The sequence below is a fragment of the Meles meles genome, chromosome 1 (assembly GCF_922984935.1).
Source record: "Meles meles chromosome 1, mMelMel3.1 paternal haplotype, whole genome shotgun sequence".
In the NCBI taxonomy this organism is placed as follows: domain Eukaryota; kingdom Metazoa; phylum Chordata; class Mammalia; order Carnivora; family Mustelidae; genus Meles; species Meles meles.
This window is the reverse complement of record NC_060066.1, coordinates 186,935,610-187,079,788: the sequence shown is the minus strand read 5'-3', so window position 1 is coordinate 187,079,788 and position 144,179 is coordinate 186,935,610. Positions and strand designations below refer to the sequence as shown.

The following is a 144,179-nucleotide window of genomic DNA, read 5'->3' as shown; positions in this document are numbered from 1 at the left end:
CTGGGTAACCAGACCTGGGGCTTCATGCAGACAACTGTCCAGTAGAACTTTCTTTGATGATGGAAACGTTCTGGGCTATCCAATTCAACAGCCTTTAACCACACATGGCTCCTGAGTACTTAAAATGTGGCTAGTGCAACTGAGGCGCTAAATTTTCATTGTAGCTTTATTTGATCAAATGGAACCTAAATTTAAATAGCCACATATGACTAGTTGCTCGTGTATCGGACAGCCGTTCTCAGGCTTTAGAGCAGGTTTAAATCTTAAGGCAGAAAAGAGAGTCAAGGCTCAAGGACAACCTTAGCAAAGACAGGCTCATCTCTGTGCCTCCAGCCCCCGTGGGTCCTGACTAGATCGGACATCATTTAAAGAAGGGGAAAAGAAATGACAAAAGGGAAGTTCAGAAGCCTTCGCTACTGATTGCTCCATTCAATCCAGTCTCTTCTGAAAATTATATTCAGACTGCTTCTCTCACTAAATATTAGAAGGTCAGGGAACCAGAATTCAGCATCAGAAAACCAACAGGCTTCTGCCATGAGCATCCTCTCCATCATCCCGGCACCTGCACCAAAAGCAGAAAACATCCCCGGCCAATTTTCTGTCCTTTAATTCTGAGAAACCAGATTGCCAGAGCCGCCCCCACAGGTGGTGAAAGGGGACACAGAGCGTGCTACCGAAGGAATCTGGGGACACCAGCACGGGCCTTCGGCTTCATCTGGGGCTGATGGGGGCTTTGAGCAGAACTAACACCTCAGTTATGGACCTCATGAACCAGGTGGGATTTTATCCTTTTCTTTACTGAGATTGTAGGGTGGTTTCCCTCCCCTCCACTATTGAATGGAAGGAATTTTGTAACAACGTTAGCTTACTTGCCATTTCCGAGAAGGGAAAAAAGTCAATTAAAAAAGAGTCAGGGAGAGGGTAAAAAATGAATTTCTTCATCATTTGTGCTGATCACTTAGGACAAGATTTTCCCCTGCGGGGTTACCACAAAGAGTAACAGTACTTCTGGAGCATGTGATAAAAAGTTCTCTCTCCGAGGTGATTAACGTTGCCATCTCCTACTCCTTCCTGCAGAAGGGACTTGGAATTCTTGTTCAGTCTCCAGCTTGATGTAGCCCTCCTGGACTTCCTGACCCATTCACCTTTGGGGTGCTCAGCAAGGGAGGTTCTATGAGGAGGAACCAGCTGTGGCAGGCTCCCCGTGGACAAGCGCACACGCTTTACAGAACACAAACGCATTTTGTCCCTCCGGCAGACCTTTCTGGGGAAAACCTGGCTGTCGTTACCTCTGATGAATCTCTTCCTAGAAAACAGGGAATGGACTCCTAGACACCGGGTCTCCTCATCCCTCCCCCTCATACTTAGCCAGAAGCTTCTAGCACGGCAAGCAAGTCTCTATGTGCTCTCATAACCTCTGACAACTCCGATCGCTAACCATATTTCCGTTGGAGAAACTTTTATAAAATATTACAATCAATTCAATTGCATTAACACATTTGAACCTCTAAGTTCAACACAGTGGAAAACACAATACTTCTCTATTACATCAAGTGTCTGGTCAGATATATATCACACGAAACTGAAACCAGAGGCATTGGGGGACCCTGTTTATCCCAACTTAGCAAGAGGAATTATCTGACAGTAGGAAATGAAAAACTACTAATAAACATTATGGTTTATTGAAAAGTTTAAACAATAAGATTAAGGGAACTTCTGCAATATTAAGAAATGTATATTATCCTACTTTACCTTGCTTGGGGAATTCCTCAAGGATTTATTATTCTGTTACACCACCAAAAAGCCTGTGTTATGTTAAGGGATTCTGCCTTCCTGCCTGCATTCCGCATGAATCTAAAATTAAGAGGCAATCTTTCTTTAGCACATTGTACTTCCCTAAATTAGGTTTGGTTTCCAGAGCAGAATTTGGAAGTCTGGTTTTTTTTTCCGGGTACCATTGGCCCCTAATAATAAATGCTCTAGAGAGAAGAGTCCCCTTTTCTCTAGTGCTTTTGTTGTTGGCACTGAAATGCATGCATGTAAGGCCACTGAGGATGCTGGGATGGGAAGATAACCTCAGGGGCCCAGAGCCCAAGGTACAAAGAGATGGAGAGGGGGCTCAGGTTACCTCAGGGAGGGGTCAGACCTTTGGCTGGCCAGGAACAAAGAGGTTCTTGGGTATTTCGGGTTTCCAGAAAGCAGCCTCCAAAAGCCACACAGATCGTGGGCTAAGTGGCCTTGACCCATAGCAAAATCCTGCTTCCTGAAGTGCCTTGTTTCATGCCTTCTCAGCTCATCTCTCAGTGGGTCTTCACTTGGCCCCCAACAGCCGACCAATTCTCTCTCCAGGCATGAGGACTTTCAGGAGAGCAAGTCAGAAGTTGCTGTCAGGATCAGAATCTCCAGCTGGGAAAAGATGGCCTCTTGAGACTCAGATCCCTCCACTGTTGTTGAACTACATGTACATACGTAGGGCCTTTGCAAGCCTTCCTAGGATGTGACTTGAGTCCCCAGACTCACCTACCTATGGTCCAGGTTCTGCTCCCCTTGATGTCTCTGTTCTGCACCCCCATCTCCCCAGGTGCAAAACTCAGTCCCTTGACCAGCGTCCCCTGGAAATCTAGGCACCCTGAGCCCTTGATGAATTCCAGTAGAATTTATGAAGATCTGGGAGTGGCACAGGGATCAGGGAGCAGGCAGAGAGAGGGGCCGCATCAGGCGACACAAAGAATGTCACCACTGCAGGGGCAACACTCGGCCTCGGCCCAGCTTACAGCCGAGAAGCATCCCAGCTGTTACATCTCCCAACTGATAAGCTGCACTGACAACTCCGCCGCCCCAGCGCCACCTCCTCTACCAGGCACCTGTGTCTTTGAATTGTTTCTGCACCCTGAGTCATCCACACTCCTGGGGGGACAACTCCAGGGACAGGGGCTGGTGATTGAGCCAGATCTCCCTCACATGCAGCTCAGGGGCTAGACTGTGGCTAGGATTTGAAGGTTTCTCTCCTCCACATTGCTAATTCGCCCCTGCAGAAGGTGATTCTCTAATCCTGGTGGTGTTCGTGCCGGCCCACCCTAAACAACAGGGCAGTCAGACCCAGAGGGAGAGGGTCCCGTGTGTAACACCTGGACGAGGAGATATGCGTGATTGTCGTGAGCACACCCGGCCCCTTGGCTAGCCTCTAGAAATCTTTGTGTGTCCGAGTTCGGTTTACGCCCACTGCGGAATGGGCAACATTCTCTGTCCATATTGGCTCTGGTTAGATCGTCACTGGTGCTGGCATCTTTTATAATCTGAAACTCCAAACCAGAACTACTTTTGTCCCCAAACAGCCTTATCTCACCCACCTGCCCCTGTGGCTCTTGGATCCGATCCTCACCCCTCCCTTAGGAGCTGATGAACACCAGCAGGTAGGATCTTCAACGCCCCCCTCAGGTGGAGGTGGGAGGGCAGAGCTTGGTTTCTGCAGGTTAGCTCATTTAGGACGTGTTTTTATCCACCATGTTCATGTATGTTGGAAATGTCCCCAAATGCATTTTAATCTCCATCTGCCATTATAGGGAAATTTTCCCAAATTTTTTTATTATTACATCTTGTAGTTCTAGAATATAATGTTTAACCATCAAACCTCGAGACAGGCTTGTACATCAAGCTCCCAATCTTTCCTCTCTTGGAAATTTCTGCACCATAAATCACTAGCTGAACACCCAAAAATGTAATGGTTTGCACTGTCTTTGACCGTATTCTCTTTCTTCTCAACGCAATGGAATTAACACTCAAACCTGACTTTCCTCAGGCCCCCGGGGAAGCCACCAGGTAGCTGCATTTCTAGTCCAAGGAAGGTCGTTTTGCCAGAGTGGATATTCCAATGATGCCCACATGTTGGACTTATAAAATTTGGTAAAAATAGCCAATGAGGCCAACTATAACAGAAACCTCCCCTGTGCACAGCAGAACCCACTCATGGTGACAGCTGCCCCCATCCCTTGGCCACAGCCCCCAGATCATCTGTAAGATGGAAACGTCTAAATTACCCAAGCACACCTTGTGCTTTGTGGGAAAGATGCGGGCGAGCTGTAAGGAGGGACAGAGGCTAAAAACAATAATGTCCTTCAGACTGAATGTTAGGAAGATCATCCCTGCCACACAGAATCTCTGGCCACTTTAGTCCCAGTATCCCATTTGTTCTTCCCATCCTCCTGGGAAGTAGATATTATTGTACCCATTTCATGGATGGGAAAACTGAAGCACGGAAAAGCAGTTACTTGCCAGAGATCACACTATTAGGAAGCTGGAGAAGTGGGGACATGTCCTTAGGTCTGTCCACCTTTAAAGATGTTCCCACTAGTCACTCATAGTCACATCACTCCCCATGCCCACCCTCATCCTCCAGTGTCCGAATCCCTCCTGCAGCATCCACATCTAGTGGTCGTCTTGCCTCTACTCAAGCACCTGCTGGGATAGAGGGCTCGTGCCCTTCCAAAGCACCCTCTGTCGCCCAGCAGCACCCCCATGCTTTCTTGCCTCTCCAGTGCAGAGAGCCAAGGACCCATCCACTCCACACTGAGGTAGGATGATAAGAGGAAAGTCTTAAAACATATCTTCTAAAAAACTTAACAAGAACCGTTTGATACAGAAGAAGAAGGAAGGAAGGAAGGAGGGAAAGGGGAGAGGGAGGGAGGGAAGGAAGGAGGAAGGAAGGAAGAAAGAAGGAAGGAAGGAAAGAAAGAAACAAAAAAGGAAGGAAGGAAGGAAGGAAGGAAATACAATAAAACCCAGGAATCCAGACTGCTCCAGATCGCTCGTCAACTTCGCTCCTTCAAGGAAAACAGGAGCAGGGCAAAGAAATGTGTGATAGTGAAGATGTCATGCCTGGTACCCAACCTCTGTGGATCTGAGTGAATCTGGCTGGACCCGTCTAGAAGGTGGCTCCTATCACCAACCCAGCTGAACTTCCAGGAAACTTGGGTTGGCTTCTCTCACATCCTCATGATGCATCTTGGGGGGGGGGGGGAACTGCTCCCGAGGAAAGAACACAGATTCTGTGGATTGGCAGAGAACTATGCAGTGTGACTGTTTCAGCCTGACTCAGGGGTCAGAACCAGATTTGCCATACTGTCTCCCACAGGCTGACGGGGGTACCAGGCTCTCTGCTGCAGTCCTTACCAGGCGCTGCATTTCCCAACTCCCCTGGGAGGTAGCTACTCTTGTCCCTGTTTATAGATGAGGATTTGAAAGCTGTCTTTGTCTCTTTGCTCTGACCCAGGCACTGCCTCTTGGAGCACCAGTTGTCCCACACTGCGAACAAGAGCCAGAGCTAGGATTTGACCCCACTAGGTTTTAGAACCTGTGCTCTTAACCACTAGCTACACTGCTTCAATATATTATGATGCTCCCACCACAGCAGGTAGTGCTTCTGCCAGTAACTTTTATTTATTTTATTTATTTTTTAATGCCAAAATCAACCAACCCACAAACACAACATCATGCTGAAACCACAAGCCCAAAATCACTGGGTCAGAGAACAGGTTGCTAGAAAGCTTCTGAGTCCACTTTCAAAGCCAGTATAATATTAAAATCTTACACAAGAAAAACCTAACCGAGTTCTAAATAGTGAATAACGATCTAAATAAATTGTTAGTGATCAGAACGCTGCCACACATTGGACTCATGTAACTTGGCTAAATTGCGTTCATCCCAGGAATGCAAGGCTGGTTCAATTTTAGGAAGTCTGTTACTAGAAGTCACTATAATAACAAATCAAAAAAATAAGCATCATCTTATAGATGTTGGAAAAGGACGTATAAATTTCAACATTCAGGGGCGCCTGGGTGGCTCAGTGGGTTAAAGACTCTGCCTTCGGCTCAGGTCATGATCCCAGGGTCCTGGGATCAAGCCCCACATCAGGCTGTCTGCTCAGCAGGGAGCCTGCTTCCCTTCCTCTCTTTCTGCCTGCCTCTCTGCCTACTTGTGATCTCTGTCTGTCAAATAAATAAATAAATAAAATCTTTAAAAAATTTTTCAACATTCATTCCAGATTTTTTTTAAGATTATTTATTTATTTATTTGACAGATAGAGATCACAAGTAGGCAGAGAGGCAGGCAGAGAGAGAAAGAGGAGGAAGCAGGCTCCCCGCTGAGCAGAGAGCCTGATGTGGGGCTCTATCCCAGGACCCCGGGATCATGACCCGAGCCAAAGGCAGAGGCTTTAACCCACTGAGCCACCCAGGCGCCCCCAGATTTTATTTTTTTAAAGGTTTTATTTATTGATTTGAGAGAGAGAGATAATGAAAGAGAGCACGAGTAGGGGGCAGGGAGAGGGAGAATCCTGCTTTCTGCTGAGCAGGGAGCCTGATGCAGGTTCAATACCAGGACGCTGGGATCATGACCTGAGCTGAAGGCAGACGCTTAACGACTGAGCCACCCAGGCACACCACCTGCACCCCCACCCAGATTTTAAAAACAGGAAAAAAACTCTTAACTAATAGGAATAGATGGATATTTTATTAACATAATTTATACACCTTGGGCATCAAAACAAAATCCAGACAACACTGAGCATTGACAAGGATGCCAAGCAATGAGAATACTCACTCATTGTTCACAGACATGCAAAACACTTTAAGGAAAGGTCTGGTACTTTCTTATTAAACTAACTATATACTGACCCTGCAACCCAGCAATTCTACTCCTACGTATTTTCCCAAAAGAAGTGAAGGCAAATGTCTCCAAAAAGACCTGTACCTACATGTTCATAGCACCATTATTCATACTAGCCCCAAAATGGAAAGGAACTGACAACAAGACAATGGTTAAACAAATGTTATATTCACATAATGCATGTCTGAGTCCACTCAGGCTGCTGTAATAAAAATCCCCTAGACTGGGCAGCTTCAAGAACTGAAATTCATTTTCTCACTGCTCTGGAGCCTGAATGTCCAAGATGAAAGTGCCGATGTGGTCGGGTTCTGGAGCGAGCTCTGTTGTTGGATCGTGCAGATGGTTGTTTTCTCGCTACATCCACATGTGGAGGAGAGAGACAGCAGGCTCTCTGGTGTCTCTTCTCATAAGGTCCATGTCAGACGAGGGCTCCGCTCTGATGACCTCCTATACCCTAACTGCCTTCTTCTTTTCAAATACCATCACAGTGGGGGTGTGAGTTTCAACATATGAATTTGGCAGGGAGACACATTCATTCCCTATCAATGAAACAATACTCAGCCTTCAAAAGGAACTGCAGATACTGTAACAACGTGGATGAATATCAGACATGTTATGCTTGGGGCGCCTGGGTGGCTCAGTGGATTAAAGCCTCTGCCTTCGGCTGGGGTCATGATCCCAGAGTCCTGGGATCGTGCCCCATGGTGGTCTCTCTGCTCAGTGGGGACCCTGCTTCCTCTTTCTCTCTCTGCCTGCCTCTCTGCCTACTGCTCTGCCTACTTGTGATCTCTCTCTGTCAAATAAATAAATAAAATCTTTAAAAAAAAAAAAAGAAAGAAAGAAAGAAACATTATGCTTTGTGAAAGAAGACTTACATGAGGGTCCCTGGGTGGCTCAGTGGGTTAAGCCGCTACCTTCGGCTCAGGTCATGATCTCAGGGTCCTGGGATGGAGTCCCGCATTGGGCTCTCTGCTCAGCGGGAAGCCTGCTTCCCCCTCTCTCTCTGCCTGCCTCTCTGCCTACTTGTGATCTCTCTGTCAGATAAATAAATAAAATCTTTAAAAAAAAAAAAAAGAAGAAGAAGAAGAAGAAGAAGCCTTATGTGAGAGTGCAGTTCCTTTTATACGAAGTTCTAGAATTGGTCAAACTCATTGACGGTAGAAAAAACTCAGAACTGTGGTTGCCTGAGGTGGGGGTATAGAGACTGAGCTGGGAAAGAGAACAGAACTTTCTGGAATGATAGCAATATTCTATATCCTTATAGGCATTTGAGTTACACAAGTGTATGAACTTATCAAAACTCATAGAATAGCATCCGTAAGATTTGTGCATTCGGTTGTATGTGAATTTTACCTAAAAAGAAGAAGAAGAAGAAGAAGAAGAAGAAGAAGAAGAAGAAGAAGAAGAAGAAGAAGAAGCAGAAGCAGAAGCAGCAGCAGCAGCAGCAGCAGCGAATACTGAACTCTGGTTATGACACGCATGTTGAAATTTTGGAGGTAAAGTGTACTGCTGTCTTCAATTTACCTTGAAATGCATCAAAAAAAAAAAAATAAGATAGATGATGGATGGATGAAGGGAAGGGTAGATAGATAGATATGCCATAAAACAAATATAGTAAAATGTTCATTGTAACAACCTGGCACTGATAATAAGAGTGTTCCCTGTACAATTCTTTCAACTCTTCTGAGTCTGAATTTTTTCATAATAAAATGTTAGAGGAAAGAGCCAGCTTTTTATAATGAACAGTAAAATAGAAGCCCTGCCATTAAAGTCAGAAATAAGTCAAGGATACCTTCTATCATCAATATTATTTAATTTCTTTCTGAAAATGCCAGCAAGGTGGCAAACTCAAATGCCTTCAGCGGTCATGCAGGTAATTTTAAAAAGTGAAGGTAATTAGGTTTTAAACAATAGGGACTGGTGAAACTCTAGAATCATGACCTATCTGGGGGCAGAGGCTCTTGTGGTCCGCTGTATTTTCCACAGCAGGAATACCAGCCCAGAGTTCTCTTACCACCTAATATTGCAAGTGAAGCTAGAATTCCAGCTTTGATACGTGGGGGAAAATTCTTGATTTTTTTAAAGATGGTCAAATTGTTTTGCAAATACAGAAAATTCACCTGGTCCTATAGCAGTTAGTTTGCAACCTCCATACTAGCAAATGGATAAGAAGAAAAAGCAAAAAGGCAAGGCAAACCCAAAAGAATCAACTGAAAATCAATTCAAAAATCTAAGAGCTCCAGCAATGTGACCGAATGCAGGTGTAATACACAAAAATTGATAGCTTTCTCATACATAAGTCACAAGACATTAGAAAATAAACAGGAAGGGTGGGAATCCCATTTATAACAGGAAAAAGGGAAATACACCTAATAAGAAATGTGCAGGATCTACGAGTAAAACTTTAAAACTCCGGGTGCCTGGGTGGCTCAGTCCATTAAGCGTTTGACTCTTGATTTCTGCTCAGGGCTCAATCTCAGGTCGTGGGATCAAGCCTCTCCGTGGGCTCTGTGCTCAGCAGGAAGTCCGCTTGAGAGTCTGCTCTTCCTCTCCCTCTGCTCCTGCCCCCACTCACATGCACAGCTCTCGCTCTCTCTCAAATAAGTAAATAAATATTTTTAAAATAAAACTTTAAAATGCTACTGAGGGTGTATCAGAAAGTATAGGCTAGGGAAAAAAAAAAAAATATATATATATATAAGTATAGGCTAGGGGTCCCTGGCTGGCTCACTCAGTGGAACATGCAACTCTTGATCTCAGGGTTATGAGTTCGAGTGTGGAGGTGACTTTAAATAAATAAATAAAGTACCAGCAGGATATTTCTTGGAACAAGACAAGTATATCTTAAGTTTATGTGTAAAAAGAAACATACAAGTGTAGCCAGAAAAATTCTGCCCCCCCCCCAAAAAAAGTAATGGGTATGGGGATTAGCCATTTCCACACATGAAAACATATTACAAAACATCAGTAATTAAAACAATTTGGTACTGACACGTAGACAAACCAATCCATGGAAAGAATAGAGGGTCTAGAAATAGACATAAACGCATATTGAAATTTGGTGTATAATGAAGCTGGCATTTCAAAACAATAAGGAAAATTTTTTTTTATTATTTTATAAATAGTGTTGGGACAACTGGCTAGGCATTTGAGGGGAAATGTCAAATCCTGACCGTACTGCTTATACTAAAACATAAAAGATCTAAATTTTTTTTTAATATTTTATTTACTTATTTGACAGAGAGAGCGAGCACAAGTAGGCAGAGAGGCAGGCAGAGAGAGAGGGGGAAGCAGGCTCTGCCGCCGAGCAGAGAGCCCGATGCGGGGCTCGCTCCCAGGACCCCGGGATCCTGACCAGAGCCGAAAGCAGAGTCTTTAACCCACTGAGCCACCCAGGCGCCCCCAAAGATCTAAATATTAAATAAACTATAAAAATACAAAAGAAAATATGAAAAGATTTTGAAGTTTTGAGTATTTTAAGATCTAAGTAAGATACATATCCCATGAAATAGTTTAAAACTAACAAATACAACTACACAAAAATTTGAAAATGTCTGCCAGACAAAAAAAAAAAAAAAAAAAAAAAAGAAAACGGCAGCCTGAGAGAAGGTTAATTCCCACATTATTTAAGAACTTTCAGAAATCAAGAAGAAAAAGTCCAAGAACCCAACAGAGAAATGGTGGCAGACAAAAAAAAAAAAAAAAAAAAAAGGAATACAAGTCACTTTTAAACACTTGAAAAGATGTTCCACTTCATCATCATTAAACAATGCAGCAGAATATTAATTTTCACCTATCAGATAGGCAAAAAGAATTTTTAATGTAATAAAACCTAGTGTGGGTGAGGACAGGGAGATGCCTGCATCCCAGGTATACAGCCCACAGAAGCAGAAATCCATGCCAGTTCTTTGACAAATAAATGGGCAATAAGTTTCAAATTTTCAACCTACATGTTCTCTGACCCAGGGATTTCGCCTCTAAGAATATTTCTTACAGATAGCCTCACACACATGTGGGGAAAGCATGCCTGAGAATGTTCGCTGCGGCTTTATGTGATCGCCAAAAAAAGAAAAAGGAAAAAAAAAGAAAACCAGAAACCCTAAACATTCACCAATAGGCCTGTTAAATACATAAGTATGGTGAATGTTGTAGAAAGAGACAGTAACGAATGCAGATACCCAAGGTGGGAGAGAACACCCACGGGGGAAACGGGGACTGGAATTGACTTCTCAATGTATTCTGGTTTCTATTATTTTGATTTTTGAATTCTTTGAATTTATTATCTATTCCAAAAACGAAACTGAATTTTAAAACAACGAGAAAAAGAATGAGATCGATCTGTATATGCCAATACAAAAGGATCTGCAACTATAATGTTAATCGGGAAAAGCAAGGTACAGAAGCCTATCCTGTATGATACCGTTTGTGTGGGAAAATGTATGCATTGAAAAGGTCTAGGAAGATACATAAAAAAACTGCTAACCGGGGCTTCCTTCCAAAGGAAACTGGACATCTGGAATGGGAGAACTACTTTTCACTTGTTTTTAACCAAGTAAATACAATTTCAATTTTGTAATCCCTGGATGAAAATAGCTAGGCTAGAATCACCACGAAGAAATCAGCAGAATCCCACAGAAACAGTGATACAGAGTTTGTGGGTAAAGGAACTACCAGAGCCCGGTAGGCCCGCCTACCGATACTGTGACCTGAAGGATGCACTGGGCTGGGCACTGAGCTTTGGAACAAGGGCAAGACGTCCAAGTCAGGTTCCCCGCAACCCCCATCCGGGCTTAAATCCTGCCTTTGCTTCTTCACTAGCTGTGTGGCCTCAGGCAAGTTTCTTCACCTTTCTGTGCCTGTTTATTCATTAATTCAAAGGGAAATACTATACTGGCCCACGTTGTGATGGGGAAATGACATGATCCAGGTAAGATGCTTATGGAAAGCCCTGGCGTGTAGCAGGCATTTCATCGGTAGCCACCGAAGCAAGGTTAACTTAACCGTTGCACACTGCCACTCTGGCATGTTATCTAGCTCTTGGAAAGAATCAAATCGAGCGAGGCCTGACAACGTCGTCGTAAGCTCTCCGTTCACATCCTTACATCAAAAAAGCTGGTGAGAGACCAGAATGTTCATCAGGATTGCATTTAGGGGTGAGGGAAATAAACTATTATCCCCTTTTGATTTTTTTTTCTTTTTCATCAAAATATTATGAGTATTAAGAAGTCGGCCAAGCTACCGGCCAGTCTGCAAAGGCCGGTTCTCCCTGGATAGGTCTGCGAGGGCTTAGAGGGACGCTGCCTTTTTACTTTCGGCACCGCGGTATTGTTTGAGCTTTTCTCCACTGGCATCCGGCGCCCTTTGCTTTCCAAAGAAGCCTGTACTTTTTGTTTGGAGAACGAACAGGCTTCGGGAGCCCGGCGCACACGCCCCGCCCGGCCACTCGGCCGCGGGGCCCCGGAGCCCCGGAGCGCGCAGCCCCGGCGCCCGCTGCGCCCGCTGGCCGCGCCTCCGCGCCATCAGCGCCGCCATCAGCCGCGCCGCGTGCGGCCCCGCGCCCGGCTGCTCCCGGCCGCGGGCCCCCGGCGGCAATAATGAGCCGCGGCGCCGTGACCGCGGCCCCGGGCTGCGCCGCCGCCAGCCGCGCGGGCGCCGCATTAGCATGTGAGAGGCCTTCCTGTTTGTTCTTTTGTGTCATTTTCCTGCCCGAACGCTCGGCGCGTCCCAAGTTACGGGCGGAGCACTGGGGCCACCGACGCGGAACGTAGCTGCGCGGCTGCCTCCGGGGGACTCCTGCCTCCCGCCCGGCCCGGCCAGACCCCATCTTCCCCGCGCTTTGGGACGGCGTGCCAGGCAAGAAGGACCTGGGACCCGGGGCAGGGGCAGGGGCAGGCCGTGCCCCACGCTCCGCCCAGCCCGCGGTCTTCTCCAGGGGAAGCCCCACTGCCCACGGTCCCTGCAGCTCCAGTCGCACGCACAACCCCTGGAGCCAGACTGGCGTGCGCTGGGGTGGAATGATCTGGCCCTGGTCTACAGCTTCCAGCCTCGGCTATGTGTGCCTCAGTTTCCCCACCTTTATAAATGAAGCTGAGTACATATCTCATAGGAGTAAAGGCTTGTAAAAGCACTTATCTTAGTGCTTGACACATTATCTAATTTATTCTTCAACTATCCTGAGAGGTGGGTATTAATACTGTCACAGTAAATGGGGCTCAGAGGGGTAAAGTGGCAGAGGTCTTGACAGCTAGGAAGCTGCTGCACTGCTGGGGGAAGCCACCAAGGGCAGAAGTCTTTGCCTCTGAAGTAGACTGAGGTGTGCACTTTGTATGCCACTCAAGTTCTCCGGGGAAGGCTTTCAGGAACAAATGAATTCAAAAGAGGAGGCTGGAGAAGAAGCCTGTGCTTGGGGTTGCCCCTTTTAAGAAGGAGCTAAGAAGCCCCCCTGAGGTTCAGGTGCGTGTGTTGCCCATGCACCTGATGCCGCAGCGTCAAAGGAAGTGGCTGTCTCTTCCTACCATTCATGCACCAAGTATGAGCTGACCACCTGCAGTTGCTGTTGGGGGGGGGGGTAGTAAAACCTGTTACGAAGCTATAGTAGTCACTGGCGTAAAGATAGGACATATAGGTCAAAAGAATGGAATTGAAAGTCCAGAATTAAACGTTGACATTTGTGGCCAATTAGTTTTTGACAAAGGTGTCAAGATAATTCAGTGGGGAAAGACTTGTTTCAAAAAATGGTGCTAGGACAACGGGACAGTCACAGGATCACATACAAAGGCTTAAATGTAAGAGCTTAAACTATTGAACTCAGAGGAAAACATAGGAGTAAATCTTTGTGGCCTTGGGGTAGGCAATGGTTTCCTAGATATGACACCAAAAGCACATATGCACAAAAAAGATAAGTTGAGTTACACCAAAAGTAAAAAACTTCCATGCCTAAAGAAAGGAAGGAAGAAAAGGGGAAGGGGAAAGAGAAGGGAGAGGAGGGGGGAGGGGCGAAAGGGGAGGGGAGGGGAAGAAAAAAAAAGAGGAGACAATTCCCCCAAATGGGTGAAATATTTGCAGATCATATATCTAGTAAGGAACTTGAATCTAGAATATATAAAGAACTCTTACAACTCAATAATAATATAAAAAACCCCTGAATTTTAAAAATGGGGAAAGAATATGAACAGACACTTCTCCAAAAGGGATCTACAAATGGCCCATAAGCACATGAAAAGAAGCTCAATATCATTAGCCATCAGGGAAATGCAAATCAAAACCACAGGGAGATACCACTTCACACCCACCAAGGTGACAATAACCAAACAGAAGAAATTACAGCCCTCAACACTGCCAGTAGGAACACAAAATCGTGCAGCCATTAGAAAAGAGTTAAACAAGTTACCACCGACCCAACATCTCTACTCCTAGGTATCTACCAAGAGAATTGAAGACATATGTCCACATGAAAAGTTGTATATGAATGCTCATGGCAGCATTATTCATAATAGCCAGAAAAAAAAGTCCATCAACTGATGAATGGATAAAGGAAATATGGGGTATTTGTACAATGGAATATTATTCAGCCATGATAAGGAATGAAATGTTGATCCATGCTACAACATGAAAGAATTTCGAAAACATAAAGCTAAGTAGAAGAAGCAGTCAAAAACGACCACATATTGTCTGATTCCATTGATGTGAAATGTTCAGAATAGACAAATCCACAAAGACAGAAAGATTAGTGGTTACCAGGAGTTGGGGAGGGGGGTTATGCTCAGATGGAGACAAGCACAGATAACAGGAAGTAACTGCTAATAGGGACAAAGTTTCTGGAGGGGGAGGGGGGGAGTGGTGATGAAAATGTTCTGGAATTAGATGTGACAGTTCCATAACTCTGTAAATATATTTTAAAGACCCACTAAATGGTACACTTCAAAAGAGTGAGTTTTATGGTATATGAATTATATCTAAATTAAACTTTTTTTAAAAGAGAAGGGGTTTGAGCCTTACTTGTGCTCAGTACAAGTCATTCTCAAAGTAAGTCAGGTTGAGGTCAAGGAGGAAGTGACCCCTACACAGATATAGCATGGGCACCCCGGAAAGAACCCTGTGTCCTCCTCCTCAGGCTGTGTGAGCATGTGCGGTCTTCTCTGAGCTTGCTTGCTCACCTTTCAAGGGGTCCTCGATGCCTGCTTGGCTTTTTTTTAATAATTTTTTTTTTTTATTTGACAGAGATCACAGGCAGGCAGAGAGAGAGAAAGAGGAGGAAGCAACCTCCCTGCTGAGCAGAGAGCCCAATGTGGACTGGATCCCAGGACCCAGAGATCCTGACCTGAGCTGAAGGCAGAGGCCCAACCCACTGAGCCACCCAGGCGCCCTTTATTTTCTTTTACTAAGTCCAAGCCCAGCTGAAGACCCAGCCCTTGAAACCATGGGCAATTTTATCACTCATTATTGGGATTCCTCCTTGCTCCAGGGTCGCCCCAGGATCTTGGAGTCTTGGGCAGCACCAAGCCTCAGAGAGGCACCCTGGTCACCAGCAGTCACCTGCCCTACTTTTTTCCAAGGGCATGCCCAGGTAGCCCAACCCCACAGCCCCACCAGCCAGGCAGCTCTCCCTGCCACACAGCCAGCCTTCTGAGATCATATCTCTCCTGGAAAGGAGTACCCGCCATTCCCTTGGAGAGAGCTACTGTCCTCTCCCTTTCCAGTTCCCTGATGGCTCAGTCTTCTCTCTCTATGCTTTCCAAGACACTGCCCACTCTCTAAGACACGATTTGTTCAAGGAGCGTTGGCTTGTACAGAACAACTTTTGCCTTGTCCTGTGCAAGAATCCATGAAGCAGAGGAATCCGAAGGGCCAAGCTATTGGCTTGAAGCATAGGGATTAAGGAATAGAAAAGAATAAGCAAAATGCGGAGCGCCTGGGTGGCTCAGTGGGTAAAGCCTCTGCCTTCCGCTCAAGTCTTGATCTCAGGGTCCTGGGATGGAACCCTGAGTCGGGCTCTCCGCTCAGCAGGGAGCCTGTTTCCCCTTTCTCTCTGCCTGCCTCTCTGCCTACTTGTGATCTCTTTCTCTCTGTCAAATAAAAATATATATATATTTTTTTTTTTAAAAAAGAAGCAGCAAAATGCATTCATAGGTCAAAAATAGATCCTGCCACAAGCATGCACCAAAAAGCCTCAATAGATTGGGAAGGGTGTGCCTTGGGTAGGAGTCTCACAATGCCAAGTCTGGACTCTGTGGTGTTTCAGTTATGTACACGTGCAGACATCATTTGGGAAATACCTGTCATAGCAGGCCATTAACCAATAATCTGTGGAATGGAAGAAAGAGCGGGAAGTTCTGACTTCTTCAGTCCCAAGCACCAAGATTTCCTGACTTAAGGAGGGCCATCAAAATCCAAAATTAGATGCTTAACACCTGAGCTCGGCCTTAGGCCCTCTTTGGTTTCCCTGTTGTTCTAGATCAAGGGCAGGATCTGCAGCCTGATGGCCCATGGGGAATGCCCTGCCGCTGCCGCCACCACCACAGAGCTGCTACTGAAAGGAAAACATCTTGTTGAGCCATCTTGGGAACACCCACAGTAGCCCTAGCCTTGAACTAGAGCTTCCTAATGCCAAGTACCCTCCTTGCTTCTGTATGGATTTGCACTCGATCTGCACCTGAGTCCTACCGCATTCTTCTTTTTACACTGAGAACACTGTAGCACAGAGAGGTGGATTCCAACCCACACCTGTCTGACTCCAGAGTCTGTGTTCTTAACCACCCTTGCACCTACTGCTTTCAGCTGTTAAAAAAAAAAAAAAGAAAAGAAAAAAGGTCTGGAAATTTACCCAGGATGGAAGAGGCACACTCAGTAGCTTTGCAGGGAGACAACTGCTGGCTTCTAGCAGTTTTAGGGAAGGGACTGCCCTGCCCACTCAGCACAGGCCCACAGCCCAAACCAGGGTGTGTTACTGCCCACTGACACCAGGCTCACGTCTAAAGTGCCCTGTGGTTCTGGGGCTCAGAATACAAGGTCAAAGGCCCAGACAGTCCCAACTATGTCATCCCTCTGAAAAAATACTTCAGTGCTTTCCCATCTCACCTACAACCAGACCCTCCACTTTCCCAACTGCAATGGATCAAGCACGGGTAGTCTGCAGATCCAGCTCTGTGTTTCTTCTAGAAGCTTGATTTCCCGGCTGTGAAATGACAGTCGCATCCCTCAGTGCTTTCCTCTCCGATGGCTTGATTCCATGAGTATCTCTGCCTCCACATCAGTGAGTGCCTTCTTACTCCACCCAAAGCGCTTGCCTTGCCCCGATCCCTCCTGTCTTCTCTGCCCCGGGCCTTTGTTCATGCTGTCCCTTCCCACAAATCCTCTCCCCTCCTAGCTCTGCCCACCCAAATCCTCCTCATCCTCCCAGCTCCAGCCCAAACATCACTTCCTTCAAGAAGCCTCCTCTGGTCCCAAGAAGAGCCATCTGATCCCCTCGGAACCCTCCCAGTACAATGTCTGTCACTCTCCCAAGAGACACATCTCCCTCACCTCCTTTTTATGGAGTTTCATCCCCGTGAAGAGGCACAATATTCTTTGGGTTAAGGGCAAGGCTTTGAGTCAAACAAGGCTAGGTTCAAATCCCAGGTCCCTTGACTATGATGATTTTGGGCAAGTGACTTAACGGTTCTGAACTTCATTTTCTTTATGTGTAAAATAGGACTAAAAGAGCACCTCCCTCAGAGGGTCCTACAGAAGATTAAATCAAACGATGCACATAACCACTCAGTGAATAGGGATATTACTATTGTCTTTCCCTTTTATGCAAGCTCCTTGTGGGCAGACATACCATCTTTCTCAGCTCCTTACAGGAGCTCAGTGCAGGTTTTTTCCTGAACATAGCTAAACATTTTTAGAATAAATGAAATGATCAGAGGTGGTTTCTGGCTGTACACCTATGTCCCTAGCGGCATTATTCATAACAGCCAAAAGCTGGAAGCAAACCAGCTGTCCATCAATGAATAAATGGATCAACAAAAGGTGGTATGATCATAAAAAAGAATATTATTCAGCCTTTAAAAGGAAGGAAATTCTGACACATGGATGGATGAACCCTGAGGACATTATGCTAAGCAAAATAAGCCAGTGTCTCTCTCTCTCTCTCTCTCACACACACACACACACACATACACACACACACACACACACACACATAAATACTATATGATTCCACTTATATGAGATACCTGAAGTAGCCAATTCATAGATGCCGAAGGTGGAAGGGTGGTTTCCAGGGACTGGGGGAGGGAGGAATGGGGAGTTATTTATTGAGTAAAGGATTTCAGTTTTGCAAGATGAAAAACATTCTGACAATTGGCTACACTTTCTCAATGTACTTAACACTACTGATCAGTACACTAAAAATGAGTGAGATGGAAATTTTTTAGGTTATGTATATTTTAACACAATTAAAAGTAACCAAAACTAAAATAAAATAAAATCAGTAATCTGTTTGGACTTTTAAAAAAAAAAGTAGATTTAGGCTAAATCCCTCAAAGGTCCCAGTAGGAACAGAACAGCTAAAAAGAGGTACTTAAAGTTTAAGATGTTTGAATATAAATATTTTTTAATGTCTGTGAACCACCCATATATAAATACGCTCAAAAATGAGCTCGTTTTTCTTCTCCTTTCTACTCCAAAGGGTGACACGGAGATCATCAGCACGGGAGGGACCTGAACGACCTGCTTATTACAGGATAATATTCATACAATGAGGTTAAAAGCACTGGCTGAAAAGTTCTTTCATAAAACCTGCTACATGAGAAGAGAAAATAATTTATGAGAACATGAACAATTAGCACTTTGTGAAAAAGAAATAATGCACTTAACTTGATCCCTATATTTAACATCAATTAAAGATTATCCTCATGAATGAAACTCGACCTGGAAATTAACAAGGGATTTAAATTGCATTATGCAAGCGACAGAGAGAAGCGTGTGCACAGGTTCAGAGCTTCCAATATTGGGCTAAAATGGCAACTGCACAACGATACCCGGCCACTTCCTCACATTTCTGCAAGCTCGAAGATATTGTTGCAACATATAGGAACATTTGTTTCAGCTCCAAAATCCTGTGATAAAAATCCCTAGGTAGCTGCAAGCAAAAGGTTGGCATCCTTCATTTTTAAAAATAACTTCTGGGTCATTTTTTTTTTACCGATAAAACTAACCAAGACAGTCCCTTAAAAAGCGTGTCTGCACTGCTCCCAGATTTGAATCTGGATCATTTCCATAGAGCTATCCAGTGAATCTATAGGGTAAGACTAGATCAGAAATTATATTCTGGGTCACCTGGTTCCAAGTCATAGAACATTTTATTCCCTAAAATGAGCAGCTCAAAGGTGTGAAATGGGTCTTTAAAAACAAGCATGGACTATATTTACGTGTGATTTTTTAAAAATAGTTACCATGTATTGAGCCAGACTCAATGCTAAGCAAACCAAAACCCACGAGGACAATACTACTATCTCCATTTTACAACCAGAAGACCGTGAGGCTCAGAGAGTGCGGATGGGCAGATCGGAACTGGTATCCAATTTCCTCCATTTCCAGAGCTCACCAGTAGTGACTAGCCTTTAGGGTGAAGGGCAGATATGGTGGCAGAAACTCAGAACCCCTCAGCGGACAAGCACAAGAGTCCTTCCCTGAATGTTCCTAAGCTTGTATCTGGAACCAGAGACTGAACTCTCTCCATTTGTCTCCTTCCAGTACAAAGCATCGTGCTGCTTCCCAGGGGACATGTCAGGACCTCAACTCTAATACTGATGGCTAAGAATTGCCCTGTCGGGAGGAAGCACAGAGCTTTTTGCCATCTTCCAGACCCCCTGGAAGAAAGGGTCTTGTTCACAGCCCAGAACATAACCCCTGAGAGATCTGGCTTGGTTTTTGTTTTTTGGTTTGGGTTTGGGTTTTGGGGGTTTTTTGGCTATCACAGTCACTCTTGGCACATCCAAATTTTCTGGTTATTATTCCCGGCATTGGATCTGGGGACAATTTACCTCTTTGCCGAGAGAGAAGAAGAGAGAGAAACTCAACTCTCACGATCCTGGTTCTGTGTGTGTGCATGCAGGGCACGGGTTTCTCCCATTGTTATCTGGGGAAGAGAAAGCAGATGCTAACCGCTACCCCTTGAGAATTCACCTCGCTATGCTGTAAAATTCTGCATTATTAACATTCCAAAATCCTTCCACTCTTGTACGCATCTTAGATGGGAGTGAATTTTTGAGAATTCAAAAATGTGAAGAGGATGGAGGTGGCAGAAGTTTATTAAATTGGCCCAGGGCAGTTTTGAAATTTGAAAGTTTCTCACTCTCCATGGCTCTGGGCCAATTGTGCTGAGCAGTCTCTGCAGAGCTTTCTCATTGGATGGCCCTCTACAACCGCACAGAAGGTGAAAGCCAAGCACGATGGACTCTGGGGTATGCCAGGAAGAGGGTACAGTGGCAAAAGGAAGGCACTCCAGATGACTCCACAGTAAGTGCACTAAATATTAGTTACATTAATGGATCTTTTTTAAGACAAATAATTCTAAGGCAACTTCTCTTTTATGGAAGTCAGCAGTGAAACTCAGCAGTTTCTTCCTCCTCTGATCTGGTTGACCCATTAGAAGTCGACAGTTAGGGTGTTTTTGTTTTTGTTTTTCAGTCTACTTTGAAAAAAAGAGGGAGAGAGATAGAGAGAGAACCAGCAGAGCCAAATATCCACTCATTGCGAAACTGTATAAGAATTTTAAAGGGTATTTCCCAGCCTACGAATGTGCTTTGCAGCAAGATAGCTGCAAGTTTCTGTAATAACAGAGAAGAGTAATTAAGTCCAAGGCTTTGAAATCAGAACTTAGGCTGAGTTCTGCCTCTGTCCCTTTCCGGCTGTGTCACTTTAGGCAAGTCAATTAACCTCTCTGAGCTTCAGTGTCCTCCTGTGCCAAATGGGAATAATAATAGCACCGACTTTATGGGGTCTACCCTGAAGATTAAGTAAGATAATGGAGATTAAATCCACAGTACCTGACCCATACTAGGTGCCCAAGAAATGTTAGCTGCCCCACATTATTATTCGCATCATTCGTATTGTTCATGTTGGTGAGGTCAATTTTTAAAGCACCTTGGCTCCCAAGGGCAGTAGCATCCACACATCATGCCCTAAAGCTACAGCTGGGTTTTGGTTTTGCATGGTGAACTGGACCCAAGGATTCCCTCCAATGAGGCAAACAGGTTGGGGGTGGGGGGGGATGTCCCTTCCAACAGGAGAGGCTTCTCCCCAATCTACCCCTCCCCAACCCTCACTCCCACTCCAAGGTTTTGATTTCAGAATTCCCAACTAGGGAAGATATAGAAGAACATTTGAGGAGAGGGAGAAATGAAAGACAACATAGAATCTAATTCCTGTAATTGATTAACTATAGCCTTCCATGAATGGAATTTTTAATGCCGTATCTTTTAATGAAGAGATGAACAAATAGCCATCCTCTGATCTGCCTTCCCAGAAGTAAGCTGTTTCCTAACCCAGGCCCAAAATGCCACCCGAAGATAACTCAAGTGAGTCCCGGCACCCCCTCTGCCTCAGAGATGTGAGTTGGGAAGACAACTGTGGGTCTGATGTAAAAGGTTGGGCCAGTCGAGCCCGGAAGACAGGATGGACGTGTGTGCAAGATTGCCACAGATCAGGATGACACCAGAAACTCTGGTCTCATTAGCGCGAACCAACTGGCCAGGTTGCAGGACCCAGAGCCCATAGTCCCCGAGCATTTGGGGCAGGGCGTCTGCCGCAGCCGCAGCGCCGGGGGTGGGAGGCTGAGCGCCGCTCCCTGCAGAGGGAGCTGTGTAGGCGCTCCCCCGCCTGAGTAGACAGCCATCCATCACTCCCGGAGAGGCAGCGGTGGGGACGTGAACTCGGTCACCTCCTCCCCCTCCCCCTCCCCTGCAGGCGCAGAGGAGCCGAGGCGGTGGCGGCAGCGCGGGGAACAGAACGCGCTGCAAACTGCTTGGCTACCTCTTTGCAAGACTGACGCCACCGCCGACACAAGTTTCGCCTTCCCCCCCAACAGTCTCTCCCACTGCCAGGAAGGACGGCCACTCTGGGGGCTTGCACTCCGTCCAAGGGGGCCCTGCCCAGAGGGTTTGGAGAGGCCCTCTCCGCCCCTTGCGCGCCCCGGAGCCTCGGGGACACTCACCTTCACCCCCTCCGTGGCTGGCGGGCTCGCTGCGACCCCGCGAATGGCACGGCCGTGCGGAGTCATTACCGAGTAATTTGATGGCGGGCCTGCAAGGTGCCAGATCCGAGTCCCTTTCGAAATCGAAATCGGCCGCCTTCTGCGTCCTTGGTGCGCACGCAAGGCACAGTTAACGCATGGGATCCCACACTCGGAGGGCGGGTGTGCTCTGAGCCATTGCGGCCTGAGCCGATTTGACAAGCTCCATTAGAGAGCGCCTCTTTCATGGAAATTGTAATCTTAACAGAGGGGTACGGGGGTACGGGGGTGGGGGGTGCGGTCCTTGCACCTCTCTCCACCGTCAGACAGGCCGCCTTACCAGGGTTACAGAATCGATGGCTGTTCCCTCCGCCATTCCCTAACTCTGTGCCCACTCTCATCAGACCTGACCTGCAGGGCCCCGATTGGGGAAGGTAGGGCCTGGAGATCCACAGGAGGGAGAACAAGGCGGCTTCAACGCCTAACCCCACTCCTGGCACCTAACCCTCCATGCCCTGGGGAACACAGCCTCAGATGCTTCTCCAAAATCAATGCAAACTTAAGAACTTGGCAAGGACTAAACAGAGAAGTCTTCTATCTGGCAGCAAGAATCCTAAAGTAGAAGATCTGGACTTCCTGGAGTGACCTTGACAAAGATCTTCCCCCTTCTGAACCTCGGTGTCCCCATATCCAAGTGCCAAGGCAAGGCCTGGTTTCTCAGAACCTGAAGCGGTCAATGCATAAAAACAGCCATTAGGCCAAGACAAATTCAGATCAGCCCCCTTCCTCCTAAAAAGCACAGAAACCACCTCCAGAGAAGGTAGTTCACTGGAGAAGGGAGGTGAGAGATGTTTGTAGAGCTCGCCTGCCCCGGAGGCAGCTCCCGGCAGAGTAATGTAGACCCTTGAAGGCAGAGACCCTAAAAACTGGAGCCTCAAAGAAAGGGGGTGATAAAAATCAATCCATACTTCATATCACACTCTCCAGAGACAATAGGACTGACCCCAGTCCCTGGGAGCCACCTTCTCTCTGCTCGGGGGGAAGGCAACGTTTGTCCCGCTCCAGCTCCCCTCCCCCACTCAAGGCCACCTCCTAGACGCGTACAGCCATCTCTCTCCAATAGCTGGACCGTGGGGAGGGGCGGGGGTGACTCCACCTGGCATGGTGGATGTTGAGGGGGAGGACCGTCGCTGTGGCTGAGAGGCCCGCGGAAATTGACCTCAGACCCCTGCGCTGCTAGTACGAGGCTCATCACAACCAAGTCTGGGAGAGACGGAGGGGGGAGGCCTTAACCTTTAACCGTAGGCTACGTCTAAGGGGACCGGATCTGGTTAGACAGGGTGGCCTCCCGCCGCGGATTTCACCCGGCCCGATCCGGCCCTGGACTCGCTTCCCGCATTGCCCAGGGGGTTGCCCAGGGCAGGAAGTGCCCGCCACCCCGCAGCCCTCCCTGAGCCCTCGGACCCCGCGCCGGGAGAGCCTGGACCAAGCCCTCGCTCCAGTTCGGGAACGGGGAGCCTGGGCTGCTTCCAGCAAGTCTCTTCGTTCGGTCGCATGGACTCTGCAACCCCGGGCTTGGGTGCCAACTGCAGCGCCTCCCGTGGAGCAGCCCGTGGGGCTTCCAGCCAACCCGTCCCGAGCGCGGCGGCGGCGCCCGCAGAGCCCCCGGCTGCGTGCGCTCGGCGCGGCGGAGACCAAGGCTGCCATCTAGCGGGCGTGGCGGGCAGGCGACGGGGGTGAGGGGGACCGGAGCCGGGCCGGGGCGGAGAGGGCTCCCGGGGTCCGCGGCAGCTCCGCTTGGAGGCCAAGGACTCCGGTGCAAACGCAGCACGAGCTGCGTGTGACCTTGGACAAGTCTCCGGCTCTCTTGGAATCAAACCTCCCTTGCCGGTGAAAAGCAGATAGGGCTTCTCCGCTCAGGGTCGTTGGGAAACGCGAGACCCCGGGAGTGGTGCACCCTCGTTCCTCGAGGCCACCCCCTCTGTGCGTCGGCTCCCCACCCTGCTCTGGTCCAAAAGAGTCTTGAGCTAACCCCTTCCCCCCTAGAAGGGAGAGGAAGGAGGCGCTGCGGGAAGGCAGCAAAGCAGGAATCCGCACTGAACAGCAGGATCCTTTTCTAGGAATTGTAAACCCAGAATTGTAAATAAAATGCTAATGATTTATTCGTGCTCAAACTCCGGGGGCTGCGTCTCAGCTTTTGAAGACAATTCCAAGCAAGGCTTTCCAGGAAGGCGGGCCTCCCTGCGGCGCCTTCCAGTGCTCTCCAAGGGTTCGGGCGGTGGTTCTCAGCTGAGAGCTCCGAAGCGTCCTTCACTGAGGCCTGAATGGGGTCGGAGGAGGACCCATGCTTTTTCTTCAACCCACAACTGAGCCAGACCCCTCCGCATTCACCCATCATTCATTCAACAAATATTTACCCATCACCAAGTACCTATTAAGTCCTCAGCTGAAAGCTGGTGATCAAAACAGACCTGGGATTCACATCTGGTGGGGAAGGTTGACTTAGTGGACAATCCCACAAATAAATACATGCAAATTACAGTGAATATCTAAAAAAAAAAAAAAAAGTACAGGTTTGTGTGTGTGTGTTTTTTTCCACTTCCAGTATGAAGACCATGAGAGTTCTAAGAGCTTCCATGGGCCCTAAAAATGGCAGGGGAGCAATCCTGCAGTAAGCCTTCAGTGTCCTAAATATTTTAAGACATTTATGTAAATAATAAGCTTTTAAAAACTTAACAATAATTCAAGCAATATGCATTTGTCCCTGCCATGGTAGCTGTCCCGATGTCCAACCTGGCTGGGGAAGGGGAGGATCACTGAGCGCCAGCAACTGCCAAGGGCAGATTGCAGAGAACCGGCAGAGGGCCCTCCATCCGCCCACCCCGCTGAACCTGCAGAGATCGCCTCATTTCAACTTCCTCTCTGGACTAAGCAGGTGTGCAAGAGCTTCCTAGAGAAGCTTCACAGGGGCCCCAAATCCTGCCCCTCAGAGCAGGATACCTGGAGCAGCCCTACCCAGCCCTCCAGCAGCTGCCTGCAAATTCTCCTTGCATACTTTGTTTTTAATGAGTGTCTCATCCCACACTCCCTTTTACATGATTTCCTGAGAAACGGGGACTCTCTGGTCAACACTGACCTTTCTCAGGTCCTTTTGAATATAAGTCACAAACGTACGAAGGATGATGATCAAGATTCCTGCCTGCACTGTGAAGCTGGCTTTTTTGCATTTGGTGGAATCTCGGTAAGATCGTCAGGACATAATTCTTTCCTTCATCATTGGTCACTGAAGTCTGTATTGTTGAGGAAATCCAGACTTCCTACAGAGGGCTGTTCTAAATGACCTTCATTCTTTCCTGCCCTGGACAAATGTTTATTGATCTCCTGCTAGGGACTGACTCTTTACTGGGCCTTGGAGAAGTAAGACCCATAAAATAGCTCCTACCCCCAGGGGGCTCACAGTCTAGGTTAAGCATCTCATTTGCAAAGCAAGGAATTCCGGGGTTCCCTCTCCTGCTCAGCACTGTGGAAATCTGGACTCCAGCACAATCCTGCATCCCTTAAATTAGTTTATGTTTTCAAGGAATTCATGAAACAAGTCCCTAAAGCTATAAAAAGAGATTGGTATTTGGTCTGGGCAAACAGAACCAAAATTAAAAAAACAAAAACAAAAACAAACAAACAAAAAACCTCTCTGGGGCACCCTTGTCCCAAAACCCACCCCCTGGACTGAACTATATCAAAAATCACACTTTATGTCACAGGGCGGAGCTCTGGTGGTTTCTTTAAAATAATTTTCATGTTAAAAAAAATTACTAGTAATAAAAAGGGATAAAATTCAGCTATGGGCAAAAACAGGGGTAACTCTCTAATGTTGACTCAAAGAAATAAGACACAAAGAGCACATGCATAAAGGAGGATTCCACTGATACAAAATTTAAAAGCAGGCACCAAGAAGATATTTTGGTTGAAAATTTATGAAGGAAAGCTAGTAAGTGGTCATCACAATAGTGGCAAGAGGCGTGACTTCTAGGAGGGAGGGCTTGAGATAAGGGAGGGGCACACAGTGGGCTTTTGGGGGGTTGGCAATACTCTATTTCTTGACCCCCATGGTGTTTGCAAAGGCATTTCCTTTATGAATTATTTGTCAGATTGTATCTGTGTTTTATGAACTCTTCTACATATGTGTGATAGCTAACACTAAAAATGTGTTCAAGAAAATGTAAGAAAAGGATTATCCAGCCTATTTTTTAGATATAATTTTTTCAAACTGAATTCTTCAGTCTGGGGATCTATACCCTGCCTGAATTCTCTGGAACCACGTGTATCAACCCCTTGAGTCTTTCATGCAGCTGCAACAGATTTCCTGACTCAGTCTTACAGACACAGGAAAGGCAAAGAGCTTGTCTCCTGGGACACTTGAATTCTGGTTCCATAGCATTTCCAACTCACTGTGTGACCTTGAGCAAGTCTCTTCCCTCGCTGGGCCCATATCTTCTACCACACAGTGAGAGGGTTAGAGATGATTCCCCAGGCTTGCCATTATGAGGGAGGTGCTTAGTATGTTGGCTGAGGTTTTCTCTGTTCTAGAAATCCCTTCCCATCTCCTGCAGGACCCAGCCCTGGAGTCCAGCAAATCCTGCAATGAGGTCACACTGCAAAGCAAGCAAACATCCCCTAAAGCAAGACAATCAAACACCCAAGGTTGTCTAAAACTGCCACAAAGTCTCTTCCTGGGGATGGTGAGCACCCCACCTCTCACCACCTCCCAGAACCCACACACAGAATCAGCTCCATCCGTTCTCAGATTCCTCCCCTCTGCAGAGGCAAGAGCTATCTGCGGGCCTGATGTCCCTTAGGGACGAGAGCACCGCTAAAATCCCATTGATTAATCGGGTCCCACCCTTGGATCAATGGCTGGCATTAGGCGAGCTTAGCACAGTTTTATTAGTCTGGCTGCCCTCTTGCAGATGTTATAGATGAAGAAATAAAACGAGGAGGAGAGGGAAAAAGGACAAAATCATTAGTCTGAAAGGAGCAAAAGAGCATCTTCTCTATTTTGTATTCAGATTCAGAGCTGCGCTGGGAGCACACACAACAATCCATTTTTATGCTGTTTCCAGAAGTTCAGCTCAGCCTCCTGATTTCGCATTTTGCCTGATATCTTAGATCCCAGGAGCATTTGGTCAGAAGCATCCGCCAGCTCAGTCTCTGAAGCCATTTTCTAGAACCCCAAAAACACCTGAGGACCCACTCCTACATTCATCCATTTCTCACCAGGGCAGGAGCTATCCCCCAGAAAATCCATCTTGCAAGTGTCATACTTGCTCTAAGGAGCCTGGCCCTTCACAGGCCCTGCGGAGCAGCCTGCCACATGGGTTCCCACCTTGCCAAAACTTTGGTTCCAACCTAGAAAACCCACAGCTTCTTCTCCCTGAAGCTCTCTAGAGAGGCGCTTTGAATTAAGACCAGAAATGCTTTTAAGAGACTTCGGTCCCTGGCCTTCTAATGATGACCTCTTCCTTAATTTTGTGATGGCTTCATCTGCCTCCTTCGATCATCGAGGTAGCTATAAAAAGCTAAACACCTCCTACTAACCCCATTAGGATGAAAGCGGAGGATTTTATTATTCATTTTTAATAGGAAGAAGCTCAAACTCCCCCAGGAAGTGTAAAAGGTAGGGGTTTGAAGTATCTGGTATGGAGAGGCGGCAACAAAGCAGACCCCCCCCCCCCCCCTCAACCCGAGAATGGCAAAATCAAACCGGAAAGACAGGGTGACCAGTCTCTGCAGAAAGGAAATGAGCTCAGGCAGCCCGGACCTGCTCCTCCAAAGCGCCTGGCCTTCCCGGCGCGCACTGATTTCGAGCCCTGCGGGGGAATCCAGAAATAACCCAAATCCCCTAGAACGCCGTCTCCTGATAATTGTCTGTTAAACATTTGCAACTCACACACAAAGGTAACTAAACGGAATGGTTCCCTCCTGGACCGCACCGTTCATAACGGTAATAAAGCCCCTGCCACAGACAGCGTCATTATCCAAACGCCATTAACATCAATATTCGTATCAAATGCCATCTGGCAAAAGAGCTTGCAAAAGCAAGCCCCTCCTACTCGGGACTTCGCAGCCGAGTCCGCTCAGCTGCTGCTTGGGGCGTTGGGGGCCGGGCCTGCCTGGGAGTCGGTCCCCGGGGGGAACCAAGGTGTACAAGAACGGAAGGACAGGGAGGGCGACAACCGTCCAAGTCTAATTTAGTCCCTGTCATTGACTTTATTTCCTCAAGTCTTAATTAGAAAGATGCAACCACCGGCTCCTTCACACTGTCGTAATAAGAAACTGACAGAGTATTTATATCAATCCTCAGGGGGATCATTGTTTTGAAGAGAAACAGAACTTAACCTCCCGCCAGTCCTCTAGGCTGCCTTGCAGACAGCGTCACATGCACAACCCTATACTTAAGCTGAAAGAGATTTCTGCGGGGACTAATTACCTGACCCCAGCACACGGGTGTTTCCTGGAGAGAGGGGCTGGGTGCGTGAGGCACAACACCCGCTCCTCCGCGCGTGTTCCTGCTGCCCTAGCCCCTGCCACCGTGCCACCCAGGTGGCCCCCCTGAGGACCTGAAACCACCCAGCGGTGGGGCCCCACAGCCCTGAGCCCGGGCAAGGGAAAGGAAGAAAGAGGACAGGAGCCTTCTGGTGTTGGAGTTTGACAAAGTGAGGCTGGGCCTGGGCAGAGAAATATAGGAGAAATATAGAAATACAGGCTCTGGGGGCATCCTAACCAACCATGCCCAGCCTCGCCTTCCCCTCTGTCAGTTTCAGCTATTATGATTATGAATATTCATAAATAAATACCCACCATGGGGAGGGGGGGTGGTCATGGTGAGGTTCGAATGAAGTAATAGTAATGACAGTAATAATAATAACAGCCACCATTATTGAGTTCATTGAGTGCCAACTATGAGCCTGAGGGTTTCACATTTTGTCTCATGCTGCCCTCACCACAACCATGGGAAGTTAAAAAGCATTGATCTCCAGGGGCGCCTGGGTGGCTCAGTGGGTTAAGTCTCTGCCTTGGGCTCAGGTCATGATCCCAGAGTCCTGGGATGGAGACCGGCATCTGGCTATCTGCTCAGCAGAGAGTCTGCTTCCGGCCCCCCTCCCCCCATCTACCCCCCACCTGCCTCTCTGCCTACTTGTGGTCTCTGTCTGTCAAATAAATAAATAAAATCTTAAAAAAAAAAAAAAAGCATTGATCTCCATTTCATACAAGAGGAAGCAGAGGTTCAGAGAAGTTAGGTAACTACCCAACCTAAGTCAACTCGTAAGTGGGAGCTAGAGTTTGAGCCCAAATCTCCCCTACCCCCTTGTTGCCCAAGCTCTTGGCCATTTTGTAAGCTCTGATGCACTGAGCACGGGATCCCCAGGCAGAAGGCCAGGGTGTTCATCCTGGCTCCCTCCGCCTCACAGCTGTGTGGCCGTGGGTTACTCGCTTTGCCTCTCTGGGTTGCAGTTTATCTGACTGCCTCACCGAGAGGCAGTGATGCTCTTATGAGAAGGCTGAGCCTGACTGCTCTTCTTAGTGGGTTAATGGGTAAAGCCTTGCTCAGCTGAAATGAGATTCTCTCTGAGGAGCAGCGTGGCTCAGCCATAAACAGTAGAAAGTGGCTGCAGCGAAGAGGAGTGGCTTTAGAGAAACCCCAGGGAAGGAGGCTCTGCGTGAGCTCAGGGCCCGGGCAGGCAGAGAGCAAAAGGACCATTTCCAGAGAGGAACCAAGGACCAGAGAAGATGCTGCTTGGGCCACAGGCTAAGGACAGGCTGCTGGCCCCACACTAGCCTACCTGGGGACAATCACACCATCAGAACCAGGGACCTGGGCACCGGTAAGAGGATCATCATTACCCTTCACAGCGGCTGCAGCATCTTTCATCCTGAGACATGACCGCGACCGGCTGCCAGCAGCACTCAGAACAGCTCCCACGTGCCCTGTCCGGGTGAACGTGATCATGGGATGAGGCAGGAAGCTCTTCTCTAGCCTCACTGTCAATCCTTTTGGGAAAGAGGACTCAATAAATTCAAATAATTTTTTCAAAGTGAGCTTCCCAGCATCGGAAGCATCCATACGTAGCTGGCCAGTGATGTCCCAGGAGGAATTCCCACATAGAGAGGGAGGCCTTTCAGCGCTAGAACTTTGGTTCTGTAGCCACCCTTTGGACTCACCCCTCACAAAGCCTCCTCACAGGAGACAGGGACGTGCTTGGAGAGGGGACAACGCTCTTCTTTGGGAGAACGGAAGTCTTTGATTCCAGTTCAGCACTGTCCGAGCTCTCGTGTCCCCTGTGATAACAGCGAATGGTTCCCGCCCCGCTTCTCACTCCCTGCATGTTCCCCGGGGGGGCTGATGTTGTGGACCCTCGCCAAGGGGCTAGAACAGGGTAGGGTGAGAAGCCGGGACAGAGCTGGGGTTCCCTGGTGTGGGAAAGCAGAGGGCACTACTGTCAGAAGGGGGCAAAATCAGAATGGAGTGCAAGGAGTCCAGAGCAAGGAGACAAATCCAGCATGGCTGACCAGGATCTAATAGGTAATCTACATAATTGCGTCCAATACCAGCCAGCATTTCGAGCTCGCCTTTGCGGCCAGTGAGGACATGACTCATGGCTTGGTTCGTCCTGTTGAAAAAGGACCTGGGGAGAGTGGGTGCTTGGAGTGACTAGGAGCAGCTCCAGCCAGCAAACACCCTAGACTACCCACAGAAACCTCTGAAAATCTCGGGCACATCTCTGACTCCGGCTAATATCACAACCTTGGCAGAGGGAACTTTTCCCTTTTCTACTTTTCCCTAATGCATTCAGGCAGAAGGGCCATTAAAATACTTAACAAAAGAACGAAAAATCAAAGGAGGAAGACAATTTTTTACTGTATTTTTTAAACATTTGGGTATGAAAAGTCAGATGTCAAAAAAAAATCCCCATTTACATCTTTTAAAATGTGAGCAATTAATATTTTCCATGGAGGTTCACGCTCCCTCTCTTCATTCTGTTTGCAGGGTATTGTTAAGCCGTGCTTTGTAATTTGTTGCATGTTTAAATATTCAGTCTGTATTTCATTTGGGCTACACATTTAATTCAGCCAACATGTTCATTTTAAGATCAATACTGTCATAACTATGTTGAAAAATTAAATTATTGTAACTTTATTTACATTTCTTAAAAGTACTGTGAAAATTATTCTTAACCAGGACCTAATCAATGTTAGAGTCTAAAAATATGCCACTCTGCATGAAGCTATAAAAAGATTAATGTACATTTTTTTACAAGAAATTAGTAGCTTAATGAAGTGGATAAAAACGCTGTCACAATTTTTATTGGATCTAAATTGCATAGTAGTGGAGGTACAGTAAGTGCCTTCCCCATAATGACATAATGAGTCATGACTGGTGCTGGAAGGCTAATTTGCCCTTAACTGACACAAAACCAGGGAATTAACATCCCAGTCGCTCTACGCCAACAGCAGATGCATTATTTCATTGCACAGCAGGGTTTTTAACTAAACTCTTAACTGTAGAAATATTGATCTATTCTTCTGTGAAATGATGAAATTGAAATTTTTTAAAAGGACGTCTTAAATGATGGCTGTTGCGGTGACATTTGCTTTCACAGTGCCACGCCTGTCGACCAAGCAGATGCCACGGGAGGAATTTGGGGAGGCTCATACCTGGGTTTTAGAGTCTTTCATCAGAGCAGCGAGGAAGGAGGAATTTGGTAGGAGAGCAAATGCTGGCATCCGAGAAACTGACAGATCAGCTACAGGTGCCCAGGTTCTGGAGTGAATGCTCTAGAACATTGCCCTAGCCCCTAGGTTGGTTTACTTTGAAGATGATCTAGGGCGAGTTGTTCCAAGCAACCCACTCACCAAAAACGGTGATATTCAACTTAAGTTCCAAAGACAAATGTAGTGGTGAAAAGTAGGATAGGGTAGTACTTGGAGGAGCTAGAAACCCCTCGAAGAGACAAGCATGAATTTAGAGACACTGTACTCTCCTGGCTTTGGTTTTGTCCTTCATTCATTCAGCCCTTCGCTCATTCATTCATCCATCTTATATTTATTGGGCACCTACCCAGTGCCAGAGAGGAATAAATACAGGAACACATCCTTTGGAGGCACCCGGTTGCTTCTGTCACACAGCGCAATGACGCATACGCCTTTGTTTAACTAAATGAATCAAAATACATCTTACTTTGAAATTTTCACAATAAACCTGGAACTAGGGGGACCTGGGTGGCTCAGTCCTTAAGCGTCTGCCTTCGGCTCCTCTCATGATCCTGGGGTCCTGGGATCGAGCCCCACACGGGGCGCCCTGCTCAGGGGGACGGGTCTCCCTCTCCCTCTGCTGCTCCCCCTGCTTGTGCTCATTCTCTCTCTCTCTCTCCCTGTCAGATTAATAAATACAATCTTTAAATACACACACACACAATAATTTATTTAAAAAAAAAAAAAAAGGCAACCTGGAAGGAACTGCAGGTGCTTTGAGCTATAACCACCCAGGAATTGAAATTTTGAAAGAACGGTGTGCTGACTCACATAGAGATCTGACACCTTATATGTGTCTCTGTTTGTCACCTTGAGTTACCATCCAAAAAAACCCAAACACACACACACACACACACACACACACACACAAACACAGAAGCAGCAAAGTCAGAATTCTTGATGTTGGAAGGCCTGGGAAACCACTCCTATTTAACTCAATTCAACAAGCCTGTATTCTACCACATAACCTTGACCCAGGCACATAAAATAACTAGACGTAAGCAGCCAGATCCAGCCTACAGGCTCCTGGTTCTCAACAACACTAACATGAAATCACAGACAGCCTTAGTGAAGTGGGAAGTGGTTGGGGATGGACCTGGTATGACCATTTTTCAAATCACTCCAGGTGGTTCTGGAGTGCAGCCGGGGTTGCGAACCACCTTGGTAAAGGCACCCGACACAGAACCAGAGAAACTGCACAGACCTCGCTCAGAGAACTGGAGCACTTGGAGAGGGGGCTCTGCCCAGGAGCAGCAAGGAAGGGAGCCATAGACGGGCCCGGTGAGGACGCAATCAGATACATTGGAAACTGCCAACGATGAATTTGCTCCTCTACTCTGAGACTAGGACCATGCTCGGCTGCATGTAAAAAACCAATAAAATTTCCTCCTCATCTTCTCTTCAATATTTATAGAATTTTTTAAAATGCATATATGTATATTGTTAATTATAGAAAAGGATACATATTCATTGTAGGGGGAAAAACTGGAAAACACTCTTTGAAAGGTAGGGAGGAAAAAGAGGCTTTTCAAATCCCTGTTATTTTAAAGAGGTAGAGGAATCCATCAGTTTGAAAACATCCTAAATTGATCGCTAAAGCTGGAATGAAAGATCCTGTTCTTGTATCCCCATCAACACTGAGGATCATCCCTTAAAGAAATGCCCATTTGATATAGAGAAAGGGAAGCCCATTGCTATTTTAATACGCATTTCTTCTCTTCCTTGCGAGGCTTTCTCGTTTTTCATGTTTCTGGCTTCTTTGTGTGTACGTGTCACAAACTAATATCTTTTCCTCACTTTCTTTGGGAATGTGTTTCTTACTGATTTATAAAACTGTATGAAGAATGTTAACTTTGGGGGTGCCTGGCTGGCTCACTTGGAAGAGCTCACGAGTCTTGATCTCAGGATCGTGAGTTCGAGCCCCACTTTAGGTGCAGAGATTATTTAAATAAATTCATAAATAAGTAAACTAAAAAAAAAAAGAACGCTAACTTTATGTATTCCTCGTTAGCCAACATTTTTTTCCTAGTTCTCTTGTTTTGTGTATAGTAGTAGGTTTTGACATAAAGAAGTTTTTCATTCCTATGTAAAGAAGACACAGAAGGGGGCGCCTGGGTGGCTCAGTGGATTAAGCCACAGTCAAGCGCGGACAGAGTGTGTCACGTGAGGCCAGGCCTCTCCTGAGCATCCCCGGTGAATACAAAAGAGGCCTAATGCACAGACCTGGTCCTTCTCTTGGTGATGGCTCTTGTGGGAGTTCATTGTACATATAGAATAATTAAATGAGACGATGAGATGGGCCAGGAGATTAAGAAGGGAAAAGCAGGATCGGGGAAGGTATGTTGGAGAAGGAGGTGCCCCCGAGGCATTTGAAGGGCAAAGACACTTCCAACACACACCAGTGCCCCCCCACCCCCATCCTCCGTTTTTCTTTCCGTGGGTTCAGCTGCCCAGGGTCAGCCGTAGTCGGGAAGAGGCAATCCTCCTTTCACTGTAGCCCAACACTATGTCACAAGGCCCGTCATTCCCCCCACTTCATCTCATCACACAGGCCTTTTATCATCTCGCATCATCACGTGAAGGGAGAGTACAGGACTGTAAGATATATAGTTATTAAAGATCTGTTTATTTATTTGAGAAAGAGGGAGAGAGAGCACATGAGCGGGGAGGCAGTGAGAGAGAGAGAAAAGCAGACTCCCCACTGAGCTCAGAGCCCCCCACTGCAGGATTCGTGCTCACGACCCTGAGATCGTGACCTGAGCCAAAATCGAGAGTCAGACACTTAACCCCCTGAGCGCCCCAGGACAGTCATGTATTTTGAGATAGAGACCACATTCATAGTACTTTTACTACATTATATTGTTAGAGTTGTTCTGTTCTATTACTAATCTCCTGCTGTGCTTAATTTGTAAATCAAACTTGATCATAGGTATGTATATATAAGAAAAAACACAGTATGTATAGGGTTGAGTATTATCTGCGATTTCAGGCACCCACTGGGAGTCTTGGAACGTGTCCCCTGTGGCTAAGGGGGACTACTGGTACAGAGGAGAGGAAGCTGGTAGGCCGGATGGTAAACAGCAATCGAGGCTCACTTTTAGTCCTATGACTATTGGCCTAATGCGCTGTTTGGCCGCAGGACAACTATGTGTTATATTTGTGACTCCCCTCACCTGGACAAGGTCACTTGCTTGTTGACACTTGTACTATCTGCTAATGTATTCGTTTTAAGAAAAGCTCTCCTTTTATAGTTTTACTATGTACAAGTGGTGTTGGGGGGGGTGGAAATTCCAAGGAAAAAATGTAAAATCCAGAACATTCAGCCAAGTTGGGTTTTTCATTTCTGTTCTAAATAAGCCTCCTGCACGGTTTGTGTTGAGCTTCACAACTGGGGTTCTTTACTTTTTTGAGTGCATACGCCTTGGGGAATATGGGGAAAGGCCAGTTCCCTTGGTCAAGTTGGTCTGTGTGATTTTGCACACGAATTCAGGACTCTCCAGAATTTTCTACTGACTCCTAAGGTCATATGATGAGCTCCTTGCATTAGAAGTCTGCATGAGAAGAAGACTATCCAGCAAATCCCAGACTTGAAATTCTGTAATCATTAGCCTCTCGTTGGCCTGAAAATCATTATTTCTTGTCATTTTGCAACTGGCCACAAAACCCAGATCTTCCTTGTTCACTTCATCCCTGAGATGAGTTGCCTTCCCCCTCACTACCTGACCAAGCTCCGAGCCAAGAATCAGGACCTGCATAGTGTGTGGGTGTATTAAGTTAGGACAACACCGACTGCTCTAACAAATAAAGCTCACCATCTCAAAGATGGCCCAGCTGAGACGTTTACTTGCTGGTATGGAGGACCCCAATGCAAGTGCTTTTGGTCATCAGATGACCCTCTCAGCAGGTGATCCAGGATTCAGGTTCCTTCCACGTCAAGGCTCTGTGTTTCCGACAGTGTCACTGTGCTCAGTGGCAGCTATCTGGTGGAAGGGGAGAGGACAGAGCATAGAGGATCACACATGAAAGGATTTTATGGCCATCACTTCCAACTTGCGTTCTGTTAGCCAGAATGCAGTCACATAACCATCCCTAACTGAATTGCAAGGGAGGCTGGAAATGTTATTCCTGGGCCTGAGAGAGAAAGCTCACTTGTGGAACAGGTACCCTGCCTCTGCCACTGTGGGTGTCTACAGCTACCCTCAAAGAACTCTGGGGCAAGCTGCTCAGAGTCCCCACGTAGCCACTTTCCTTCCTCCTTTTGTAGACTCAGCTTCTAAGGCACTCTACTACTACAGAGGAGGCAGGCCTTTTCTCTGGCAAGCTCTGCCAGGAACCTAGCAATAGGTTCCTGAAAGTTTCTTAGCCCCTTTGTGCCTCAGTTTACTCATCTGTAAAATGGACCACAAAAATAGCTCTAACCTCATGACATTGGATAAATTATAGGAGAAGGCATTAAGTAAAGCTCTCAGTACAATGTCTGGGGAGTTGTAAGCACTCAGATATTATAGTACCAATGCTACTGCTAATAGTTATTACAAAAATAGTACTACTAGGGTGCCTAGGTGGCTCAGTTGGTTAAATGTCTGCCTCTGGCTCAGGTCATGATCCCAGGGTCCTGGGATTGAGCCCCGCATTGAGCACCCTATGCAGTGGGAAGCCTGCTTCTCCCTCTGCCACTCCCCCTGCTTGCTCTCTCTGTCTGTCTGTCAAATAAATAAAATCTAAAAACAAACAAAACAGTAGTATTATTATTATAGGCTAGACTGGTCTCTGAAAATGGAGGAAAAAATCCAAGAGACAAACTGAGATTCCGGTAAGAACTGAGATAAAACGTGGCAAGAGGCTGGCCTGGAGTAAAATTAGAAAGAATACCAGTTGAACAAGAACTTTGATAACCTTTCTCTTGAATCTGAAAGAAATCAAGAATAAATAATTTAAGGATCTAATAAATACATTGGGAGAGGAGAGTCAAGGACCTACAGAAGTATAAAGTGGCCCAAATCCCCACTTCAGAGGTTTTTCAAAGTCACCAATCCCCCTCCGCAAAATTAAGGTCTCTTCTTCATTCTCATCCTCCTGTCTCTTGGCAGCATTTCACATTGTGCAGTCTACCCGGTGTTGTTTGTTTGTTTGTTTATTTTTTAAGATTTTATTCATGCATTTAATAGACAGAGATCACAAGTAGGCAGAGAGGCAGGCAGAGAGAGGGGGAAGTAGGCTCCCTGCTAAGCAGAAAGCGCTATGTGGGGCTCAATCCCAGGTCCCTGGGATCATGACTTGAGCTGAAGGCGGAGGCTTTAACCCACTGAGCCACCCAGGTGCCCCACTACCCAGTGTTCTTGCTGTGAGGATCGTTCTGACTTCTTTTCCAGCCATCCTCCTCCTGCTGATTGACCGTGGCCTTCCCCAAGTTCTGCCCAGGCCCTCTCAGTGTGCCGGCTCAGTCTTCATTCAGCTCACCTTTCTTCCCCTCCACCCTGCTCCCAGGAACACTTTCCCTGAGATCCTGGGCCCCCGACACCTAAATGAGCTCCTTTTTGCCAAATAGCTTGCTTTTCTCAATTATCCCATTTCCATCAGGAGATGGCCCCCAGGGGTCGTAGAGAGAGGAAACAGAGGCCAAAGAACCCTCTGTCTTAGACAGCTAACCAGGAGCTACAGTGCAGCAAACAATTCCACTTCCCAAGTCAAGGCAGGTGTTAGGGAAATGGCCAGTAGGACTATAAACTTCCTTCTCAGCTCAACTTCCAGTGCCGCAAAGCCAGTGCCTTATCCTGGGACAAAGGCCTCATCCAGAAAGTTCCAGCACTGCTTTTTCAGAATAAGACAGGCCCAGTCTGTTCAAATAAATTAACACTCGGTTCTCAGCTGCCCCATTACCTGCAACACAAAGTTCACGTGCCTATTTGAATAGAGATGGGAGAGAGAACATGGAAAGAAAGGAGGAATATTTATCATTTACCAAAATGAGTATACCCAGCACCTCTCTTTAAAAGAAGGAAGGAAAGGAAATAAAAGGAGAGGAGAGGAAAGGAGAAGAGAGGAGAGAAGGAAGGAAGGGAGGGAGGGAAAGAGGGAGGACATTGTCTAAGATTAATATTCCATTTTCGTGGCCCAGGCTTTTGTTCTCCAGGTTTTGTTGTCTAACACCAAATTAATCATCTGCCAAGTGCCTTCTGATGTTTGATCACTTTAACCCAAAAGACACTTTTTACAGTGTAAGGGTCTTCATGTGGAAGTTGTAACACTTTCACAACACATTGGGAGTAACGGGTGCTTTGAAACAGGGGCCGGGGGGGCACCAACTAGTTTCCTTCCACTCAGTTCCTCATTATAACTGTCCTTCTGCAGTGTTCTCAATTATATTTTAAGCAGCTCTGAAGGTGCATTGATGTAGCTCGTTCTTTTTACATTAAAATCTGTCTTTGCAGAACAGAGTCACAGCTGGGGATTGTGGAGAGTTGCTATGGCCCCAGAAGAAAGAAAAGCAAGTGCCCGTGGAAGGATAATGTATCCCAGCCTTTTCCTTTACAGCTTTAGCTCTCAAGAGTGAAATAATTACAACAGACCTCATTTGAGGCAATGGAAACTGATGAAAGCAGATATTTTAATTCAAAGATGTGGCTTTTCCTTCCATGGGAGTCTTTAAGAGCACACACACCCACAACAGATGGCTCAGGGAGCAAGTAGTCCTGTCTGTTATAGAATTGTGGATAGAGCTGTCTTCTTAAGGCCCCTTTGGAGCCCATAATCCTTGAAGCAAATGATGTTATGACCTTTGTCCTATCCCACCCCTTGTTAAAAAGCTGATAAGATACAAAAAGTGAAAATCACAAACTGCTCCCCTTCTAAAATGACTCCAATCAGTCTTGAATATTATTTCAGGGGAAGTAACTTCAGCAATTCTTTGGATCTCTAAGTTGGGTGTACACTTGGGTGATTAACATGCAATTTAAACTTTCGGAGCAGACCAAGTATGCCGGCGCCCCAAAGCTAAAGGCTGTGTTTGAACAGTACAACACCGCCACCTAGAGGTCAAACAGCAAGGCATCGGCCACTACTGTCAAACCAGGTGAAGAGGCTAGGCAGGTTGCTGCCCAGACCAAAAGGGCATCCCCTCCTTCCCATCAAAGCTGAGACGAAAGACAATTTATTTTTTTAATAAATATTTTATTTATTTATTTTACAGAGTGAGAGACAGCAGCGAGAGAGGGAACACAAGCAAGGGAAGTGGGAGAGGGAGATGCAGGCTACCAGCTGAGCAGAGAGCCCCAGGACTCCATCCCAGGACCCTGGGATCATGACCTGAGCCAAAGACAGGCGCTTAACTGACTGAACCATCCAGGCGACCCATGAAAGGGAATGAGCACGGGTTTTTCTTAACATATGGGATATTGAGGATATGCCTCCCCCATCCCTACCAACAAGGACAGGTGCTGAGCAAGTTACCAAGAGAGCAGAGAACAGACCCACCCAGGTCCAAGGTGCAGAGAGAGGGGAGTAGATGGGGGAAACCGGAGTGGGTGGAGGGCTTTTAGGGAGGATTTGGCATTTAAGCTGAGCTTAGCAGGATGAATAGAACGTCTATAGGCCAAAGGAATCTCGGATTCCAGGCTGAAAGAACAGATCAAGCTACTAGGCTCAGCTGTGAAAATACACAGGCTTTACTCTGTGACACAACCAGGTCACTGAAGGTTGAGTTGAGACACTTAGAAAATGTGGTTGCGTGAATAGCTCCATGGTTAAGCCGCTGATGCTGGATTTCAGCTCAGGTCCTGATCTCAGAGTCCTGGGATGGAGCCCTGGATATTGGGATTGAGCCGAGTCAAGCCCTGTGTGGCCTCTGAGCTCAGCAGAGAGTCTGCTTGGGATCCTTTCTTCCTCTCCTTCTGCCCCTCCTGTTCACGAACTCTCTCTCCAATAAATAAAGCTTAAAAAAAAAAGACACTTGGAAAATGGAATCGTACTTCCAATACCACGTAAAACATTTCAGTGAAGTGTCCTTCGGTGTATTTCCTATACACGGCTTGAATAGGCATTTCTTAGTGTCACACTGACACCGAACATGGGATACAAACCAAGGCAAAACGGTTTCTCTACTGCAGTCTTCTCAGAACCGTTAATACTGGAATGAAAACAGTAAATTTCCAAGAGATTACAGAATGCTATTTCTAAAATTTGACTACAGAATTTTTTCTACAAAACATCTCATAAGCAAACCCTTCCTCCCTACTTAGGGAAGTAAGGTCAAGTGGTGGTTTAAGGATACAAGTTCTAGGGGCGCCTGGGTGGCTCAGTGGGTTAAGCCTCTGCCTTCGGCCCAGATCATGATCTCAGGGTCCTGGGATCAAGCCCTGCATCAGGCCCCCTGCTTAGCAGGGAGCCTGCTTCTCTCTCTCTCTCTCTTTCTTTCTCTCCCCGCCTGCCTCTCTGCCTACTGGTGTCAAATAAATAAATAAAATCTTAACCAAAAAAAAAAAAAAAGGATACAAGTTCTAGGATCAAGCTGCATGGTTTCCAGTTCTAGCTCCACCAATCACAATTGAATCTCTATGCCTCGGCTTTCCCATCCTCAGAATAGGAATACAATCCCTACAACACAAGGTACTGTTAAGATTATGTGAGGTAATACATATAACCACCTAAAATAATGCTAGTAGCTGCTGCCAATTCACATCTCTCCTGGCTGCTCTTAGATCCACAGGCTCCCCAGCTTTGTGGGAGCAGTCCAGGGAAAATGCTGTTAATGGAAACACACTCCAGCCATGCCAAACTGCCACCCACATTCCCGTTAAAGACTATGCTCCTTCAGGGTCTCTAAGGGGAAAGGGGGGTATTTTAAGTTACTTTATTAGCTTAGGTGGAAAATATTAGCAATATTCACAAATAATCTCTTTTGGATATAATCAGAAAAGCTTTCAGCATTTGCAAACCGAAACAGGCCAAATCCACACACATAGCCTTCCCCAACAACTAAGCTTGTAACTATCTTAATTTTAATTTCTTAAATTTAATATCTTAATTTCTTTAAAAAAGCACAGAACTCAAAATGTAGAGGGAAAATTAACTCACAAATACCTTCAGCATTCTATACTGGGACTTCATTGTGTGTGTGTGTGTATGCGCGTCTGTGTTGAGACTGGTGTGAGTGAATGGGAGAGGAAGTGAAACGGCTGTAATTGCTTACGGCAGAAGATTATAAAGGTTTTATTTAGCCATCTGGAGCAGTGCTCTCCAGGGTAGCCTGGAACCAATGAACAGGCAAACCCCCTTAATGGTTTTATAGGATTCTTCCATTTCCATTAATTCCAAGTTGTTTCCCTCATTCACTTGCTGTACTTTACCACTTCAAGTTTTCTCCTACATCACCCCCTGAATTTATAATTTTCCACAGCAATAGGGGAAAGAATGAATTCTTGGGCACCCATGTGCCATGGTTATATTAATCTTGGGACATTATCTCCATTGAAACAGCAGCAGCGTGAGGCTGAAGATACGGGCAGGCCACACTGGGCAGCCACAGCCAGCGTGCAGGCCCCACCCCGCACGAGCTACGTCCAGGACTAGGTTGGCCAACACTGATTTACCAGGACAGCACCAGTGCTCACTGGTCGCTCTGGCATCATTGTGAATGGCATCCTTTCCACTCTCAAAAGTAACCTGGTGAATTTATATGGTCATCCTATCTGTAACTCTAGACAAGCTTCTCCACTCCTCCAGCCTTCAGCTTCCCTAATTTGGAAAAGGATATGGGATTAGATAGTATTTTAAGAGGTTCTATCTTATAATCTGCTCCTGCGATTTCCATTTCAAAGTTTTAAAATTGAATTCTAAAGTAATCCGATGATGAAAATTGTAAGATCTTTCAACCTCTAAATACCTTCCCTCCCTTCTATAAACTAATGCATACTTTACCCCAATCAATTTAGTTCCCACCTGAGATTTAAGGGTCACTAATCAGTATCCCAGGAACAGGAAGAACAAACAAGCTGGCACTGGTAGAAATTTTAACATGGTGTCCTACTTAATTCATCTCCTTACCCCTTCCTGGCTTGGCATTAACGCATCAGTTACGCCAGGCCCTGCATAATCCTCACCCCGAGAGAGATCTGTTGGTATGAAACACCACAACCAAAAAACCATTTTCACCTAGGCCTGGACCACCTACCCTAAGCAGAAATGGGCCAGGAGAGATGTCTGGACACGGGGCACGAAATTCCTGCATCGGGACAGAGCTTGAAGTCCTAACACACATAGCATGTTAACCATATGAAGCAGCAAAAGAAATGGATAGAATGATGAAGTGAGACAACCCGATGTCCCAACACCCCACCCTCCTCATACTGGAGGCAAATAAAAAACTGATTTTGGAGTAAATACATTTATTGATACCCATTTTATATAGTTCAGTGAAATAATCTATAAATATAAAAGCATTTTCTTTTGGATATCACCATGGTCCATGTAAATACTCAACAGTCAGAATCATCTGCAGGAAGCACTCCAAGTCACACTGTTAGGTTTACAGACCTGAATATACATATTTCATTAAACAGTGGCACTTATGTACTCAAGTGGTCCAGTGGCTTTGGAACATAGGACTACTGGGCATGTCGAGTAAAAATAATGGGTCACTTTAAATCCATGGACAGGGTATCAACCATCAACAAAAAGAAACAATTATGAATTAATATCCCAGGTGAAGAAAGTACCACAGTTGACACTCGGTGTCAGAATACTGGAGACAAAGTCTGTTTAATGTCACATGCTGTGGCGCCATGTGCTCTCTCCAACTCCCAGTGGACAGCCCACCAGTGCCTTAGGGTCATTCATGGCCAACGAAACAGCAATTCGTAAAGAATCTAGACAGCTTAGAATAAAAGGTACATAGCGGCTGGTACCACGTCTAAAGAAAAGTGAGCTAAATATTTCAATGACATAATGAGTTTCTCCCCTAAGAGGAGAAAATTGTGGGGAAAACAAATTTTTTAAATTCCCATCGTCACACTGATCATGATCACTTATCTAATGGAGGAGAAAGAACCCAGATATCTGGTACCCAAAACACAGGTACAAACTTTTTCTTCTGTTTTAAAAAGTTTCTTCAACACTTCCGAGAGAATTAATGCAGCAGCCACTGATGAGCCTCGCTCTCGACCTGATGCAGCATAAAACTTTCTCGTTTCTTCAGTAACAAATACAGGAATGTCCTTTGCCGCGGTCAGACCATGTGTCTTCTGAGTTAGCAAGCAAATGCATTTAAAACGTCTTAGGGTGTGCAATGTCCAAAATTGAAATCTGAGAGGCAGTGTTAGAACTTAAGCAAGGCAGGATTTTGAGAGACTACTCAAATGAAAACCTAAGTGAAGCATATAAAAATTCAGTTCTTTCTATTATTTCCAACTGCTAATTGACAGCAACATTCTCTGGTAAGGATGGGTAAGTGGTGTTATCTCCAGGTCCAAAATATCCCAACTACTTAAAACAGGACCCCAAAGAGGAGAAAGACACACTGAGTTCTGTGGTCTCTAGAATTCTTTTTTTTTTTTTTTGCCATTTTTTAAAAAAAAAAGAAATAGTAGCTTCAGTTGCACACCACTGGTTGAAGGGGTTTTCATCCAAATGAGAAACTCTCCCCCTTGTCTCTAGTGGGACAGGCACCAGGATTCCCACAAGCGGCAGCTCCCCTGTCCTGTAGCACGTGGCATCTGACCCTGGAGTGAAGAGTAAGCTGGCACAGAGCCCCGACAGTTGGAATTCAGGCTAGATGGCATTTCGCGGCGTGCCATTGTGTGTCAGCGCTTTCAGGCTGGGGGCGCTGGTCTGGTGACCACAGCTCCTGTGAGAAGTCACACCCACCTCAAAAACCTCATGAATAGCTTTCCGGAAACAGTGGAAGTTGTAGTCTATTAAACCTGCAAGAGAGAAAAAGATCAGACCCCTTGAATGTTAACTGTGAAATTATCTACTAGGAAATATTTGGTGACAGAAGAAAATTGGTTATGTATTTAAAAACACACATCCAACTGAGGAATTTTCTCTGCTAGAAACATGATAAAGCATATACCCCAACTGTTAACACTGGTTACCACTGGGGCCTGGGAATGAGCTGAGTAAATAAATTCATCAGGAAGGTAAATTTGCCAAGAAAATCTACAATAAAATCTGAAGGGAAAGTAAAATACTTTTCAAATTACCAAGCTTTTTCCTTTCTTAAGTCTTTCGGGCAGCCCGTGAAGAGCTGAAGGGAACAGCAGGAGCAGGAGTTTGGCACCCTGCCCAGGGGAGCCGTGGGGTCTGGAGGTAGCAGAGAGGCCCACCAGCGAGAGCCTCAGGCAGCCTATACCCGCTCTTTGCAGGCAATGCAGCTCCTTCAATGTTTCATGAACTGGCTTCCAAATAAGATTTTGGTCAAACAGTTCTGTTTTGCGATAGAAATAGCGAGTTGCCTACCGAAAATCTACTTTTCCCCCTTCTTCCTTAGTAATGGAAACCCAGTTTCTTTTTTTTTTTTTTAAGATTTTATTTATTTACTTCACAGACAGAGACAACAAGTAGGCAGAAAGGCAGGCGGAGAGGGAAGCAGGCTACCTGCCAAGTAGAGAGCCCGATGCAGGGCTTGATCCCAGGACCCTGGGATCATGACCTGAGCCCAAGGCAGAGGCCTTTTTTAATATTTTATTTATTTATTGGACAGAGAGAGAGAGATCACAAGTAGGCAGAGAGGCAGAGAAAGAAAGGAAGGGAAACAGGCTCCCTGCTGAGCAGAGAGCCTGATATGGGGCTTGATCCCAGGACTGTGAGATCATGACCTGAGCTGAAGGCAGAGGCTTAACCCACTGAGCCACCCAGGCGCCGCGGAAACCCAGTTTCTGATGAGCACAATGATACTCAACTAAAACATTGTACTTCCCAGCCTTCCTTGTAACTATATACAGCTACAGGACCAATTCTGGCCACTGGGATAGGTGGAAGCACATGGGACCTCTGCGAAATTTCCTTAAAAGCAAAAGGATGTATTCTTTCCCCAGCCTTGTTCCTCCTTACTGCCTGGAATATGCAGCCATTCTGGACCACAAGGTCTGCCTTAAGAACAGACGCCAGTTAGAAGAATGGCAGATCAGAAAGAGAAGCATAAATGCCCTTGAGAGTACTGGAACATGAAGATGACCACGAAAAAAAAAACAGATCAAAACAATATGGTGTCAAAATGACTAAAAATGTCACAGAAGTCTATAGGAAGGAGAGCCCAGTACAGGCCAAAGGCAGCCTTTGGGGATACAGGCAAGGTTTAATTAGGCCGGAAAGAGAACAATATCACAAAAAAAAAAAAAAAAAACAAAACAAAACGGGGAGCTGGCAATGAGAACACAGCACAGGTAAAGACAGGAAAGAAAATGGAGTGACTGGAGATAGGGGCAGAGAATTCTCGCTGGGAAGTACTGGGAATCAAGTCTGACTAAGGAGATTAGAATCAAATCCCGGAGGTCCTTCAGACTCAGGAAGAAAAAAAAAGCTATAAAAGTTCTGGTAAGTTCAACTACATTAAAAATGACTTCTGTGAAAATGGTAAAATAAAACTGACCACCAGGGAAACCCGAACACTAGCCAGAGATCTGACGATATTACGAAATCACTGTTCATTTTTTGGTTTATTAATGGCATCGTTATATTTTAAGAAAGAATGCTATCTTGGAGAGACACCTGCTGAAATCTGTAGAGACAAAATTATTTGATCACATCAGAGATTTGTTTTAGAATAACCCAGCAGAGAAAGAGGTACAGAAAGAAGAAAGATTGGCTATGATTTTTATAATTACCCAATCTGGGAGATAAAAGATATTCTGTTATCTTCTCTACTTTTTTATGTTTGACAGTAAAAAATAATAACTTTGCTCGTAGGATAAACAGAACACAAGACTGACCATATGCTGGGAACTGCTGAAGCAGGACGATGGCTACATGGGCACTCACTGTGTTGCTCTACCTTTGTATATATTCGAAAACTTCTGTAACCAAAAACGGTTTTGTTTTTAACTTTTTATTTTTAGATTTTTATTTATTTACCTTTAAGAGAGTGAGAGAGAGAGCACAGAGGGAGCGGGAGAAGCAGACTCCCTGCTTAGCAGAGAGCCCGACAAGGGGCTCCATCCCAGGACCCTGAGATTGTGACCCAAGCCAAAGGCAGATGCTTAACGGACTGAGCCACCCCGGTGCCCGTTTTTAACTTTTAAGACTAGAATGGAGAAAAATAACTTAAGAAGCACAAAAAGAATAAAGTATATGAACAGGTAAATTACCAAAGAACAATCTTGAACTGGCATAAAAGGTACCTGCCACAAGGAAAATGCCTGTTCTAACCAGTGATTAAAGAAGTAAAAATTGGAAGCAAATGAGATACCATTTTACACCTACCAGACCGACAAGCATTATCAAGGACATGAAGTGACAAGAACTCCCACACAAAGCTACTGGGGCCGAAAATGGGAAAGCCGGTTTGGAGAGCAATGTTTAATAGGGCTGGAGCTGTATGAACACATCTCTATAAATTCCACTACTAAACATATTCTAAGAGAAACTCTCCACATGTGCAAAGGCAAACATGTACATTTGTTGCATCTGAGTATTTGTTGCAAAGCTCTGTGATTTTAAAAATAACCTAAATGTCCAGCAGAAAGAAAATAAATTGTGGCCTATTCAATCCACATAATATGGTGCAGAATGAAAATGAACGAACTAAAGCTACATGTTAACAACACAAATAAATCTCAAAAAAGACCTTAAGTGAGGAGAGCTAGTTGCAGAAGACTGCTTACATTTTTACAGCGTTTACACAGAGATACACAATACAAAACTCTATATTGGTTAAGGAAGATATGAAGTAAAATACATCATACATGGGAAAATTAGATACTACACTCAACATAGCACCAAAAAAGACTTCCAATGCGACACATACATGAATGACAACTACGTCTCTGCCATGTTTTGGTTCTGAAGCTCAAAGGTGAATACGCACATTCTTATTTACCCCAAAATTTTGTGTATCGGATATAGTTCATTAATATTAACATTAGTGAAACATTAATTCGTACAACATTAAATTTAAAAAAGCAGACCGCAGAGCAGGCACTTGTAGCACTGAACAACAGAGAGCTGTGAGAGATCCCTGAGTATTTAAATAATATGATGAAAGCAACTTTCTGAAAGCTAATAAAAGACAATACATAGTAGCCCCTCAAAACACGTGCTGAGTGCGTCACTTCAAGCAGGACATTAGTGCCCAACCATGGGCCTGCAGGGATGAGGGCCTGGAATGACAGTGGGAATGGAAAGGAAACCAAAGAAACAAGATTTGGTGAAGAGTCAAAGTAAACAATATAGGAAAAGAATGGGAAAGGGGGAACACAGAATGCCCTCTGGGAAATGACCTGCAAAGGCCCCTTCACAGTGCCACCACACAATCACCTGACTACATACAGCTTGTTATTTTTTGTTATTTGTTTTGTAGTTTGAGTAAATACCTAATAGTGGAATTACTGGATCATATGTTTCTATTCTTAATTTTTTTGAGGACCCTCCATACTGTTTTCCACAGTGGCTGTACCCACCAGTTTGCATTCCCAAGGTATCCGAGCTTGGACGCCAGGCGATGTTGTAACAGGTAACACCACCAGGGTAGCAAGAGGGTCAGGAAACAGAGGGGGAACAGTCATCAGTTCTGACACCATATACATGATGATAATCAAATATTTAAGTGAAAATGTCTCACTAACAGCTCCAAACATGGGACTGGAATATGGGCCCAAGTCAGAACTGGGGAGGTCAATTTTTCAATCAACCACATAGAGAAAATTAAGTGACCATGGCTTGGATGAGCTGAGCAGGAGAGTAAGTGAAGAAGCAAGCACAAAGACGTGGCTCTGAAAAACACTCAGAACTGAGAAAAACAAAAGAAACCAAAGAGATCAGAGAAACAAATACATAAAATAACTTGGAGAGCTCAGCTTTAGGGAAGCAAAGGGAGAAGGAAACGTCAAGCAAAGAGAGACTGGCCGGGTCACATGCTGGAGAAGGCTGAAGAGGCTACAGAATGAGGAAAGGCCGCTGCATGTAGCAAGAACATGAGCTGGCAACAGGCCCAAGAATCGTCTCTGTAAACAGGTGTGGGTAGAAGCCCAACCGCAGGCGTTTAGACATGTATTAAAATGACCCAAAATAAGAAAGGCTGGAATTAAATACCTACTTTAACATAAAAGATCAAAAGAAGGACAAAGTCTGGACTATACATGGAAAGGAAGGGACAAGAGCAGTTTGAGCTGATAAGCATTTAACACTGCAATATTAGTCTCTCTGATTTTCAAGAACCTAATACATTTTTACAAAGACTTTAATATAAAAACAGCCTTTTAAAATGCCATTACCTTTTCGTTCAAAACTTTCTTCCCTAAGAATGCAGACCAGTGCCAAAAATTTAGTCACTTCCTTTAAATAAAGGACAGTCGTATTATTCAGCTTGATAATTGCCATAGATTCTTTGTCGTAAGCACTTCCACTTCCATCTTCCTTTAACCTGTTTCAAAACAAAGTAGTCATTACAGGTTTCCCAATGAGATATTCTGTCACATTTAATTTGCACAATGACAAGTCTTTCCACTCAGTTTCCAAAGTGTCTTTAAGAAAAAATACTGGGGGCACCTGGGTGGCTCAGTGGGTTAAAACCTCTGCCTTCAGCTCAGGTCATGATCTCAGGGTCCTGGAATCAAGCCCCACTTTGGGCTCTCTGCTCAGCAGGAAGCCTGCTTCTCCCCCCCCCCCGCCCCCCAGCCCTCTCTGCCTACTTGTGATCTGTCTGTCAAATAAATAATCTTTAAAAAGGGGGGGGGGCTAGAAAAAATACTGGCTTAAATATATGGCAACAGAAGTTCTCATTTAAGAAATAAGGTTCCCAGGGGTGCCTGGAACTCAGTAGGTTAGGAGTGTGACGCTTGATCTAAGCTCAGGGCTTGATCTCAGAGTCATGAGTTCAAGCCCAACATTGGGCTCTATAGTGGAGCCCACTTTAAAAAAAGAAAGAAAGAAATAGGTTTCCCAGACAAGGATGCAGTATTCCATACGTGCATGCCTTCATCTTGTTTACCCAGTATACAGGGAACACAGGTTTCAAACCTTCCCTCACCTTAATCTGTACTGACAGAGTATACAAATAAAAAAGGACCTAACGTAAGAAAACTGCCATTAGTGAAAAAGGAGTTAAGTATAAAAACTAAAATTAATAGTCTATCAAAGATATTGTGGAATCCCGATGCTTACGAAGTGAGCCTTCAGGGTCTGAAAGCTGTTGTTTTTACTAGAATTGTCAGAATTATAGGTAGTCCTCCTTCAAAAGATGTAAATCAAGAGCCGAGTAAGAAGCAAATATAATAAAATACACCACAATGCATGCACGGATTGTGTTAGGAATGAGAAAATGGGTATTTTTTCTTCTCTTTTATAATGTAGCATACAACACAAAACGTATTTTACAATGTACCTTACACTGAAAAAAATTTTGTAATTTTGATTTTTAAATTATAAAAAAGCAGTTATGAAATTTTGATTTCTTTTAAAGAAAAAACAAGTGTTCTATTCATCCATTTTTAAGACAAGGAATGGGAACATGAAGCTGTACTGAGTAATGTAACAAAAAAAAAATCACATTTTCATTATGGAAAAAGAGCAAAGGAAAGCATGTAACCACAAAAGTGAGAAACAAATAGAAGACAGAAACAGGTAAAGAACATGTGAGAGAAATGCATTCTCCTATTGAGTCAGCTGGAGAAAGACACCAACAAATTAGGCTGAGAGATCAAGGTGAAGGGCAAGAACAGAGAGATGAAAGAAGAGTTCAGACCAGGTGGAAAAGGGAACAGATAAAGGACAGAAAGCAAAGGTTATGTTAGAGCATCAGAAAGTGCCTTGGGAGTGCTGATGTTAACACACTGGGGGGATTAGGGCTATTAGAAGCAACAGAGGTTGTTGGCTTTTGAAATACCAGTAATTCTCCAAAGTTTTCACTCGTCCTCTGGACTATTCCACAAAATCACACCTTTGCTGGCATTTATAAATCTCTGTATGAAGCTTGGTGAATTTACATAAAGGAAGAGTTTACATTTTAGAAATTTATTTTGGAAACTCACATGTATGGGTCAAATTTTTCTATGTTTAAGTCCTTCTGACACCCAAAATTCTGATTTCCTTGTCTCTTGGCTCTCTGAAAGATGAGGATCCCTCATTTCCATAAAGCCTGAAGTTAAATTAGGAACCAGTACTTACTCTGTTATTCAAAATACATTAATCTACTTTTTTGATCTAGCAGAGTCCCTAAGGGAGAAGATATAGTGGAAGCCCCCCAAATAATGGTGGAGAAACTTTCAGTGATAATTAAATCTGGCACTAGCACAGTTTTTCAACTGCTCTTACCCATCCTCTGAAGCAGTAAAACCTAGCAGTCCATCTACAGGGAGATCAAGCTCCAAGTGGAAGCACTATGGTCAGAACAATTCCACTCCATACAGTACCTGCTAGAGGCCTCAAAAATTAATCCCTCTGACAAACTGAAATGGTAGTCTTCAATATGTCTAAGATCTTGCAAATATACACACACACACACACACACACACACACATCACACATAACTTACCCATATATACAAGACACATCAATTACAACATCAATCATGTCACAGCAAAGTTCATAAGACTGCATATCCACAGGAGAACTATCTGTTGCAATGTAGATTTTGCTGACAACGTCGAAGAGGAAAGCTTTTTCGATACCTGAATTCTAGGAAAAACAAAATTGAAGAAGTATTCAGTTTCAAGAATCAAAATTTGTAATTTAACTAAGATCCTGAAATTATGGATTAATACACAAAGACATTTTTAATTGTATAACCCAGTACCAAAGAAGCAAACAGTATGTGGTTGAGAGACACTTCTCTTATCCAAAGAATAAAAGTGGAATCATGTCTCTGCTCTGATTTACTGACTGACTTAATACCATTAAATTTGATTTTTCTTCTTCCTCAAATTAAATGAATTACTTGCTAAGACACCATCAGAAAAGTTAACAAAAAAAAAAAAAAATCCTCCAAAAATCAAGCCATGCTACATTTTCAATAATCCTTTTTAGTCACAATAATCAACCTCTGATTTAAATGACCTTGCCACCAGAAAGGCATTCTGTGGCAATTAGCGAAACATAAAAGAATTAGTTTGATGTCAACATCTAGCATAACCCAAAAGCCCAAAAGAACTGGGGACCACTACACCCTGAGCTCTTGAAAGTAACGTCTAGAAAATATAATAGTTGAATGTTATATTTATTGAAGGAATATCCTCTTTTATTAAGCTGAATCCTCAAAGTAAGAAAAGTGAAATATGATACAAGATTATAGTTAGCAAGGAAAGGGAAAGATCAATTTTTCAATGTGACCTCCTATAAAGCAGAGATTAAGCAGGAGTCAAATTCCCAAAACCCAGACGTTTCCAGTTACTATTCTCCATTCAGGAAACAGATGTCACGAAGATTTTTTCTTTTTATCATGGAGGTTTTTATTAATTAAGAAAGTATGAAGAATTTTTTCACTTCATTTTAAGATCAAAAGGGTGAGCACTAAGGAAAGAACTTAGAAAATAACTCAGGCCATTTTCAAAGTGTTCTTATGATTTATTTTACATGCTAAGTGTGTCATTAGCCTTTCGGCCTGATTCAGACTAAGGAAAGACATTTTTTTTGGAGAATTTGATAACACAAATATATTCAAGAAAATGGAATCAGAAACTATAGTGAATTAGCTCACTTACTGATATAAAGATATTTAATAGGTTTTCCAAGGTCGGCAGTTGTGGGATGAGTTTCTGTACCACCTTACTAAAGGCTTCAAATATTGAATGGTCATAGATACTAGTCAAATAAAAGCTGAAAAACACAACACACTTTGATTAATTTGAAACATATCTTAAGTTCAGTGACAATTATAAAATATAAAATTTTATGTTGCTTAACATTTGATTTCACTAAGTTCAAATAAAGCCTTTTTACCTCGCCTGTCATCCCCACTGGTCAAGAAGACAAATGCAGCTTCCCCACCTGGCTTGTAACCATCCATCTCTTTACAGCATTTACAAAACAGGGCAATTTCCTAGTACCCAGGAAAGCGCTTTCAGATGCAGGAACCTGAATATTCACCTAAGTCTTTGCAACCTGATCCAAACAACCTGGTTTCTTATGCCCATAACTGACAAAGACCAAGATAAAAACCAAGAGGGAGCATAAAGAGGGGTGACACTCATTCAGTAAGAATGTAATTCAGGTTTCTACAAAAATGCCATCTCTTCAGAAAGCTCTTTCTTGACCCTCCTACCTAAAACAGCAGTCCTTTTCCCTAATTTCCCCTCATAGCACTGATAAGTGCCTGAAATTACACTATATGTTTATTTGTAAGTGCTTTTGAGCTGTCTCATTCATCAGAATGTAAAACTCCATGAGGACAGAGACTTTGGCGGTCTTGCTCATAGCTACAACCCCACTGACCTGAACAGCGCTCATAAATATTTGTTCAATAAACAAATGAACACAGCTGATGCTCAGAATTTATGTACATGACATAATTAGAAGAACAGGAGCTGGGGCCCTATTAAGCATAGGAATGGAACAGAAATCTGCCTAAAGGGACATACAGTGGAGAAGTAACAGCCATAGATTTAACAAAACACATATGAAAAAGAGAGACCTTTCACATTTTAATACAATTCTACCTGCTATTTTTAGCTCAGGGAGTATACTCCTCATCATGTAGTTGTTCTACTTATTTGTAAGTATGTATTACAAAGTCAGAAACACAGAACTGTAGATGACACTTGGCAGGCAATTTAAAAACACTTTCAGGAAGCAGACCTAGGAATCTAACCCTATACAAGATGCGGCTGGACTCTAGATGTTTGAGTAATGAAACAAGTGAGGCCAAGATGACTCCCCTCCTAAAGGCACCAGGGACAAGCACTAGGGACAACGGAATATTTTATTGTTTCCTTTAGGCAAAAAGGTTAGCAATGTGGGAAGGTCCTTCAGAGACTCTGAGGCTTGGAAGTAGATGGGGACATGGGGAACCCTACAAGACACAGGGCATTTTAGTAAACTGGATTTCTGGAAACCAGAAATGGAACAAAGCCTAATCCACAGGCATGCTAGTAATTAATAAAAGCTCAATGCAAAGATTCTTCGGAGGTTAACAAGGCCTAGGGTCCTGTAAGAAACTAAAGAAAGGGATGGCGTGTACCTCTGCGGTGGGACGCCCCAAAAAGGGACAAGGAAGGGGATTAGGAGAATTCCCATATGCCCTAGGGAAACACAGGACAATCACAGCCTAAAATCCATTGTTAAGTGTAGATTCCCAAAAAGTGAGACTGAGCAATTTCACAGGGAGGCACTTTCACTTTCTCTTACAAATATTGTTAAATTTTTTTAAAGCATTAATTACTGATAAATATTTTAAAATTTCAATCCAAACTACAGATCAATGACACTTTTTCTACATGACTTCCTAGAATAACTCAAAGACCCTGGCACCTGAGGCCCTAAAGAATATTAGGGGTAGGGAATATTAGGGGTGGCTTGAGCCTTTAAGGAAGTCACTGTAACAGACCAGGGATAAGGAAATAGCTACATGTGTATCTCTCCCCTGCTTCCCCTTTAAGCTGTTTATATCAAGAGAACATTTTCTTGGGTACTTTTTATTACTCATATCTACCTATACCACCAAAAAAAATACAAAATATAGAAAATATTCCTCACACACTTCCAGAACACAAGCACATAAATCTAGTATTTGTTTTTTATCCCCCCCGACAGGTAGGAAACATCTTTATTATTGGCCTTGATTCATTCATCATATAGTGTCCAACGTGGATAGTATTTGTTCTTTAATGATACTTTCTTCATGGTATTTAGTTATGAATCAGCAGTTCTTTAAACCTAACAAGAACCCTAAACAGATTTATAGAACAAACTCACCTAACCCAAACTTCAGAGATTCATAAAAGCATAAACTGTTTTTAAAAAGATACACAAGGCACATCAAAGTCCAGACTCAAACATGTGCCTCTTTAAAATGCTCTTCCTACTGAAAAAAAATACTGTGAAGACTCCAGCTACAGAGTTCTACAACAACTGTGACAGAGTCCTTGAACTGACGCAAAATGAAAATAAATAAATAAATGATGAAATCAAGAGAGGGGAGTCCCAAAATAGATTTATGCCATGAGGAAAGAGGCTGATTCCAGTCTCCTGAGATGAATTTTTTAAAGCACCAATGAAAACACTTGACATGACTTCAATCTCCAGGAAAATGCAAAAAACTGGGAAAGTAACTTCTCAAATACCATCAGGCTCCCAAAACTGAATTCAACAAAGAAGAGATCAAGAACATTACAGATTTGGGAAGGGCATACCAGTAACAGAAAGCCACGTGTTTGTAATGACAGAGATGGGAATACATTTAAACATTTTTCAGGGCTCTCATATCAAACACACATGTTGTTACCTAAGGTGGAGTTTTTCTAGCCCAGCATCTGCAAGGTCATCATTGGCCCTTTGATGAATGTCCCTCTGTGTTTCTATTTTGTGATCATCAGACAGACCATCAACTTTGTGAATAAAAACCTCAAAATTCATGTCTGGGTTAACTTTGTAGGCTTTAGAAACAGTAATGTGAAGTCTTGTTAAAGCCTCCATGTAGTCATCCTGTAAGTCAGAACAAAATATTTTTTAAAAAGAAATCTGGTAAAAGTCAGTAACGAATTAAGAAAGCCTCAAACCACCTCTTTCCCCAACCACAGAAAATGTATTATACTAATTATTCACAAATACTCCAACATTCAAATACATTAACCTCATCTCTCTAAATCTTTAATCTCTCCAGATAAAAAAACTCATTTACCAAGTTAATGCTTATAATTTTTATACTGCTAATATAAGAAAAGGAAAAAAGGAAATGGACACTTCTTCCCAATAGAATTTTTTAAAAGTAATCCCAGCTCTGCCATTTATTAGATGTGTGACTTTAAGCAGGTTGCTTAAACTTGTGATCTCAGTTTACTCATCCATAAAATTGGAATTACCATACCTACCTCAGAGTATTGTAAAGAATTAAATTGGATCATGTATGTGAAAGCCTCCATTACAGAGCCTCTCAATCAGAAAGCACTCTTTACCAATGTTTAAGCTTCTTAAGGTCAAGGACATGTCCCATTCATCTCAGGGCTTGTCACAAGCTAGGCCCTCAATAAATGCTTGTTGAGTCAAACTCAATTTGGACAACCAAGAAAACTATTCACTTTAATATTTACTGACTCAGTTCTCCTATTCCTCATTAGATTATGGGCACCAAAAAGATCTTTCCAGTGAGTGACATCACTATTTTAATAGTTAATGAAGTATGGCAATATCCACTATTAACAAATAAAAGTGGAAAACTGCTCATTAACTAGAACTCAAAAGAGAATAAGTCACTATCTCCTAATCATCTCATATTCTGCACCGCACAACAGCATGCCTGCACACCTCTGCAGCTCCATCTCCCATACTGCTAGGAAACCTACCAGCAAAGAAATAAGCTGCAAGAAGCACATGATAAAGAAGATAAACACCTTTCCTTTGTGTCTACATCTTTGACAGCAGAAAAAAGAAATAAACATTATTCCTACTACCTGTGCATCAATGACATATATCAATGCTCCTGTTCCCCTGAAGATCATCTCGTAGTCAAAAGTTGGGTCAAAAAAGTCCATTTGTCCAGGAAAATCCCATATCTGGAAATTCACAAAGGAGCTATTGGAAATGTCATCTTTATAAATCTTGTTGGTACTTTCCAAAAAGAGAGTCTCGTTGGGTGACATTTTATGAAACACCACCTGTTAAAAGAAAGAAGATAATTTTATGACTATTCAACTTTGTACTTAAAGTTCAAAATTCGACCCTGAATTAACATATAAAGGATTTGATCCTATAGCAAAAATTTTAAAAGAGATAAAAAGTGAATGGTGTATCATCAGTATTCACTATCCTTTTACTTCTGAGAGATGAGAAGGCACCAAATTACTTTCCATCGAACCTATTCTGGAGCTGAAACTTTTCTGCTATTTTCTCTGCACATAGTAAATCCTACTAGCAGCAATGTCTTTCATTGTCAATTCATTTTGTTTTCTGTTAAATTGTATTAATTCTCCCAAAACCTGTTTTAATATCGTAAAAGCTTAGAGCTAAAATTTAAGAATTTTTGTTCACTGAAAATTTACCAAAATGCCTCTATCAGGCTCTGAGAATTACAAAGGTAACTACCTAGACTCTGCCTTCACTGAATTTGCAGTCTTGTGGAAGAAATAAAACAGACAGTAATTATACCAAGTAGAAAATGATTGGGGGGTGGGGGAGTCAGGAGAGGAGTTGACAGGGAAATGACCGCTCCCATGAGAAAAGAAATGGTAAAAGTAACAGTTAAAAATCAGGATAATCACAATCCATACAACTCTAACATAAAGCTAATTTGTCTCTCGCTGTTACTTTCTAGAAAGGGAAACTGGGTAGTTACTACCAAAGTTTAGTCAATGAGTAACAAGCGAGAAGAATTAAATTCAGTTTGCTAAAACCCTACCATGAATTTACACAAAATTTGCTTGTAGAGGTGAGAAAATAAAACCCAGCAATCCAGTAAATTCAGAAGTTAATAAAACACAGTAATCCAGTAACTTCATTAGAAGGCTACTTTTCAAAACCATCATGTTTACAAAATATCACACAGATTTATTTTAGATAGACCTCCGCAATGGAATGGAAAGGGCAACAGACCAAGTATCTGGCGTCTTATTACCAGCTCACTTGTGTGTGAGGTGGGAGGCTAATGGAGGACGCCAACCTTGCCTCGGTCTCCCCCTTACTAAAAAGGGTCTAGCCCTCAGTTCGCTCCTGACAGACCTGAAGTGAAAGCAAATGGCCTGACAAAGATCACTGTTCTCGAGGTCTCCGAAGATTTCTGTATCTGCACACATAACAGGAGGGACTATAACCAGCAATTACACTCGCTCGACCCCAAATACTAAAACTGGTGGAATAACAGCTCCCCAATCCCCAGCGATGTTAAATTCTCCTTCGTAGTGGGACGCATTAAAACGGCCAGTGACTTAGTCACAGCTCTTCCTGACGCTGCTCCCTGGGGCTCACCTGGGAAGCCCCGCAAACTCAGGTCACCTGAAGTGAGAGGAATACACAAAATCGGGACAGGGGAGGGAGTCGGACAAGTTCTCCAAGTTGTAACTGCAGAGTACGTCTCAGTTTCGGAAAGGACTCTGGGGCTGGGTCCCAGGGGGCGGAGGTCCCGGGCGGTGCCACCGGCACCTGCCTCCCTCCAGCCAGTCTCGCCTTCGGGGCCCCACTTGGCCTCGGCTGACTTGGGCGTGGACTCCAAGTCGGGGTCCTCCCCCGGGCCGCGCCTCTGGCCTCGCTCCCCAGAGGACAGAAAAAGCGCGGTGGGACAGCCGGGACGGCCAGCCCCGGCCGCCGCCCTCCTCAGGCCCCCAGCCTCTACGCGCCCGGCGGCCACCCAAGCCCCTAGGAGGGGGAGGGGGCGCCGGGGGATCCGGCGCGGTAGCACTCACCTTCTGGATGGAGGACTTGCCGCTGCGCCGGAGCCCCATGAGCAGAATCCTCGGCTTGGAGCTGTCAGCGCCCCCAGGGCCACAGCCTCCGCCGGCCCCCGCCCCAACCCCGCCGCCCGCTGCTGCCGCCTCCTCTTCCTCCTCTTCCACGCCGTAGCCGAAGTCCTTCGGGAAGGAATCCGCCGCGCCGTAACTGCCGGCCAGGGGCGTCTCTTCCGCCCCGTACTGCAGGGACATGGTGCTGGAGCCGCCGCCGCCCGCGCCCTGACAGGCCAGGCCAGGCCAAGCCAGGCCGCCGCCTCCCCAGTCCGCCGTCGCCGCCGCCCCCGGCAGCCGCCACCGCCGCGCGGCCCGCCCCCTAGAGCCCGACTCTCATAGGCTCCGCGCCGAGACCCAGCCTCTCATTGGCCGCCCGAGCTGCCACTCGGGAGCAGCAGGGTAGGTGGTGCCCGTCACGTGCCCGGAATCACCTGACTTGGAGCCGTGGAGGGGGGAGGAGGAGTCACGAGGAGGGTGGCCGGGCCGGCCGAGCCCTCTGCCCTCCGCCCTACCGAGCACCTCGGTCCTGCCCAGCCACGCGCCTTGCTCCTCGCCGCCCTTCTGCCTTCTTGGGAGCTCTGGAGGCCGTCGCAACGGGAGATGCTCTCTGGGCATTTCAGGGAAGAACTGATTGTGCTCCTACAATGGTACTCGCCCAACCACTATTTACTGATGCCCGCGACGTCCTGGGGGGGACAAGGGACACAAAAACTGAAACGGACTCGGACCCTGCCTGCCCTCATGTTGCTCGGAGATTAATAGAGCTCGGATCTCTGCGTAAGTAGCTTCGGTACGAGATATGAAGTGTAAAGGCCAAAGGTACGGGTAAAAATGCTCGGGAGTTGGGAGGGTGAGAAAGTCTGTAAGGAAGTGGCGTCTGAGCAGGTCTAGATGGATGGATGTGGTTGGGATACGCAAGGATAGGGAGGAGGAGCCAGCCTGAGTGAAGGTAAAGCCTCAACCAAAGGCAGAGTCAGGGTGTGATACAGTTCGATCTAGCATGTAGCAGGAAAGCAAATGCAGCCAAGCTAGAACAGCTTATCCTCCCTCTTCAGCAAATCAGACGGTGGTTACTACTACCACTTCAAAATCAAAAGGACTCAGTTTCCCCTTTTTCCCCACTCAGTCTACTTCACATGTAACTTACCCTTCCCCGGCTCCATAGAACATTACATCTTCCGTGACCTTCAGCTTACAGACCAAAGGAATGAATAATGAAAGCAAACTAAAATGCTTTTACTAGATTGGTTTGAGAAAGCTAGAGGAATTTTCATTCTGGACCATCAGGCTTTAGAATTGGAAATTTGACGAAACAAGAGCCTCCTCTTAAAATGGAGGTGATGGCGGTGGCAGTGATTTCCAAAGACTTTAACGTCTAGATTATGAAAGGAAAGCATGTTCTTGCCAGGCCTGGGACTTAGTTACATCTGAATATATACGTTGAAGGTAGGACACATCCTCAGAGGTCATCTAGTCCAATCTCTCTCCTAAACAGAGTCCACTCTGTAGCACCCCAGCTGATAGATAATGCAGCGTACACTTCAGTGTTCCAAGGGAAGAGAGATCACTGTTTCAGAAGGCAGGCACATCCACTGAGGTCAAACTTTGTTTGGAGTCTTCTATTTAGACTAAAACCCACACTCACTGGAGCTTAAAATGGAACAGTAAAGGAGTGGTCTTCATCTTTTTCATGACAGTCCTTCAAATATTAGGTTGCAGTCTTCATTACCCACTAAGTCTTCTCTGTTCACATTAAACATACTCCGTTCCTTTGACTATCCCTTCTATGCTGATGTACAGTGGGCCTTTCTGTGATGATGGAAATGTTCTACAACCATACTGTTCAGTATAGTAGCCACTGTGGATTGAGCATTTGAAATGTTGCTACCGTGACTGAGGAGCTGAATTTTTTTTTTAAATCCATATATTTTTATTTATTGTGTGTGTGTGTGTGTGTTTGTAGGTGATCTTTTTTTTTTCCAGCGTAACAGTGTTCATTGTTTTTGCACCACACCCAGTGCTCCATGCAGTACGTGCCCTCCCTATTACCCACCACCTGGTTCCTCAACCTCCCACCCCCCCAGAAGCTGAATTTTTTAAATTGTAGTTCAGATGTGGCTAGTGGCTACCGTATACAAGCCACAACCTTGTATTTTTAAATGCGTTCTCCCTGTTGATCACTTTTTTACATGCATTTGAGCTTGTCAACATCCACCAAATGTCTGGTGCCTACAATTCAATACTAAATACAGCCTTAGGAATGACTGTTTGCACCTGGACAATATTTCTATTAATGCTTTCCAGGTGGAATTTTTTTTTTTTTAATATCCAGAGTATATGTGGTTCACAGTGATAATCACTGGAACTAGTATTTTGTCAGCAATCCTAGTGCCTAAATTTGTACCACTGCATTTTTTAACCTAAACATAAGACTTGACATTTCAGCTTTTTGGCTTAGGCCCATAAGTTGGGGTACTCCAAGTTTATCATTTTCAAACTTGTTTCAATATAATTTACCAACCAGCCAACTTTGTGTCATTTACAGATTTGGCATTACACCATGTGACCCATACGTAGTCCTTTACAATTTACAAGGTACTTTTCATCTGTTATATTTAATTTGATCCTTACAACAACCCTGTGAGGTAGGTAAGATATGAAATCTACATTTTATAGATAACACAGCTGAATGAACCGTAGCAGGATCTGAATGGATGACGTCCTTTTTCTACTCCATTGAGCATCTTCTTATACATTCTCTTCATCCATATTCTTGATAGAAATGATGAAGAGGACCTCCAGAGGCCAGGCTGACTCTGAATTCTTAAATAGCACTGACTGATAAAACAGTCTAAACAGGTCAGTTTCCTCTTAAAAGTGTGGTTATCCAACCCACTGGTTGCCATTCTGTCCAAAAGGATGGTACAGGAGACAGTAACCTGACATGTAAACACTAATACTAGTCCCATAGTAGAGAAGCAAATGAGGGTTGGCTGCCAGAAAAAATTCTGCTTGTCTGTATTCCACAAGGGGACTGTCACACCAACTGCTTAAAGAAGCCAAGTCTCCCTCTCTTTGAAAATCCCCATGGGGCCATGTTTTATTGTTCTTATGGTTCTTAGCACTTCCTATCCCACATTGTAATTGCTAATGTACACGTCTTATAACTAACTTCAAGTCATTCATCTCTATAACACCCAGCACTCAGCCTACTGCTGAGCATGTAGGAGGCACTCAAATTGGTAAAAGATACACCGATGCAAGTGAATGTTCTTCCAGCAGTATCTGGCCCCCCTCCAAAAACAAACTTGTGACTAGAAGAGACACAGACCATTGCCACATTCTTGCCAACATGACTGATTAAAATGCCCTTACAATTAGCTCGGTCACAGTTTCCAGCAAGTGCTGAGGCTTTTGCTAGTTAAATCAGCTTTCATTGATGCGTTCTGTTTTCTACGTGTGTTTTGACCAAAGAGTAAAAACAGGTTCTCTAACAATAGGGTTAGAATACATGAAACAGGATGACTCTTAATAATGTCAGGTCAGTCAGTAAGGAATCTAAGTGACCAGTAAAATGAAACATCTGACTGTAGGTCTTCCAAAAGAAAGGAAAAGGACTAACAAACAAGAATATAGTGCTTTACCATTTACAGATCTTTCACATACATTCCATTTGACCCTCACAACAACCCTGTGAGGTAGGCAGCACTGATATTATTCTTCTCATTTAACAGATGAGGAAAGTGAATCTCAGAGCAGTTAACTGAAGTGCCCAAGGTTCTACAGTTAGTAGATAATTTGTATTAATATCAGTCTTTGGCCTAAAAATTCAGCACCCAACCTCGCCTCATACTTGCTGTACCTACTTCACAGGGATAATGAAGATAAAATGAATTCAAGGCTAGAAAAATACTTTGAGGGAAAAAGCACTATATAATTATACCCGCAAACTATAATTTTCCACAATATATGGCTCATTCCCCTTCTCATCCCAGCTTGTGCATGAACCCAGAATTTTATATTGCCTCAGTTCTGTGCTCAGCTGAGCAACTAAGTAAGGCAGGGAAACAGTATGATCCTGTTTGAAGTTATATAAATTACAATCAGGGTAACTGCTAGTACAGCAAATTGAAAAACACAGGCCAATGTGCAGCTAGGACCCACTGAAGCACAGAGCAAAGCAAGGCAACATCATCAGATAGGGCATGATTGCATAGAAGGAAACGTGGTGTCAGAGTTCCAACTGGCACACACACAGTCATCTAAGGCAAAGTGGTGGCAAAGAAGAGTTATTTGTTCCACATTATATAAATACGAGCAGAAGATTCATGGGAACCCATGCAAAAGCATCTTCTGTCACACTGATCTCTCCAGCTGCCTTCAGAGGATACAAACAACAGTGTCATCTTCATTTTAACGAATGACTGTAGCTGTGCTCATATCCTGCACTGAACCAAGGAACAGCTCCATGCTGAACTTCCTTGGCTAAAATACAACCAGTACCATCATTCCTAGTCAGACTAATAAACAGAATGTCTTTTAAGGTAATGAAATAGATGGCTGTGTTTAGATTTTTTTTTTTTCAGGATTCACTTTGGATTCTCCTGCTTTTAAGACCCAAAGAAAGTTATATTGAGTTTTTATTGGTGATTCTAAGTATATGTGTTTATAACAGTTAAAGTGTGATAGGTGAATTCAACATATTAAAAGAGTTCTAGAGCATCTGTTCAGAAAAGGTTATATACTATACAAACTATTCAAGTCATACAAAACCATTTTTTCAGTGTCTTTTCAACTGAGAAGGATCCTATTCAGCACGCTTCTCCTCCTGAGGTGGTTCATACTGAGCAAGCTATAGGGCAAAGACAGAGGAGTTTAGGTGAATTTTATTCTAAATTGGGTAAAAAAAACTTAATAGTAACAAAATGAGTAGTTAACTATTCAATTACTGAATCAGGAACTTTATATGAATATCCTATCCATTTTTAAACCATTTAAGATTGATACAATTTAAGATTTAATACAATCAAATGTAATGAAAACTCTTTTCATATAAACCTTTAAAATTACTGGGAAACCACTGCTGAATTTAAATTCATGACTGCACTGCTCGAATACTTAATAATGCAATAATCTGTCTCTTTCTTCCCAAAGATGCTATGGCTTCTGGTAAAGGACTTAACTCTTTCTCTTTAACAAAAGTTTACTGAACTTTGTCTTAAAAAGCAGGAAAAAAGAATAATGTAACATATATTAATCTAGCTAGTCAGTGAAGAGGAGCTCATGTCTTTGACTTAAAAGATGCCAAAGAGTTAACTGATATTTGTATTGTGGAATCTTGGATTATTTAAGAGGCTGTATTTTCTGTTACGCTAAGCTGTGGTTCCTGGCAAAAACACTAGGCTAAGATTTAGGTTATTCCAATTAGTTGAGAGATTTGAGAAGAAAATTAGACTTCACTGTGCTTTAGTTTCCTACCTATAAATCGGTGTGTGTACCTGTTTCAGTTATCTCGCAAGGTCATTGAGCAGATAAATCACATTATAAGAAATGCCTAGAGTAATGTAAAGTGCGTTATGTGATTCAGAATGTGGAAAAACCTCAAAGACTTAAGAGTTGACTAATTTGAAGTTTATGAAAAGTCTCACAGGAGTTTCAACAGAGAAAAAACTTGAGCACAGACAAAATTAAGTGCAAACAAATTTATAGAGATAAACACATTACAGCGCCAGCACATACGACTGTGCAGATTACACACTGCACAACTCTGAGAGGTGCCATTTGCAAAGCATTGACCTTACAATGACCTACTTAAATCAAGTGCTTAGGACTCCCAGAACTCTCCATTTACTCATAAGCAGCATTAACCAATGTTCTCATTCTTTTTTTTTTTTTTTAAAGTAGGCGCCATGCTCTGCGTGGAGCCCAATGCAGAGCTTGAATTTAAGACCCTAACATCCCAAGACCTAGGCTGGGATTAGGAGTTGGCCACTTAACCAACTGAGCCACCCAGGTGCCCCCCTCATCTTTTTCTTGATGCAGGTTCCCAAGAAGCTCTTCTTGACCACACATTGCTTGTCCTATTTACAATTTGTGGTTTTCTAGATAGAGCATCAGTTCAGCCTTGCAGTTAATCAAGATTATTTATCCTCCTCCCTCCCCTACTATCCATTTTAGTGAGGTTTTGATCTTTTAATCATTAAGGGTGAAATTATTTTTAACATGAATTCTTTTAAAACATTTACCTTTGTTTTCAGTTTTTTATTTTCTTCTACAATAGCTTCATATTTCTCTTTCATTTCTGCCAGTTCTAGGCGAAGCAGCTCTATTTCTGGATTTTCTGGAGTGGCAGCTCCTAAGTGATGCTTTAAAAAACTAATACCAAAGTTAAGAATTTACTTGAGCTGAATGAAACTAATGAAATAGCTCAGAGCAGTATCAGTATCTCTGATCATGGTCACCCCACCTTACCACCAACATTTACCCAGAGATCATCATTGCAAAACATAAAGGAAAGTAACTTTTTCAATCGTGAAAAATATTTTAAAAATAGCTTAAAAATGTGAAAAAGAGTTCCAAAAATAAGTCCTTTTTCTGACTTGAAAGATGAAAAGGATACTCCAAAGCACTATTAGGTTTCTCTGGTTCTTCATATAAGGCTACCAATACTGCAAATCAAAAAGCAGAAAAAAGCAACAATTAAAGTCTTAAATTTGAATGCCTGAAATTATATAGCCCAGTAAATGTTAAATGCCTGTTATATGCCAAGCACATTGCTAGGACTGCCATACCATGGTAAACAAGGCACCTAAGGTCCCTAGTCTCAAAAACTTTACAGTCTAGTGCAAAAGCAAAGAACTAGACCCCCCCCCCCCCCCAAAAAAAAGCAAGCATCAAGTGGCAATACAGGATGATGGATTATGGGAACACTTTGGAAAAACACCTAACTCAGCCTAACGCACCAGGGAAGGCTCCCTAACAAAGGGAAATAAGACCTGAGACTTAGCTATGAGGGTTTCAGATAAAATGGGAAGGTGAGGGGGTGGGGAGGGCAAGAGAACAACACATTGAGGAACCGAAAATTCAAGTATGGCTAGATGGAGCCGTGAACAATGTGGCAGGAAAGGAAGCTGGCAAGGTGGTCAGGACGCAGACCAGGGAGGATCCTGCAAGTTCGGTTGGACTTTGATCCTTAGAACAGGCATATAATTAAAGCTTTAAGCAGGAGAGTGACAGGATCGCTCTTAACTACTGTGTGGAAGATCCTGAGTGGGACAAGGATGAAGGCGGCAGGAAGAGCAGTTAAGAGGCAAGTGTGGCAATCCAGCTGAAAAAGATAGCAACCTGCACTAGAGTGAGGGAGGTGAAAATAAAGTAGATAAATTTGAGAAAAATTTTGGAGAGAATCAACAGGGCTATGGTAATTACTGAAAGAAGCTTTGAATTCAGAATGTGCTTCAAGAATAGTTTCATATACAACATGCGAAGTAACCACCAACCAAAGACTTTACCAGTTATCCGCATGCTCAAATCAACATTAAAATAGATGTTTTAGTTTGTATCCAAAAGCTTATGTCAGCACTACCTTGCTCATCTTCTACTGAACAAATTCCTCCTGGGATTTACTACTCAGATAAAGTCTCTAGACCCGTGGTTAAATTTTTTGTGCATGGAACCCTTTGAAAAGTGACAAAAGCCCCAAAATGTAATTACACACAAATAATGTCCATCTCTAGACTCCAAGTTAAGAACTGCTGTAAAACAACTTACACGCTTCCTTTTTTAGTCTTAATAAATCATCAAAATAGTATAGACAGTATGAAAAAATCAAATGGCAATGACTTCTTAACACCCTGCACTGAGTTCTGATAGTTACTCTTCTAAGTATACATACAACCCTATTTTTTGAGAAATCGGTAGGTTTACATCACCACCACCCTCTCTCTTCAATATGTTTTTCTTTAAATAACACACTCAAACCTGTTTCTTCTTCATTAATTTCCACTGATCTCTGCCAAATAACGTTATAAGACATGAATACTCTTACCCTTTTCTACATCTTCTTCCCCACCCCATTTCTTTCAGCTTCTAAATTTCTGTCTGTGGTACTATGAGGTTGATAATTACAGAACATAATGTAAATGTCAAGTTTCCTGTGCTTTTCTATAGATGAAATATACTTCCTTTTAATCAGATAAGAACTCAATAGCTGGTGTTTCCCTTTTTGCCTTAGCAGGAGGGATTTTTAGAGGTTGATGTACTCAAAATAACTCAAATGCTTCTTTTTCCATATGACTTATCTTTATCTTTAGCCATCCTTTAGTGTGTTAATGTTAGAAGCAGTTTCAGATCCTCCTGGAAATATGCTGTATTAAAATTAAATTAAATATGTGTAAAGTACCCATGTTTGAAACCGAAAATCAAATTTTAAATAGGTCACATCAGTAAAGACGTTATGTTAAGTTCTCTGATATTATTTAGGAGACTGGAAATCTACAGAGATTGAGAAGTTAGATGCCAGTAGATGTGAGCAAGGGAAAAGAATCTCGCGAGGGAAGATCCATGTATGGCCACAAGGCTGTTACTTCCCACCAAGGTCATTTATCTGTCTTTTAACATTCTGTCTTTTACTCTGTCCAGCCACTCTGACCTCCTTGCCTTCCTGAAATGCTTGACATCACATTTCATCCAGATCTCTGCTCAAGTATTACTTCTTGAGACCTTCCCCCATCATACCTTATAAATGGCACACCCGTTGCTCTTTATCCTTTGCTGTGTTTTTATTCATATAATTTCCCACTGGCTGGCACTATGTATTATCTGTCTCCTCCAAATAGAATAGAAGGGTCATTTAGAGCAGGGACCGCCCCCCCCCCCCCACCCACTGCTGTATCCCCAGTGCCTGGAACAGAGACCTGAATAAAATGATGAAAGTTAATAAACTTATGGGGTTTTTTTTAAAGGGGAGGGGTCAATGAAATTCCAAGCTTCTATGACACTTCAGGAGAGGACAGAGCACAGCACTTTCACAGAATACTCCTATCATGTTTGCTGAAATTTAATTGCAAAGAGATAAGGAAACTGGTACCTGAATCTAAGGTTGGTAGCAATTCAGAATTCTCAGCCCATACGTGGGAATTAAAAGTCCTGCTTTCTGGTAAAACCCAGAGTTAATCTCCCAGAATTTTCTCCTAATCTTTGCTTCCGGCCCCGGCCAAAGAGCAGTTACCAAATTAATTCCCAGACACTTCTCATGTGGAGCCAGTCATCATCCCTGACAGCTCTTCTGTTCTATACCCTTGAAAGTCCTAGCCAATGAACTGAATGATACATAGCAGGCATTCACATTATTGCTGAGCTAATGAAGTAAGCAGTACCCCAGCTATCTCTTGGAACTCTCCAGTTTGAAGCTCCTTATTCATCTTGGGTCTTGAATCCCCTTGGAGGAAGAGATACAGTGTAACAGCTTCCATCTTAAAAAGTGTAAACAATATAACCATTTTCATGTGCCCTCAAGCTCTTTAAACTGTAATTCTACTTATGAAATCTGCACAGAGCAGGAATTGGTATAGCCTACGAAATGGGGGTTGAAAAACCGCAGCCAAACTGACTATGCATCGCCTACTTTGGGGATTGAGTTCACTTAGTTATTTTATAAGCACCTTTGTAATCAGGTAATTTTCCCACTTGCCCTTTGTTCGAGGGGAAAATGCTTCTTTACATAATTTTGACTCCGCAAAAACTGCAAGGAGAGAGGAATTGGGATCTCAAGGTCTTTAGCAAACGTGCTCGCTGCGACCGCTCGAGGCAAAGCAACGGAAGTTGGAGGGACTTTGCAACAGCTGCAAGAGTTTCACTCCCCGCCCGGAGAGCGGTAATGTGAGCGAGGCTACCCCAACTCCGGCGCCGTCCGACAGCCAGACGTGCGCCAGTGCCTGCTGAACCCCGAAGCCCACCTAGCTGGACCCCAGACAGATCCCACCTGTTCCCCTTCCTTCCCTACGCCTTGGCCCGTCGGGGGCTCAGCGCCAAGGGGCACGGCGTGGACACGAAGAACCCTCTCCTAACCCATGCTCACCCTTGGTCAGCGTGTCCAGCACCCCCGACTTCTCCAAGTACCTCCGGAACTGCTCGCGCTTCGAGTCGGCGGCCTGAGGAGACACGGCGGGTCAGTGGCCAAAGCCCAGGGGCCGGAGCAGGAAGAAGGCGCTGGGAGTCCGGCAACCCCGCCTCCGCCTCGCTACCTCAGGCCCCCAAAACCTGCGCGCGCGCCCCCATTCCCACCCTCAGCCGACCAGCGGCTGGCTACCGCCCGCACGCCCCCAGCCACGCCGCGCCCCCCTCACTTTGTAATGGGCCATAGTGACAGCGGCAGCGGCGTAGCTGGCGCCCGAGACCGTGGCTGGCGGGCTCTGAGCCGCACTGCTCATGCGCGGAAGGGCGCGCGCGCCTGCGTACTTGCGAACCACGGTCCGAGATCTCAGGGGTGTGGCCTGTTTTCATGACGACCAGGACGCTGTGAGTGCCCCATAGTGGGCTAAGCCGAGGGAGGCTGCGTACGCCCGCCTCTCTGCTCCCGGAGCAGCACCTCTCCTTCCTCTTCCGGTCCTTGCCGCGATTCAGTTGCTTAGCGAGAGGCGAGGTTTTGGTAACTCCGGACTGGTGTCCAGGTGGGGCCAAAGATGGGCGTGGCGCCCGGGGGCGGGGCTTGCGGAGGCCGGTAGCGCTGGGACTGGTGCCGGGTGGGATCTTCGGACACCCGTCTGGAGCAGACCGTCTCAACTGGGACCTCATTAGGTGTGGCAACCCATAGGTGCTGGTTTCTTGGCTCTCATCCTGAAAAGGTGCGCACGACCGACGCCGGGCAACCCTTGAGTATGCAATGTCTGGAAAGGAGTGCTTAGACTCGTGTGTTTCAGCTCCCGCTCTTACTTTTGGAGTTCGTTTTGTGGCGGGCTTGCTAGGGGCCTCTGGAGGATGAGCGGTAACGTACTAAGCTTCTGAGCGCTTAATGTGTGCCAGGCACTGTACTAAACACGTTTCTTATTTTAATTCTCATGTTATCCTTGTAAGGTGGGCAGTGTTAGTAAAGTGGCGAAGTTAGAGGACCAGGGAGTGTAGAGCTACGACTCCAGTCTGGGTACTGAATCAAGATGCTATAAAGCCATCAATCTTTTTATTTTTTTTAAATTTTTTTAAAAAGATTTTATTTATTTATTTGACAGACAGAGATTACAAGTAGGCAGAGAGGCAGGCAGAGAGAGAGAGGGGAAGCAGGCTCCCCGCTGAGCAGAGAGCCCCATGTGGGGCTCGATCCAAGGACCCTAAGACCATGACCTGAGCTGAAGGCAGAGGCTTAACCCACTGAGCCACCCAGGTGCCCCACCCATCGATCTTTTTAAATTTTTATTTACTAGATAGCAACATTATCACTATACTCAGGAGACATCAGGTTGCAGTCAATAAAGAAACTAAGTCCCAGGGACAAACAATTGAACCATTGTCCAGAAATAAAAGATTAGCAAGTAGAAAGGAGAATTATGTAGAACAAGGACAATCTCCTAAAGCTGTACTCCCTTCAAGGAAAAACCTGTTTCCAAACCATTAAGCCTCGATTCTGAACATGTAACTTTCCCAGAGTCAGTTTTCTTGAATTCTAAAGGAAGCCTCTGAAAAAGTAATCCTGATTTGGTAACTATGTCTTTGAGTTTAAAACTGCCCCTTCACCATTCAGAATTAGTCTCTTTTTCGTTTTTGAAATGGGTTTGCAGTTGTCTGCCTTAACACCGGGTCGTTAGGGCTGCCCTTGTCTTGCCTGCGCTCCACCACCACTAGGGTCCTTTTGTGATAGCTTAATATGCAGAATGTCTAGAAGCCAACAGCTGTTCAGATCCGAAGGTCTGTGGGAGCCCGCCTACCAATGAGGTTGTTTGTCAGCAACCCCAAATGATTTGGAGGACAAGCAGTAGGATTATTGCAGCTTCTGACCAAATCAGATTCAAAGGACAACTGTCCCAAAGAAGCAGGAGTATCTGGAATGTCAAATGACTGGCAATCTCCCTGGGAAGGAGGAAGGGTGCTAATTGTGCCCTCTCTGAACTGGCCCTTCAGGTTTCCTTTAGGAGGTGACACCTGATTTTCATCTTCCTTAGAGGGACCCCATGTAGCACTAAGCCACAACTGTTCCCAGGCACAGTTAGCAGGTAGAGGGAAAGCTGTTTGGGATGACTGCCCCATGTGGTTGTCCAGATCTATAGCAACACCTGGAATAGAACAGTGACCTCTAGAGCAGTGGTTCCTTTTGCTGTCTTTGCCATCAATTTCTCTCTTTTCCCTTAATGGGTTACCCAATTCTTTTCTAAATATTTTACGAGTGTCTTCATTATTACATGAGCTGATGTGTTGAAGATGACTACAGGTAGCCCTAAGTGTGTGCATCTCATCAGAAAGTACAGTTTCTTGTTTATCCAAAACACATTTCTCATCATTTCCGCTGTGATTGTCAGGATCCACCTGAAATGCAGGTGAATTTAAACTAGGGCACACTGCTGTGTGTTTTTGCTTTTCCATTAGCAGGTAATAATCAGGTGCAGAAGAGAGTCTCTTCAGTGAATTTGCAGATGTGCTCTGATACTTGGCAAGATTTTGTTTTGACTTGTTCGCAAAGAATTCATTATGCTCATCCTTCCATTTATATTGTCCCCAAAGCCCTCTTTTGATCTTTTTAAAACCTAGGTGGAAAATTTCTAGAACATTTAAGAGAAGCGAAACAGTGGCTATGGATTGCATAAATAGTAGGAATATTGTCTTTTCAGTTGGTCTTGAGACAAAACAATCAATTATATTTGGACACGGGTGGCCATGGCATTTAAATAAAGGCTCTAAATGAAATCCATATAAAAGATACTGTCCAATCATGAACCCAACCTCAACCACGGAGCGAGTGAAAATGTGTACCACGTAAGTGCAAAGCAGTGTTCCTCTGAGTGGAGCTTTATTTAGTTTCCTTTGTTCCAGCTGACAAAGTTCTTGCTCCAGTCTCCTTCGGTCCCCAGGCATTTCAAACTCCACACCCTCCAGTGCTCCTCTCAGTTGAGCTTTCTTCCTCAGCCTCTCTTTCTCCAGAACCCTCAGTCGGTATAAAGCATGGCCCATATAGACCAGGGATGGTGAAGACACAAATATCACTTGCAAAACCCAGTATCTAACAAGGGAGATAGGAAAGGCCTGGTCATAGCACACATTTCTGCAGCCAGGTTGTTCTGTATTACAGATGAAGCCAGACTGCTCGTCATTCCAGACATCCTCAGCTGCTACACCCAGAACAAGCATTCGAAATATGAACAGGATAGTGAGCCAGATCTTTCCAATTATGGTGGAGTGGATGTGAACTTCCTCCAGGATGCCTCCAAGGAAATTCCAGTTCCCCATGTTTATTTAGTCAGCCATCTTCACTCTGAACCCCATCAAATAGGAGACAGATAAATTCTTCCATTCTGAAGGACATGCTGTTTCCTAAAGCAAACCTATGGTAAAAACATGAACAAAGCATCACTCTCTTCGTGTGCGGGTTACTCTCCTCTTTCCCTAGAGAACTGTGATAATCTTACCAAGAATTTTTTAAGCTATCAGTAGTTAAAATCACTTTTGTTTAGACATAATAATACAATGAAAAAAAAAAAAGATACCTGGAGGGAGGGGTTGTATATATTCTCTATGAAGAATAGGACTGTAGATGGGGTGCTTGGCTGGCTCAGTCAGGAGAGCATGTGACTCTTGAACTCAGGGTTGTGAGTCCGAGCCCCATGTTGGGTGTAGAGATGACTTAAAGTAAGTAAATAAAAATTAAAAAAAAAAAAAAACAACTCTAGGATTCCCTGTAAGAAAGGAGTCTTGCTATTGTTAGCTGGAGTTTATTACTGTTTTACTTTGTTTGACTGAGAACTTTGGAGGAGGTTCCTAAAACTACTGACATGATCTTACAAACCTCTCTATTAAGATTATATAAAAATTATAACCAAAGTCAGTGATTTTAAAATCTCATTTGTACACAAAGGAAAATGAATGTGTTTCATTTGATAATTCAGTAGGATACAGCACTTAGTGAAATCAGAGAAAACAGATCTGGCTCTTGCTATCAGAATTTAGATTTGTTTTTTAATCCACGTTTAAGTATCTAAATTCTCTTGGCTTTCTGACAGTTGTTGAGCACTTTCAGAAATCAAAAATTTCAGTAATATTTATGAATTGTAAAATTCTTAATTAGCTATGAAAAATTGTGTACATTTTTATCATCTTAAAATGAACTTGTTAACTAAGTAAAACTTAAATTAAAAAAACAGAACTTCAAGATAAATACAAATTAAAAAAGAACTCCAGAAATTCTCAACTATTTTTGTCCTAGCAGAATGTTCTTAGATAGTTCTTGAAATAAACAGATGGCCGTGGTGGTGGTGTTATAGATATTTTCATTGTAACAATATTTGACCTACTTAGGACACATAGCTTGCTTTTATGGAAGGAACAGTGTAATAACAGAGCAAGTTATACTTTAGATGCGTGGATTATCAAGCAGTACATTCTATATTAAGGTAGAGATTCTAGTGTATCCAAGAGGAAATATATCCTACAGGAAAGATAAAAAGACGAGTGTTTTCATAACTTTCATTTAAAATATCAATGTGTGTTCTATATCCCTTATATAAAGGGAGATGTTACACAGTTAAATACAATACTGGGATACTATAGCTAAACAATATGAGGTAGGAATATTGTTTCCCCAGTTTACAGATGAGGAGACTGAGGCACACCTAATCCAAGGTTGGGGCAGCTGGGTGGCTCAGTTGGCTAAACATCCAACTCTCAATATTGGCTCAGGTCATGATCTCAGGGTTGTGGGTTCAAGCCTCACATCCAGTTCTGCACTGAGCACAGCATCTGCCTGGGATTGTCTCTCCCTCTCCCTTTGCCCTCCCCCAACCAAATGAATAAAATCTTTAAATTACGCAAGGTCAGACAGCTGGAACTGGCATTGAAAATCAGTGTGGCTCTAAAGTCAGGTCCTGTTCTACTAAAGTCAGGTCCTGTTCTATTTTTCCTCTTTGGGTGTACTTAAGATTTGCATGAAAGAAACATTAAGAAATCATCTGTTTTCTCTTAAAAGTTTACTTAAATTAGGTATGTCAAATAGTGACAGTTTGGGCTTTTTAAGTAACTGATTTTGAAGTCTTTAGTTCCTTTTCTAAAGCTTCATACAGTTGAAAAGATTTACAAAAGCATCAACCTTCTAAAATTTAGTTGTATTTCTGAGATAGAGAAAATTTCTATTTAACTTTATTATGTTAATAATAATATATTCTTTAATTTATTTTTTTTCCATTTTATTTATTTTTTCAGCGTAACAGTATTCATTCTTTTAATAATATATTCTTTGATCCAACAATCCAAAGCAGTTTAAAGTGTAAGCAATGGTATTATCCGTGTTGTTTTTAATAATTGCAAATTGAATATGTCCAAAGTAATTATCAGTACAAGAAAGGCAGTATTGTACATAATAAATAATAGTGCATCTATAGTATGGTACCATGCAACCAGTAAAAATGATAAATGTATACTAATATAAAAAGACATTTGCTATATTGTTTCAGTTTATAAAATAGAACAGTATGACCCCATAATCATATATTTGTTTATATGTAGAAGTGCATACGAAAAAGCCTAGAAGGAAATTCATCAAGGTATTAACTATGATAAAAAAAATACTAAAGATATTAAGTATGATAATCTCTGGGTGGTGTGATTATAATTGACTTATTTTTTATAATTACATATATTTTAATTTGTTTTTACCATGAGCACTTCTATAATCAGAAAAAAAAATAATTGTTTTTCCTTAAGATACAAAAGCATAGTATTTCCTGAAAGGAGCAGTAAATTAGCTACAAATCTTAAGTTCTGAAGCTTTCCTAAATGACATGAATGCTAGTCTACAAAGACTCAATCCCACAGAATTCAAAAGCAAAGAATAAAAACATTTCAAACAACTCTTTCTTAATTTGCTAAAACAGAGATTAACACAAACCTGTTCAGATAAATCTGAGAAGCAAACCATGTTTGTTCTCTGAAGGTGTCCCTTCCCAGGTGTTGCCGGTGTAGTGCAGTTCAATTCAGTGCAGTGAGTCAGCCATCTGCTAAAATCCACTTGTGCTCATTGTTCCTGCTTCTAAAACCACTCTGCCCGATAGAACTTTTGCAACAGTGCTGAAACAGACTCTCTCTGCACTGTCCAATGAGGTAGCCACTAGCTGCCATAGAGCCATTGGGCACTTGCACATGACTTGTGTAACACAGGAACTGAGGGTTTTTTTTTTTTAATCTTATTTAATTTTAATTAAAATTTAAGAGCTGCATGTGCCTTGTGGCTCCTTTATTGGATGGGACAAATAAAGAATATTTCCAGTATTTCTAATAACACAGCAGTTTAGAAGACTAAAGTTATGAGCCCCAAATTAAGCTGAATAAATGGTTCCTCTATAATTCAGAGATGTCAAATTGAAAACACCAGATGTTCATATGCTTTTTTTTTTTTTTTAAAGTAATTTTGCCCCCTGGGAAGCCCAATTAGATATCACTATTTCGGGTAATGTGAACCATGTTTCTAGTACCGAAAACTCTTTCTGACTAAAAACAGTTTCTTTTTTATTTCTTTATTTGAGAGAGAGAGACAGAGAGAGAGCATGATGGGGTGAGGGTCAGAGGGAGAAGCAAACTCCCTGCTGAGCAGGGAGCCTGATGTGGGATTTGATCCTGGGACTTCAGGATCATGATTGGAGCTGAAGGCAGTCACTTAACCAACTGAGCCACCCGGCACCCCTAAAAAAAAATTTTCATAGTTAGATGAATTTTGTTTCCCTGTCTAGTTTTCTGTTAGGAACAATTAAATTTCCATTTAGGTCATTAAAGTTCTCTCTTCAGAGCTAGTGACCTGATGGGTTGGCCATGACAGATGACTATTTCTTCTCTGAGCTTTTGGGTTTTTTCCTTAAGATTTTTTATTTTTAAGTAATCTCTACTCCCCAACATGAGGCTTGAACTTAGAACCCTGAGATCAAGAATGGCAGGCTCTTCAGCCTGAGCCAGCCAGATACCCCTTCTCTGGGCTCTTTGCCAATTAACAGATACTTTTCAGATTAAATGCAACTATTTTACAGGGAAAAAATTATACATATATATATTTTTGTATATTACATAAGTTACATATGTGTAATATATAAATTATACATAAACTATTAATAAACTTGAAAAACACTAAGCCTCATTAGTAGTTAGATAAATATAAATTTAAAGGAAGTATTTTTTCACTATCAAAATGCAGATTTTTTCAAAGATTTACAATATCTGCTTTTGGTAAAAGTATAAGGAAACACTATCACTTGCTGTCAGGAAGAATGTAAGTGGATGCAGCTACTTAAAAGGCAGTTTAAATCTACCAAAATTGACAGCATTTCTGCTTCTGGATGCTTAAAATATTCATTGAGCAAACATACTCAAAGGCATCCTGCACCTAGGAAGTGCACATAACACTGTTGATAATAACACAAAATCAGCAACAGTGTCCAGTAGAGGCGTGGTTAAATAACCACAGTACATCTTTATCATCCCGCGAGTCAGAGAATGGAAGTCTCTAACGTCACGTTACAGAGCCGTACCCCTAGTATAATCTCATTTATCCTGTTAAAACCTACAGTTCATAGGCATGAACTGTATACATATGTATGACCATATACATAATATGTATATTTAATTAGAACAGAGATTAACCCAGATCTTTCTCAGTTGAGGTAAATCATTCTTATAAGTCATACCAGTCACCTTCAACTTGTTCTCTGAACTTGTCCCTTTAGGGATGCAGAGCAGGTTCAGTGCCATTTAGTACAGTGAGGGAGCCAGGCATCAGCTCAAATCCATTTTCCTTTCTGCGCCTTGTGCATAGAAAAAGGTCTTCGAGAACATACCCCCGGCTGTTGACAGCAGTCATCACCAGGAAAAAGAGCAGGTTTGGGGTAGGAAGGTAAAAGGGACTCTTTCATTTAAGTTCTTGTTCAAATCTTTGTTTAACCAAAAACATAATGCATATTCTTATACTCAAAAAACTTTTTAAACAAATCTCAGATCAGTTTTTCTCAAAATGCTGACATAATATTTGGCATATATCTAAGTAAGTATGTATGCTCCTTTCAGAATACAGCAACATGTTTAGATAGGTGTTCAAAAATAAAACATGTCAATGATGAAAGAAAGAAATTGTATTTCCTGTGTTCAGATAGCCCAAAACTACTATTTTGGAAGAAGGGTGACCAAGGCACCTGGGTAGCTCCTTGGTTAAATGTCTGACTCCATCATAGCTCAGGTCTTGATCTTAGGGTTGTGAGTTCAAGCCCCATGTTGGGCTCCATGCTGGGCATGGAGCCTACTTTTTTTTTTTTCTCTTTTTTGAAAGGGGGAGAGAGAGAGTGCAAGGGATGAGGAGGAGCAGAGGGACAGGGAGAGAGAGAATCTCCAAGCAGGCTTCATCCTGAGCTCAGAGCCCGCTGGGGGGAGGGGGAAGGGGGAGGGCACAGTCCCATGACCCTAAGATCATGACCTGAGCTAAAATCAAGAGTGAGCCACCCAGGTGCCCAGACATGGAACCTACATTAAAAAAAAAAAAAAAAAAAAAAAAAAAGGCTAACAGTCTGGGTTCTATAATAAGAAAGGAGACAGGCTTCTCAGCTTTCAGATTTGACATTTTACCTTTTGTAAATAAATCCTACCCACTCCCAGGAGAGCCACTAGCCATGTAAAGGATGAGAATCCAGAGTTCGGGATTGTACCAGAAAGCTAGTTCTAGGTTCCTCAGGATCCTAGACACACTTCTTGAATCTTAAACTGGCAGTCCAGAAAATTTTCAGTCTCCTTTTATAAGATATTTCTACCATCTATGATGCACTCACAGAAATGTTTGTTCTGTCCTCCCAGGATACTCTCGGCTTTCAGTATTTGGGGAACATAGCCTCATTAGAGGAGGAGAGAGTGGGCTTTAGAGTCATTACCAACCTTTAAATCGGTGCCCTCTTAGACAAATTACTTGATTTTTTAAAATGATTTTCCATGTGGTCCTCTCTAAATAGAGTAATAGCCACCTTTCTGGGTTGCTGAAAAGATTAGCAATAATGTATATCGAGCACCTCAAACAGTGATCTGTCCACACCCAACAGTGACAGAAAGTGATTATCAATATAGTCTGGCACAGGTATGAAAAGTTTTTATTATCAGCACAGTACAGTATTTGTGAATTCTATCAAGCAGTCTCTACAACATTCCCTCCAAGGAGAGCAAGTCTCATGTAGATACATATGATGCACATCATGTGTCTGGAAAGAGCCAGTCCCTGCTTTTTCTATCCCTTCCCTTTTCTCTCTTCCTTTTCCCTCCTCTGTGTTCAGAAGCCCCTTCCCTAAACCCTAACCCCTTTTGTAAACAGTCTTTGCAACTGAGGACATCAGTCGTGTTCTGACCTCTTATAAAAAAAATATTAGCATTTCCAAGGACTTCTTGGTCTCTTCATAGACTTCAGTTTTTTTCCAGATGGCTCTTTGCATTCCTTGGTTTATAATCATGAGGCAGGTCAGTTTGCTGGGGATAGGAAAATGTTGAAAAACACGGCAAATAAGACACAAGCGAAATAAGCTGCAATTGCTATCCAGAACCTTGGGTCCTTCAGCAGAGCCTTATCAAAGCAGCTAAACACAGTGTAACCTATGGACATTCCAGCGAATCCACCTGCAACATGGGCTGCAAAAGACACCTTGGGAGGAAAAGGGGAGACATGAAAATAAGCGAAGAAAATGCTAACTGCATATTTCAGTTGTATCCCTCTTCCTAAAAGACACATACCATCAGAGTCAAACAAGAGTCTTAAAAGCCTGAAGAACAAGGAGGTGAGCAAGCGAAAAAAAAACCCAAAACTCCCATGTGCACAGAGAGGAGATGTTCTGAAACAATGCTGAGCTAAAAAAAAAATGTCATTTCATCCACATTCCAAATGCACAGGACTGAGCCGTTTTTTTCTCATTCATTCTCTGTCACCATCACGTTCAGGATGGTTCTGTATAATATCAAGAGGAGGTGTTGCATGACCACAGGGGATCTCTGTAGGAGCCACATTGGACCCCACATAAATGGAATGTCAGAATGAAAACACGGATGACGGAAACACAAATATGCTGGCAGAAACTACCCAATTCAAACACTAATAACAAGAAAACTGGAAATCTCTGTCTTTTGTTTGTTTTTTTTTTTAATCTTGCACATTCATCTGGACCAAATTGTCATTGCTGTTTTCCAATCTGCTTTGTATTCTCGGTGGACAGTGAAATCCCTTCTCTCCTGTTTTGCTCCCAGGAGTCCCCAGGAGGGCAGGTGCAGAGAATTAGAGTCGGCAGTCAGGGCTCTGAGAGAGTTAAGTGAAAAGGATAATCCGAAAGTCTGATTTCCTCAGGAAATTTCACCTTCCACTGAAAAGTGTGGCTGCCCTAAATCACAGAATTGTCGCCCCTATTTGATGACCCTTTTTGGCTACTGATATGATAGCTGAACAAGTTCTTGTTAAAAAAATAATCAACAGAACTCACCGGTGACCCGTCCGCAGGGACGAAGAACCTTCTGTAGAGAGCAAATCCCATATCCGACCCAACTAGAAAGAAAAACAAACTGATGAAGACCCAGGACCACCAGAGCAATGAACCGGATGTTTTGGGTTCTCTTCTAGTAATGGTAGCCGCTAACATTCATGGAGACTCACTCTGCCAGGTGCTATTGTAAGAGCTTTAAGAGTACCAATTCGCTAATCCTCACACGGACCCTATGAAATGAGTATACCATTATCCCACGTGACAGATTGATTCATCCCACCTGTATTTAGTGGTCATCCTCTATGTGCCAGGCACTATTCTAGGTGGCGGAGATACTGCAGTGAACAGATGAGACAGCCCTGCCTCTGCCTCCTGGAGCTGACGGTCTCATTCCGGGAGGCACACAAATTAGTAAAGCATAAAACATGCAGTACAGCAAATGGCACTAAGTGCTCCATCAAATGGGCAAAATGCGGAGAGGAAGGAGGATTAGGAATGCTGGGAGTAGGGTGTGATGTTGAATAGAGTCAAGGACAATCTCACTGAGAATATGACATTTGACGGAGGTAAGAGCACAGGCGATGCTGACATCTGAAGTAAGAGTCTCCCAGGCAGTGGGAAGAGCAAGTGCAAAGTCCCTGTAGCAGGAATGTGCCCGATGTGCTGGAGGAAGACCAGAGCAGCTGAGCCGGCTGAGTGGGTGGTTTCCAAAGTGTGGTTTCCTGCCCCTCCAAGAGCAGCAGCAACATTCACCTGGAACTTACTATAAATTAAACTTCTCAGGCCCACCCCAGAATTATTGAACCAGAAACCCTGAAGATGAGGCTCAGAAGTCTGTGTTTTAACAAGACCTCAGGTGATTATGGACTGCAGTTGGGGATAAAATGTTAGGCGAGGAGCAGGGGACAAATCACGTAGGGGCTTTATGGGCCAGTGTAAGGACTTTGGCTCCAAGTGGTAGGAAATCTTTGAAAGCTTTTAGGCACACGAGTGATATGATTCAACTTACGTTTTGGTTGTTGTTGTTTTTTTAAGATTTTATTTATTTATTTGCTAGAGAGAAAGAGCACAGGCAGGGGGAGCGCGGGCAGAGGGAGAAGCAGGGTCCTCCGCTGAACAAGGAGCCTGATGTGGGACCCTGGGATCATGACCTGAGCCAAAGGCAGCCGCTTAACAGACTGAGCCACCCAGGCATGTCCCTTAACGTATGTTTTTAAAAGATCATTCTGGCTGCTATACAGGAAGGAGTGTAAGGGACCAAGGACGAGAGCAGGAGACCAGCTAGATCATGGGTATGGTACCCATCCAAGTGAGGAATCATGGCGGCATCTTATTCATAAGGAAAACAAAACACAGGAGATAAGTACTTGTCCAAGGCCACACAGCTCAGAGGCAGGGGCAGGATTTGAACCTTAAGAAGTCTGGCCATGGAGGGTCCCCTCTCACCTACCCCACTAACTGCCTCTAAGTACCACCAGAGCACTGATCACAGGCCAAGAAAAGAGATGAGTCCACACTCTCCAATGGAACATCGAGAGCCAGAACTCAGACCTTCTTCAAATAAGTCAGATCCGTGATACCAAAGGAGCTTCCAGGACTTCTTGGCCCAGAAGAACTCCACCTTCCACGTGGCCTGCACTTGGAAACATCTCATGCAGCTGTCCCATTCCACACCCATCCCTCAACTTCCCGTACTCCACTTAGTGGAGGCCCCGTGTCCTCGGAGATGGAAAGACCTAGTCCTTGCCTTTGGGGAAACAGCATCGGGGCCATGTGCTGTGGCTGGTTTCCCTTTCAATACTGTATTGATTGACGTTCAAGTGACTAGACGGGAATTGAGGTCGAGGAAGTACTCAATATTAATTTAACTGTGAATGACTCTTATACAACATGCTGGATAAATGCATCTGAGTTGTATCTGCAGCCATCGTTTGGATTTCCTAGTCCTGTGTAAATAAATACACCACAGAGGTAGAACTAGGAAAGTTCTTACTGGAAAAAGTTACTCTGGCCTCATCGTCCACAGAACGAGGCCTCCTTTCAAAAAGTTCCTGTAGCCCTTAGCATGTCCATTCCTCCAACCTCTTTCTCCCTAGTCATGCCCTTTCTACATCTCTCAGCCCGACTCTTCTGCTTCCTGGGGGAGTTTGCGTCTACGTCTGCGGCAGTATCTACACTGGGACATGCCTTCCCACCTGAAAAGAAGCTTCTATTCCAGTAAACCAAGTTATTGTCCTTGCTAAAAATTTGACACTGATTTTAAGAGAGTTCCCTTTATATGGATTTTTTTTTTTTTTGAAGGGTGAAAATGTGAGATTTCATCTTTCCAAAAGCTCGGCTGCTTTTTCAGTAGACACATGAAACAATAATGCTTGGGAAGAAAGGCCCATCAGGCCAATTGTCCTTCACAGTTAAGAAGGATAATTTACGGGGCGCCTGGGTGGCTCAGTGGATTAAGCCGCTGCCTTCGGCTCAGGTCATGATCTCAGGGTCCTGGGATCGAGTCCCACATCGGGCTCTCTGCTCCGCAAGGAGCCTGCTTCCTCCTCTCTCTCTGCCTGCCTCTCTGCCTACTTGTGATCTCTCTGTCAAATGAATAAATAAAATCTTAAAAAAAAAAAAAAATAAAAAAAAAAAAAAAAAGAAGGATAATTTACCTGTTTTTTTTTTTTAAACCAGTTTAAAAAAAAAAAAAACAAAATTATACACTTTCCCAAGGAAATGTGTTTAAAATAAAAATATACTTTATTTTGTTAATCTGGCATGTGTTGTAATTTGCCTCTTCTTCAATAATAGGTAAACCAGGCCAAAGAACATTTAGAAATGGTCCGTGCCAGGGAGTGGGAAAGGTTAACATTAATGGGTCTTAGCTGCTCTGTAAAAATAAAGTGACTTTATTACTTACCTCAGGAATGACATAATGTTACATAAACTATTTTTGGAGACTCCCTGTGCATAAGGAAAGAGTTTTTACTCCAACACAGAAGAATATTAAAACCATTTTCCCATCAAGGGTTTGAGGCTCATTTTACAAAGTCATTCATAATTACCCTAAAAGAAACAGACTGAAAACCAGGTAACATGTGTATGGCAACATGTTTTGGTCACAGGATTTGTCCCTTGGTCCCAGTTGTGACGCTTAACAGCCCAGGTGGCAGCTCCGCTCCACAGTGACTCTCACAACAGACATTTGCTGTCCTTTCTGTGCTCACAACTTTTGCCTCACATTTTCAATTTCTTATGGACAAAAATATTACATCGAGTATGTGCAACCTATAAACAAGTCTCTCTCTCAGGACGAAATAGTGTTTCTACAGCTGAACTGTCCATAAACTGGATTTAGTCTCTTTCCTCAGAGGTAGTTGGCCCTATTCCCAGCGATGTGGATAACTGAACTCTTGATACTAATTAGCAGAACCATTTCTTCTTACCATGCGGACAGCCAAAATCTTAGGTTTTATCAAGTATTGCCTCCATCATGGCCTTCAAGTGGGACCCTACCGTCTCACCCCAGGGCCTGCCTTCTCCCTACACCCAATATGTGGCTCCAGCTTCTGCAGAAGCAGATCAAAAAACACGAGTTACTAGCCCTGCCTTGACTCTTTTTTCTTCTACCCAGTGTGGCCTGCCACCACCCAAAATCTACCATGATGTTCAGACTCTGCTAAAGTTCTGCCTCCTCTCCAGACTGAGCCTTCTTCCTAATTCCTTCAGCATGTAATTCTCTGCTATAATTCTTGGAGATTTCAAAAGCCACACTGGCCATCCTGCCAGTTCCTTGACCTCTCTGTTCCCTCACCCTCTGCTCCTGTCTTCAAGCCTCAGCCACCACTCCATGCTCAGATCCTAGATCAGATTTTTTTTTCCTTAATCTGAAAATGTATAAAGTGAGGAAGAGAACAGATCATGTCAGTGATTTTCAAGCTTTCCTGTTTCAGACAACATCATATACAGAGTCCAATGTATGAATGAGAAAAATCTGGTATATAAAATATAAATGAAGCTGTTGTGGTTAAAGTGACAGACTACTTAAAGCTCTACCCTCTTGACTTCCCACTCCAGAAAGAAACAAAAAGCAGAAACTCATTAGTAAGGCACCTCTAAAAACCACCCATGGGGGTGTGAAAACTCCTCTGTTTACCTTTCTGCTTAGGGCTATGGAGCCAAAATTCTTTGTCACTCCCTGCCAGTGTTTAGGAAAAGTGAGGCCCTCTGGAGGTCAAATTGATAAAATTACAGGTGCGAAGTGTTCACAAAACAAACTTACTTATAAGGATGATGATCAGTAGTCTGACAATTCCCAAGGCAGGAATCATTTCTCGAAAATTCTTGCAAAGAGAGAAATAAAAATAATGTAAGCTATCTATTGGCAAATGAAACCTCGACTGTACTCTCTCTTCACCTGCTTTTTCATTTAAAGTTTGAGTGTCAAATATTTACAAAATAAAGGAATGCTCTTGCAGCCCAGCTTTCAAATGTATTTGGGAAGTATAATGCTGGTGCACTTGAGAACAAAAGGAACAGTTAATTCCTTTTAATTCCTAGTTGACTAGACAGGACTGTATTAGCAGGAAAAAAAAAATCTAAATATAGGTAATATGGAAATCAATACTTAAAACATGCCATGGATAGAGATATGATAGGAAGATAGATAGATGCTGTCAAACGAAGTCTGATGAACTATTTCTAAGGGTTTTTTCGTTAATATTCATTCAATACTTTATCCTCTTCCTTCCAAATAGGAGTTAGTTAAAATTTGAATATTACCTCAATTCTTTTAGAGAATTTCAAAATTTAAAATATTGGTTAAAAAAATAAAGTTTCATTTTAGCTTTGAAAAATCTCAGTCCAGGGGCACCTGGATGGCTCAGTCAGTTGAGTGTCCAACTCTTGCTTTCAGCTCAGGCCATGCATGATCTCAGGGTCATGAGATCAAGTTCCATGTGGGGCTCTGTGAGATTCTCTCTCCCCCTGCCCCTCCCCGTTCTCTCTCTCTCTCCCCAAAATAAATAAATAAATCTTTTTTAAAAAGAAAATCTCAGTCCAGTTTACAGTACCCTCCTGTGTTACTAAAGAATTACTGAGTCAGGGGCGCCAGGGTGGCTCAGCTGGTTAAGTGTCTGCCTTCAGCTCAGATCATGATCTTGGGATCCTGTGATCAAGCCCTCCATTGTGCTCCCTAATCAGTGGGGTGTCTGCTTCTCCCTCTCCCTGTCCTCCTCCCCCTGCCCCTGGCTCATGCTCGCTCTCTCTCTCTCTCAAATAAATAAATCTTTTTTTTAAAGATTTTATTTATTTATTTGATAGACAGAGATCACAAGTAGGCAGAGAGGCAGGCAGAGAGAGAGAGGAAGGTAAGCAGGCTCCCCGCTGAGCAGAGAGCCCAATGCGGGGCTCCATCCGAGGACCCTGGGATCATGACCCGAGCTGAAGGCAGAGGCTTTAACCCACTGAGCCACCCAGGTGCCCCAATAAATTAAATCTTAAAAAAAAAAAAAAAGAACTGAGTCAGAAAGACATCTCCACTTTAATTTATTGAGTTACTTCTCCCTTTCCTTTCAATTTATTAATTATCTTCCCAAAGAGTAAAGACACTGAAATACCCATGTTTATTTTAAATCAATTATTTTTAAACTGTTGTGGTCACAACCTATAGTAAGAAACAATTTACATAAAAATCCAGTACACATATAAATCAAACAGTATTTTTAAAAAAAAATTTTCTTTTTAATTTTTAAAAATTATTTTATTAGTTTAAGTCAGCTCCATGCCCAATATGGGGCTTGAACGCAAGACCCCAAGATTAAAAGTCACATGCTCGGCCTACTTAGCCTGCCAGGTGCCCCTCTTTTTGTTTAATTTTTGGTCACAATTCCTTAAACTGTGTTCACAACCCACTAATGGGTTGCAATCCAAAGCTTGAAAAAACATTTTTCTAAATAACCTCTATTTTTGGAATCGTTTTATAATTGCTTCCTATTTTCCTCCTAGGGTATTTTTTTTTTAAGATTTTATTTATTTATTTGACAGAGAGAGACATAGTGAGAGAGAGAACACAAGTAGGGAGAGTGGGGGAGGGAGAAGCAGGCTTCCCACTGAACAGGGAGCCCTATGCAGAGGGTTGATCCCAGGAGCCTGGGATCATGACCTGAGCCAAAGGCAGACTCTTAACAACTAAGCCACCCAGGCACCCCCCTCCTAGACTATTTGTAAGTATACAAATGGGTCATGGGTTTCAGAACTAGTCAGGATTTAACACTATAGGCTCTTTTTAAAAAGTGGTTGACATTCTTACGTACTAGACATTGACATAAAAAATGGTATTTTGCGGGGGCGCCTGGGTGGCTCAGCGGGTTAAAGCCTCTGCATTCGGCTCGGGTCATGATCCCAGGGTCCTGGGATCGAGCCCTGCATCGGGCTGTCTGCTTGGCTGGGAGCCTGCTTCCTCCTCTCTCTCTCTCTGCCTGCCTCTCTGCCTACTTGTAATCTCTATCTGTCAAAAAAAATAAAATCTTTAAAAAAAGAAAAAAAATGGTATTTTGCATTTATCTATGAAAATTTAAAGCCTTTACCCAGTAAATCCGCTTTGAGGAATTTATCCTACCAACACACACACACACACACACACACACACACACACACACACAAAGATAATGTAAGAGAACAACATCCTTACAGCATTATCTACAAGTGTGAATAGGTAGAGTTGCCCCAATTTTTTTTCACTGAAGGATTAAATCGATACAGCTCTACAGTGTGCTGTGGGGCACACTGTATGTGTATGTGTGGGGCACCACTGTATGTGGATTTCTGTATACTGATATGGGTAGATGGAGTCAAGATAACTCTATGTTAAGATGAAGAACAGTATCTTTAAGAGTGGGTCCATTTTTGTAGTCTTAATTTTGGCAGGATTTTGAATACATACAGAAAAAGGTCTGAAAGGATGTATATCAAGCTGTTAACAGATACGGTATTTGAGATTTTGACTATTTTTCAGCTTAAAAAATTTTTTTAGTATTCATCACTTCTGAGACCAGAAAAAAAAAAAAAGATAAAATATGAAAGGAAAATTCTGGTTCCTAAAAGGAAGATGAATGCTCAGTAAATATGAAGATTTCCTGATCCAAATACCAGTTATTCTTTAAAAGGAAAAAAAAAAAAAGATCCATAGATTCCATTCCCAAAGTTCTTACCACCAGAACATTCATAAAATAGCCTCCCATCAGAGCATAGACTCCTCCTGAAGCACCCACAAGATATTTGAGTGGGTCAAAAATGGAGCTGGCAAGGGACCCTGAAGAAATAAGACACAAAGGATTGCACATAAGAATCATGAAACAATAAATCTTTCTAACCTAAGGCAGAAGTTGGGAAGATTGGACCATTATCATATTAATAAGCAGCAAGTTTATTTTGTTTGTCCCTTCCGTACTATAAAAGTATAGCTATGTGAACTAACTACGTCAATTTTTCTGAAATATTAAATGTTCAATATGAGGACAGTATAACAGGGACAAAGAGCATAAACTCTAGAGCCAAAATTACCAGGTGTGTGACTTGAGCAAGTTTCTTAACCTCTCTGTGCCCTAGTTTCCCTACATAAAGAGGATATTAATAGAACTTACCTCAGTGCATTGTCAGGGGAAGTGAATGAGTTGATATGTCCATCATGCTTAGAATGCTGCCTGACATGTATTATGTACTTACTATTGTTTCAAAATATTGCAAATGTTTAGGCAAAACTATCAAAATACCTGACATTCCAACATCTTATGATCTAATGGCTGGCTTTCTCATGGAGTGAAGATGTGACCTCAAAACCCTTCTCAACATAGTATTCAATCAGATTCAAACAAGAGGAAATCTATTTGCCAACCCAATCTTAGATTGTCTGAACCAAAACAAGCCTTTACAACCACCTTCTGCAAACTCAAAGATGTTCTCTCTGTTCTGCTTTGTTCTACTACTTAGTTTTTTGCTTTTAAGGCTCTCCTTCATTCCTTAGGATACAATGTAATACCTGCTTTGTGCCAGAAAGACAAAGTGGCCTTAGGAATTTTATAAACAAATGAGTAAACAAGTATAAGATGCAGAATAAAACAACTACTATGATTTCTTAAATGTAATGAATTTGCTATGGAAGCACTTAGGAAGGAATGATTTTTTTTCCCCCAGCAGAGAGGTGGAGGCCTTGCTCCACTGAGGAGGATACAGCATTTTGATTAAACTATAAAATATCTTTAAGATTTGGAAGGAAAACAAAGGAGGAGAAAGTATTCACGACTTAGGGAACCAGAAAAGTAAAGTCATAGAGACAAAGGTATATGGGTGACTAAAAATCAGTGAGTAGTCCAACAGATTGAGGGAATGGTCCTCAAAGGTCCACCTTCTGACTAGGGCTCGAGTGGCTGCATCTTAATCATATGAGTAATTTATTTTTAAAACACAGATATACATGTCCAATTCTGGCCATGATGGAGTAACAAGGATAAGATTTTCTCTCCCGCTTGAAACAGCTAAAACCTCTGGACAAAATATATGAAACAGTGATTCTAAGATACTGGACATAAGATAACAAAGGACAGTGAAACCTGACAGACAAGAAAGAAATGAAGTGAGCTATCTGACTGCCCAGCTTACTGCCTTGAAAGAAATTACAGGTTACAATGAATGAAGGGGGAACCCAGGTAGCGCTCAGTTAACTTTAAGTTGCTGAGATAGAGTTTAAAGTCCAGATAGTCCTAGGCAGCTGGAGGTTGCAAGACAGTGCACCAGAGAGAAAGGAGCAGCACAGACAGAATTCCGGAGAGGAGCATGTGAGGAAATTACCTAAGCTAAAGAAAAAACCACCAGAAATGAGTAGAGGGGAGAGCAAGTAGTTTTGCTCACCCAGCACCAGAGAGGCTAGGTAACTTTCCAAACCCGAAAACTTCATAATTAATGGGGCATTGCATGAAGTACACAGAAGGGTCCTACCCAAGCAGTGGGTATTAATTAGCACTAAATATGACTCAAAAACACAGTTTCACCTAGCAAATCTTACCAGAAAGTTTCAAACTACTTCCAGGTAACTGTGTTCCAGAACAAATTTAAGGAATATTTATAGGAATACAGTAATAGCCACCATCCAAAGTTTAAATGTCTAGCATCCAAACAAAAATGGTCAGACATGCAAAGAAATAGGAAAATAGGACCCATAATAAAAAAATAAATAAATAAAATTTTAAAAAATCAATTAAAACCCCAAACTGACACAACTGTAAGTTTTAGCAGATAATAGCAATAAATAATTATTTCAACTATGTGCTATCTGTTCAAAAATTAAGTAGAAACACACAAGATATAAAACACTCAAATTTCTAGATGAAAACTACAATGTCTAAGATGAAAAAATACACTGGTTAAGCTTAATGGCACATTAGGCAGTGCAGAAAAAAAGATTAGTGAACAGGAAGACATGGCAGTAAAAGTATCCACACAGAACAAAACACATAGAGAAGAATATTTTTAAAAATAAATACATTGGGGACGCCTGGGTGCCTCAGTCAGAGGCTTACCTCTGCCTTTGGCTCCGGTCATGATCCCAGAGTCCTAGAATCAAGTCCTGCTTTGGGTTGCTTGCTCAGTGGGGAGCCTGCTTCTCCCTCTCCCTCAGCTTCTCCCCCTGCTTGTGCTCTGTCTTTCTCTTTCTCTGACAAATTTTTAAAAATAAATAAAGACAGCAGGGCACCTGGGTGGCTCAGTCATTTAAGCATCTGTCTTCAGTTCAGTCATGATCCCATGTCCTGGGATTGAGCGCACATTAGGCTCCATGCTCAGCGGGGAGGCTGCTTCAAGATTCTCTCTCTCAGGGCACTTGGGTGGCTCAGTGGGTTAAGCCTCTGCCTTTGGCTCAGGTCATGGTCCCAGGGTCCTGGGATGGAGCCCCACATCGGGCTCTCTGCTCAGCAGGGAGTCTGCTTCCTCCTCTCTCTCTCTGCCTGCTTCTCTGTCTACTTGTGATCTCTCTCTCTGTCAAGTAAATAAATAAAAATCTTTAAAAAAAAAAAAAAGATTCTCTCCCTCTGCCCCCTCCCCTTACTTGTTTACACTCTCTCTCTAAAATAAATAAATAAATCTTTAATTTAAAAAAATGCTAAAGAAAATTCTCAGGGAGAAGGAAAAAATATCAGATGAAAATATGAAATTACACAAAGGAGTGGAGGGCACTGGAAGTGATGAGAACATGGGCAAACCCACAAGATTTTGCTTATTACTTAAATTCCTATAGAAGACAACCATTTAACTACTTGAAATAATAAGTGAATTATGTTGGAGGATAGAAGATCAATGTACAAAAAAAATCTACTTGATGTCCATGTCATAGCAGTGAAGAATCAGAAATAGAAAATTTTTAAATAGTACCATTTACAGAATATCAAAAATATGAAATATGGAGATAAATCTGACCCACAAACACACAAATATGCAAGAGCTGACACTGAAAGCACAGTTCCTAAAATTTACAAAGTGATAAATTATACTTCATCAAAACTTTAATCTCTGGGTTGTGACTTCAAGCCCTGTGTTGAATGTAGAGATTACTCAAAAATAAAATACTTTTTTAAAAATTTTATTTATTTGATAGAGAGACAGCGAGAGAGGGAACATAAGTAGGGGGAGTGGGAAAGGGGAAAGCAGGCTTCCCACCGAGCTGGGAGCCCACTGCGGGGCTCCATCTCAGGACCTTGGGATTGATTGTGACCCAAGCCAAAGGCAGATGCTTAATGACTGAGCCACCCAGGTGCCCCTAAAATACTTACTTTTAATTTTTTTTAATTTTTTAAGTAGACTCCACACCCAGCATGGATCCCAACATGGGACTTGACCTCACAATCCTGAGATCAAGACCTGAGCTGAGATCAAGAGTCAGCTGCTTAACCAACTCAGGCACCAAGGTGCCTCCAAAATAAAAATTTTTAAATATAAATAAGCAAACAAACCCAGTGAGATACCATCATACACCCAACAAACTGGCTAAAATTAAAGACTGATGATAGCAAGTGTTGTTGGGAATATGGAGGAGCTGGAACTCCTGGTGAAGGTGTAAAATGGTACCACAGTTGACCCTTGAACAAATGGGTTTGAATTGCTCAGGGCCACCCTTATGCAGATTTTTTCCCACTTAATACAGTACAATACTGTAAATGTATTTTATCCTCCCTGTGATTTCCTTTAAAGTTTAATTTTTTTTTTTTTTTTAGTAATCTCCATACCCAACATGGGGCTCAAAGTCATGACCCCGAGATCGAGTCACATGCTCTTCTGACTGAGCCCCCCAGATGCCCCCTTTGGTTTTCTTAATAATTTTTTGCTCTAGCTTACTTTACTGTAAGAACACACTACATAATAACGTATACAAAGTATGTGTTCATCCACTGTGTTATCAGTAAGGCTTTGGGTCAACAGTAGGCTATTAATAGTTAAGTTTTGGGAGAATCACACATTATATGTGGATTTTCAACTGTGTGAGGGCTATCAGTGTCCCTAATCCCCACATTGTTCAAGGGTGAAATGTATTTTGTACCGTATAACCTAACAATCCCACTTATAGGTATATATCCAAGAGATGAACACAAAAACTTATACACAAATATTCATAGCAACATTATTCATAATAGCCAAAAAGTGAAAGTAACCTAAATGTGCATCAGTTGATGAATATGTAGAGGAAGTGTGTGTAGCCACATGATGGAATATTGTCTAACTATAAAAAGGAATGATGCACTGACATACACTACAATATCGATGGACAATGAAAACGTTACATTTAAGTGAAAAATGCCAGTCACGAAAGACCGTGTACTGTATGATTCCACTTGTATAAAATGTCCAGAATGGGCAAATCTAAAGAGACAGAAAGTAGATTAGTGGTTGCTAAGTCTAGGGAAGGGAGAATGGGGTGAGGAGTGGGGAGAGGGATACAGGGTTTCTTTGGGGGACAAAAATGTCAAATTCAATTGTGATGATGGGTATACTTAGTTAAAAAAAAAAACAAAAAACACTGAATTAGGAGCGACTGAGTGGCTCAGTGGGTTAAGCCCTGCCTTTGGCCCAATTCAATATCCCAATCCTGGGATAAAGCCCCACATCGGGCTCTCTGCTCAGCAGAGAGCCTGCTCCCCGCCCCCCTGCCTGCCTCTCTGCCTACTTGTGATGTCTCTCTCTGTGAAATAAATAAAATGAAAATCTTTTTAAAAAACTGAATTAAATACTTAAATAAGTGAATTGTATGATACATGACTTACCTCTCAGTAAACTTACTTTAAAATGTTGGCAGTTTCTTAAAAGTTAAACATACCCTCTGAAAGGATCCGGTCATTCCATTCCTAGGTATTTACCCAAGAAAGCTGAAAACATCTGATTACACAAATACTCACACACAAATATTCGTAGACGCTTCATTTGCAAGAGCCCCAAACTGGAAACAACCCCTAATGTCCATCAACAAGGAGAATGGACAATTTGTCTATTCCCACAGTGAAATACAACTTGGCAATTAAAAGCAGTCAACTATTGACACACACAGTAACATGTATAAATCTCAAAATAATTATGCTGACTGGCAGAAGCCAGACAAAAATAGAGTACTTACTCTACGATCCCACTTATATAAAATTCCAGAAATACAAATTCATCTATAATGATCAGTAGTTGCCAGGGAAAGGACAGGGAGGGGCAGTAGAGAGCAATCCTCCAGGGTCACAGAGAAACATTCTGGGGAGTGATGGATACATTTATCATCTTGTTTGTGGTGATAGTTTGTTTCATGATTGTATACACGTATCAAAATTATCACATTATACACTTTAAATATGTGCAGCTTATTATATGTCAGTTATACCTCACCAAACAGAAAACAAAACAAAAACAGATGCCAGGGCCATATCCTCTGAGATTCTGAGTCAGTAGATCTGGGTGGGATCTGGATGGTTTTAGCTATGACAAACTCTCCAGGTGATTGTGATGATAGTCCCACTGGGGACACTGGGTGGGACTGCAAACCGCACTTCGATCTTTAACGTGCATACAAATCACTTTTGGATTTGTTCAAATGCAGATTCTGATTAGTGGGTCTGGTTGGGGCCCAATATTCTGCATTTTTAATGAGCTCCCAAGTGATACACATAAAACTAATCCATGGATCACACTTTGCCAGGAGCAAAGATGGGGAAACTAAAGTTATTTGACATATTAAGGAATCTAGGAAAAAAAGCAAGAAAGACAGTGGACAAGAGGAAACTTTTAAAAGTGATGGACATGTTTATGACAGAGATTATAGTGAAGATTTCACAGATGTATACTTATCTCCAAACTCATCAAGTCATATACATTAAATATATACAGATTTTGGTATGCCCATCATATCTCAAGTTATTTAAAAAAATATTTTGCATCAAGTTCCCCTTAAACTCTTTATGTATATATATTTTCTTTTTTGAACATTAGTAAAGATTATGGTTCCAAGGAAAGAAAAGAAAGGCAATGGGGCCACATAGTGGAGGTAATGAGCAATCTTGGATGTTTTGACTTTCTTCTGGGTGTTGTCAATGTTTTAGGAAGGATATAATATGGTCTAATCTGTGCTTGAGGAAGGTGACCCAGGCAGCAGTGTGAAGACCAGAATAGCAAAAAGACACACACCTGCCAAGAAACTATTGCAAAAATAGCCAGACGATGTGAACAGGTTAATCACGTTCTCTCCTCTCTCTCCTCTGAAACTGGGGCAGGGCTGATTCCACAGGTCGAAATCAAGCTGCGGGGGGGGGGGGGGGGGGGGAACCCGTGCAGATGCTAGAGCCCTGAGGGCCTCACCAGCGCAAAGGCTTTCAGGGACAGGAAAAACAGGCGTGTGCAGGACCAGAAGTAGAAGGTGGAAAAACAGATTCCACAAAAGCAGGAGGGAAGCCCCCTGGGGAGCTATGTCATGAGCATTGCCAAGTCTGCCTCAAGAAGGTTTCCTGCTCTCTGGCCCCACTGCTCTAGGAGGCTAGTAACATTTTCATCAGTGAAAAAATTTCAAGCCCTGCAAAAGGTTGGACTACGTCCCCCCTAAAAAGATGTGTTGACGTTCTAACGCCCAGCCCTCACAATGTGCTATTATGTGGGAATAGGATCGTTGCAGATATGATTAATTAAGATGAGGTCATGTTGGATAGAGTGGGCCCCTAACCAATATGCGGTATGACTGTGTCCTTATTAGAGGAGACAGGCACATGTGAATGGTGAACTCCACGTGACAATGGAGGCAGAGCACGAAGGGCTGCAGCTGCAAGCCAAGGATTGCCAAGGACTGATGGTCACCGCCAAAAGCTGGGGAGAAGGGAGGAAGGATTCTTTCACACAGGATCAGAGGACGGAGCATGGCCCTGTTGACACCTTGATTTCAGACTTCTAGCCTCACTGTGAGATAGTACAGCTCTGTTGTTCAAACCACCCAGTCTGTGGTTCTTTGTTAGAGGAGCCCTAGGAAACTGATAGAACCAGCCACTTCAATATAAGTATATTAACTTATTTGTAGGTTGCATATAAAAGTACTACTATACTAATGTGAGTGTTTTGGTGGCAGGTACATTGTATTGGTTTTCTTTCATATACTAATATGTATTTTTAATATAAAATAGATTTTTTAAAAGATTTTATTTATTTGGCAGAAAAAGAGGCAGAACAAGCAGAGAGAGCAGCAGAGGGAGAGGGAGAAGCAGGGAGAGGGAGAGGGAGAAGCTCTGCTGAGCAGGTTGCCAGAGGCAAGGCTCGATCCCAGGACCCTGAGATCAAGACCTGAGCCAAAGGCAGATCAGCTTAACCTACTAAGCCACCCAGGTGCCCCTAGAAATAGAATTTTTAAAGGATGAAACATTGATTACACAATATTTTAAAATCATTTTTACTTTATTATTGGTACAAAAAAATGGTTTTTTTAAAGATTTGTTTTAGAGAGAGAGCACAAGCAGGGAGAAGGGCAAAGGGAGAGAGAATCCTCAAGCAGAGTCCCCGTCCCCACTGAGCCTAACACAGGGCTTGATCTCACAACCCTGGTATCATGACCTGAGCAGAAATCAACAGACAGTGGCTTAACTGAGCCACTCAGGCACCCCTGGTACAAAAAGTGTTTACCAAACCATGAAAAGACAAAAGAGAAATTTAAATGCATGTTTCTAAGTGAAAGAAGTCAATCTGAAAAGGCTACGTGCTATGTGATCCCAACTACATGACATTCTGGAAAAGCTAAAACTGTGGAGGCAGCGAAAGGATTAGTGGTTGCCAGGGGGTTGGGATCAGAATGGAGGTAGGGATGAATAGGCAGAACACAGAGGATTTGGGGGACAGTGAAAATACTCCATATGATACTCTAATGATGGATACAAGTCATTACACATTTGTCCCAAACCACAGAATGTACAATGCCAAGGGTGAACTTCTTTATGGGCTTTGGGTCATTATGATGTGCCAATGGAGGATTCGTCAGTTGTAACAAATACCCATCTGTAGGGGGATGTCAATAAAGGCGTGGGGTGAGGGGACTATGCATGTGTGGAGGCAGGGGTTATGGGAAATCTCTGGGCCTTCCTCTCCATTTCTCTGTGAACCTAAAACCGCTCTGAAAAAAACAAAGCCTTTAATTAAAAAAAAAAAAATCTTTCAATGAGCAGATTTATAAAAATAAGCTTCATTATTTGTTTGAAAATCTTCGTTAAATATCATAACCCTGAAGTACAATGTATACTCCTAAATTCAGTTATTTTCTATAGAAATTTCCTCTTACTCACTGTCATAGCCAAAATGTAAAATTTAAAAATGACATGTAGTTTCGGGGCGCCTGGGTGGCTCAGTGGGTTAAAGCCTCTACCTTCAGCTCAAGTAATGATCCCAGAGTCCTGGGATCAAGCCCCGCATCGGGCTCTCTGCTCCACAGGGAGCCTGCTTCCTCCTCTCTCTCTGCCTGCCTCTCTGCCTAGTTGTGATTTCTCTCTGTCAAATAAATAAAATATTTTTTTTAAATGACAGGTAGTTTCAAATGGGAGAATTACATCATTGACTTTGCTTACTCCAATTATGAAAAAAAATGTGTTGTAATTTACCTGTTAATCGCCACCTTTCCCAGCATCAGTCCTCTGTTCATGCAAACTAATCAGAAGGTATTATAAAATCGGTTTAAAACCCACTAAAATTCTTAACTGAGAACTCTTGAATCCGATGAGGAAATTGTTTCCTGTGTTTTAAGTGTGAATTTCTAAGACTTGTTGCATCATTCCCAGCAGCAAAGTCACCCAATGAGAGAACGATTTCCAATTATTAGTTTTTAAAATGCCCTTTCAGAGCGTAAGTATTTTTGGAAAAGCAATTATGTTCTTTCTCCCTGTATGAAAAATGCTATTATGTCATCAATGGAACATATTTTGCATTTGCTTTTTCAACAACATCTGTTCAGTAGCATCCTACTGAAAACCTTTTGTTACCATAGGGCAAAAAAAGTCAGCAAATGAGACACTCATCTTTTTGTACAAGAAAAATGCATAGTCTTTAAAATGAGCAAAAGAGAGGAATCTCACTGATTTCAAGACTTACAGTGTGTGTACAGTAGTACGGACGACATGGTATTGGTGGAGGGTACCACATAGGTCAATGGAACAAACAGGAGAACCCAGAAACAATGCCCTACAAATACAGCCAACTGTTTTTTGACAAAGGTGCAAAAAGAATTCAATGAAGGAAATAGAATTTTTTTAAAAGATTTTATTTATTTATTTGTCAGAGAGCGAGTGAGCAAACACAGGCAGACAGAGTGGCAGGCAGAGGCAGAGGGAAAGGGAGTAGCAGGCTCCCCGCCGAGCAAGGAGCCCGATGTGGGACTCGATCCCAGGACACTGGGATCATGACCTGAGCCGAAGGCAGCGGCTTAACCAACTGAGCCACCCAGGCGTCCCAGGAAATAGAATTTTTTTTTAAAGATTTTATTTATTTATTTGACAGAGAGAGATCACAAGTAGGCAGAGAAGCAGGCAGAGAGAGAGAAAGAGGGAAGCAGGCTCCCTGCTGAGCAGAGAGCCCGATGCGGGACTCGATCCCAGGACCCTGAGATGATGACCTGAGCCGAAGGCAGTGGCTTAACCCACTGAGCCACCCAGGTCCCCCCAGGAAATAGAATTTTTAATAGATTGTTGCAAAGATATGAAGTCATTTCCAAAAATCCCCAGAAGAACCTCAATCTAAACCTCACAGCTTCCACAAAAATGAGCCAACTCAAAACAGATGCCATATTCCAATGTAAAGCATAAAACTGTAACTATAAAGGATAGTGTAAGAGAAAATTTTCAGGACCTAGAGCTCAGTGAAGAGTTCTTAGACATCATCACGAGGACAATTCATAAAGGAAAAAATGGTAAATCAGACTTCATCAAAATTAAAAACTTTTGCTCCTTGACTCTATTAAAACAGTGCAAAGGCAACTACACGTTGAGAAAAATATACCAGTCGACTACTTATTCAATAAAGGACTAGGATCTAGAATATGTCAAGAACTCTCAGAACTCAATGGCTTAGAAAAACCTAATTAGGAAAAAAAAAAAGGGAAAGGAATCCAATTAGGAAATGGGCAAAAGACATGAGCAGGCATATCACTAAAGAGGTTAGGCACATCAAGAAGTGTTCAGCTTCATTAGCCATCTGATGGCAACTTAAGGTACTTAGGCCATGATGAGATATGGGCTTAGTATCACACGCTTCTGAGCACGGCTGAAATAAGAAATGGCAACAACACGAACGCTGGTGAGGATGTGGACAACAGAATCACCTCTACACTATTGGGGGGGATGTAAAATGGAGCAGCCATTCCGGAAAACATTTTGGCTGGTTCTTAAAACAACTCAACAGGCACTACCATACAACGTCAGAACTGAGTGCTTGGGCATTTATCCCAGAGAAATTAAAACTTCTGTTCACAAAAGTTGGTACTTCTGTTCACAAAAACCTGTATACAACAGCTTTTTTTTTTATTTTTTTATTAACAGCTATTTTTGTAATAGTCCCAAACTGGAAACAACCCAGATAGTCTCCAGGGAGTGAAGGGTTAAAAAAATGGTGGTCCATCCGCACCATGGAATACTACTCAGAGATAAAAATGAATGAAGTATTGAAAAAAAAAAAAAATGAATGAAGTATTGATACATAACAGCAGCCTACATGGGTCTCCCAGAGAATGATGCTGTGTGAAGACAGCCAACCCCAAAGGCAGTATACTGTATCATTCCATTTATAGAACATGCTTGAATTGAGAAAATTACAGAAATAGAGAACAGATTAGTGGTTGTCAGGGGCGAAGGAGGGGGTGGGGGGTGGGGAAGAAGAGGCGATGGCTGTGAAAATACAACGTGAGGAATACTTGACAGTATCAAGGCGGATGTCCTTGGGAGACTATACGAGAGTTTTGCAAGCTGTTACCATTGAGGGTAACTGGTGAAAGAATACATGGGACCCCTAGGCATTGATTTCGTACAACTGCAATGTAAAAAAAGTTTAATTTAAAAAAAAATGTTTCCAATAAATAAATGGATAGATGGGAATTCTCATACTTTCTCCTCCAACCAAAGTGGATCCTCTTAAGACACTCCCCATTTCAGAGATCACTGCATATTTTGCCCGTCCCTACTGAGCCCTGGGCCCCCGTAGCTCTTCCCTACATTCCCTTCAAGCCGTCTTTCCTAAATGCACATTGGCTCATGTGACTTCCCAAGATCGCTAGTCTGACATGTTGGGCCTTCATGATCTGGCTGTTAAGTCTCTACCCAATATATATGCACCTGGGCACCAACGTACACACAACTTCAAGTGTGCAAAACCCAGTCTGATTCTGAGATACCCAAGGACAGGCACAATGACCTATCTCTGTGTGCTTCTCTCAAATATTTTAACTGTTCTGTGTGGGTTTTTTTTAAGTTTACTTACTTATTTAAGTAATCTCTACACCCAATGTCAGGCTCAAATTCACCATCCTAACATCAAGAGTAGCATGGTCTTCTGACTGAGCCAGCCAGGCACCCCTCTAACTTTTCTTTCTTTCTTTTTTCCTTTCTCTTTCCTTTTTTCTTTTTTCTTTTCCTTCCTTCCTTCCTTCCTTCCTTTCCTTTCTCTCTCTTTCTTTTTTTTTTTTTAAGCTTTATTTACTTAAGTAATGTCTGCACCCAACGTGGGGCTTGAACTCATGACCCCAAGATCAAGAGTCCCATGCTTTTCTGACGGAGCCAGCCAGCTGCCGCTGATTAACTGATTTCCAGTGCTTATCGGATTCCCCAGCATGTATTAGGAATGCAGTAAATCTTGACTTAAATGATTACTTTTGCTTTGTACATTGTCCCCTAAGAGTGCAGAGGCATTGATTCTGTGTTACCCTCAGGATACTAACCTGCAATCACTCCTGCCAGGTACACCAGCCCTACTCGGAGGCCTTTATGGACCATTTCCAAGGGAATACCCAAAGCGAGCTGCATAATGAGATTCCCCACGATGTGTTGAACTCTGCAGAGACAAACCCAGTAGTCCCATATTATGACCAACCCACACTGTTGTTTCTTTGGGACATGAACAGGCAGGCATTGGTGTATTGTTTCTAGTTCAAATTCCATTTTCTAATTTCTTAGGTGACTTTTTTTTCTTTAATAAAAATCTCAACACGGCGCCTCAATATGTAAAACCGATAAAAGGACATTTTGAAAGTATCATTTATTTTGTAAGTTCTGTCTTGAAACTGACTGACAACATCAAACGATCAGCGATGAGGATGGCTTAAGGAACATAAACTTGAAACTAGGCTCAGGTGACAACTGCCATGTTATGTCAGCCCCCTGCATCTGATCTTGTTTCGGTAGCATGGTAATGAGAAAATCCTAATTCACACGTATCGAGTTTCAAGTTTCAATAGTTCTGTTGTTGTTGTTGTTTTCTTTAAGGGAGGCTCCATACCCAACATGGGGCTGGAACTCTTGACTCCAAGATCAAGAGTTCCATTTGCTACCAACTGAGCCAGCTGGGCGCCCCAAATTTCAATAGGATTTTAAACAACTGGTCTTGCAATCTTAGGATATTCTTTTTTTTTTTTTTTAAGATTTTATTGATTTATGTTACAGAAAGAGTGAGAGACAGAGACCATGCATGAGCAGGGAGGAGGAGCCAGAGGGAGAGGGAAAAGCAGACTCCCAGCGGCAGGGAGCCCAATGCAGGGCTCGATCCCCGGACCCTGGAATCATGACCTGAGCCAAAGGCAGATGGGTAACTGACTGAGCCACCCAGGCACCCCAGGATATTTTTTAATAAAACAGAGATGGCAAGCAAAACCCCATCCCCGGTTCCATTTTAAAAAGTTGAGGGGTGAGCTGCTGAGCAGGGAGCCTGCTTCTCCCTCTCCTTCTGCCTGCTGCTCCCCTTGTTGTGCACTCTCGCTCGCTCTCTCATTCTGCCAAATAAATAATTAAAATCTTAAAAAATAATAAAGTTGAAAAAACAGTTCTCCAGAATGAAAAAGAAAGTTTACACTAGCTGAGGTTAGTATCTCCCATGTACTACAGTTTGGCATATAACATATTTAGTGCAGGTGGGTTTTATTCCAGTTCTGAAAGAAGTAAAAATATTTTTAAATAAAATTCATATTATTTTACCTGTCAAACCCCACAGGCATCTCTGGAGTATCTCTAATGTACTCTGGTACATTCCCACATTCTAGTCATCCTTAATTTAGTTACTACATAGCACAAGACTTTTTTGTTTTTGTTTTTAAGAGATTTCCGCTTAGGGGCACCTGGGTGGCTCAGTGGGTTGAGCCTCTGCCCTTGGCTCGGGTCATGATCTCAGGGTCCTGGGATCGAGCCCCCCATCCAGCTCTCTGCTCAGCAGGGAGCCTGCTTCCCCCCTCTCTCTGCCTGCCTCTCTGCCTACTTGTGATCCTTCTCTCTCTGTCGAATAAATAAATAAAATCTTTTAAAAAAAATAATAAGACTATACAGCGAGAGGAGAAAAGGCATAAGGCTGAGATCCCCCATTGTAGACCCGGAATAGAAATGCTAACTTTTTTCATCGAATTTTATCTACCCTTCCAGGTCTAGCTTGAATCCATGTCATCTGGGAAACCATCCCCATTTGGATCTTTCTGTCTTTCTATTTCCGTTACAGTGAGTAATCCCACATCCATCTCCTTACCACCTGTCTGCCTCCTTTAGTGAGGCTGGAAGAGCTCATGTTGACTTTGCCAGCCTCTCGTAGTGAGGGGTAGCCGTGTTCACGGGTCTGGCCATTGAAATGCAGGGCAGAGCATCACCGGTGGGAGACTAGGAAGAGAGCTGCTTTCTTGACGAAAGGGATGAATGTCCCCAGCACCTGGTCTACCCTTCCCCTTCCTGCTTTTAATGCCCAGCTATGCTGCCAACCTGCAACCACGAGAGAAAGGTCAAGGGAGAAGCAGATATGCCAGCACGGAACCAAGAGTCTTGGCCTCATTAAACTGAGGAACTAAGCACATACCTCAGGGCTTCTTATATGACAAAGAATTAACCTCCATTTGTTTAGGCCCCCATTAGATTTTTTGGTTACCTACAGCCAGAAGCATTCCGAACTCCTATACCCCCCTATGTGACCTGTCCTACACAGCCTTGAGAATTCTTTTTGAGGGTCTTACTATGTGTCAGGCATTGCAAAAATTACATTATAACCACGGCCTCATTTAATCACAGCAACCTTATAAAATAGGTGCTGTTACCCCATTTTACAGATGTGGAAACGGAGGCACAAAGAAGTTAAATAACTACTGTATACTATAATACTATATGGCCTCCCATTACTATTTAACTGACCTGACCGTTCGCCCTTATAATTTTTTTTAATATGTTATTTATTTGACAGAGAGAGATCACAACGAGGCAGAGAGGCAGGCAGAGAGAGAGGAGGAAGTGGGGCTCGATCCCAGGACCCTGGGATCATGACCCGAGCTGAAGGCAGAGACTTTAACGCACTGAGCCACCCAGGCGCCCCCGCCCTTATAATTTTAAAGTCCTTGAGTGCAGGAACCACATTTGCTCAGAACATGTTAAATGAAAAAGCAAACAAAGTATCCACAGAAACTGGGCAGTGAGTAATTTTGTCCTTACTTGTCAAGTCTCTGAGCCCTCTGTCCTGCCATCGATGCCTATTTAGCCACTGGCCAGTCACCCTTCAAGGTCCAAGGCTGGGTAGGTCACACAGATGAAGCTGGCCTCATCCGAACCCCCAGGTGAAGCGTCTACTGGAGAGGGGGGGCCACAGCAAACTGCTCATGGTCTGCAGTGGGCATAGTGAATCTCGGGTTCTAAGCAAGGTCACAAAATACTATTAGCATATAAGATGCTATTACTAGGGACTCCTGGGTGGCTCAGTCAGTTGGGCATCTGCCTTTGGCTCAGGTCATGATGTCAGGATCCTGAAATTGAGTCCTGCATCGGGATCCTTCCTCCTCGGGGAGCCTGCTTCTCCCTCTGCCTGCCACTTCCCCTGCTGGTGCTCTCTTCCCTCTCTCTTTCTGATAAATAAAATCTTTAAAAAAAAAAAAAAAAGGAAGCTGTAACTAGAAAGCTGCATTGCCCATTGCTCATATCAGTCCAGATAGACCACAGTATTACACACTCCACAAAGCGATCGCAAATTAATTCTCCTTAAGTGTGTGGCAGGGTAAGGGACGGAGGGACTGATGATCCATACCCTAAAGGGAACATTTTCACAACATCAAACAACTAGGGGAACATACGTGTGCTTTAGTAACAATGGGGTCTTTTCTCACTAATCTCCCTATATAAATGCCAGGATCAGGCAGTTACAACGCAATACAAAGTCCACTGGACTTGGAGTTAGCACAGAGAGGTTGAGGTTCTACCTCTGCAACTTAGCCACGTGATACAGAGCGAGTAACCACATGCCGGAAGCCTCAGGCACAAAGCGGCAGGAGTGATCCCTGCCTCCTGGGGCTGCTGAGGATCAAACAAGATTATGGACGTGTAAGTGCCTTATCAGCAATGAAGCACTGACCCGATGCTGGGGGCTACAAGTACTCCCAGTCACCTCCGACATCAGTGACTTACGGTCATGTCTTACCCAGCGTGGACCAGCATATAGGAGACAAACCTCCAGGCTTGCTCCCGCTTCTCAGGACTGTAGGTAAAGGGACTCTCCAGGATGCCTGTATCCAGGGTGATCCACTGTTTCTGAGGCTTCCACACGGCATAGTAAATAAACACCGCCAGCTGCCGGGAGGGGCAGACATGAATGTTAACCACCTTCAGCAGAGAGTGGCCCCGGAAGAGCCCACAGGCACTACTACTTTGCTCTCAAACACTCAGCTCTCAAGTGGGCCCCTCTGTTGCATATGCTCAGGAGATGACAGGAATTGGGGCACCTGGGTGGCTCAGTGGGTTAAAGCCTCTGCCTTCAGCTCAGGTCATGATCCCAGGGTCCTGGGATCAAGCCCCTCATTGGGCTCTCTGCTCAGTGGGGAGCCTGCTTCCCCCTCTTTCTCTGCCTGCCTCTCTGCCTACTTGTGATCTCTGTGTGTCAAATAAATAAAATCTTAAAAAAAAAAAAAAAAGAAGACGACGACGACAGGAATTAAATGTCCTCGCCGTACATCTGACCATGTAACTGGTCATATCCCACTTCTCCAGTGATGAGAAGCAGCCCTAGGCCAAATATAAAGGCTCTTTCCAAACCCCTCACCCCCTTACGTATCCTCCACCTTTATCTTCCCACACCAACCATTTTGTCTTTCACTTCCAAGTTACTATGAAATTAAGTTGCTGCCGGCCTCCAAGGAACAGAAATAGGGAAAGGGAACTATAATGACTCTACAACACAGAAGCCCAGCAAACACGACCTTAACAGAGTGAGGGAGGCTCAGGTTGCCAGGGATGTCATGGGGATGTCCTATACTCCCCAATGTGACGTGAGGACAAAGGCGCTTCGCCTCTGTGTGTTCCTCCCCAAAACCTGTTAACTCCAATCTAATCATAAGGAAAACTTCAGACAAGCCCAGATTGGGCAATCGTCTACAGAAACCTGGCCCGTACTCCTCAAGACTATCAAAGTCATGAAAAACAAAGACAGACTGAGACAACCGTCACCGATGAGGGCACTGTGGAGCCACAGGAACATACTGCAACATACTGTGGTACTCCGGGTTGGAGGGTACAGAAGGGACAGAAAGAGGACATTAATGGAAAAGCTGGTAAAAATGCATATTAAGATCTCCAAAGTAACTAATGCATATGAGTTAACTGCAGTTTTAGTTTATAGTAGTATACCCATGTCGGTTTCTTCATTTTGACAGATGTGCTATGGAAATGTAAGGTATTAACAATGGGAGAAAGGAAGTGAGACCTACACAGGAACTCTCTGCACTATCTTTGCAACTTTTCTATAAAGCTAAAATTAATCCAAAATAAAAAGTTTATCCCAAAAACTTTTATTTGAAAAACGGATCTTTCTGTGAGAGAACAGGCATCCCAGCACCCGCCCCACAACCCTTCTATAGAGAACTGCCCTCTCCACAGCACAGACCACGGCGGTCATGTTCGGTATCATGTGACCTTATCCTATTATTCCCCAATTCCCACACTCGCCAAGCACTCCCACACCTGACTGGACCATGGGTAGGCCCGCCAACCCTATAGGCTGGTAGGACAACATGACAGAGTGTGCCAGAAATGTTGATACATTGGGCTTTTCTTTATCTGAGCCATAAGAGGCTAGGTCCCTATGCTGGTTAATGTTATGTGTCAACTTGGCGAGACCATGACACCCAGAGAGATTTGATCAAACATCATTCTGGATGTTTCTGTGAAGGTATTTTTTAGATGAGATCAACATTTAAATCATAGCCTTTGAGTAAAGCAGATTACCCCCCATAACATGGGGTCCCATCAGCTGAAAACCTTAATAGACCAGACTGACCTCGTCTGAGAGGAAGGGAATTCTGCCAGTATGACTGCCTCTGAACTCCAACGGCAACTCTTACTCCTAGGTCTCCAGTCTGCTGGCCTACCCTAGATTTTGAACTTGCCAAGCTTCCATAATGGCATGAGCCAATTCCATCAAATGAAACAATCTCCCTCTCAATATACATGTGTAGATAGGGAGATGGATGGATGGATGGATGGATGGATGGATGGATGGATGGAGATATAGATGACAGATAGATGATAGATAATATGTGTGTGTTTGTGAATGTACACACCCTATTGGTTATGTTTTTCTATAGAACCCTAATACAGTCCTTGATAAGGAAATTGAGACATTGGTGGGAATTAAGAGGATTACAATACAGACTTCCTAACATCCTTGAAGTCACACCCACACATATCCATCCCCCACCCATTCTTTTATGAGACATCATGGTAGGTGCGATGAGGCTCAGAAGCCCAGTCCCAGCCCAGTCACTAAATATGACCTTAGCCAAGTTATTCCACCTCTCTGGGCCTTGTACTCTTTTTCTGGAAAATAACCGGGCTGATGAGGTCAGAGTCTGAAAACACACTACTTGCTGCCCACAGTAGGGGATCCCATTTTTTTCCCCTACTGAAACCCGGAGGCAGCCCTAGAGCTCTTCTGGTTAGGTGTCTCTATTGGCTCCACAAAAAGACCTTAACCAAACAATCTAAGTCAGTTCATAAAATCAAACCAATTTGTGACCCCAAAATTATTTGGTTTCTAAAGCTCCAGCAACTAAAATGAAATGAAGCCACGGAAAACTATAGTCCCTGTTGGGCGGTGAAAAATAAAACTCAACTCTTGGCTGAAAGTGACTGCAATCACAAGAAAGACCTAAGGGGGCTCCAGAGACGGTGAGGTTGAGTTCCGTGTGTGCTGGACTTGCCACCACTAAGTTCTCTTCCTTCCAGTCTCTTCTCTAAATGTGATTGAAGCCCCTCCCCCTTCCCCCCAGTCTTTTTGCAATTCCCCAGTGGTACTTGCTCTAGTGCCCACCGCCCAACATACCTCGGCAAGGCTGATGGAGATGATGAACACAGGGGGTGGGAGGCAATTAGCTCTCTCCAAGTATGTTCTTCGGACCTTTTCAGGAAGCATCCATTTCGAGACAACCCTATGGACCTTTTTACTCTTGAAGCGATCTTCACGTCCACTGTCCTCTCTCATTTCCTTCTCTTCTTCCAGCTCTCCTTTCATGTCTCTATCCGTATTCAGATTCATTTCCTCCATCTCCAAATCATGATCAGCAGCCATTGTCCTGGGTCCTCCCTCCACCTGAAAGGGCCATGAAAGTCAAGGAAAAATAGATAACCCGATAGTCCTTGGGACATGCTCTTTTCTGAGCTCTCTGGTATAACCATTGTTGGTTTCCAAGTCCTTTCCTATATACTGATAGAAGGCAACTTAAGATCTGGAGCCCAAATATTCATAATATCCATTCCCTCGTCATCTGGTTCAATTGTGGCAAAGTACTAGGGTCTCTCCAAATGAGGGAGAAGACCCCCAGGGATCACTTCTGGTTTCATCTATTGCTACCACCCGAAGGATGGACTAGAGCCTTGGAATAGAAACTCTACCTTGTATACCCTTTCCTTCCCCTCTGCCACTGACTGTTAAGTCAGCCATCAGCATAAGAGACGCCTTTGTCATAACATGATACATCTCAGAGCTTACACCATACACACTGCATAACTGAACCCAATCTTGTCCACCTAGAGTAAACGGTCTCCTTTCCCTTCCTACGTCTCCTTTCCCTTCTTAGTTTCATCTTGCTTCTACTCAGAGGCCAGACATAGGTCTCTGATTCCTGATTCAGAATCAAAAACAATTTACTGAGCAACTACTGTGTATCAGGAACTAAGCTGGGGCTTTCCCATCTATTGACTCATTGGACTTCCACAATAACCCCAGAAGGTAGGATTTTGCAGTCCCATTTATAGATTAAAAAAAAAAGAACTGAGCAGCCCAACCTGCCCCCCCAAGAAGGATTCACGCCTACACCTTTCTAAAATACCCCCACTGCCCATTCTGTAGCACATTTGAGGAAGGAAAGCCATTCCTTACTGGTTCTCCAGGTACAATGACAATACCCTTGCTGAAACACATCTTCACAACAACTCTGACATCTGGAGCTCTAATTTCCATATCCAGTATCCCCTTGAACTCAATCCTCAGCATTCAATTATTCAAGCATTTATTCAGTAAATATCTACAAACATCTACTATGTATCAGGCCACCATCTACCCCAAAGTGTTTATAATGTAATGGAGGAGATGGAGGTCAATAAAAATCATACAGATAACTGTATTATTACACCCTAATAGAGGACACCAACCAGGTGGGTAAGACACCAAGGGACACCTCACTGTAACAGAGAGGAGAGATCCATATACTCTGTGCTTTCCCGGTGCCATGCCCTCAACCATGTTCTATCCTTTTCCTGTTGGTCTGATTCTGTTATTTTTTTACTCCTGGTTAAACTACTTAAATCACTCAAATGTTTCTGTGGTCAAGGGGGGTGGTACTCAAAAATGAAGGGAAAAAATAATAAAAATAATGTTGCAAAATAGTACATAGAGTACATTCTAATTTTTGTAAAAAATAATGTACTGATACACATACAGGAAGAAATACGGAGAATTAACCATGATTTTATCTGCATGGTGGGATTTCACTACATTTTTGTCCTCCATGGAGAAATGGATCCAGATTTTGTGGAGCCTGAAGTGTAAACAATTTGGGGGGTTTTCTTTGGAAAAATAATATAAAATGAAAATTACAAAATATAAAAATTATAAAAGTGGATACATGGCCTTTGAAGGAGCCCAAGCCAAGTGAGAGAGCTGAAGGTTAAGCTTTATTATCTTCAGAGAAAATCCACCTCTGTTTATATTTGCTTTTTTTTTTTAATTTTATTTTTAAGTGATGTGGATTTTGAAGTTACAACCCCAAGATCAAGAGTGACACATTCTACCGACTGAGCCAGCCAGGCACTCCTATTTGATTTTTTAAAGTATATATTACTATTTAAATTTTTTTAAAAAACTAATAAAGCCTTATCTATGACACCTTTACCTGATCCTAACATCTCAACTACTGTACTGTTTCTCCCCTCTCTTTTGTGGCCCAATGTCTTGAAGAAGGAATCTATACTCTAACCAGCTGGTCATCTGCATGCCCCATTGAAACTGATCTCCTCCAAGTTACGGCCCTCAAACAAATCCACTTCTGGAGCGATGTGAGTCCCAACCATGAATGCAGAGTACTCTTGGCACTTCAAAACATATCCCCACTGCAAAATCTCATGTATTCCTCAGAATTACCTGAAGTAAAAAGAAGGCAATGATTATGTTCCCAATTCTTCTCATCTAACCTCCCTAACAAACCTCCCTAACAAACTTTCCTGTCGAAATCTCTTCCTCCATCTTTCATCTCAACCATAATTCATTCACTGACTTCGTTCTCCTGCTCCCCAGACACAGGCATTCCCTCTGCATACTTCAACAACACTCTTTTTTTTTTTAAGATTTTATTTATTTGGCAGGCAGAGATCACAAGTAGGCAGGGAGGTGGGCAGAGAGAGAGAGGAAGGGAAGCAGGCTCCCTGCTGAGCAGAGAGCCCCATGCAGGGCTCGATTCCAGGACCCTGAGATCATGACCTGAGCCGAAGGCAGAGGCTTTAACCCACTGAGCCACCCAGGCGCCCCAACACTCTTTTCTTGTGACTGGATTTCTCTAATTTGGTGAAGAGGAGTGAGCTAGTGGCAAGGTCACTAGACAACAGGAACACGGGTTTTGCACTGCTCAGACCCCGGGGAATGGTCTTGTCTTGTTTTTCTTTGCAACCCTAGGCAATGGCCCTTGGACTGGTACCATGAACAGTAGCACAGTGGTTTCTAGGGATGGGGAAAGGGGGAAATGGTGAGTTGTGGGTTTAATGACTACAAAGATTCAGTTTAGGAAGACAAAAAAGTTCTGGAGATGAATGGTAGTGAGAGTTTCACAACAAGGTAATGTAGTTGATGCCACTGAACTGTACACTTAAAAATTATTAAAAAATGGGGCACCTGGGTGGCTCAGTGGGTTAAAGCCTCTGCCTTCAGCTAGGGTCATGATCTCAGGGTCCTGGAAGCGAGCCTCACGTTGGGCTCTCTGCTCAGCGGGGAGCCTGCTTCCTCCCCTCTTTCTCTGCCTGCCTCTTTGCCTGCTTGCGATCTCTGTCTGTCAAATAAATAAATAAAATCTTTAAAAAATTATTAAAATGGTAAATTTTAAGTTATGTACATCATACACACACATACACAGAAACTAAATAATGCGAAACGTTCAAAGTCATTGTGAAGATCAGATCTAGTGTTCATGTCACCAATATGTGCTTCACCGATATCTTATAATACTGATATTTTCAGTTTAGGTTAATGTATCGAAATTTCCTAAATGACCCCAAATAAAGTTTTTCACTGTATTTTTTTTTTAAAAAACATGTTCCATGGCACCAGATAGCTGGGATTAAAACACAGCTCTACTCCACACCAACTTTACATGCAGGTAAGTCACTTCAGTGCTCTGAGCCTCAAATTACATTTTTTTAAATGTGGTTAAAATACACATAACATAAAATTTACTACTTTAACCACTTTAAAGTGTACAATTCAGTGGCATTAAGTACATTTACAACATTCTGCAACCATCACCGCCATGTCATTCAGAAATTTTTTTTTGAAAGATCTCTTTTTGACTTTATTTTATTTGTCAGAGAGAGAGAGAGACACACACACCACAAGCAGAGGGAGAAGCAGGCAGAGGGAGTAGCAAGCTCCCCCCAAGCAAAGAACCCGATGTGGGGCTCAATCCCACGACCCTGGGACAATAACCTGAGCTGAAGGCAGACGCCTAACTGACTGAGCCACCCAGGCATCCCTTGTTCAGGAACCTTCTCATTGCCCCAGACAAAAACCCCGTACTCATTAAGCAATCTCTCTATAGCCACCTCCCTCCAGTCCATGGCAACCCCTAATCTACTTTCTGCCTCTATGGATCTACTTATTCTGGGTATTTCATGGAAATGGAATCATACAATATGAGGCCTTTCGAGTCTGACTTCTCTCCGTAGTAATAATAAAGTCTTCAAGGTTTATCTGGGTTGTGGCCTAGGTCAGTACTTCATTCCTGTAAGCACCACACCCAATGTGGGGCTTGAACTCACAACCCTAAGATCAAGAGTCTTGGGAGGGGGGGTTGTGGCAGTGGGAGAAAGAGGTGACGGGGATTAAGGAGGCACTTGTGATGAGCATCCGGTGTCATACATAAGTGACGAATCACTAAAATCTACACCTGAAACTAATATTACACTGTATGTTAACCAATGGAATTTCATAAAAACTTGAAAAGAAAAAAAAAAGAGTCACATGCTCCATTGACTGAGCCAGCCAGGCACCCTATACTTCATTCTTTTTATGGCTGAATAATATTGCATTGTATAGATATATAAACACATCTTTTAAAACATTTTATTTATTCACTTTAGAGATATAAGAGAGAAAGAGAGAGAGAGAGAGGGAGAGAGAAGGAGCAGGGGGGAGAGCAGAGGGCCAGGGACAAGCAGACTCCATGCTGAGCACAGGGCCCCACACGGGGCTCGATCCCAGAACCCTGAGATCATGACCTGAGCCGAAACCAAGAGTCAGATGTTCAACCAACTATGCCACCCAGGGGCCCCTGTAAACACATTTTGTCTATCCATGTGTCTGTTGCAGGACATTTAGATCTTTAATGACTATGAATGGAGCTGCTATGAACATTCCTGTGCATTGCTTGAATCCCTGTTTTCAGTTATTTGGGGTATGTACCTAGGAGTGGAATTGCTGAGCTATATAGTAATTCTATATTTAATTTACTGGAAAACTCTCAGATTCCATTTTAAAGTGGGGATAATTCAAAAAAATAAAAATAAAGTGGGGATAATGATAGAACTTACCTTGTAGTATTGTTGGAAAGACTGTTGGAGGCAATGCATGTAAAGCACTTGGAATAGTATCCCGCACATAGTAAACACTCCGTAACTGTTAGTTATTATTCGCTATGGGTGGTTGCATGGGTATGTGGATGGTTGGGGTGGACAGAAAGATGAATGGGGCTGAGTCTAGGGTCTATTTTCACACTGCAAGTTACTGGAAATCAACTCCTATCGAATTTATTTTTTAAAATAGTTCATTAGGCAGTTTCCACATTACAATAGATTATATTCAGTAAATTTAGGGAAGAAGAGAAATCCCCTTTTATGTTACTTTTCCCCAGCAACTTTTCTGAGAAGAAAATTCCCTCCCCTACATCATCCACCTCCCACTCACCCAACCTCCCAGGGTCAGATACTAAGTCTGTAGACCTAACTATTTCATTAATTTTCCTTGAATGTTGTTGATTATTTCTAGATTTACAAATTCTCATAATTGGCAAAAACAGTGTGGATTTAAGATCTGTAGCTTTAACAGCAAATATTAAAGCATTTTAAAAATAAGTTCAGGGGCACCCTGGGTGGTTCAGTGGGTTAAGCATGCAACTCTTGGTTTCGGCTCAGGTCATGATCTCAGTATTGTGGGATCGAGCCCCGTGTCAGGCTCTGCACTTAGGGGGGAATCTGCTTGTCTTTCTCCCTCTGCTCCTCCCTCCCCGCCCCCCAACTCCCCCACCTCCACTCATACTTTCTCTCCTCTAAAACAAATAAATTAAAAAATCTTTAAAAATTAATAATAGTAAGTTCAAGGGCACCTGGTTAGCTCAGACAGTACAGCCTGCAACTCTTAGTGTCTAGGTTGTAAGTTTGAGCCCCGCATTGGGTATAGAGATTACTTTTATTTTTTTTATTATTTTTTAAAGATTTTATTTATCTATTCGACAGAGAGAGATTACAAGTAGATAGAGAGGCAGGCAGAGAGAGAGGGAGAGGGAAGCAGGCTCCCTGCTGAGCAGAGAGCCCAATGCAAGACTCGATCCCAGGATCCTGAGATCATGACCTGAACCGAAGGCAGCTGCTTAACCCACTGAGCCACCCAGGCGCCCTAGAGATTACTTTTAAAAAAGTAAAATAAGGGGCGCCTGGGTGGCTCAGTGGGTTAAGCCTCTGTCTTCAGCTCAGGTCATGATCTCAGGGTCCTGGGATCGAGTCCCACATCGGGCTTTCTGCTCTGCAGGGAGTCTGCTTCCTCTTCCTCCTCTCTCTCTCTGCCTGCCTGTCTGCCTACTTGTGATCTCAGTCCATCAAATAAATCAATAAAATCTTTTAAAAAAAGTAAAACAAAACCTTTAAATCAACAAATAAAAGTAAGGTCAGTTAGGGATTTTTAATGTTGTATTAATAAGCTCTACTGTAAATTCAAATCCCATACACGATCATTTTATGAGGAAATAAAATTCAACAATTAATACAACCATATAGCTAAAAAGGAGCTAAAAAAAAAAACTAAGGATTACATTTCCTCGAAATTTTCTCTCTTCTCTAGATTTCAAATTTTCTAGAAATTTTACGGAGTCAAGCCCAGTAATTTTAGGTATTTTAGAGAAATGTATTTCCTGTGCTACAAAGATACGTCACCCATTCGGCTCCACCAAGACTCACCACGAGTCTGTTTTCTTCCTCGGCACATACAGCAAAGGGATCAGACATGTAGTTCCAGCCACTTCAGCAGCTACCAACAGACGAAATGTTGGTAGCACCTGGTTTTACCTCTCTTCTCAGCAACGGTCACACTCTGACTTCAAACCCTGTCTGTGTGCCCTGTTCTTTGGAAACCAGGGACACCTCCTTGATTAAGCATCTCTGACATCTTCAGGGCTCACAGGTGTGCTTTCAGACTCTGGCATTCCCTGGCCCTCCCACTCCTGTTTATCTTCTGCTCCCACATCTGAATTCCTGAGCACAGTTCACCACCTTGGAAACTTTCCTGATCAAACAATGAAAAGATGATCCAAAAAAAGAGAAAGAAAGAGAAGGATTACCCATACTCACGAAGCTGTGGGAAATGGGTGCAGCGTAATTTTGGAAGGCAATTGGGCAGTACCTAGAAGCTATGAAAACCCTATACCTTTCAACAGAGACACCCTAGTCCTAGAAATCTATCCTGCAAACGTATTTGAGCCAGTACACAAAGCTGTATTTCAAAGATGTTCAGTGTGTAACTACTTATAGTAGTGAAAACTTACAGAGAACCAGAATGTACTTCAATTGGGTTGTTGTATTTTCTGACAGTTCTAATTCTTAGAATGAGCCCCTATTATCTCCTCTTCCTTATACTGTGCTGAAATGTGCCCACTAGTACCTCTGCTCCTGGGTCCAAGGTTTTCCTCCCTAGGCTAATCTAAGGTTCTACCATTAATTTTGTCCTTGCATAGGTGTGGTCCAGATAATCCACAGACTCTACAGGTCAGAGTTGGGACAGAGTCTCTGGAAGCATGCTTTATTTTTTTTAAGATTTTATTTATTTATTTGTTTGTTTGACAGAGAGAGAGAGATCACAAGTAGGCAGAAGCAGGCAGAGAGAGAGGGGGAAGCAGGCTCCCCGCTGAGCAGAGAGACTGATGTGGGGCTCGATCCCAGGACTCTGAGACCATAACCTGAGCAGAAGGCAGAGGCTTAACCCACTGAACCACCCAGTGCCCCTGGAAGCATGCTTTAGATTATCAGAATTTTTCATGGCCCAATTACATAAAGCAGGAGTCTCAAAACAACTCGGCAATGATTACAACACATCATAGTCTAACTGAGACATAAAAGCATCGCAGCTATCAAATTATTCACTTGGTCACTCTCAACACCGTGTTACATGTGGAATGTATTTACTGCACTGACTGGGCTTTCTTACTCACTAAGCAAAGATCGTCCAAGTTTCTTGAGCTTCCTTTAATGTTGGCTTGATGTTATGCTTCACCTCCTACCTTTTATCTTTAGCAGGCGGCTGTCAACTCTGTTGAAATCAATCTTTCTCTGTCTCTCGGTCTCTCTCTCTCTGACTCTCTCTCCCTCTCTTTCACACACACACATACACACACGTGCACAGACACACGTGCACAGACACACATACAGGTCAAAACTGGGCGGCACTGTTGTGAAAAGTTCTCATCCTGCCAGTATGGAACAATGAGGGGAGACTGTTAAAATTAAAAGAATGCTGGAAGAGTAGAAAAGACTCATAACCATCAAACTAAAAATGTGTTCCCCTGTGCACCAAAAGCCAAAGACCTTCCCTTCATGCTTGGCAAGTTTCCCTTTTTTTTTTTTTTTAAGTAGGCTCCACACCCAACGTGGTGCTTGAATTCGCAACCCTGAGATCAAGAGTCACATGCTCTACCCACTGAGCCAGCCAGACTTGGCGGCAAATATTCTTAAGAGGAAAAGTGGAAAGAAGTTTCCTGCATCCTGACTGTATCTGGGATAAGTATTGCTCATGTTATGAATCATAAAGCCATTGTGTTGGCCGAGGATTGGAAAGGGTGGGGCCATGCTCATTTACCCAGAGCACTCTTCTGCTTAACAAAAAAAAAAAAAAAGGTAAAAAAAGATTTCCATAAGGAGATTTACACAGGAGATCCTTGACAATAGCAAGGGATTTTTCCAAAGACTTTCCAGGAGCCTTAATATAACCCATAGTGTCTCCCAAAATTGTGTTATAAATGATAGCTGGAAAATTTTTAAGTGATTGCTTTTCAGACCCTAAATAATTCTATAATTAGAGATGTAAGGTTATTTATAAAGTTTGTTATGTGAGGAGTATTAATTAACCACATTCAACACTTTGCACCCAAGGTCCCAAAGAAGAAAAGAGAATAGAACCTCAGTTAGTGAATTGTGCCTCTTCATCTTTAAGCGAAATTTACCCTCTCTCTCAAAAAGCAGTTTCTGCACTGGCTGAAGCACTCATTAAAACAACTTCCCAAGGCACTCTTCCTTGTATCTATGTGACATATAGGGTAGACCGCTTGGTATCAAAGATCCTAGGCACTGCTGAACTTGACATTCCATGCCAAGTGGCATCACTGAACTTGACATTCCATGCCAAGTTTATCCATAATCTCTATTTGTGGCCACAAAAAGAAAAGAAAAGAAAAGATAAAGAAAAAAATCACTTTCTCAAGCTTCACTTTTTTCTCATTTCTATTTCTGGCACTATCAAGTGATTTATTTTTAGGAGTCTTTTCTACTCCTCCAATAAGAAACAAAGATTTTAGTCACTGCATGCATGGTTACCTAGAGGCTGGAAACTCTTATAGAAGAGCGAAATCTCATGAGACATCAAAGTGGCATGGCAGGCTTGGCTCACTCACTAGCAAAGGACTGGTAACAGCAAAGTCATTCAATTCACATCCCTTTACAATGGCCTTTTGGGGGTAGCTAATAAATTGCAAAAACTGTAAGTGTTGAAGCTGCAAATGTCAAGGGCTCCCAGTGTCTTCTTTGATAACATTTATATAACGGCCCTTTGTCAGGGTTCTCGGGGAATTCTTCATCTCACGAATCCTGGCCTGCAGCTAGGACCGCTTCCCCCTACCGAAGGTAAAAATCCCCACTCCTTTAAGGTTCCAGGTCTCCAGGCAGCTAAGGTTCAGGTCCTGGGTTAGGCTTCACCAATCAGCAGCACTTGCTTCGGATTTTGAAGCTGGAGCTTGACACCTGGCTAAGTTCTTTATAGCGGTGCACTATAGAGAGCAGCATACCTAGCGTCCATGCCCCCCAGTGCCAGCTGTATCTTCTATGCAGGCAGCAACAATGAGCACACAGCAGCAGCAGCCAGAGCAAGGAGACCATCTGCACCTACTTGGCCCTGTGATATGATTTTGGTGTGGTTCTAGGGCCTGCTCTTCTTTTGTCTTGGCTTATTTTCCCATCCTTGTTTCTGCAGCCTTCCAATGATTTTGTAACCTACCCGTGACCCTGCGATATACTAAGATATATATATTTGTTCTTCACCCTCAGTTCCCACACACAGAGCTCCTAAAACCCTTGGAATTTCCTGACAGGGTTGGGAGGGACCAACTTCTGTTATTCACAATAAGCCCTTTTCAACCAGACCTGAGTTTAGGCTAAGGAAGTGACTCTTGGAGGATGGGGGCTGATTGCCTGAGGAAATAACCATGTGATGAGAGCAGTGGAACTTTCAACCCCATCTCTGGGAAGGGAAGAAGGGCTAGAGATTGAGTTTAATTAGTAATGGTCAATGACCAATCACACCCATGTCATGGAACCTCCATGAAAACCCCAAACAGAAGATTCAGAGCTTCCAGCCTGGTAAACACAGGAAACACCTGTAGAGCGTGTGAAAGCTCTGCATCCTTTCCCATCCACCTGGCCCCATGCATCTCTTCCATGTGCCTGTTCCTGAGTTGTATCCTTCATATAAAAACCAGTAATAATCAGTAAAGCCCTCTCCTAAGTTCTGTGAGCTGTTCTAGCAAATTCTTTTTGGTTTGTTTATTTGTTTCAAATTTATTTATTTATATGTAATTATTTTTTATTATGTTCTGTTAGTCACCGTAAGGTACATCGTTAGTTTTTGATGTAGTGTTCCGAGATTCATCGTTTATGGTAACACCCAATGCTCCATGCAATATGTGCCCTCCTTAATACCCAATACCAGGCCAACCCATCAACCATGCCAACCCATGCCCCCACCTCCATCCCCTCTAAAACCCTCAGTTTGTTTCTCAAAGTCCAGAGTCTCTCATGGTTCATCTCCCCCTCCGATTCCCTCCCTTTATTTTTCCTTTCCTTCTCCCAATGTCCTCCATGCTATTCCTTATGTTTCACAAGTAATGTTCCAGCAAATTATTAAGCCCAAGGAGGGGGTCACCCCAATTTCTAGCCAGTTGATCAGAAGCCCAGACTCACAATGGGCATCTGAAGTGGGGAGCAGTCATAGGGCACTGAGCCCTTAATCAGCAGGGTAGTTGGTGTCAGAATTCCTTGGCATGAAAAACCCACATATTTGGTGTCAGAAGTATGAATAGGAGTCGAGATATTGTTTTTCTTTCCTTTTTTTTTTTTAAGATTTTATTTATCTATTTGACAGACAGAGATCACAAGTAGGCAGAGAGGCAGGCAGAAACAGGGGAAGCAGTCTCCCCGCTGAGCAGGGAGCCTGATGCAGGGCTCAATCCCAGGACCCTGAGATGACCTGAGCTGAAGGCAGAGGCCTAACCCACTGAGCCACCCAGATGCCCCGAGATATTGTTTTTCTTTTCCTACCCATGTGCTTTCAATAAAATTAATTTACTGGAGTCATCAGCCAAAATTAGTTTCTGTCCCCTGTAGCCAAGAACCTAACTAACACCTAAATACCCAAGAAACTCTTCTAAACTCTACCTGGGGTCTTCCTGTCACAAGTTAAACTTATTTCTTGTTCTGCATTAGGGAGACACAGCGTTGGGAGGGCACAGAACCAGGAGATCTGCTTTCTGGTCTAGACTCCGCCATTTCCTGGCTGTGTGAGCTGGAGCCAGTCCCTCTCTCACCTGTGCCAGGAAACGGACAGTCTGCACCAGACTAATAGTTCCCAAACTAGTTCTGCCTTCAAATCCCCTCTAGCATTTGTTTTTCTTTTTTTTTTTTTAAGATTTTATTTATTTGGGGGCGCCTGGGTGGCTCAGTGGGTTAAAGCCTCTGCCTTCAGCTCAGGTCATGATCCCAGGGTCCTGGGATCGAGCCCCGCATCAGGCTCTCTCCTTGGCGGGAAGCCCGCTTCTTCCTCTCTCTCTCTCTCTCTGCCTGCTTCTCTGCCTACCTGTGATCTCTGTCTGTCAAATAAATAATCTTTAAAAAAAAAAAGAAAAGAAAAGATTTTATTTATTTATTTGTCAGAGAGAGAGAGAGAGCGTGAGAGTGTGAGCACAAGTAGGGGGAACAGCAAGCAGAGGACAAGCCCTGAGCCACCCAGGTCTCCCGAGCAACTGTTTTTTCAGCATTTGTTTCTGTACAACTTCCTGGCTCCTCTCCTGAAAAAACTAATTTGATAGCTGTAGCAGAGCTCTGACAGGTGACATGGAGGCAGCAGCACCTTCGAGACCCACAAACTAAGGACTCCAGGGTCCATTCCTACCACAAACTCTGTATTTCTTCCAATGGAAAGCAGAGTCAGTTTTACTGCTGTATTCTTGGTGCCTCGAAAGTTCCTGGCACACAGGAGGTGTTCAGAAAATACTAGCATCTGCGTAAGAGTAAACAAACTCTCTGTGACTTTTCTGTAAATCTAAAATTATTCCAAAATAAAAAGTTTATGTAAAGAATACTGGAAGGAAGGAGAGGGGAATTCTGTCCAGACCACGCTAACCAAGAGTCTTGTGTCATTTTATGTTGAAAAGTGCCTTCTACCACCCTTTTCTTCTGCACCCCGCCCCACCCCACCCCCACATCATTCTGCCATCACTGAACCATCAGAGGAGACCAGCAAAGCCCCCATCTTGTAATGGCTACCAAAGGGCTTGTCATCTCTCTTTGTGCTTGGCACTGTGAAGACCCGAGTTCTGCCCCCAGCATACCCCTTAATTTCACTGTGCCGCAGTTTCCTCGGCTATAAAATACACCCCTTTTCTCCCCTCAGTATCTTACAGAATTATTGTAAGAAGCAAATGAAATAAGAAGAGTTGCCATAATAGTGAGCACTTACTAGGGGCGCCTGGGTGGCTCAGTGGGAAGCGTCTGCCTTTGGCTCAGGTCATGATCCCAGGGTTCTGGGATCGAGCCCCAGGTCAGGCTCCTTGCTGAGCCAGAAGCCTGCTTCTACCTCTGCCCCTCCTCCTGTTCCTTCTCTCTTTCTCTTGCTCAGTCTCTCTCTCTCTCAAATAAGTAAATAAATAAATCTTTTTAAAAAATAGTGAGCACTTACAGATTTTTTTTAAGATTTTATTTATTTATTTTTCAGAGAGAAAGAGAGAGAGCACAAGCAGGCAGTGCAGCAGGCAGAGGCAGAGAGAGAAGCAGGCTCCCCACTGAGCAAGGAGCCCGATGTGGGACTCGATCCCAGGACCCTGGGATCATGACCTGAGCCAAAGGCACTGACTTAACCAACTGAACCACCCAGGTGTCCTGCACTTACAGATTCTATGCTAAACACCTGATAAGCCTTCTCTTCATTAATTTTCACAAGAACCTTATAAAACAGGATAATAACAAAAAATGAAAGTTAAAAAAAATAAGATCATAACACCCACATTGTATAGATAAGGAAACTCAGGCTTCCAAAGGAACTTGATCAAGATAACCCAGCCAGTGAGGGGAGGGCTTGGAGAGGAGCCCGGGGTGTCTCACTCCACAGATCTTGTGTGTTCCTCTGTCCTGCGATTTCTGGGCACCAAGTGTTAAAGAAGTGGACATCTTTATTTGGCTTATTTTCATCCCATCCTTCCCTCCACCCTCATCTCCCTCTTCTTCCTCCAGCTCCTCAAACAGACCTGGACTAGAGCCCAGGAGTTTCCGAATGGGAGCCATGGAAGTGGCAGGTCCTCGGCCCAGAGTCTGGGGCTGGGAATCCCCAGCACTCCCACTGCTGCCACGGGGAGTCCGGATGGACACAGGCACCCAGGAAGGGAAAAGCATCTGCCTTTCCGAGAACCCAAATGTCTAAGTCAGGCTCCCCTTCCCTCCTTCATCTCACCCAGGAGAGCACAGGCAAGGCCACCCACCTTAGGACAACTCCTCTTTGTCAGAAGAGACTTTGGATCATGAGTTTGTGCTGCTTTCCTAGCTGCATTCACACGAGTAGGTTTTAAATATCTGAATTGTTTCTTTAAAGAGCTGGCCCCACCCACTGATTGGTACCAGGCGGGCCCCTGCCAAGGCTGAGTCCAGCCTTGATGTGGCCTGGGAGCCCAGGAGGCTGAGCGGCAGGCTGTGCTGGGTGTACCCAATTTTCACCCAGCCAGGCCTGGTGGGGAGGCTTTTGGTGGTGTTGCTAGGCAACCTGGGTAATTGGAGAGGCCACGGATTGGGCTTCTGGGCCACAGAGATTAACAGTCTCCTTCATCACACTGCAAACCATCATTATGGCCCGTTCCGGAGGCCTGCAGCAGTCTCTGTGGTTATAGCCTGAAAGAGCGCTTTTTTAGCTACAGAAATGAAGAACCAGCTTTTCAATATTACGGGTTTGTGACTGTGGTTGTTTTCTTCTTGCTACATCTCTGAGGATACACTCGGAATAAATAAACGGACGATTTAAAAACAAACAAACAAACAAACAAACAAACAAACAGACGCCTTCAAAAAACCTCCTCTTCCAAGAGTTTTTCTTACTCCTAAAGCAAAGCAAACTTGCACTCACTGTGAGGGCAACTAAGGTAGAGACACCCTGCTTCCTGAGGTTTGTGTGCGCCCACGACGTGGTAAAAGCTTCTTCCTTGGAATCCCACGCAGCTGGGGCTGTGGTTCAGGGTGGGGGAGCCATGGCCTTGGCACCGAGCAAGGCCTCTCAGCAGAATAATCTCTGTCTTTCCCACTCAACAACAATCACAATATCCCCCTTCCCAGGCTCCTGCCACTTTCACTTACACTATTTCAATGGTCCCTTCTTGCTGCTCTGTGAGGATGACGTCATACTCCTCCCACTTTACAGATGAACCACTAAAGCAAAGAGTCATCCATGATCATATCGAAACCTAGTCACACCAAAACTGAGACACAAACCCATTTTTCTGAGGCTGGAGGGGCTCTCCCCTATCCACACTATTTCCCCCAGCACTACCTAGGGTAGGACATACAACTTTGTACCTGATCACAATGTAAGTAATAGTAGTAATAATACTCACTGGCATAGAGACACAAGAACTATCATATCATATCTATCATATCATATCATATATACATATTATACTATTCTCCACACATCACCCTTGCTCATTGTGGCCAGTCTTCCAAAGCTGCCTCTCGTACACTAAGAAATACAGTCTGGAAGAATTCCCAGAGCCGGACACCCTGTTTAAGTAGCTTAACCCAGTCTACCAGAGGACAGGGCTGAAGGGAAACACTGACCCTGAGCCATCTCCGCCTTCATTCGGGGAGTTGACCCTGTTGGATGGCATTCTGATACTACTCCGTCAGTCCTGTGAGTAAAGAGACAGAATCATGGCTCTCATTAGGTACTTGTAGTTACTCTTCAAAAGGGCTTTCACTGCCTCAGCTACAATGCTCCTGGTCCATCGATAGTGACCAGCTGTGCGAGACTGCAGAGGACTAGGGATTTCCTGGGATGTGGGGCTTGAAGTGCTAAAATCAGGACAGTCCTGGGCAAACTGAAGACAGTCACCTCTCATAGATCATCTCCATCAGAATCATCTGGGGATGTCAGGGGAAGATGATAGCTGGTTCTCTCATCCTATGGCAGTGGTTCCTAACCTTGGCTACACATCAGAATGATCTGAGAAGCTTGTAAAAAAAATGGTGACATCTGGGCTCACGAGCCCAGCTCGTCCACCGATGGTATCAGAGCTTCTGGGGCTAGGGCCCAAGTGCTGGTATATTTTAACGTTCAGCCCAGACTAAAAACCCTTACCCTAGAGATTTGGATTCAGAGGGTCTGGGCTGGGGTCTTGCCCAGGAATCTCCATACCTTTTGACAGCTCCCCAAGGGATGCTTATGTATACTGTGGCTTGAGAAGCAATGAATTCTTGTGTGATGTGTGCAGTCACTGAGCAAGCACTCCCTGAATGTCTTCTGCACTTTGGGCTCTGGAAACTTAAGAAAAAAAACCAAAAAACCCACCTCCTATTCCCAGGTCCTCCCTATCCAGGGAGGAATAAAGATCTATAAAGTGTCCCAACACAGTATACTGTGGCTTAGATTTATAAGTGACTCAGCCCCATCAGGGTGATTAGGGTTAATCAGTTCCCAGAAGCCTAGGGTGATAGATTACAGATGGCGTCTATTATTTGCCATTCCTTCCACTAAGAGGTGGGGTTTATTTCTCCTGCCCTTGAATCTGGGCCAGTGCTGTGACAGGTTTAGGCCAGTGATATGGGGCAGAAGTAGCACATCCCAAGGCTAGGCCCTAAGAGATCTGCAGCCCCACTCTTGTTCTTTGTGGATGCCTAAGACCATAAGAAGGTTGACTACTGGGGCACCTGGCTGGCTCAGTCAGTAGAGCATGCAACTCTTGATCTCTCGGTGTCATGAGTTCAAGCCCCACATGGGGTGAAGAGCTTACTTTGAAAAAATATAAATAAATAATTAAAAAGGAAATTGAGCACTGGGTATATGAGACTGAAAAATCACTGACCTCTACGTCTGAAACTTATAATGCATTATATGTTAGTTAACTGAATTCAAATTAAAAAATAAAATTCTTGGGAGCACCTGGGTGGCTCAGTGGGTTAAGCCTCTGCCTTTGGCTCAGGTCATGATCTCAGGGTTCTGGGATCAAGCCTTGCATCGGGCTCTCTGTTCAGCAGGGAGCATGCTTCCCCCCTCTCTCTCTGCCTGATGCTCTGCCTACTTGTGATCTCTGTGTGCATGTGTGTGTGTGTGTGTGTGTCAAAGAAATAAATAAAATATTTAAAAATAAATAAAGTTCTTGTGAAAGTAAAAAAAAAGAAAGAAAGAAAGGTAAATCCCTGGAAATAATTAATTAACTAATTAAAGATTTCAAAAAGAAGCTTGATTACCCTGAAGCCACCATGCTATGATGAAGCCCAATCTACTCATATGGAGACAGAGAGGCCATGCGGAAGGGCACCGAGATGCCAGACCTATGTATAAGTGAAGGCTTTTTTTTTTTTTTAAAGATTTATTTATTTGAGAGAGAATGCTTGTGTGTGGGAGTAGGGGGAGGGGCAGAGGAAGAGGGAAAGAATCTCCAAGCAGACTCCCTGCTGAGTGGGGGGGGGCTCACTCTCAGGACCCCTACTGAGATCATGACCTGAGCAGAAACCAAGAGTCTGATGTTCAACGGACTGAGCCACCTGGGTGCTCCTGAGTGAAGTCTTCCTAGACCTTACAGCCCAACTCATCCACCAATTAAAGACAGCCAAGTCAGTGACCCCGGCTGACACCACACAGAGCAGAACTACACTTCAGGACTCTGCCCAAATTCCAGACCCAAAGAATCAGGGAAAAATAAAATGATTGTTGTTTTAAGCTGCCACGTTTTAGAGTGATTTGTTAACACAGCAATAGTTACCAACATACTCATCAGAACAAGAAGACAGAATGGCATCCCATACCATTGACATTGTTCATCTTGGTAACCCTCCACGGAGTAGACTTCTGGTGTCCTACCTGAAATATTCTCCATCTCAGCTTCCACTCCTGCCCCCCTCCAAAGCAAACCAATACAACCATAAATCAGACTACAGAAACTCTGCTTAAAACCTCTCAACGGTTCCTCACTGTCTCCGAGACAAATACAGGATCCTTACCAGGGCTGGTAAGGTCCTGCATGACCTAGCTCCTGCCTTCTTTGTGGAATTTTACCACTCTCCCCCCAACATCTCTATTCTTTCTTTTATATGCAAATATATGTATCCTTTTATCCTTTTATTGAAGTATAGTTGACATACAATATTATATTGGTTTCACGTGTATAATATAATGATTTGACAATTATATACATTACAAAATGCTTGCCACAACAGGTGTACTTGCCATCTATCGCCATACAACATTATTATGGTACTATTGACTATATTCCCTATGCTTTACTTTTTATCCGCATGACTTATCTATTTCATAAGTGGAAGTTTAACACCTTAATTCCCTTCACTTATTTCACCTATCTCTGACCCTCCCCTTTGGCAACCATCAGTTTCTTCTCTGTTTTTATCCGTCTGTTTCTGTTTTTGTTTGTTTGTTTATCCATTTGCTTTGTTTTTTAGATTCCACATATAAGTGAAATCATATGGTAGTTGTCTTTCTGTCTGACTTATTTCACTTAGCATAATACCCTCTAGGTCCATCCATCATGTTGTTACAAATGGCAAGATGTCATTCTTTTTTATGGTGGAGTAGTATTCCGTTATATATATATATATCTCTCTAGAGATATATATATATATCACATCTTCTTTACCCGTTCATCTACTGATGGACACTTCGATTGCATCCATATCTTGGCTATTGTAAATAATGTTACAATAAACATAGGGATGCATACATCTATTTGAATTAGTGTTTTTTGTTTTCTTCAAGTAAATACCCAGAATTAGAATTACTGGATTGTATGATATTTCCATTTTTAATTTTTTAAGGGACCTCCATATTGTTTTGCACAAGCTCACATTCCTAACCCCAAGCTCTCTCCTGCCTCAGGGTCTTTGCACTAAACCTCTCTCCTCCACCCCTCCCACACACTCAAACATATATACACAAGGCTGTCTCCTTCATAATAAGAAGCTCCTCCCTAGGAAGTCCTCCCTGACTCACCCCTTTGTCCACCCCATATATTCTAGCACATTCCCCTGCTTATTTGCTCCCAGCACTAGACACTATCTAAAACTATAGGATGTGTTTACTCACTTTACTCTCTTCCACTAGAATATAAATTCCAGAAAAAGTAGAAAATGTGTGGTTTTTACTTCATTTGTAGGTGCTCAGCAAATGTTTGCTGAATGAACCATCAAGAAATGAAGAAGGTAGAAGTATGGAGTAAAAGAAATCCCAATATCAGAAATGCCTGATCTTGCTTCACTTCTGCCTCTGCTTACCTGTGGACAAGGCACTTCAGTTCCCCAATCAGGAGCCTCATCCCCAGCCCGACACACAGGGACAGGGACGGTACAAGCCATATGCCAGAAGTCCTCACGTTGTGTTGCACACCAATCCGCATTCGACTTAGAAAAAGCTATGACCCTCACCCACATTTTACAATAATGTCTACAATTCTTTTTCACAAGTTAAAATAGGTACCAAGACAGAATTTTCTGGTACAGTCCTATTAGAAACATGCTTTAGGTATGTTTTCATCTAAACCTTGGAGTTACACATTTAGTTCAGTTTTTGGAAAATGTCTGCCATGTAATCCAATTGTCAAAGCCAGTGCTCACTGTCCAACCGATTAGCCAAGGCAGAATAATTTTCTGTCTGTAAGAAAACCCATCTTCATTTTTAAACATTTCTATCAGTGAGTATATCTGCATCCCCAAGACAACCAATTCAGGTCCCAGTTAATTCTACAATAAACAGATAATGAGCTGAGGCACTTCAATTTAAAGCAGAGTAGCATAATAGAGCACAAATTCTAGAGGGGAGATTCTGAAGTTCAAGTCCTGATTCTGCCACTTAATAGCTCTGTGACCTTGAGTAGCCTGTTAAACCTCTGCTTGCTGGCTCAGTTGGAAAAGTCCAGCTCTCAGTCTCAGGGTCAGGAGTTTAAGTCCCACATTGGGTGCAGAGCTCACTTAAAAAATAATAATAAAATAAAATGAAAAGTAAATTTTAAGAGTCTGCAGTAAGGTACCACCCCTTCAGTTTACCTTATCTGATCCCTCAGGAACAAAGTAACCTCCACTTGTCCTTCTGGTTTTTATAGCCCTGGGCAATGCACCACTGAAAGTTTCAGGACAAATCAAGCAAAGCCAGAGAAAGGAAATAATGAAAGCAGAACTAGGGTCTCCTGCCTGGTTCCGCTGTGGAGCAGGCAACTCTGAACCTCAGGGTCTTGAGTTCAAGCTGCACATTGGGCATGAAGCCCACAAAGAAAGAAAGGAAGAGAGAGAGAGGAAGGAAAGAAGGAAGGGAAGGAGGGAGGGAGGAAGGTGTGGAGGGAGGAAGGAAGGAAGGAAAGAGTGCACAAGAAGAACTTAAAAGAATCCAGTCAGGGGTGCCTGGGTGGCTCTGTGAGTTAGGTGTCCAACTCTTGATTTTATCTCAGGTCTCGATCTCAGGGTCATGAGTTTGAGTCCCACACTGGGCTGCATGCTGGCTGTGGGAACCTACTTAAAAATAAAAAAAATAAAACCTTAAAAAAAAAAAATAGAGTCAAGCAGATTACTTTCAGGAGGGAATACCTGTGGAATCTGAGGGTCCAGAAACTAATTCTCTGAAACCTATCCACATCCATGTACCCTCAGTTCCATAATCAACACAAACTCTCTTGCCACATGCAGAGCCCAACACAATTCCTGGTGCCCCCCTGCAACTCCATCTCTCTCCTTTACGTAACAAAGCACAAATCAGCAAGCTGTATACCCCAGAATTTGCTCCAGATTATACAAATGTAAATCACTTGTAAATTTCAGTATTTCTCTTAGAAAGAATAGATTAGCTGTAACCCAGCATACAGCAGAAGACGAAGCACAGTAGATCAGGACACAAGGCAAGTTAGGAGGCCCTTCATGAACCATTAGGAAGTCCTAAAAAGAAAGTCCTAAAGAGGAAGGCTCATTTCCTCAGACAGAGAGGTACCCTATCAGGCCTAGAGGTCTTGGTGCCATTTCCCTGACCCCCCCATGCCTCAGCCACACTTCTGAAATACAAGTCAGATGGTGTCCTCCTTTTGCTAAATCCCTTCAATGGTTACCCAATACCCTTGGTGTAAAATCTGTTTTCCTTAAACAAGGCTCATGGCCTGAGTCCTGCCTATTTATCCTTCATTCTTCCATTGACACTACCCTTCAGCCATATGAAGCTCCTAGCAATTCCAGCTCCCACCCTCCACTAGGCTTTTGCATGAGCATCTCTCTCTGCTAGAGTATCTTCCTTCCCCAATTTGTTCTCCTGGTGAACTTCTTTTTTTCAGATTGTATTTATTTATTTATTTATTTATTTGAGAGAGAGAGAGAGAGAGAGCAAGCAGGGGAGGGGTAGAGGGAGAGGGAGAGAGAGAAAATCTCCAGCAGACTCCATGCTGAGCATGGAGCCCAACTCAAGGCTCAATCCCACAACCCTCAGATCGTGACCTGAGCAGAAACCAAGAGTTGAGCGCTTAACCAGACTGAGTCACCCAGGCGCTCCTCTCCTTCCAACACCCCCTTCTAAAACTTCTAACATCTAACACCCCCTTCAAGACTCTGTCCTAAACACCTCCTCTGTAAAGCCTTACAGGCATCCACCATGAGCCTGCCATTGGCTAGGCCCTGTATCCAGTACAGAACAAAGCAGACATGGTGGAACTAAACGACACTCATCGTTGCCTCTGCAGTCTCTGTTCCTGTCTAGGGTACCATGCCTTCTTTGTATTATCTCCATCTCCTCTATGTGGGTCTTGAGGCTAGAGCTTCTGTTTCATTCATCTATGAATCCCTATGAGGGAGCCCACAGAATGCATCAAAAAATGTTTGTTGGACCCATTTACAAAAGGATTCATCAAACATTCCTGTGTTAGAGACACCCAAGGTGCTCGTTACACAACTGTGAGCACACAGACGTGGTCCCTGCCCTCTTGTGCCCAACAGAGCACTTGAATGAATAAATGATGTGTGAATAAGTAAATGAATTAATGAATCAGGAAGGAGTGTGATCCTCCCCTTGGGGATGAAACAGCCCAGAGCAGGAGATGTACAGGAAGTGAGAAGCTGGTGTCTAAGAAGTTGGGAGAAAAATCATGTCCTTTTGTTCTCTCTGATACACAGGAACTGAAAAGACAGCAAGGAGTTGGACAAAGAGCATGGATAGAGTCTGATCTAGATTTGAACTCTGGATCCATTGCTTATCAGCCATGTGACCTTAGGCAACCCCTTAGGCTTAGCCTGTTTGTATCCCCGTGTATCTCCATTTCCTCATCCGTAAAATGGGAATAGTAATACCGTAACTGGGATGAGACAATGCATTTAAAAGCCCCTAGCCTGAGGCCAGACAGAGTTGGTTTTAGGAACTGGTAGTTCCCATCACTGGCTCAGTGTGACTGCAAATTCAGAAACACCGCAGGGGAGCCTGCCGGGAACTTCATCTCCCATCCCTGGAGTCCCAGCCCTGGGTCGGTGTTCTTACCTCAGATACAGGGGAGGCCCCTTCCCCATCCCGCCCCATCCCGCCCCCATCCCGCCCCATCCCCACCCCTTCCGAGCCTCCCTCTCCCTTCTCCACCTCCCCCTTCCCTACCCATTCTGGGTTTCGCGTCTGCCTACGTGCTTTCAAGATCAGGGGTTGTCTTACAGATCTTTACAAACCTGTGGAGAGAGGGAGGTGGCGGTCGGAGGGGCGGGGCAGGACCGCGCGAGGGAAGGGGGAGCGGTGTGCTAAAGAAGAAAGGAAGAGCACTGGTGTTTATTAAGGACCCACTGCCTGCCGGGCATCGGCTTGGTGCCTGACCAGTTCCCTCTCATGTCATCTTCATAACAATACCACTCTGCAGGGGCTCCTGGGTAGCTCGGCCGTAGAGCGTGGGCTTCGGCTCAGGTCAAGATCCCTTGATCCTAGGACTGAGCCCCGCACGGGCTCCCGGATCCCGGGGAAGCCCGTTTCTCCCTCTCCCGTTTCCTCTGCTTGTGTTCCCTCTCTCACTGTGTCTCTCTCTGTCAAATAAATAAATAAAATCTTTAAAAACAAAACAACAACAAAAACACTCTACAGATGAGGGAACCGGGGCTCAGGAAGTGAACAGGAAAAGATGGGAATCCAAGTGTCTGGTCAACTTCAAAATAATCTTACCTATGCCACAGGGCGCACCAGCTTATCATTATTAAATGTGTATGAAATAAAGGGCAGTTTCCCCAGTCCCAGGAAGAGCAGAGACTGTGTGCCCCTCCCCCGTAATGCAGGTTTATGCTCAAACAGTGACGAATAAACAAGTGAATAATAACAAATGAATGAGCGAAATCCCTCAGACACCCACACCAGGAAGGAGGAAACTACCCCGGCGGAGGCGCCTAGCAGGAAGAAGTCTGCCCTGGCAGCGGTCTCCAGCGCGGGGCACGCGGGAGGTCGGCCAGCCCAGGAGGGCTAGGAACTGGCTCAGCTGGAGGGCAACTGGGGGGCAATGCTGGGGGACAAAGGTGTGGAAGGGGTTTTGGTTATGGTGAAAAATGGGATGAAGGGAGAGAAGGCCAGTGACTGACCAGGGCTGGGAACGAGAATGCCATTACCTGGTCCCCCGCCATGTCCCTGGGGGAGAAGCCAGAGTCAGCCCCCCACTCCTGACTCAACATGGTACGTTTATTTTATTTCATTTTTTAAGTAATCTCTACACAACTCACGACCCCCGAGATCAAGAGTCCCATGCTCCTTGGACTGAGCCAGCCAGACGCCCCTCGACATCCTACTTTTAAAATGAAAGTTGCAGGATCCCAAGCGGCATCCTGAAGACTAGTCCGGAAGGGAGGTTGCCAAGAGTGTCCCACGGCCGGCTCCTTCCCGCTCAGCCCCGGGCCTCCGGCTTTTCCACCCCGGGGCGCTTTCTGCCCCGCCCCCTTCTCCCCCAGGAGGGCCTCGCTCCGCGGGTCCCAGCTCCCGCACTTACCTCGGGAGGCCCACGTCGTGCCAGCCAGGACAGGCTGCGCACCGCGTTCCAGGCTGCCTGGGCCGACGGGCTGCCTCTGCTGCCCTGACGTTCCCGCCCTACCAGCGGCCCCTCCGTCCCTCCCCAAACTAAAATCGTCCCAACAGGTTCCCAGCCGCCCGGCCCACGGGGAGGGAACCTGATGAAATCCCCTCCCCGCCTTGACACCCAGTCTGGGCCGGGCTAGGCGGCTCTGCAGTCTCACTCCTGGGCTGGCCCTGGATGAATGAGTCCTCCCCTACGCCGGCCTGGGTCTGAGCCAGGGAGCCTGCGACAGTTTCCGATCTTTCTCTGTGGCCCCGGCACTGGACTCCATTCTGTCTCCAAGTTCTGCTTTCCATGCCTACATCTGAGCCCTTCCCCACTGTGCCCTCCTCGGGAAAGACCTCAGCAGGGTGGTCTGTGCCGCTCTGCCTTTGGTGGTGTTGTGGTGGGAAGCCAGATCTGGCGCTGGACACCGGAGTAGTGTGACTTGGAGACCCTCGGCAGAGATTTAATCACAAGCCCCCTGGGCTCTGTCTACCAAACTGGTTCTACCTTGGCCCCTGGTGAAACAGGTTTCCTAGTTTCTCATTATTCATTCATTTTAAGAATAATTCCCATCTCACTAGGCCCTGGGGAGGGTTGATATGCCCTTAAGTATTTTTTGTAAATTAATAAATTCTCATTTAGGATTTGAACATCGGTTCCCTCTGAACCTTGTTAATATGAATCAGTGCCTACAAAATCTCAATTCTGAGATTTATTTATTTATTTATTTTAGATTTTATTTATTTGAGAGAGAGAGACTGCGGGGGGCAGCGGGGGTGGAAGGGGCAGAGGGAGAAGCAACTCCCTGCTGAGCACAGAGCCCAACTCTGGACTCCAGGATCATGATCTGAACAAAGGCAGATGCCTAACCAACTAAGCCACCCAGATGCCCCCTTCCCACAGATCAAATCAATCTTTGCCATGCTTAACCCCCACCTAGCACCATCCGTTCCCACCCCACCACCATCACAGTGCCTAGGGGACCTTTTCCCATTTGGATGTTCCATTTGAAATTTCTACATATGTTTGTGTGGCTTTTTTTTTCTCCAGCAGCTCTTAGCTGCTCAGACAGAGAAGACGGCAGGATTGAACCAGGTTTAAGTGCTACAGAAAGACCAGAGCCAAGTATCCTGCCCGCTCAGTGCAGCACCATTTCTCTGAGAACTGCTCCTTCCCACATGACCCCTTGGGACTTTGGCTGTCGTGTATATATTCTGTGGCCAACACTGGTCACAGTGATTGGACCAGAGAAGGACATTTGACTGGAGGCGGGATGGGGGAAACATACAAATTTCCCGTTCCTAAAAATTTGCACTGGGGGCAGAAAGACTTCACTCTGTCTCTGTCTGTAGCTGAAATGAAAAGCGGTAAATCTGGGAGCTACAGAGTGTTCCACGTGTGGAGCAGCAGAGTAAACTAACTTCCCTGCCTCTGAGTTTACCGCATCTTTGGGGGGGGGGGGGTCTTTCCTTCCTGTGTGTCTCCTTTACTACTCACACACAACACTTCACCTTGGACAGTTCCGGTTACCAAATGCACGGAGGTTTTCCCCCACCAAGCAGTTCTCTGAGATACCAGCTGGGGGGTCCTACAATTTAACTCCATTCTCACATTGCCGACCTGGAGATAGCAGCCAATCCCATAGATTAAGGGCTCGGTCCCACAAGACTGTCCCCCACTTCATATGCCCATCACCACTAGCAGGTACCGGGGTTACCCACAACACCTCTCTGATGTGGCTACAACTCAGAGGTTCCCATACCCCTCTTCTCTGGTTTGGCTAATTTACTAGAGTAGCTCACTTGGGGAAATACTTACCATTACCAGTTTATTAAAGGGTATGATAAAGGATACAAATGAATGGCCAGATGAAGACATGGATTGGGTGAGGTCTGGGAGAGTCCCAAGCACAGGAGCTCTGTCCCCATGGAAACAGAAGGGCTGCGTACCCTCCCAATTTGTGGATGGTTCACGGACTCTCTCTGAACCCCATACTACTGGGATTTTATGGAGGCTTCCTCAAATAGGCGTGATCAATTACTAACTCCATTTCTAACCCCCTCCCCTCTTTGTAGAAATGGGAGGGGCAGAGCTGAAAATTCCAAGCTTCAAATCAGGGCTTGGTCTTTCTGGTGACCATCCCCTTCCAGGAGCCATCCAGGAGCCCACCCAGAGCCACCTCCACAGAACAAAAGTGGCTCCTAGTGCTCTTATCACTTAGGAATTTACAAGGGTTTTAGGAGCTCTGTGCCAGGAACATGGGAGAGACCAGTATATATTTTTTATTATCTCACACACATCCTAACAGCTACCACAAAGTATTTAAATTATCTGGGTGTGTGTCTTTCTCTCTCCCTGCTAAAGAGTATGCCCTGAGATTATGAATTCTTCAAGAGCAGTAACCCACTCTGTTTCATCTTTGTATCCACACAATGATGCTAAAGTTTGACACAAAAGTGTGAAACAATAACTGTCAAACTTTTGAACTCAAAAGCAACAACAGTTCCCACCTTCAGCCGATGAAGTCTCCCTCAGCCACCAGCAGGTGTCAGGACGTATCTCTGTAGCTTCTGACCACCAAGCTTCTTGTCCGAATTGTGATTCCTAGCAGGCAGTAAAACTACGGATGAGTGCCTAGAGGTGTGCAGTGTATGGGATAGCTCAAGGCCCCAGAGTGTTAGGCCACTATATAGCAATATAAACTAAGCTGCATAAAGTTACTCATTATATTCTTCCATGGAGTATGTTTCCCAAATGCTGAATTCTCTCCTAAATGTCCTAGATAAACTGCAAATGTGAATATCCCAATAAGGTAGCTTTCATTCTGGGATTGAGCATTCGTTACATGTTTAAAATATATGAAATATGCATTTTTAAAAGGTACTCTGTTTATGAAAAGAGACATATTAACCATTCACAGAAAACTCAGTATAGCAGAACTAAAAACACTAGATAAGTAAAAAAAAAAAAAAAATCTTTTTCAATGCATGACTAACCTTGGCTGATATCGAAGGGATTCCTAGGAGAAAACAGGAGTAAATGAAGGCTAAATGAACACATCTATTTAAAGAAGACACCCAAAATTAAGAAAGTCAGAAAGGTTGAGAGTTTTTATTATTAAAATAAAATTGACATATAACATTTTTTAAAAGATTTTATTTATTTATTTAGCAGAGATCACAAGTAGGCAGAGAGGCAAGCAGAGAGCCTGATGCGGGACTCAATCCCAGGACCCTGAGATGAAGGTAGAGGCTTAACCCACTGAGCCACCCAGGCGCCCCAGCATATAACATTATATAAATTTAAAGTATATAAAAGATTTTTTAAATTTTTTAAAGTAATCTCTACATCCAACATTGGGCTCGAATTCACAACCCCAAGATCAAGAGTTACATGCTCCACTGACTGAGCCAGTCAGGCACTCCCAAAAGTTTTTTTAAAACAGGTGAAAACAGGGCGCCTGGGTGGCTCAGTGGGTTGGGCCGCTGCCTTCGGCTCAGGTCATGATCTCAGGGTCCTGGGATCGAGTCCCGCATCGGGCTCTCTCCTCGGCAGGGAGCCTGCTTCCCTCTCTCTCTCTCTCTCTCTGCCTGCCTCTCTATCTACTTGTGATCTCTCTCTAATAAAAAAAAAAAAAATTAAAAAAAAAAAAAAACAGGTGAAAACATGGTCAAGCTAACCAAAAGAGAGTTGGTATAGTTATATTAATATCACACAAAATAGAATTTAAGTTAACAAAGTTATCAGAGATAAGGAGGATTACTATAAGTTGAAAAGAGCTTCTGGGTGGCTGGCTGGCTCAGTATAGAGGTCATGCAACTCTTAATCTTGGTGTTGTGATTTCAGGTGTTGTGAGTTCAAGCTCCATGTTGGGTGTGGAGCCTACTTAAATTTTTTTTTAATTTTAAAAAATTAAATATATAAATATATATTTAAAGAGTTTTGAATTTACCAGGAATCTACTACAATTCTAAATATATGATTGATTGATAGATGAATACCTACATACAGAGAAACATATATAAGAAAGTTTTCTGGGGTGCCTGGGTGGCTCAGTCAGTTAAGCATCGGCCTTCCACTCGGGTCATGAACTCAGGTAGTATCCTGGGATCAAGCCCCACATCAGGCTTCTTACTCAGTGGGAGCCTGCTTCTCCCTCTCCCTCTGCCCATCTCTTTCTAGTGCTCTCTCTCTCTCTCTCAAATAAATAAATAAAATCTTTTTTCAAAATTAAAAAAAAAACAAAAAGCTTTCTTAGGGGTCCCTGGTGGCTCAGTCAGATCAGCCTCTGACTCTTGGTTTCAGCTCAGGTCATGATCTCAGGGTCCTGGGATCAAGCCCCACGACGGGGCTCTGAGCTCCCTGGGGAGTCTGCTTGAAGATTCTCTCCCTCTACCCCTTCCCCCCTCACTCTCTCTCTCTCTCAGATAAATAATTTTTTAAAAAATATTTTTATTAGTATCTTATCAGAGTAAAACCTAGTATCACATAGGGAATATAGTCAATGGATCATTATAGCATTGTATGGGGACAGATGATAAGTATGCTTGTAGTGAGCACAACACAGGAATAGACACAGCATAACCAGTGGACTTGCTGAATCACTGTGTAACTAAGACAACATTGAAACTAACTCACCAACTGCCATACTTCTGCCAATGCAAAGTGGGTTCCTTAAACAGAAAACCCGTCTGCAAAATCCCCACCCAAGAGGGAGAATCTGTCTTCTTTGTCTGTATCCACCAGGATTCTAAACTGCAAGCACAAAAACCAACTCTGGGGGGGAGGGGGAAACTCTGGGTATTGCAAGCTGAAGGGCACTGTATTTATTTATTTATTTATTTATTAAGATTTTATTTATTTATTTGACAGAGAGATAGAGAGAGTACAAGTAGGCAGAAAGCCAGGGAGAGGGAGAAGGAGAAGCAGGCTTCCCACTGAGCACAGTGCCCAATGCTGGGCTCCATCCCCAGGACCCTGGGATCATGACCTGAGCAGAAGGCAGATGCTTAACGGACTGAGCCACCCAGGTGCCCCTGAAAAGCAATGTATTGAAAGGAGATTAAGTAGTTAGTAAAATTCATGAGGGCTGAAGAGAAGACTCATATTCTGGGTTACGCAGCGAGAAACAGCAAAGTCAAGGAGTGGAATGGGGCGGGTGGTAAGGCCGCCACTGCTGTGGCTGCGGGGCTCTGACACACAGCTGTGCCCGTGGTACCACTAGCATGGAATGCTGGCTGATGGCTTCCCCCACCTGCCCCCCAACTACCGTGGCCTCGGCCTGTCCAGGAAACGAGTTTCCCTAGCTAGCTTGGAGGTAGGTGTGTGAAGCCCGCAGAGTGCCGTCCACATGCCAACCCTCTGCCTGCATGGGATGTGGCCAAGGGCATACTCAGCACTTACACCTTTTGAAGCGGATGATGGGTCCTATATCTCAGATGCATACCTGAAACCTAAATGCAGGACAGGAGTTCCAATGCCAAGGGCCCAAAAGAAATTTCAAATGTCCACTGTACTCTTAAACTTCAAGACCACCCCTGCCAGGGAATAAAGATCAATCTAAGAATTCAGCTAATCAAATTAAGAATTATGACTTTGGGACGCCTGGGTGGCTCAGTGGGTTAAAGCCTCTGCCTTCGGCTCAGGTCATGATCTCAGGGTCCTGGGATCGAGCTGCATCGGGCTCTCTGCTCAGCGGGGAGCTGCTTCCCTTCCTCTCTCTCTCTGCCTGCCTCTCTGCTACTTGTGATCTCTGTCAAATAAATAAAATCTTTAAAAAAAAAAAGAATTATGACTTAAACTAAGAATGAAAATCAACTCTGGACTGGTTCCAGTATATCTCCCAGTGCCTGCTACAGACAAAACTCAGCTCCAGATTCAAACATATAGGACTGGGAAACCTAAAATACATCCAGAGACCAAGCTCAAAGAAGGTCTTAGAAGTGCAGTTTTAACCTTCCAGCCTCTGAAATGTAGGCAGGCTGGACTGAGGGACTTGGTGCCAACCTTGAGCATGCCGTCTACCCCACTTGTCTGAGATACTACCCATTACCTCTATTCAATCTCCAAATGCTACTTTTTACAACTATTTTAATAGGTAATGCATTCACATGGTAAAAAAAAAAAAATGCAAACATCATCACCAGTAGACAATGAAAAGCAAATCTCTTAGTTGCTTTATCCTCCAAACCCGCCCCCCCCCTTTCCTCCTAAGAATCATTGATTTTACCAGCTTCCTATTTATCATTCCAGCGATAATCTGTGTGAATGTGTATATATAACCCTTTTTATTTTACATATATGGGACATAAAATGCATACTGTTTTTCTCCAGTCTACTTTTTTTTGCCTATTTCATTTTTTTTATTGAAACACACTTGACATATATTATATTAGTTTCACGTGCACAACATAGTGATTCAACATTTATGTGTATTATGGGATGTTTACCACAATAAGCATAGTTACCCTCTGTTGCCATACTGAATTATTACAATCTTATTGACTATATTCCCTATGTCATACTTCATATCCCTGTGACTTATGTATTTCATAACTGGAAGTTTGTACTTCTTAATCCCCTTTACCTATTTCCCCCAACCTCCCACCGCTCTGGCAGCCACCGGTTTCTTCCTTGTATTTCTGAGTCTGTTTCTGTTTTCTTTTGTTTTGTTTTAAGATTTTATTTATTTATTTGACAGAGAGAGAAACAGGGAGATAGGGAACACAAGTAGGTGGAGTGGGAGAGGGAGAAGCAGGCTTCCCGCTGAGCAGGGGGCCTGATGCGGGACCCTCGGATCATGACCTGAGCAGAAGGCAGACGTTTAACAATTGAGCCATCCAGGTGCCCCAAACCTCCATTCTCTCTTCTGTAGTGGCTGCATCAGTTTGCATTCTCACTCACAATACATGAAGTTTTCCTCTTCTTTTTCCTATAATTTTTTTCACCCCAAGCTACATTTTTTTTTAAAGATTTTATTTATTTATTTGACAGAGAGAGATCACAAGTAGGCAGAGAGGCAGGCAGAGAGAGGGGGGAAGACTGCTACCTGTTGAGCAGAGAGCCCGACTCGGGGCTCGATTCCAGGACCCTGAGATCATGACCTGAGCGGAAGCCAGAGACTTAGCTCACTGAGCCACCCAGGCGTCCCCTACGTTTCTCTAAAAGATTTTATTTATTTGTAGAAAGACAGAGAGCAAGCACAAGCAGGGGGAGCAGCAGGCAGAGGGAGAAGCAGGCTCCCCACTGAGCATGGAGCCTGATGCAGGGCTTGACCCCAGGACTCTGAGATCATGATCTGAGCCCAAGGCAGCCACCTAACCCACTGAGCAACTCTGGTATTCCCCCACCCCCATCTGCTTTTAATACCTGATGAGAGAGAAGAGTCCTGGAGAACCCAACACCAGGTAAGAATGGTCTGATGACAAGGGGAACTCCATTTCTTTTTCATGCACTTTGTTGTTGTTGTTGTTTTTTTTTAAGATTTTATTTATTTATTTGACAGATAGAGATCACAAGTAGGGAGAGAGGCAGGCAGAGAGAGAATGAGGAGGAAGCAGGCTCCCCGCCAAGCAGAGAGCCCGATGCGGGGCTCGATCCCAGGACTCTGGGATCATGACCTGAGCGAAAGGCAGAGGCTTTAACCCACTGAGCCACCCAGGGGCCCCAGCACTTTGTTTTTTAAAAATCTTTCTTTTGGGACGCCTGGGTGGCTCTGTTGTATAAGCATCTGACTCTTGGTTTTGGTTCAGGTCATGATCTCAGGGTTTTGGGTTGGAGCCCCACATCAGGCTTCACTCCCTCTCCCTCTGCCACTCCCGCTTCTCATGCACTCTCTAAAATTAATTAATTAATTAATTAATTAAAAATTCTTTCATTTATTTCTTATAAAATATTGCAAAATATTTAAATGCCACAGTAAAACAGTAAAAAATGAAAGTTTCCCTAAATTCCATTTCCAAAAAGTAACTAATATAAATAGCTACCTTATCTATGTATCCATCTCATCTATCTATCCATCTGTCTATCCCTATGTGTATATATTTGTTAGTTTCTATAGCTTTGAATTCCTTCCTCTACATTTTTCCAAGTTCTTCACTGGCCAGAGTGTTGGGTCTGAATTTGCCTCACAGTTCTGTTAGCTACTAAGGCTACAACTACTGCTTTAATTAATCCCTTAAATCTTGTGTCTCTACCAAAATTCCTCAAAGTAAACAAAGAAGCCTGATCTAACTGTATCCTTATTGCTTCTTGGTGGTAGACTCTTGAAATTCAAGCTCTAGTTTCCCTCTTGGATTTTGCCAAAATTCTTGAAGCAATGTCTGCAGTTTACTCTGCATATATTCCCTAATGCAACAGGGGCTTGTTTTCAGACTCCCCTTAGCTCCTCTCTGCTGACCGCAGACCTGTGATCTTCCTGGGAAATGGGATGGGAGTCTAACCCAAGCAAAGTTAATCAGCATTTTCCCTGAGATTTTTCAAGCAAAGTTGGGAGGAAGATGCTTTTTTCCTTGCTGGAGGGGAAAAAAAAATGTGACTATGTGAGTCTGGAATTGCTGGCAGCCACAGATCTACCACATTCATGGTGAAGTTGGACTTATCTTCCATAGCAATTTTATCGTGTATTTTTTTAACATGGTGGAGGGGCAGGCAGAGGGAGAAGGAGAAGCAGCCTCCCTGCTGAGCAGGGAGCCTGACAGGGAACTTGATCCCAGGACCCTGACGTCATGACCCCCATCCAAAGACAGATGCTTAACCAACTGAGCACCCAGGCACCCCACAATTTTATCATGTATTAATAAATTTTTCTATTAATAAATTTTTATTAATAAATAAATTAATTTTCTAAATTTCCAAACTTGCTGAGATATGATTGACATAATAGAGGCAAAGGCCAACTTTTTCCCAGTCAATTTTTTTAATGTAAGTTTTAAAGTAAATTTTTTTTAATATTTTATTTATTTATTTGACAGAGAGGTCACAAGTAGGCAGAGAGGCAGGCAGAGAGAGAGGGAGAAACAGGCTCCCCACTGAGCAGAGAGCCCGATGCGGGGCTCGATCCCAGGACCCTGAGATCATGACCTGAGCCAAAGGCAGAGGCTTAAACCGCTGAGCCACCCAGGCGCCCCTAAAGTAAATTTTTTTAATATAAGTTCCTTTTTTTTTTTTAAGATTTTATTTATTTATTTGACAGAGAGAGAGAGAGAAACCATGAGAGAGGGAATACAAGCAGGGGGAGTGGGACAGGGAGAAACAAGCTTCCCGCTGAGCAGGGAGCCTGACTTAGGGCTGGATCCCAGGACCCTGGGATTATGACCTGAGCTGAAGGCAGACGCCTGAACCACCCAGGCACCCCTTAATGTAAGTTTCTAATGTGAGATCATAGGCTCAAACTCACAACCCTGAGCCACGTACTCTACTCTCTGAGCCAGCCAGGCACCCCCAGTCAAGTTCTTTATTATTAGACAACAGGTAGTATTCACTCTCTCGCCATACTCAGAGGTTCTGGGTATTAAGAAGTAGATATCTTTGGGGGCCATTATTTAGCCTACCACGTGGGTTAGTAATGGGACATACTTTGTAGGGCTATTGTAAATATTAACTGAGTTAACTCACATAAAACTTATACATACGTAGCTCTCAATGAATGTTGGCTATTGTTTTTATTAGTATTTGTTTCTCTAATGTACTTTACTGGTTTTTTAGCCATCTCATGTCTGAACACCCTTCTTATTTTGAGGTATAGTCCCATTTATGGGTCTCAGGGAGAGGAAAAAGCCCAACTCATGTAACAGAAGTTTGAAGGAAAACAAGTATTTGCCTCACCTATCCTCTATCGTCTAGGCTATGGGCCAATAACCAAGGTTTGACCAGTAAGATGCTCATGCCTGGGACACTGGAGTCTTGTAAAGACTCAGTTTGAGATTCTTAAAGGCTGCAGCAATGGTGTCAAGAGTCTGGAAGCAAACTAATAGTACCTTGTATGTTAATTAATTGAATCTAAATTTTTTAAAAAGAGTCTGGAAGCAACAAATGTGCGGTGGTGAGAGAAATGATCAATGCTATCTAGCCTTTTATTTTTTTAAAGATTTTATTTATTTATTTACAGAGAGAGATCATGAATAGGCAGAGAGGTAGGCAAAGAGAGAGAGAGAGAGGAAGGGAAGCAGGCTCCCCGCTGAGCAGAGAGCCGGATGTGGGGCTCAATCCCAGGACCCTAGGATCATGACTTGAGCTGAAGGCAGAGGCTCAACCCACTGAGCCACCCAGGTGCCCCTGGCCTTTTTTTTTTTTTTTTTCAAAGCTAGAATAATGGCTTTCTGTTCCTTTTCTGAGCCTGCTTCTCCAGTTTTCTCTTCTTTAAGCTATGTAATATCCTTCTGATACACTCGTTTTCTTCCTAAGTTAACCACTTTCGGCTTCTATTGTTGCAACTGACAACCCTGATTAATATCTATTGGTCTGGGGTGCCTGGGTGGCTCAGTGGTTAAAGCCTCTGCCTTTGGCTCAGGTCATGATCCCAGGGTCCTGGGATCGAGCCCCGCATTGGGCTTTCTGCTCAGCAGGGAGCCTGCTTCCTCCTCTCTCTCTGCCTGCTTCTTTGTCTACTTATGATCTCTCTCTGTCAAATAAATTAAAAAATCCTAAAAAAAAATTTTTTTAAATAAAAATATCTATTGGTCTGCTGTTTGCGACAGTTAATTAACCATGACTATTAGACTTCCTGATGATATGCCCCCTGAGGATGAGACACTGAAGACTTGATTAGAACTATTTCATGAAATCAAAAAATGTAAGAGACCGTTGATTATGTTATCTACAATAAGACAGGAAAAACATGGTTTACATTTCCCAGATTGGAGCAAATTTTGAAATTCAGAACCATCATGAGTCAGGAAGTCCTTCTTCCTGTATCCAGCACTCCGAAAATGTTCAACACCTGGCTCAAAAACACACTAATTTTCCAGGGTGCCTGGGTGGCTCAATGGGTTAAAGCCTCTGCCTTTGGCTCAGGTCAGGATCCCAGGGTCTTGGGATCGAGGGTCTTGGGATCGAGCCCTGCGTTGGGCTCTCTGCTCCACAGGGAGCCTGCTTCCTCCTCTCTCTCTCTGCCTGCCTCTCTGCCTACTTGTGATCTCTGTCTGTCAAAGAAATAAATCAGATCTTTAAAAAATATATATTAATTTTTAACAAGTGGTACAAATACAACTGATATCCACATGCAAAAAAAAATGAAGTTGGATCCTCACACTATACACAAAAAACGAACTCAAAATGGATCATAGACTTAAATATACGAACTAAAACTATAAAACTCCTGGAAGAAAAATGGGAGTAAAATCTTTGTGACCTTGGATAAAGCAACGATTTCCTAGATGTGACATCAAAAGTACAACTGATAAAAGAAAAATCAAGTAAGTTGGGCTACCTCAAAATTTAAATGTTTGTGCTGCACACACCGCCACCAAAAAAGCAAAATGAGAGAAAATATTCGCAAAATGGGAAGTCAATATTTGCAAAGTGATATGTTTGATATGGGACTTGTCCAGAATACATAAGGAACTCTTAGAACTCAATAATTAAAAAGACATTGGGGTGCCTGGGTGGCTCAGTGGGTTAAAGCCTCTGCCTTCAGCTCAGGTCATGATCCCAGGATCCTGGGATCAAGCCCCACATCAGGCTCTCTGCTCCGTGGGGAGACTGCTTCCTTCTCTCTCTGCCTGCCTCTCTGCCTACTTGTGATCTCTGTCTGTCAAATAAATAAACAAAATCTTTAAAAAAATAAAAAATAATTAAATAATTAAAAAGATATAAAGCTTGATCAAAAATTGAGCAAAGAATTTGAATAGGTATTTCTCCAAAGAATATACAAATGACCAATAAGCACATGAAAATACATTCAACATCATTCATCACAGGTGTTTAGAGGAATCCAAATCAAAACTACAATGACATATCCATAAGATATCAGCCTGACCTCTAGGGAGGCAAAAGAGGAAAGGGCACTGAGCTCAACCAATGACTGACGGCCAACCAATGGCCCCATGATTTAACCAATTATGCTTATATAACGAAGCTCCAGTAAAAACTCTGGACTCTGAAGCTTGGTAGAGCTTCCTGGCTGGCAAACTTTGATGTACCAGGAGGTGATATGCCCTGATTTCGCAGGTGGAGGGCATGGAAGCTCTGCATTTGAGACCCTCCCAACTTCTGTGGCTCTCCTTTGGCTGGTCCTGACTTGCATTGTTTATAATAAAACTATATTTGGAAGTATAGAACTTTCCTGAGTTATGTGAGTCGTTCTACCAAATTTTCAAGCCAGAGTGGCGAACCCTCAAATTTGTAGCCAGTTGGCATAAATGAGGTTGGCCTGGGGATGGCTAAAGTCTCGGTGGCTTCTGAAGTGAAGTTAGTTTTATTGGGGACCATGCCTTTTAATGGTGGGTTCTGTGCTAACTCTTGGTGGTTAATGCCAGCATTTTACAATAGTACATTAGTTGTTGTCAGACTATCACCTTATCTGGTAAAAGAGGTAACTACATTGTTATGTGATCCACCTGGACTATCTAGCTGGGTCCTAAAATTCAATCACAGATATCCTTGTGAGAGGGAGGTGGAGTGAGATTTGCCACCAGCAGAAGAAGATAAGGCAATGGGACCACAGAGGCAGAGAGTCAGATGATGTAACCACAAGCTGAAAAATGCTGGCAGCCACCAGAAGCAGGAAGAGGCCATGAACATATTCTGGAGTATTTAGAAGGAGAAGAGTCTGGCCAATGCCTTGATTTTTTTTTTCTTTTTTTTTAAAGATTTTATTTATTTGAGAGAGAGAGACTGAGAGAAAGCACAAGCAAGGGGAGGGGCAGAGGGAGAGGGAGAAGGAGAAACAGACTCCCTGCTGAGCAGGGAGCCTGATGAGGAGCTCCACCCCAGGACCCTGGAGATCCTGACCTGAGCTGAAGCCAGACACTTAATCAACTGAGCCACCCAGGTGTCCCTAATGTCTTGATTCTTCATTTTGGACCAATAAAACTGATTTCAGACATCTGACCTCTAGGATTATATGAGAGTAAATTCCTGTTGTCTCAAGTCACCAAGTTTGTGGCAATTTGTTACAGCAGCCATAGGAAACCAATACATCTATATCTCGTTTACAGATAAAACTGAGGCCCAGAAACTTTCCCAAAGTCCTGCAACAAGGACAAATTCACATTCAGGTTCTCTGGCCCCAGAGCCTAATGGCTACCCTGTCATGCAATTAACAGAAAGCTTCTCATAGCTCACCATCTTGCTGTGGTTGCCACATTCCGTTCTTCACAACTTCAGAAGTCTGCTCCTTGCAAGCACCCCCCTCGTGTTGATTTAGGCATTAACTTCATTTAGGCTAAAGGAAACAAAAGCACCCCCAGCTTACCACAGGAAATGGGAATTTGGTCTAAAGAATCACAGATAAGGGGCACCTGGGTGGTTCAGTCGGTTAGGCGTCTGTCTTCAGCTCAGGTTATGATCTCCGGATCCTGGGATCGGGTCCCACTTTGGGTTCCTCACTCAGCGGGGAGCCTGCTTCTCCCTCTCCCTCTGCCACTCACCCTGCTTGTGCATGCTCTCTCTCTGTGTCAAATAAATTAATTAATCAAATCTTTAAAGGAAAAAAAGAATCACAGATAAGAAGCACAAAAACAGGGGCACCCAGGGGCGCCTGGGTGGCTCAGTGGTTTAAGCCTCTGCCTTCAGCTCAGGTCATGATCCCAGGGTCCTGGGATTGAGTCCCGCATCGGGCTCTCTGCTTGGCGGGGAGCCTGCTTCCTCCTCTCTCTCTCTCTCTGCCTGCCTCTCTGCCTACTTGTGATCTCTCTCTGTCAAATAAATAAATAAAATCTTAAAAAAAAAAAAAAACAAAAACAGGGGCACCTGGATGGCTCAGTAGGTTAAGGGTCCAAATCTTGATATTGGTTCCGGTCTTGATCTCACAGTTGTGAGTTCAAGCCCCACGCCGGGTCAGGAGCCTACCAAAAAACAAAAAAAAAACCTACAAAAGCATCTTGGTCTGTATTTCTAGACTTTGTGCCACTGAACCCTGGCCCTTTGACATTTAGAATACAGTATGTAGTATATATAAAATACCCACCCACAGGAGGTCATCTGTTGCTCCCTACTCTCCATTCTCTGGACACAGTTCATCTCTGTCCTTGCCCCTGTTTCTTCCTGCTATTTCTACTGTTGGATTCTGTCCTTGCTGTCCTATCTCCTGCTAGATTTCTTCTTTCTCTTATATGCTACGACCTTATGGCTTCTGCTTAGAGCTTTTTCCTTCTGTGTCTCAACTACTGTTTCACTAATAGTCAAATGCCACAAAAAGGTGTATGGCTAGGCTGGTCAAGCACTATCTGATCTGGTGCCCTTATTGGTCAGAGGCCTTTCTAGACCACTTTAAAATTATTCAATATATTTAATATATTTATAATGATTCTTGATTTTGGCCCAGTGAAACTGATTTCAGACATCTAACCTTTTAATAGTCAATATATTTAAAAACAGCTATGTAATGGTTTTTAATTTTAAAATGTTGATGTTTGCAATATGCTGGAAACCCTATCTTTTGCAGTACTGATCTTAGAATGAAAAAAAACTATTTATTTTTAAAAGATTTTATATTCTTTTATTTATTTGAGAGAGAGACAGGAGAGCACAATCGGGGGAGGGGCAGAGGGAGAGAGACAAGCAAACTCCCTGCGGAGGCAGAGCCTTATGAGGGGCTCAATCCCAGGACCCCGAGATCACAATCTGAGCCAAAGTCAGATGCCTTCACTGACTGAGCCACCCACACTCCCCAGAATGAAAAAATTTTAAATCAACTAAAACATATGCACAAGAGCACACAATTTTTCAAAAATGTTTTAGAAGATATGTAAGCAAACAGTTGGTTCAATGCCCAGCTTCTTTGTTGGAGCCCCGCAGCAAATAATGGGAAGAAAGGCTGTGGGTTGAAAAATAAAAGTAGCTGGGGGTGCCTGGGTGGCTCAGTGGGTTACAGCCTCTGCCTTCAGCTCAGGTCATGATCCCAGGGTCCTGGATCAAGCCCCACATCGGGATCTCTGCTCGGCAGGGAACCTGCTTCCCTCTCTCTCTGCCTGCCTCTCTGCCTAGTTGTGATCTCTGTCTGTCAAATAAATAAATCAAATCTTTTAAAAAATATAAATAAATAAATAAAAGTAGCTGAATACAAGTGCCCCACTGAGAGATACTTTCTGACTTTATTAAGAAGAGCTGTGCTTGGCATTGGAGAGGCATCATCTCAGTTAACTCAGGTAATTCACCTGTGAGGTAGGTTATTTATTTATTTGACAGAGATCACAAGTAGGCAGAGAGGCAGGCAGAGAGAGAGGGGGAAGCAGGCTCCCTGCTGAGCAAAGAGCCCGAAGTGGGGCTCGATCCCCCAGGACCCTGGGATCACGACCTGAGCCAAAGGCAGAGGCTTTAACCTACTGAGCCACCCAGGCGCCCCCCGCCCCCCCACCAGATCCCACACCATTCTGCTATTTGCCAGAGAGAAAAGAGGCCTCTGCTACATCCCATCTCTGTGAACAGCAGCCAGATGCACTGGGAATCAGAGCCACACCAGCAGAGAGGAGACTCAGGGTAAGCTCAGAGGGGGATGGTGAGAGACCCAAAGCATTGTGGTACCTGTAGCTAATACAGGTTCTGTACCTCAACAAAGGAAGCCGGAGTGTCTTCTGGTGGTCTAAGCAAAGTCACCATTCCCATGCCACATTGAGAATTAGGAAGGCTGGCCTCTGCTGTTCTGCCCTGTCTTAGGAGATCAAGAGTAAACAGTTGCTACCAGATGGTTATTTCCCCTTTGTTCCACGCTCCTTTGACATTGGTGGTATATTGTGGGATTTCTTATTTTTTCCCCCTTTTCTTTGTCATCCTCTACTTTCTGTTTACATACCCTCAGAAATAACACAATACAGTGGCTAAGTTTATGGACTCTGGACCCAGACTTTTTGAATCCTGCCCTTACTCCTTACTAGCTATATGATCTTAGATAAATTACATCAATTCTCCATATCTTGGTTTCCTTTTTAAAATCCTACCGTGTAAATTTGCACACTTCTAATCTACTCTTTTTTTTTTTAAGATGTTATTTATTTATTTGACAGAGAGAGAGAGAAACACAGTGAGAGAGGGAACGCAAACAGGGGAAGTGGGAGAGGGAGAAGCAGGCTTCCTGCTGAGCGGGGAGCCAAGCGGGGCTCGATCCTAGAACTGTGGGATCATGACATGAGCGGAAGACAGACATTTAACAGCTGAGCCACCCAGGTGCTCCTGACCTACTCTTTTTTTAATAGCTGCATTAAATGTACCATACTTTCTTCAATCACTGCTTGAATGATGAGTAGTCTCTTTAATCTCTGTGTTTGGCCACTGTGAACAATGCTGCAATAAATATCCTCGTAGGTATAGTCCAGTGCTTTTCTTTTATAGGATGTCTACCCAGACATGGGATTTGTAGATGAAAGAATATGTTTTTATTTTTAAAACGTGTTGCTGAAGTGCTTTCCAAAAAGTCTATACCAGTAGCGCCTGGCTGGTCAAGTCGGTAGAGC

General features: G+C 43.6%; 4 protein-coding genes across 7 annotated transcripts; all 4 read right to left on the bottom strand.

Annotated features, from left to right (window-relative positions):
• Positions 1–42,055: 42,055 nt before the first annotated feature.
• On the bottom strand, positions 42,056–57,747 carry RRAGC (Ras related GTP binding C). The gene is made up of 7 exons (XM_046006124.1): positions 57,385–57,747; positions 55,441–55,644; positions 54,276–54,475; positions 51,538–51,652; positions 50,373–50,515; positions 48,115–48,263; positions 42,056–43,605 (listed from the first exon to the last, which is right to left on the bottom strand). Exons 1-7 carry the CDS (start codon positions 57,619–57,621, stop codon positions 43,454–43,456), a joined length of 1,200 nt encoding a protein of 399 aa, XP_045862080.1. The 5' UTR covers positions 57,622–57,747; the 3' UTR covers positions 42,056–43,453.
• Positions 57,748–61,049: 3,302 nt separating this feature from the next.
• Positions 61,050–67,871, bottom strand: LOC123942302 (MYC binding protein). The gene is made up of 5 exons (XM_046006172.1): positions 67,770–67,871; positions 67,502–67,574; positions 64,043–64,091; positions 63,669–63,798; positions 61,050–62,275 (listed from the first exon to the last, which is right to left on the bottom strand). The coding sequence occupies exons 1-5, from the start codon at positions 67,851–67,853 to the stop codon at positions 62,231–62,233; spliced, it is 381 nt and encodes a 126-aa protein (XP_045862128.1). The 5' UTR covers positions 67,854–67,871; the 3' UTR covers positions 61,050–62,230.
• Positions 67,872–68,853: 982 nt separating this feature from the next.
• Positions 68,854–70,854, bottom strand: GJA9 (gap junction protein alpha 9). The gene has a single exon (XM_046006118.1). The coding sequence runs from the start codon at positions 70,852–70,854 to the stop codon at positions 69,310–69,312; it is 1,545 nt and encodes a 514-aa protein (XP_045862074.1). The 3' UTR covers positions 68,854–69,309.
• Positions 70,814–127,644, bottom strand: RHBDL2 (rhomboid like 2). 4 transcript variants are annotated; one of them, XM_046006148.1, is made up of 8 exons: positions 127,501–127,619; positions 104,142–104,408; positions 101,247–101,395; positions 97,540–97,652; positions 85,292–85,392; positions 82,363–82,423; positions 78,096–78,157; positions 70,814–70,949 (listed from the first exon to the last, which is right to left on the bottom strand). In XM_046006148.1, the coding sequence occupies exons 2-8, from the start codon at positions 104,385–104,387 to the stop codon at positions 70,890–70,892; spliced, it is 792 nt and encodes a 263-aa protein (XP_045862104.1). In that variant the 5' UTR covers positions 104,388–104,408; positions 127,501–127,619; the 3' UTR covers positions 70,814–70,889. The 4 variants fall into 4 exon arrangements, with proteins under 4 accessions (XP_045862104.1, XP_045862114.1, XP_045862096.1 ...); XM_046006158.1 differs by lacking the exon at positions 70,814–70,949 and adding an exon at positions 76,712–77,269 and having other exon boundaries at positions 127,501–127,644; XM_046006140.1 differs by lacking the exon at positions 70,814–70,949 and adding an exon at positions 76,712–77,097.
• Positions 127,645–144,179: the final 16,535 nt, after the last annotated feature.

Bases quoted from the DNA above. Each gene is read 5' to 3' on its own strand.
- RRAGC (XM_046006124.1), bottom strand. From the start codon at position 57,621: ATGTCCCTGCAGTACGGGGCGGAAGAGACGCCCCTGGCCGGCAGTTAC. The intron at 51,653-54,275 runs GTAACAACATGT...TGTGTTTTTCAG, and splicing joins CTAGAAAAACTCCACCTTAG to CTTTTATTTGACTAGTATCT. The intron at 43,606-48,114 runs GTAATGGCATTT...TCTCTCTTGCAG, and splicing joins AGAAAGTTTTGAACGAAAAG to GTTTAATAGACTACAACTTC.
- LOC123942302 (XM_046006172.1), bottom strand. From the start codon at position 67,853: ATGAGCAGTGCGGCTCAGAGCCCGCCAGCCACGGTCTCGGGCGCCAGC. The intron at 67,575-67,769 runs GTGAGGGGGGCG...GTGTCTCCTCAG, and splicing joins TCACTATGGCCCATTACAAA to GCCGCCGACTCGAAGCGCGA. The intron at 63,799-64,042 runs GTATCCTTTTCA...CTTTGGTATTAG, and splicing joins AAACCTAATAGTGCTTTGGA to TTTTTTAAAGCATCACTTAG.
- GJA9 (XM_046006118.1), bottom strand. From the start codon at position 70,854: ATGGGGAACTGGAATTTCCTTGGAGGCATCCTGGAGGAAGTTCACATC.
- RHBDL2 (XM_046006158.1), bottom strand. From the start codon at position 104,387: ATGGCTGCTGATCATGATTTGGAGATGGAGGAAATGAATCTGAATACG. The intron at 78,158-82,362 runs GTAAGTTTGTTT...TTTTCTTTCTAG, and splicing joins ACTGATCATCATCCTTATAA to TTGGGTCGGATATGGGATTT. The intron at 77,270-78,095 runs GTGAGTTCTGTT...TTTCCTCCCAAG, and splicing joins TCCCTGCGGACGGGTCACCG to GTGTCTTTTGCAGCCCATGT.